Raw genomic sequence first — 121,896 nt, forward strand, 5'->3', positions numbered from 1 at the left:
AGCAGTATCAGGAAGATGCTGTGATTCACACAGGTCTGTTGTACACCACTCAGGTCCTGAATGAAGAGTACCTCACACCTGAAAAATAACCAACCTTCCCCTCTCCTGCTCAGTTCTTTAAAACCTGTAGTGGTGTATGAGCCAGTCTGCAATATTAGAAGCAGCAACTGTTCCACTCAAACTTTTTAGAATAGGCTTCCTACACAAATTCCTCCATTCCTTACTTCATTTTAGGAAATAAACTTCAATTAAATGTGAAGCATTAAACTCTTGTCCATTAGATTGACTATTTGTAGTCACAGTGGTCCAATAGTCTGACAAAAACATTGTTGTGATGTTTACTCCAACAGACTTGCCTGAATTAGATAATCCATCTCAGAAGGAGCAGCTCATATGGCTGGAAGCGCCTTATCCATTCCATAGCCTCCATAGCAGGGTCATCTACAGCTATGTCACTTCTGACAAATATTTGTTCAATCTGTTCTCAGAGTTCTCCAGTGATGGAGATACCTCATCTTCCTCCGACAGCCAATTTCCCTGCTTCATTTCCTTCAGCAAGAGAAAGCTTTATTCACTATCTAACCTGAATCTCCTCATTTGCTGCAATTGGGTCATGTTGCTTTTCATCCCATCTACCACCAACAAAGAGCAAAAAAAAATGCCCTATTCTTTGCAAGAGCCTCTGAACCCTTACCATCTGAGAAATTTTCTTTCATATTCTGGTTATATCTTGCCCATAAGCAGATTGCAGCTATTTGGACATTACAATCTGAAAAATTTCCCTCAAAATGTCATGCATTTTAAAAGCTTCCACTGTGCAAACTGCTGCTGTGCTGCATTTGCTTCACAGCCCTCCTGAGACCCCTTCTTCTCAGCTCAGCCATGGAAGGAGGCACTAATACTCCAGTCTCTGCTGAGAGTGTTTGCTGACAGCAAACCTCAAATTTGCTTAATATTAATAATCGCTGAGTAAACTTTGGCTGCACAAAACTATCCAGAAAGCAAGCCAGAAAAGTTGGCTGTAGACAGACACTTGCTGTTCACTGGAGGAAAGCATGCCCTGCAAAGGATGGTATTTGACAGTAGTCTTCACTGCCACTTCCTACCTGCACCCTCATCCAGGGTCTGCCTCCTGAGATTCTCAGTAATCTCCATCTCCTGACCCATCAGCCTTCTCCTTGAGGCACCATCATCTTCTTCAGTGTCCTTCTGTGTCCCTCAGGCCCCAGCAGTGCCACTGCACAGGCCCAACTAGCAAGTTCAGCAGTGCTCAGCAGGGCAGATGCTGCTCTACCATCATGATATGTAATGGTGCCAGCACTTCCAGGCTCATCTCAGCAGTTAGCCAACACTCAGGGGGGATTTATTTCACCTAGTTTTGGCCACCCAGAAAAGAGGCACCTGAGCTGTGCATGCAATCTTGTTCACAAGGGCACAGAGGACCCCCTGTACAGGAACATAGAGGTTATGGAGGCAATTTTAAAAAATCCATTCCTACTGAAGAGAAATTGTTTCCTTCATCAGTGCCAAAGTCAATGGACTTCACACACTTTCTAGCAAAATTCAAACGAGAAGCAGTGTTTGAAGAAAATACTACTATCTCACACCTAACAATGGAAGGGTCAAGGTCGGCATCAAAGCCTCACTGCATAGACAATTACTTTTGCTTCAGATTCCTGATTTCCTGTGGATCTCAGTGCACAGGGAGCCTGAGGCCCATGAATTGCAAGCAAGAAAGATCATCAACTTCACCTCAGGTCAATGGGAATAGAAGACAAGAAGCCAGCCTACATTCAATAAACAGTTCAGAATTACAGTTCTTATTATTCCTCTGCAGCTGGGTGCCTATTACAAGAAGTACTTACAAGTTTGAAATGCCCCATCCAGCCTACACTTTACTATCACAGCACTCTTCAACAACTCTTATTCCTGGAGATAAGTATCATGGGAAGCACACAACTTAAGAAAGGATGTGTTTACCAGAAAAAAGAAAAATAAAATCACCTTTAGCAGCAAGAGAAGTCTCTGATGGATACTTCTGAGCTCCAGGCTTTACAGCCAATTGTTTTTCATATGCCTCACATACATGCATGTAAAAGATGCTTTTTGGTGAAGTACATAAGCCCTGCACATAAAATAACCACTTATCCTCAGGTGGCATCCTCAAATATCCCAGGCAAGCACTGATTAGGAAAGGAGAGCACAAGTGCCTCCCTGTTCAGCTAGCAGATGGGTGGCAATCCAGGTGTCCAGCAGGTCTAGGATTAACTGGAAAAATAGTGACAGCCCTTCTCATTTGAGATAATTGTTAATTACACAGAGGTGGCTTTGACTAGTTCTGTCCATACTTGTTCAGACATGTTCAGCCTGACATCAAATTTACATGTTCTTTACCCATTTTCTCAATTATTTTTAGTGTATCCTTGATCACTTCTTCCCCTTTCTGACCTTGATGTGGAGAAAAGCAGAGAAAGTGCAAAGGAATAAGGACTGTCCTCCCCCAGCAAATATGTACTTCTTCAAGCAAGGAAGAGGAGGGGCAGGCACTGATCTGCTCTCTTTGGTGACCAGTGACAAGGACATGAGGGAAAGGCCTGAAGCTGTGGCAGGGGAGGTTTAGGCTGGGTATTCAGGAAAGGTTCATCACTCAGAGGGTGGTTGGGCACTACAACAAGATCCTCAGGGAAGTGATCACAGCACCAAGCCTGACAGATCTCAAGAAATGTTTGGAGAAGGTTCTCAGGTACATGGTGTGACTCTTTGGAATGGTCCTATGCTGGGACAGGAGTCAGCCTTTGATGATTCTTGTAGGTCCCTTCCAAATCAGGATACTCTATGATTCTATGTAGCTTCTGATGTTTGATTAGTTTTGATGGCACCTGCTGGCAGACACAGGATATGCCACTGCAAGGCAGAGAGGAGCCAGCAGACAGACACAGACTGTCAACAGGAATACATGACAGAAACCAAACTAAGGCAGAACTGAGAGGATAGGTCCTGGTGAAAGTCATGATGTCTTGTGAGGAAATTATCTCCACCCAGCACCCAATCTTGTTCCTGTGCTGCTGGATACTGTACTTCATGCAAATAGAGAGGAACACTTCAAGCAGCACAACACTACCCAGAGTCAGAAATCTAGGAGAGGCTCCAGGCTGAAGCCCAGCTGAAAGGCAGAAAACACACCTGTGTGGCAGTAGAACTGCATGGGTCTCGATATGGCTGCACAATGTATCTGTCAGCTTCTTCAGACATGAGAACCATGGCCTCTGATTGTGCAGGAGTGACAGAAAAACCTCTGTTTGTCACCAACTGCTAGGACCAGAGATCTGTGCTGCCTGCTGGTATTGCCACCATCCTGAGCACCAGCAGGACATGTGGCAATGGCTGCAGGGCACTCTCCAGGCAGGCACAAACACCATAAACACCACAAACATGGTACCTGTGTCAGGATTAACTCAGTGCAGCAATCACATTCCTTCCCTGCTTCCTGAATTACTTTCCTTTGCCCTTCTGCTTGGAATAAGGGGCTAACCCTGAATCTGGAGTGAGATACTGAACCCCTGGACAGCCTGAAGTGAGGAGCCAAGGGAGATGATAGAAAGACCACAGCCCTGCTAGTCTCTGCTTGTCTCTCTCCACTTGAGTGTAAGGGTACAAGGAAGGCAGGGAAGCTTAAAAGCATGGTACAACTAAGGGCCGTAAAACTAGCAAGAAAATAAACTTGCAAACTATTGCTGTGAAGAATTTAATTACTTTTACACTACAGTCTTAAATTTTGAGACTTGATCTATGCTTATTTTTCAGCACTTGGAGAACTGCTATGAATCCTGGTTTCTCGGAACACTTTGTTCCTTTGAGAGATGTGGCAGATAAAAGAGAGATGTGATTTGCCTCATCAAGAGGATTATATGCAAGATCCTAATGGAAAAGGCATAGGGAATATGTCTGTCAGAGCAAAGAGTAAAGAAAACACCAACAGGGCTGAGTGATACCTCTTTCCTGGGATCAGTGTTCAGTGAAAGGCATACTTGGAGTGTGAATCCCAAAATGTATGCCTCTGTTGCTGCAATAGTTTCCCTGAAATTTTTCCCTAGGGAATTCAGTGGCACCTCTGATTCCACAGTCCCCAAGCCATAGTAATCCTCACAAACATGCAAATTGGTTTAAACACTCAGGATGAAATGGAAATTTATTTTGTGTCTCACTACACAGCATAAGGACTGGGTAGCCATTAAGGCCAATGCCAAACATAACTATAAACAGTTTGGGATTCAGGAGATGTTTGAGTACACAAAAAGTACAGACACTCAGCCACCTAACACCACTGGTGCTTGCTTCCAGCTCCTAAGGCGAGCTCAGGAGCTCTCTGTCCCTCTCCAAACTTTCCCTCCAAAACAGGAACCATACTGGAACAGTCCCAGGTGTTTTCTGCTGAACCAGATCAGGTATTTGTGCTATATGGCATAAACTGACACAGGGTCCTGGGTGTGCCAGCAGGCCACCAGTATAAATAGTAGATGGAATCTGCTCTGGTAGTGTCTGATAGTAGCCAAGGAGAAGGGAACTGTTAGGTGGAAGACGATGAATATCCATTCATCTCTGCACCCCAAATCCTTGCAAGGCAATCCATGAGGAAGGTACACAAGCCTGAGGCTTCAGAACAAGGGCTGACCCTCAATTATGAATTGGTGGTTTAGCACCAGGCACCATAACTGGTCACAACTCAGGGTGCAAGTGGGGAATCCCACTGGAGGCAAGAAATCTCGGCAATAATCTCACTGAAAATCAGGAGTAACTGGGCAGAGAGTGTTTTAAATTTTAAAAAATCCCCAAATGTAATGAATTTTAAAGGAATGAAAATTCAGTATTGTGGAAAGAGAAAAAAGAAGATGCCATGTTAGAAGAAACAATAAAATGAGGATTTGGTCAGGTTTTCTTGTTGGTTTAGAGCAGCTTTTTGAAACTCTTTTTTTTCAGTTTGTCCAGCCATTTCCTCTTTGTTCATTCTATATTGCCATCATTAAATGGCAGTGGGGGGACAAAGCAGAAACAGTGTGAGGAGAGAAAACAGTGAAAATGTGACTTTAAATTGTGGTTTAAGAACTGAGCCATGATAACTATTTGAAGAACTTCACTTATTTTATATGTTTGTTGTTTCGGGATTTTTAATTAAAAAAAAAAAAAACAACTTCAAAATATATTTCTGACTTCCAAACAAACCTGGTGTTTTCTGACAGGCTGAACTGTCTTTGTTGTTATCTGCAGTCTGTGTTTTTGCAATTGCATAGAATCGAATGCTTACTGAATCCACACCACAGGAAAGGCAGGAAGTGCTATCAGTTAACTAAAGATGTACTCTCAGCAAGGCACATCTTGCAATCTCTGCATGTTAAGTTTTCCAAACAGCCAGGTATTCCAAAGTCCTGCATGGAAATAGTTAACAAAGCTGTCTCTTTCCATGGTAGCTCACATTTTAGCTCTCTTGAGCAAGCAAATCCCAAGAGAAAATTCTGCCTTAAAAAATCATGATGAAGATGAAAAAGTCAGCCCTTTCAGTTGTTTGAAGCCTGAGCTTTAAAGCCAATTATAATTCAAATTATAAATACGGTCTATTTCTGTCTCATTTTAAAGAACTGTGAAACGCCAGATGGCTTTTCTGTCGGTGTGCCCTGCCATATAAAATATATTTTTATGGTTTCTGATCTCACTACAAATAGGGCATGAGAATGATAAGCTGTTAATGTAAAAATAATTTTCCGTGTGAACTTGCCGTGTCTGGAGGCAGCTTCTCAGCAGGCTGGGAGATGCCCTGCTTTTCCACCACTGGATGGCATTCAAGGGCCATAAATACACGGGAAACTGCAGCAAAAGAAAATTAAAACACAAAGTGTCCAAAGCCTTTGGATTCTTGGTAATGCTTCTGTAATATATTCACGCTTTCAAGGTTCCTAGGAAATAAATCTGGGAAGATAAAAAACCAGTTTCGGAGGAGAAAGGAGCTTTCCTCTGAGACGAAACTGAATATGCATGTAGGATGTGGGACAGGAGATCTGAAAGCAGCATTCCAATTAGGAGAATCCAACAGTCATATCTCGGCATCTCAGTCTACATCAACATTAATACGGGTTGGCAGGAAACAATTCGATGTGTCTTGTGTTTTTCCTACCCAATATGGACCCAACAGGGAGAGAAAAAGTGAAAAGCATTAATCTGACCTTGGGTCTACACAGACACAATGCAACACCTGCACGCACAAAAAGCTCTTTAAAGCATTTCTGCCTTTGTACTCCTTCTTTAAAGCTGAGCCCGCCGTACCGCCAGGCAGCATCATTAAATGCGCCCCATCTCAGGCTGAGCGGCTGAGGGGAGGCCGGGCTGGAGACCCCCTGGGGCCCCTTCCCACCTGAGCCGCCCTGCACTGCCAGCCCCTCATTAACAATGAAGGCAGGCTGAGGTTTCTCCTGGATAAGAGGAGCCCCCCAGAGCCCAGCAGTGTGTGTGGGGGTAGCCGTGAGGGGCTGGCAGTGCGAGCAGGGCCGGGCTCGCAGGGCCGCAGCCGCGGTTCCCCAGCCCGGCCCTGCCCCGGCCGAGGGTCTCCGCGGGTGCCCAGGAACGCAGCTCGCTTCGGGCAGGCAGCACCGCTGAGCTCACCGGCCAGCACCTCTGAAGGAACGGACAGTTTGCGCCTCTGGTACAAAGGAAAGTTTGGCAGAGGAGAGAAGACAGAGCCACGGCCTCTGCCGTGTAAAGACGGAGCGCAAGCAACAAAATACTCATCAGGAAAAGCTGTGATATTCTGGGCAGCCAGTGCTGCTGCCAAGTCTGTAGGTTTCACTATGAAGTCTAGCTATGAATTTTTGTTCCCTCTTTAATTTTTAAGTCTGCCTTGGGAAACCAGCCTTGCTGCCGCTTGCTGAGAGTGAGGTTGGTGGTGGGGTTCTGGTCCCACTTGCCCAGAGGTGTTTGAGTTTCTCAGGCTTTGTGTTCCTCAAGCTGTGCTGCCTGGAGTGCTGGTCACGGTGTTCGTGGTGATGTGCTCAGGGCTCTTTGCTGCAGTTTAGCTCCATTTGGGGTATGATGGAAACAGGATATGTTTCCTTCTGGTGAGGATTTAACCCAGGGGACATGTGCCTGCAGGTATAAAACAGGGCGGTCTAAGAATGACTAAGTTAAAATGTGATCTTCTCCAGATCTTTTCCAGGGTGCTTCACAGCAAAAAGATGATGTGGCTTAATCTTCCTATTGTGGAGAATGTGTCTGTAGCATTCAAGTATCTCATAAAAATATATATACTCCATAAAAAAATTATATAGTATTCAATAAACATATAAATACATATGATGTTATATATTTTTATATTATATGTTATATATATAAATATTCATGTCCCTAGAGATGTGTCCTTTGTTCAGAGAAGATTCCCAGTGGCATGTGGGGTAGGTAAAGTCCTTACAACAGCCTGGTGGAATCTTAGCATCCAGCTACAGACTGCATTTAGGGGTGCTTGGTTGCTGATTGTCTGGAGAGGCTCACGTGGGTCCCTGGATCTGATATGATAACATGTAATTATCTCTCTGATATGGCTTATGAGGCCTAAAAAGAAAATAGCGGAGTTACAACAGTCCTGTCTGTACAACCTTGCTCTCCCAGCCTGGGCACTGTTGTTCAAACCAGGCTTGAGGGCAGGGAGTGGCTCCCAGGGAGCAATCTTCTGGTCTTCTTTCACAGTAGTCTGCTCAGGAGACTCTTATCAGATACAATCTTGTCCAAACCCTCTTCCTGTAAGGCCTGTTTTATCTTACTGAAGAGGTGGAATCGGGTGGAGTGGTTATCAGTCTTAAACTACTGTTGACCATGCACAAGATTTTCTACCCAGCCCATTGAAATGTGGTTTTACAATAACAGAAGCAGAACAACTTTTTTTCTTCCTGTAGAAGAAAACAGTAACCATGTTTTTGACACTTAGTAGTACAGTGTAATGTAAAACAGAAGAAATAGGAAACATCAAGGGCAGAGTTTTAACTCTAAGTATCAAAACACTGACTCTGAATTGGGTTTTAGAAACTACAAAGCACAATTCAAATACATAGTAATTTCTCAGCACAGATTATGCACACAACAAAGGCATTGTGCTCTGTCTGACACATTCCTCAGGTAAGAATCCCAGCTTTATCTTTACCTCATGGCTATTCTCTAATCAAGCAGCTAAAAAGGAACAAATCTTCCACATTACCTACAGTACCCTCACAGCCCTATGGACACCCAGAATCACACCAGCCACTGAGATCCGTTCTTCTGTGGTCATCACCTTTTGCCTGTAGAGCCCTTACACCCAGACCAACAGCCAGGAACTCAATCTCTCCTTGAGGTGATCTGCCACACAACCTCTGGATGGATCCAGAGCATAACCACTGCACCCATTTGTACTGTCACCAGCTTTCTCCTCCCAAGCACTTCACAGAAATCTATTGCATCCAGCAAAAAGCCCCTGGGCTGATGCTGCCCAAGGATGGAGAAAGTGAAGAGCACAGAAAGGCAAGTTGTTACAGTAAAGAGCATCATGCTGTCTCCGTGTTTATTATTCTGAACACTCTGCTGGTTCTCAGTCTCCCCACTGCTTGACCACACGTCTAGAGAAAAATCGTGTTTTCTCTTCTGCTTGGGACAGAAATTATTCAGTAATGCTAAGAAACTAGAAGACATCCTTATTAGGAATACTGTTGCACTATGAAACCCTTGAAATCATTGCCCCAGCAACGGTTAATGCCTCATGCCCAAGGAAAGGAAAAAAATTAATAAAACCTGTCAGAAACAAGTATTTGATCTGACCAAAAAAAAAAAAAAAATACCCCATTCCTTCTAATGTCTACAGGACTAAAATCTTGATTTGTTTACGCTTCCCATTATCTTTGTATTTATGGCTGTAAATGTTACTAATGGCTATGCAATTACCCATCTCTTTTAAGCATTAACTTAGAGCTCCTTCAGACTTCTACCTCCAGCTCTGTGCTTGGAGGTCCCATCAGCTGGAGCTATTTCCCCTGGGCTCTCAGGCAACTGTGCACCCTTATATCTTCCAGGAATACATGGCTCAGTGTTTTGCCCTTTTATTTATTTTGTGACTTTTCAGAATTGCTTTGCTGTTGTATCCTCCTCTGGGAATGTATTTACATGAAAGGAACATTATGAACCACTTAGTATAAAGACTTAAAAGAAATGAAATGACAAACACATGTACAAACATAGTTATTCCAAATCAAGCTAACTCAAAAACCTGCAGGGGAAAGAAAAATCATTTTTCCTTCATGCCTTCATCTGGCCTTACCTTACTTAAATTAATAAGTGTACACTTGTGTTAAGGGGCGAGAACAAGGAATAACATTCTCTATCCCTGTCTGCTGAGGATGACATATCATGGGCCTTTGCACTCACTAGAGTGTCACTATGAAGAAGATGGGCAGAAAATAATGTTGGGAAGTGGTGTGGGAGTGATTCTGTGATGCTGTGGCAGTGGCACAAGGGAAACCAACTGCAAGAAATGGTCAGAATCTTGTGAGCCCATAAAAAACATCTGATACTGCCAGAGTCAGAAACTGAGTGCTTGGGTAGGATGATGATTGATTTGACCTGAATGATGTTTCTTATGCTTTTAGACTATCAAAATTATGAAGAAAAACAGATTATGAAGAAAGACAGATTATTTTAAAAACAAATTATAAAGTAAATAAACCCCAAATTCTCAAGAAATTAACACTGAGCCTAAGTCCTCTCCCAAAGCAAATTTCCTGGCCTTTTGTTTCCCTCTACCAAAAGAAGAGTGGTTTCTCTCACACCCCAGACCCAGAATGGTTTGGCAGAGCAGTAACTGTTAGATTTACTGCTTACACGTGTGCAGATAATGAGATGGCATCTTACTCCAACCTGACAGCCGGCCAAGTGCTGAGTTAACATATGTCAGAGACATGGGAAACTGCAGAGCAACAGGGAAACCCTTTAAACAGTGAAATCCTCCAGACACCTGTCATAACAGACACCTGAATAACTCTTAGTTTTATTTCATCACCAAGTGAGTTTACAAGTTTCCTGGCATCATCTTCAAATCAATCTTTTTTCACGGCAATCTTCATTGATGCCCTTCCCTCCACTGCAAGAGACTCCTGCTATGTATGCGTATATTTAAGTGAATTTCAATTTTGTAAGGAGCTTTTTCTCAACTGTAAAAGGGAGACAGCCTGTGCTTTTCTAGAACAAGCCCTGGGATAACCTCTTTCCCCCTCATGACTATTAAAAAACATTGTTTAGGCAGGTTTAAAGGGAGGGAAAATGACTGCTCACTTGGAGCTTCTCAATCTTGCTAGGAGTAAGAGGTCTGGTCTGAAACATCAATTCATTAAAATCCCTAAAGCTTGAGAGTTTTGTCTTTCTGCCAAGATGTCCTTCCTGTTCTTACCATCTGTTGACTAGAAATTGAAAGGTTTTTCAGCCTGGCACCTGGAAGCAGTGAGGCACTCACACTGTCTCTCTGTCCACACAGTTGTCCAACTGCTGCTCCTCAGCAAATGTTTAACCCTCTGGTCAGTTTTGAGTATTTTTGGATAAAGGAAAATGACCTCAGCCCTTGGAAGATCTTAGCAGCTCTGTGGAAAAAAAAAAAAAAAAAACAAACAAACAAAAAACCAACCAACCAAAAAAAAAAAACCAAAAAAAAAAACCACCTACTAGTGGTAAAATATAGAGATTGGAATCTGGCCAGAAAGAAGTTTGTAGCATCCCTAATAAAACATGCTGGATGGACAAACAGCAGCCCTGGCTCTGGCTAATGGCTCTGCAGCAGCTGGGGAGGGCACCTGACAGGACCACCAGGCAGAAGAGAGGTTTGCTGAGGACATGACAAAATGGATTTTCAATGAGACGTGGCACAGATAGGCAGGAAATCAAGCTTCTAGCCCCTCTGCTCACAGAATGAATTTGTTATTAGGACTGTGGTGATGTAAGTTTATATAGGTCACTGTGACAGCAAAAATATATCATTTTTATCTTCAGTCTGCTTGATCTTCAGCATTTTTAATCCACAGTATCAGTCTGACTGGTTTTACTTATAAACCTCACTGACAAAGACTTCATTTTATCTTCATGCACAAATACCCTGTTCCTAAAATATAGAAGATGTACATTGGCTAGCTACATAAACAAGGGATTAGTATTTCTTCTTATTTTATGACATTGTTTGTCCATGCCCTCTTGAATATATATGACCAACTGAGCCTCTATTTCAGCCATTTTATAATGCAATGAAATTGTATTGTGCTTTTCTGTTTTTCTTTTTTACTGCAAATATGGTATTTAATCCCTACAAATATAAGTCTAGATAACCTTCCAGCACTCCTATTCATATCCCATTTATTCTTTATTATGGTCCACTGTATTAACTTCCTAATAACATGTAGCATTTTTTTCCCTAGTCTTGACTGTAAGTGGACCCACTGATCTACCACTGCCACTCTTCCAACCACGGCCTGGATTTTCACTCTGACTTTCAAATGTAAGGAAACATATTCTGACCTCATTCTGACAGCTACAATCACCAAAGAAAATGTATTTGAATAATATATCTTAAAGATGTAATGGTTGGCTGTTGAATCCTGTGGACCCCAGGACCCAGGGATCTCTCCAGGCTGACTGGTGCAGCCCAGCTGTGGGCACATAGGGACTCTCCATCCCAGTCTGCTGGACACAGCTCCTGTCCTTGTGTGCAGGTTTGTCCAGGAGAAAAGATGAGCATTTGTCCCAGAGGGACACCAAGGAAACTGCCCAGAGATTACCCAGCAGACCACTGCCTTCAGCCACACTCACATAAACACAAACAAACCTCACCCTCTTCGCTTCCAGCTGATAAGGATTGAAATCCTCTATGAAAACATATGCATCCTCACTTTTGAGAATCATGAGTGCAGTTACATTCACAGATCCTTGAATATCAGCTCAGCTTGTAAAGCCCTCTAAAACCCAAGCCTGGACTCCCCTACCTAGACCAAGTGGGTCTCCAAACAGTCCAGCTTGAAGTTTGCTAGCAAGAAAATGTGTGGACCACACATTCATGTCACAAGCCTCTCCACAGTCATGGATTCCTTGAATTTAGCACAGCTTCTCTGTGCACCCATGCCCTGACCCTGTGTCCCCTTATTTAGCATCACCTCAGACCTTGAGTCCTTGCAGGTTGAGGCTTCCTCCTGCTCATCAATTAGTCTAGATAAAATTTGTCATACAATTACACATACAGGTCCATACGGAATTAAATTAACTAGGGGAAAAATAAATATATTTTGTTATTTGCATGCGCTAATATTTAAGCCTCTCCCACAGAAATATACACTCTGGTCCCTCCAATTGCTGACAACTTGACCTACCCACTGTCCCTCCAACTGGGACAACCCTGACGTCTAGAAGAAAATAATTTCATTCCAGATGATGTGTTCTCTTTTAGAATTATAGAATAATTTCAGATGGAATAGACCTTTAAGATCATCTAGTCTAACCATTAACCCAGCCCTGCCAAGTCCCCTACTTAATCACGTCCCTAAGTGCCACATTTAAACGTCTTTTAAATACCTCTAGGTCTGGCGACCCCACCACTCCCTGGGCAGCCTGTTCCAGCGCTCAAGAAGCTTCTCTGTGAAGAAAAGTCTTCAGTCTGAACCTCCCCTGCTGCAACTTGAGGCCACTACCTCATGTCCTATCACCTGTGGCTTGGGGAAAGAGACAGAGCCTCACCTGGCTACAGCATGCGCTTAGGCAGTTGTAGAGGTTGGTAAGGTCTGCCCTGACCTTATCCTGCTGGCATATTGGTCTCGCTAGTTGCTGTCACCAAGATCTATGGGTTCCTTCTCCAATTCACTTAGACCTTGCAGCACACACACATGGGATACAAAGTTTTGCCCGGTCCCCGACACCGGCACTGACAGCAGGCTCATTCCCCCTTCCCACTGCTTAGGAAGGCCAGGATGCCCCCCCCCCCGCTGCAGTGCCCGAGTGCCATCTCTAATGGCCCATCAGCCTGGGCCTGAAGGGGTCTGGTCTGGCTTGTTTCCCTTACCACCTGCTGACAAGTTTGTGTATCTGCGTGCTTATTCCATCCCTTTCCTTGCTCCGTGTTGCTACTTCTGAACTGAAAAGTTAGAGCCAGAGAACTTAAAGAGGCCGGGGCTCGCCCATTCCACACAGCTTCACAAGAGACGCTCTGCAAGCTCTTGGTGCCTGAGGTCGCCTGAGGGGGAGAGGGATCCGTGAGTTGGGCAGGTCACGACTAAAAGGCTTTGTACAAGCAAAAGGGGAAAAGCCGCTGAAAAAACGCCAGGCATCCTAGCAGGATACAGGGCTAGAGCATATATTTTTTTTTTTTTTTTTTTTTTTTTTTTTTTTTTTTTAATATAAAGCATGGGTTTCACTCTAACTGGTATTTCTATGGTTTTACACCCGAAATATGGAAGTTGATTCAGAATCTGCAAACAAAAGTTTATTGTGCGGCTACTGTGCACAAGCATAGGTAGACAAGCAAGTGGTCGATTCCGCCGGAGGAGATGATTTGAGTAAGACGTCATCCAAGAAGGTCGGCAACATAAAAAGGCACATCACTCCTGCAAGCAAACTTCAGGGAACGTGTTTCCCTGCTCTCCTTTTCAGTCCTGTCAGTTATGAGCAAATACAATGCCATTCCCCAAGGTAATCATGCTGCAGCTTCAAAGCACTCCTTTCTCGTTGCCCAGGAATCCCAGGTAGGACCTGATATGGCAAAAGTAGCCGCATCAATCACGTTTAATAAAATTGTACAGCAGCTTGGAATTGTGAATCAGCTACAGCAGCTGCTTGATACGTATTCCCATAACGTTTGAGTGATGATCCGGAATGAGAAATCAGACTCCTCATCCTGAAAACCTGTGCTGCTCGTGTTCCTAAGCTAATCCTAAAGAAAATCCTACCGAACTTTCTCTCCTCTGACCAAAAGTAACGTGGAAGCAACTGAGGCAGATAAAACGCTAAGAGAAAAGCTTCCAGAATATTGAAATTTTCCAGAACAGTAAGAACAGTGAAGCAACGAGATCAGCCTCCATAAAATCGGGTTTTTTTCAAGAGCAAGTCAGGCAAAACATCTCCCAGGAATGGCACGGTGGAGCTAGGACATAAGAGGAGGTTAAGGGTTAAGGAGTGGAGATCAGGTTAGTAAGGTTTATTGATACACTGAAAAACGCTTCTCTAAGAACCTCATCTCCTCTACATGCGAAAAGCCTTTTCTTCTCCACAAAGCCCCGAGATTGTATTCTTAGCAAATAGCTCTGAATTTGCACTCCAATAGACAAAAGGGGGGGTGATTGGTGGATTTACACGATCATTAGAAGCCGATCTTCAGCTCCTCAAGTTCCCCATCACAGCTTAGCCCTGGGGGTCCGCCTAAACTCCTTGAGTCATCTGGCACCGGCACAGGTATCAGCCACGGCCGTGGCCCGGGACAGAGCAGCCACCCTGACAGCCCCACTCCAAGAAATCCTTCCTATCCACATTGGAATATTACTGCTGTTCGCACAGCTTCAACTGCAAGGAAGTCCCCCACAAATATGTCTGAGGCTTTTTGGGTCATTTAAACTCTTGCAGCCGGTGACCGAAGCAAGGATGGTGTTGTCACCCCAGAAATTAGGATGAAAAGCAAAGAAATTAATTCACTTCAGTTCCCATGGGCAGGCTTCAGACCTGTGAGCAGTTCCTCCAGAGCCCCCGATGCAACCCACTACAACTAAACAAGTTTTTGGTACTAATGTCAGGTGTTATGAGTACATATGCTGTGGTCCTCTTCTCACCTAACACATTCCCTGCCTTTTCCATTTGTATATCTGGGTCTAGCACAAGGCATTTGGCAATTACTAAAGCCCTATGCCTTGATGAAGACAAGCAAAAGGTAAGCGGCTTAAACAGCTAATACTCTTGTATGACTACCCTATTCCACCATTGCTACATGAAAATGTACAAAAATTCTTTATACTGTTTGATTTTTCATCATTTGCTTATCTATATGGGAGGAGATTAAATTCAGAGAAATATAAAAGATGGCACAGAAAGACATGGTACTATGCACAGATGATATACTATTATACTTTTTGGCCATTAGGTAAAATAAAAGGGGAAGAAAAGCAGGAGGAACAATACATTGCAACTTCAAAAAATTTAATCATTAAGTGAATAAGGAGAAAATAATTATTCTGTTCAATTTTCCATCCTTCTCTTCCTTTTTCCCTCTCTCTCTCATAAAAAAATCTAGAAATTTAAATTGCATCAGAATCTATTTTTGTCTGTTAAACTAATAAATCACCATTTTCCTCAATAAACATTCATGATTTAACTGACAGTTTATTTTAAAAATAGATCAAGCATTTGGTCATGCAAGTGCTGTATTTTATCCCTAACAGAAATAATTACACTTAAATGCATGAAGAAGCAAGGAGGAAATAAAATAGCCATCTATCTTATCCAGAGGTCTACCCAGAGTCTTTACCAGAAAACATAAGGTTTTACACTGTGGTGCTATAAAAGCTGAAAAACAAATGTTCCATTCACCGTTGTCCTTGACCATTAACAAAGGGACAGGCTTTAGGATTTATGATAGTAGCAGGTACTGCAGTGACAATCTGTATGGTTCTCTATCTTCACATTGTCCTTAAGGGTAATCTTAAAAAAAGAAAACACACACATATAACAAATAATTAGGATTAGCTGTGCAGTAAAAACAGCATTGTCAAGTAAAATATATCTGAAAATGTTTTCTTAACTACAAAGTACACAGGCCCTTGTGTACTTTTGTACATGTACTAGAATCACTTCAACACCAACCTATGAAGCCGCATCATCACTGTTTTTGGAGCTGTAATGTGAAAGATTTCAGTAGTGACATGCACAGTGACACAATATGCTGCTCTTTAATTTGCACATTCCTTAAAGCGTCTAATTTTCCAGAAGTGTCAAGTAACCAATCTATGGAAAATCAAAGTGTCCTTAAAATACATCACATGGGAATTACAAAAACAAAGGCAACAAACTCAAGAGTCGCCTTTATACTTAATCTCAACCAAATTCTAGCTGCTGCCTCAGGGCAAGTATAGCATTGTCAGTGTAGAATGAAATCCATGTTCTCCTCAGGTGAAGAGCCAGGATTGGTTCAGCAGAGTTTAAAGTCAGGTGTCTGGCTCTCATCACAGCAAGTGGAGACCCAGCGTTCTCTTCAGCTGTACCCAGTGAGCTGTCAATTGTCATTCGAGGGGTCAGAGGGGATCTCACCAACCCTCCAGCTGTCACTCTAGAAGCACCTTCATGGGTTCTGTGTCTGCCAGCCATACCCATATGACTTCAGTACCCTAAGGTATTTCAAATGCACCAAATCTGTGAGTGGGTAACTCAGCTGAACCTCTAGCTGACATATTTAATGAGCCTGATTCAGGTCACCACAGGATAGACACCTTAGCTCGTTTCAACTAGCTCACCATTTATTACATAAAATGTAAGGTTTCTTCACTTGGAGCAGAAACACTCCCAAAATAATCAGATTTAGAAGAAACTTTAAAAGATCCTTCCAGACGAATGTTAAGTGTTCACAGTACTTGCACACATTTACAGTTCCCTCTTGGTTATACTATGAAAAAGTAAAACATCATCTCAATTAATCTAATGAGCACAGATGGTTTTGGTCCCTCATTCCCATATATGTCATAATAGTATTGACCAGGCACCTTCCCAGAGAACTCCTTTCTATGCAGGAAAAACACAAGGCAACTGATTTATTAAAATCAAATACACACTGCATAGCATTTAAGGGGAGGGTGCACATCCAGGAGACTTGAAAAATACTGGGACAAGTCCATTACCAGAGCTGCAGGTGTCATGAGACAAAGCAGTTTCATAGAATTCAGTGGCACTGCACCAATTTCCTCATCCCAGCTGAATATCAGACTCGTTACTGGTTGATGATTTAATTTCTTCTTTATAAAAAAAGAAAGAACCAAGGCATAAAGGACATAAATGCCAAGGATTCTTCCCTCAAACTGCTCTCCAGTGTCCTCCAGCAAAACCATATTCTTTACTGTTCACTGCTTCAGCTTAATATTGCATTCTAAAAAAAGCTAAAGCAGACCTCGTTCTCACCCTCACCTTGGTAAAAGCCTTTGCTACGCAGCATGTTGCTTCTGATGTTATGTTCTTTGGAACAAGCATGGTCTTCTTGGACCTCATTGGAGTGGGATAGGCACGGGAGAAACAGCACCCAGTGCACTGGTAAATGGGTGCTCCTGGCTTGGAAAAGAATCTGTTCTCCCCTAGCTTGCACTCTGGACAACCTGCCACAAAAATACAAGGAAGAGAATTTTACTTGGTTTCCAGCTGTATTTTCATTTTCAAAAAGGAAGGGAAAGTGCAGGCCATAAGAGGAAGCGCAAGCCGCATTCTGTTTCTTGATGCCTGCAGAACAGAAAAGCACAACACCAAAGCTCTCCTCTTTTGGTTTTTTCAACTCTGCAACATGCACCAGCTGTAAAACTAGGCTGTGGCTTTCTAGGTAAACCACAAGCACTACTGGATCTTTTCAGGTTTTCTCTTCAATTTTGTTGATACTCGTGAAGGTTTGTTTCTGTCCACAGCACTAGCTATTCCTAGAAAACTTCTTACTAGCTGTAGATAATTAAAAGCACCAGCATGATTTGTAGTGCTTCTTAAACATTGCCTGGTTTTAGGCAAGACTTTGTTTATAGAGCACTTTTTAAATGTTTGGTGGTACCAAGATTTTTGTACATCACGTTTTTTAATATTTTATTTAAGGTTAAACAAAAAACACTGCAACCTCCAAAGTACCGTTAAAATCTAATATATGTCTTTCAATAGAATGCTACACCACCAGCATCCCATATTCTGGGATCTACATAGGAAAAATATTCTGCATATTATGAGGAAAAGCTGTGGTTCTACTGTTCTTAATGTTACGTTGTCATTTAGATCACAAGAGTACAAGAAACCAAACATTTCTATTCAATAGTGTTTCAAGGATTAAGGTTCTCCACATCAACTTGAGGACATGGTCATCTGGGACATTGTTGACCTGGAGAATTTAAATTTAAGGAAGAAATAGGAAGCATGCTCATAGTGAAATTATCTTGATTTACTATACCCTCATTGTCAATAAATGCAACTGAATGATAAAATTTATGATCACATTTATAAAATGTGAAAATTTAATTAATACTCTTTATAATTGTTCTATTTCTGAATGTGGAAAGCAGCTTACCCTGCATGAGAAACTCTCCATCTGGGAAAGTATGAAGAAGATGTAGAAATACAGACAAAATGGTCAATGTGACAGCTGCATACTTCCCATAGCAATCCATGATCTGTCTAGAAATACAAATACACACGTTTTTGAAGGCTGGGACCAAAGGCAGCATGAAAAGAACATGACACCTGCCTGACAGGGGTTGCTAAAGTGGAAAGAAACAAAGTTTATGAGCAAAACGGATATGCAGTGCTTTCCAGTGCAATGAATGAAGGCAGTGCAAACAAGCATCTTCCTAATTAAGACCAAAAAAAAAAAATAGAGGAAAGAGAATGATCTGATGGCCAGCTAAGCAGAATGGCTAAAAGGTTGATGATGTGGGAGTCACCAAATGGCAAGGCTGGGTGCTGGGTACAAGTAACTTCACCTCCCTCCCACCTGCCCAGTGGGTCAGTACCTGCTGGCAGAAAACAGAGGATAAAGGAATTAAAAGCAGCCAATAATGATCAGGGAGAGAAAACATTGGCAACAATCTTGGAAGCAGTAAAAATAAGCATTTAGAAGAGGTATCCAAAAGCCAGTTCAGTGTATGCATGTAGATATGCATACAGGCTCTATGCAACCTGTGGTTTTCCTTCTCTGCTTGGACTTTTCCTGAAAGCTTTGGAAGCACTGAACATGGCTGTCAGGTTCCTGAGAAGCAGCTGCCAGCCCTCTGTGACCTGTTCCTTCAACAAGAATTAAGCTGTGTCTGCAGGAGAAATGTGGTCCTTCATGCTGTTTAGATCCACAACTTCTTATCATCCTGCCAAACCTTTTGGGAACTGAATTGTACTCAACAGCATCTATGGAGCCATGCAGAGTGGATTGGCTGGATCCCTCCCTCCAGAAAATAAAGCACTTTTTTAAAGGTTGTTTTGTGTATATCCTCTCCCCAGTCCCTTAGAGGGGGTGTGACCACTGGCAGACTTGCCTGCACTGGAACACAATTCCACAATTTAATGTGGAGCCCATGCTCCGTCCCAGGGAACATTCCCCAGAGTGCAAGAAGTCAGCTGGAGGGTCTCATGCACCAGCAGAAGACAGACAGACTTTTCCAAATGATCTGTTGCTCCATCATCCTGAGCCTGTTGATACCCTAAATGCTTCAATGGCTCCAATAAAAGAAGCCAGCCACAAGAATAACACCACAACACCAGACAGATTATCCTGTTTTTCGTGTTTTTTGCTGAAGGCACTGTGGCATCCTTCACCCTAGTTTTTCCAAGAAGATATAATGCTGTAATTTGGTACACTGTAATGGCTCAAAGAAATCCCAGAGGGAAGCTTTTTTACATTATATTAACCAAAAGGGGAATTGAAATTGCAGTTTTGCACTTCCTCTATTGAGTCAGATTGTCAGGCTCATACCAAAACCACCAAAGAGACCTGTCAATAAACCACAGATGTGATCTTCTCTGCTTTTCCAGAGCAGTAGCTGTTTTGTCTCATGGTGTTACTTGAATTTTCTGACTGCCCCCATGCTGTTAACCCAGTTAATGTTCTCACCACTCATTTCATCTCACTGTCAAATCCAAGAAAGCTTCTACTTTGTTCTATTAAATATTAGCTTTCTTATGCTACTGGAACAATACATAATGCCTGAATTTCAGGAGCTTTTTAGAAAGATGGTAATTTTAAATCTTTCCCAGCAGATTAATTCTCACTTCATTATTTACAATATCTTGTCTTTCTCCATTAAAGACTCTAAAATATGTGCTAATACCACAGGTTGTGTAATGTTTGATATTTGACAGCAATTGCTAGCATTGAGCAGGAGAAAAACACAAAGTTACTAATGAAGAAGTTTGGGACCCAATCTGAAATAAAAAATTATCAATGTTTAGCTGCAATCTAATTCTAGAACCTCATTTCCTCTTACTTACAAAGTGAGGTTAACTCTAAGCATTGATGTTTTAATACCAAAGTAACTTTTAAGTTAATGTTCAAAGCAAAAACTTTGACAGAACGGAAGGAGGAGGAAACTTTTGGAAAAGAAGGGAAAGAGAATGTCAAAACATATGCAATTGTTCCTCTGTAACAGCAATGAAAAAATAAAAATATATTACCTCCCTTGTTCGACAAGAATAAATCAGAGAAACTGCAGGATGGTGTTTGAAGATGAGCTGTTCTCACTGCTTGGTGGTAAGTTCCCAAAACTGATGTGTGAAAAAGTTGCATCTTTCTTTTATACCAGTAACAGCTAGATCATATTCCTCGCCCACACCTAAGCCATTGGATCAACTGTACATTTTCTCTAATGACTGAATGTCACTTTATGTAATTACCAGCCCACCATGCTGATCTTATCTTCAACCTGACTTTCATAAGGATTATTTTTTTTCTTATATAATGAAAAAAGGTCAGATTGAGAGCACAAAGTCAGTGCTGTATGAGTTTCCTGGGGAACTCAAACACTGAACATCCATTTTTTTGCTACAGTTTTCAGTGAACAGAAGCTCATTTTCAAAAAACAACAAATTAATGTTTTGTAACACTTCTTTTTAAACTGGGGAGTATTATTAAAAAATATATTATAAAACACTACTATAGAAATGGCACTGTTTTAGCAGAGAATAAAAAATTGAGCAACAGTGATTTAGAAGAAATGTTAGTTTGTAAATTCTCCATTTGAATTTAATGCACAGAAAATGAATGCATGGATGAACAGAAATGTAGAAAAAATAAATTTATTAAAATAAGATTTCTGGCAGGATCTTTTCTTGTTTTTAGAATAAAGCTAATGCATTTGCAGCACTTCTGAAAACTCCTGAAAACACAGCTGAGTGCAGGTTAGAGACTTGTAAGTCCTCAGTTTCAAGTGACAGGGTCTGTGTAGATGCTGGCTAAACAGGATGGGTCCTACCCTTCCTTCTGGCACTGAGGCCAAGCGGCACAGCCGGGCTCACACCCCTCGGATGCTCCCCTTCCTCTCAAAGGGGAGACCAACATTCAAACACCTTTTGGGAACAGCCCCTGGCAATGCAGACAGCCTTGGGTCCCTGCTCAAGACCTTGCTGTGTTTCCAAGCCCTGGAGAGTTGAGGGAGGTTCACTTCAGATGTAAAAGCTCACTGCAGAAGTGAAGTCCCTAAACCCAAGTCACTCACTCTGGTTGCCCTTACAGACAATGGAGAGAAATAGCCCCAAACATTTATTTCAGTACAAGATTAAGCCACTTTTACCGTGTGCCTATTTTTCATCATTGAGAGCCCAGGGTAGCTACCTTGGATTGCTCACTGTTCTACTCAGAGATATTTACAAATGTTTTATCGTTGAAAAAAATTCTTAAACACCCAAAGGCTTAAAATTACCTTTTAAGGACCTGCTTTGGGTCACACACTGATGGAGATGGGATATTGAAAGAGACCCCCTGCAGGTTCTCATGTTCCTACGAAAATGAGGCTTTTATTCACAAAACAATCAGTCTCTTACAACATTGTACAGTTGGATTTGGTGAATTGCACCTCTGTAGATTTCTGCTCTTCAGTTTTCTTCTCCCTTGCCCTGACTCTCTTCTTAATAACAACAACACCCCCAGACTCCATTTGCTATTTCAGACACATTTATTGCAACCTTCATCACCTCTGCCTTCACTAACAACCTCATCTGCTTCAAGGTGTCCGACACCTTTTTCTCTTCCATTTGTTCAACTCATCACTGTAACAAAGTTAAACTCAAAACAATTGTCCCCAGCCTACGCTTGGCTTGAAACTGGCTCTTGTTTCACAACTGAAGATGGATTTCTGCACCTGTAAGTTTGTCTGTTTTTTTCGGGTTATTTCTTTTTTTTATTTTTTCAAATATGTGTTTTGGTCTAATAAAAGATAAATAAATTTTTAAAGAGTCTCTCTCCCCACAACTTTTGCTCCATTTAATAACAAAGGCATACAGTTGAAATTTGAGAGCTATGGGTAAACAGTTTATTGAGAAGTGCTTCCCTGGAAGACAGAAGCTTAATATTTCGTGTCATTCAAAGCAAATTGAGGAAAATTGCTGAAGTTTATGGAGTGCCTCTGTCCTGCCCATTTCATACTCACCTCAGCTTCCAGTCCTTTGTGAAAGCCAGGATAGCTCGTAATCCTTCCCAAAGCCAGAAAACTGTTTCATACCAATGAAAATAAGTAAACATTGAATTGTATATTTGATACTTTCCCAGGTATTGTAGCAAATCATCTACTAGTAAAAAGCAAAAGCTATGCAAAATGTTTATTTCATCCAAAGGATTCAAGCACAGTGGCAATGTTATAACCACAGAAAAAGAAAAAAAAAAAGAAAAAAAAATCTGCTACTCTTTCCCTATCAGAATGTATTAGGGAAAAATCTTGTGAAGTCAATGGAATTACACTGGTATAAAAGATAGTTTAAAAAAAGCTCTTATATTTATTAAGAGGATTTTTTACTTTAGCCGCTCCAAATCTCCAACTAAAAATACTTGGTCAAATCTGTCTTAATGTGTGACTGAATGAGAAATGAGAGAACATGTCTCACTGTTTTGGAGGGGGAGAGGGCACCCTCTAGTTTATTAAAACACTTAACGATACTCCCACAAGTATTTTTGCCACACTGATATCATGATTTTCTGGTGTGTACAAGCATATGGATGAAAATATAGGCAAATACATACCCCAAAGTGGACCATCGAATATGCTTTGTCAAGATCAGTATTTTGTCATTCTGCATTAGAAAAATGTAACAAATTGCTAAAATTTTCAAGTTTCTTCAAGGCCAGTTCCTAAATTGGACTGGGACTGTATTAAGGAACATATGTGACACTAAATATAGCATTTTAAGGCTAAAATCAGCGTGAGCTCAGAACATAAATATTATGAAGTTGCAGAACTTTTGGCTCTTTTTTAGAAGCTGGGTCCCTACAGCTCCTTCTCTGGCTGTCTGTGGAAAGGAGAGCTCACGTCTCTTCCCTTGCTCTGCCAGATGCTGCCTCAGGGTATCTGTCCTACTTCCCTACTTAGCGATATCTGCTTATCTGCAGGCTGCTTCCTGGTGCTGCCTCTCCCTTGCTAAAGGAAAGCTTTTCTACTTTGCCACTCAGCACTGACACCCAGCACTGTCTGTAAAAGACTGGGGAAGGGCTCTCTTGCTTCAGAAAACAAATACTTCTATTCAAAAATAAGTCCACTCTATCCATAAGCAGAAACACGCCCTCCAAGTGTGTTTGCACATTAGCACTGTTAAACAGAATCTGCCTATTTTAATAAGGGTAATAAAAGGTTTACTATACCATACCCCAGCAGAAAAGACTGTAGAGAGCACACATAACTTTTGCTTTTTAATTACTGCTGTGTTCATCTCTGCCTTCTTTATTGGTCTTCCTAATCCCTGCTGACAAATAAATGAGAAGGAAAAACCTTTAAAATGAAGATTTGATAGCATTTTTCACTTGGATGGATGAGTAGGCTGAGCTTTGGAGGATTTTTTTTTAATAATAATTAAATTACATTTCAGAACTTCCTCTAAATGCAGCCGAAATCCACTCTTCATCATTTGTGCAAAATCAGAAAAGAGCAGTCCTCCATCTGAGAGAATGGAATGCTCATTAAATGCCAGAAACTCCTCTTTCCTTCTCCCTTGCAATCCTCAAATGCCTCCTTGATATCTTTGTCCAGCCCTGCCCTACAGGCTGACACAGCACCCACAAGTGACAGCCAGCACCAGACCCTGCACTAGAAGGCATCCTGAAGCACTGGTAGTATCTTTTGCATTTTGGGTGTCACTTCCTTCATTTTTTATGCTATCTTCCAGATGTTCCTGGGAGGAGAGAGGACCCCACATATCCCAAGTTGCTCCGCACTTACTTAAGCAAATTATCAGGATAATTTTCTTAAGTAAGAGAGAGAGCAACCAGAATGAGTGAGAGCATATCCTGGAGAGAAAAAACTTGCTGGGGATTCAAGGAACAAAAGAAGTAACTTGAGTGTTAAATAAAGAGATATGTCTCCCTACTCCTTCTAATTTTTTCAGCTCCCATCAGTTTATTCCCAGAGACTGTAACATCAGCTCAGTACATATATGTGTGTGTGTGTATATATATATTTATATCTGTAAAAAAGGCCCCCCAAGGCAATAGAAAATACAGATACACACCATTAGGAGCTCCCCTCTGCTGAAATACTTCATACTGTATTATGCAAAGAGTGAAAGTCAAATTTTCTATTCTTTTACAGATGCTTTCAACTGATTACCTAAAATTATCTCTCAAAGCAATACTTCTTGGTCTCAGCCTCCTTTGTTTAAAATTGACAGGAGTTCTGCCATTATTTAAAATGACACTGGATCAAGACTTTTAAGATTAGCTATTAGTGTTCTCAAGCTTCAGCCAAACATTGATTATTCTGAGATAATAAGTCTTTCAGTACTTATTGCACATAAATAATTGACAGAAAAGCCTTTCCTATTCTAAAACCATAGTGTAAAGCGGGTTCACTAATACATTTTTTGTTTGGTTTTAATGGAATTAATATTACAGACTTTGACACTTCAGAAATACGTGCAATAAACATTCCTTCATGCAAGCTAAGTAAAAACTGTGCCACTGAAGAAAATCAGAAAGATTATAAGGAATAGATATATTTTTCCCCCTTTCTTACTGAGATTTTCAAGGTCAAAATGTTTAATCATTGCTTGTTATTAGGCAACTTACAGTACTAATAGGATGATGACTCCTGTTTAGCTCTGTTTTCATGCTTCTTTTATTAATAGGTTTATTTGAAATCCAATTCCTTTGAGCAAATTTAGAATAGATAATATTACAATTCTCACAGCATTGTGGGACAGCAAACAAAATGTCATTAACATGTAGGTTTAACTTCAAGAGCTTTAGAGATTGCATTTCAATGTTCTTATTCTCTACTTTAAATTAAAAGTAACCACACCTCAGGTGTGACTGAATGAGATTACAAGGTCAGGAAGGTCCATTCCTGTGATGCATAATGCTGCTGAGTTGAAGTACCCAGGTTTGTTAGACTCCTGAAACAGTAAATATTATTAATTTATTTATTATCAGACAGAGGTAAACCACTGGACTGCATAGACTACTGATCAAACCAATTATGTCAATTAATATGTTCCTGCACCACAAGGGTAACCCCACAAGGGTAGCCCATAAGAGATGGATAATGATGCCTTAAACATATTTCAACATTTATCCCTTCTCTTTAAAAAAAACCACAAAACATACACACCCCAAACCAGATGAATGCATCATTGCACGTGAGCTTTAGACTTGATAAATTGCTATGTAAAAGTGAAATGTATATCTCTAGTGCAGCTAAAACAAAGAAGCCTGATCAATAATGCAGGATGTCTCATTTATACAACCAGCTATTTCAGCAACTCTCATTATCTTATTCAGTAATAATTGCTCAGACAATTAGCTATTATCCTTTTCTAGCCCCAAATCGGAATGCTTTCATACGCTCACTGTATCACCTTTTTTATTAGTAGAGGTTTATATTATTAATTGCTTTCACATTTCATAGAACTGCATTTCTCGATTCACAAACGAAAGCAGAAAAAATGCTCAAGTTCCTCAAATTCCAGTCAAATTGCAGCAAGCGAGAAGTAGCCTATATTGATGATGATAATAAAAAAAAATTAAAATGCACTGACATAGAAACTTATCTGGGAAAAGGTTTCTGAAGAAAACAGGTTATTTCTATCATATGACCAAGAGGATCATTACCAGGTTGCTGTTACCCTCTCTTACTGTTCCTACACAGAGAAAACTGGCTGCCAGGTAATCTGGCTGAATAAAAAACTCACCATACTTCAGTTCTATACTGCAGCAGCACTCAAGAAACCCACACAGAGAACAAGCAGACAATGGTCCCCTGCCCTGGAGAGCTCACCATTTCATGCTGGCTTTGAGGGACAAAAGTTATTCCCCTAAACTCCTGTTCAACCCACCTGGGCATTTTTCTTAAGCCATCAGATGTCAAACTGATGTTCTGGACTTCACCAGAATTTTCAGATGAGGCCTTAGGTCTACATAGTGCAGCAGATCATTTCCCTCACTCACAGTGGTCTCTTCTGATCATGCCTAAGCTATCCCTTCATACAGCCACCTGCCCTTTGGAGGAACTGTGCACAGCACTTGTTTCACATTTGCCAGAGACTATCAGAGCAGCTAATAAAGGAAATTAGACATTGTATTTGGCTATTGGTGTGAGTCAGCACATGGAAAATGGGCTAGAGAGTTATAATTAATGCCATGTTGGAAAGCAAAGTGGGCCAGTGTTGCCCACCTCCGTACAGTTGTCTATCAGAAATAAAAAGGGCTTACACTTACATAATAACACTTCAAAATAGAACCTACAGTGCTTTGAATGCTGGCTATTTAGAGTTTATTTCCCACATTGTTGAAATGTAGCCATTCTCACACAGCAGAACAGTAACCATTTGCTGCCAACAATATTACATAGCTGTCTTCAGGGGCCAGCAATCTATTAAATTTACATCTCGAGTTTAGGGTAAATGTCTATCTAAGTAGACTATAAAGGTCTAAGCTGTAATTTTGGAGGAGGGAGAAGGCAAGGGAAGGCAGTCTGAAAACTAGAAAAAAAATTAACGCTGCTATTTTATTTTGTGATCCACACTATTTCTTAAGGTAAGTTTAGAACACAAAATGAAATGACTGAATAAAGTCTCCTGTGCAGATGGTCTAGATGGTGTGTGTGTCCACTTTTCAGGCATGAGAAATACAGTAGGAAATGCCTCAGGGGATCACTCCCTGCTTCAACACTCAGGAATTACTTTGTTCTTGCAACTTTGTGCGTGCACTTCAATAGTAAGCTGTCAAGTATAGATTATTGATATTTTACCCTTGCACAAGTGCACAGAAGGAAAAAAGCTACCACAGTGGGATTCAAATCCCCTCAGCTTTAGACATCTGCAGTACATATGGGCAATGTCCACGCTGGTTGCTCTGGCAGTCATTTGAAAGACACAGGCATGGTCTGTCTTAGCTCTCACCTCAGAATGAAATGGGTGATGTCCTACAATTGCTTGTTTCTCTTCACTGGTTACAGACAGGTCAAGAAAGCTGGCTTGGATAGTCATACCCATTTTTTAAGATATTCACAATGAACTAGACCCAGTGCAAAGCATCTTTAATGTTCTGTAATATGATGGAATGAATATAGTCATGTTTTTTCTTTTGCAGTTAGATAACCTAAGAGACATGCTGTAAGTAGTTCTCTGCAATTTCCCACAACACATCCAGGAGGTTAAAAAGAGGAGGAAAGTGATGATTGATCTTATCTGCTAATTGCCTTCCAGATTCTTTGTCTGTGTTCTTTGTAACCTCTTGTTTTAGTGGGTACTTAGTTTGAAAATTCTCTGAAGCAAAGGCTATCCTTTTATCCAAATTATTTTTATCCATTATGTGTGGTCTTAGACAGTATGACAACTACAGACCAACGCTGCTTGCTTGATACTGAGAAGGGAATGCTCTGTATCCTTTGAAAGGATGGTGCTGCAAGTGTAGCAGACTTTCAGGAACATAATCACTTTCCCAGAGCTATTCACAGGTAGGAGTAACTTCACTACGATCTAGAGCCTGATAAGCATAGAGAAGCCCACAGAATAACACAAAATGCATTTAACAATATCAGGTTTGAAATCATAGAAATACATAGTGAGGATTGTCAGCTTGCAGAGTCCTTGGCAGAGGCAGATACCCACAGACTGGCAAAAAATCATGCTGGCAAGTGCCACACAAAATCTTTAAAGTAAACCTTCAGCTCCAGCTTCACGATATCTGAGAGTGCACTTCATGCTATTCTAAGAAGGCAGTCAGACCTTTTGGCTAGCAAGCTAATAAAAACATTTCAGTGTCACCACTTGTTAACTGACTGTATTTTTTTCCTGCTTATATCCTTTACAGGCTTTTTTTTTTTTTAATTAAAAAAAAATTAAAAAGCCATATCTAGATATTAGGTGGGAAATTCAGAGATAGTACAGCTTTGCCACTTCTGCTGGCTAGGACCAAATACTACCAAGCGAGGTATGACTAGGAAACAAACGTTAACATTTGATATGCCTTGTCAAGCTGAAACATACATTTTTAATTTAAACAGAGCTTCACTGCAGCAGGCACTGCAGCAGGCAGAGTGCACTGGCCAGTGGAACCAGATTTGCTGCTGCTTGATATGCTGCAGAACATGGCAATAAAAGTGATTAATTACAGCAAATAAGGTCATGAGTTTACCATTGATTTATTGGTTTAAAGGGTCGTGTGTGCGAAATCAGCTCATTCTGACAGGGAAAAGTAAAGCTCAGTGCCAATATCCTCGTGTTTTAACAGTTTCCTGGCTGTTTGCTTTAAGTCTTCCACCAATGCTGCTTTAATGTGCAGAGAAAACAGAGGAAGAAATATTCTTGGGAACTTTTTCAGACTGACATCCATAGCACTATGCTTTAAAAACCCATATGAAGCAAATAATGAATTAGTACTCACAAACATAGGATTAGTATTCCTCAGAACACAACTTGCAGAATTGCTCAGTGCAAACAGGGAGGACAGGGAATGTAGTGAGTGATGAGTTCAGTTTCATGGGGTGTACAAAAGGGTCCTCTGTGATTACCATCATTTTATGTTGGAGTCACTAATCTTGCTGTCTGTGAAATACTACTGGGTCACAAGTTTCTGGGTGGTGGTCTAGCAAATGTTTCCAAGAAGAAATATGAATCCTATGCACATGCTTTCCCTCCCACTCAACCAAATCCTACATACAAAGTTGTGATCAGTTGCGATACAAACGAGGAATGAGTAAGCGCTCACCAGAGAGTAAGTGATTCATCAGTCTAGCAAATTAAAGTCTAACAAAATAAAATTTAATGCAGAGGAAAGAGTGGGGAAGGAAATGGGGGGGAGAAGCATGCATGGATATGAACTGATACTTTCATTATTTACAGTATTTGGAAAGGATCTATGGCTACACATAATCTGCGAAGTTTACTTGAATGAGCCTGAGATTTGCCTCATCAGACAGAGGCAACTGCAATTCCAGACAACTGAACTGACTTTCTAGATTCCCTCAGAATCAAAAGCAGGGGGAAAGACACTTTTAGACCTATTTTTGACAACTATCTCAGTCCAAGACAAATTGGCCACTGTCCTCGGTTATAAGGGGAACCTAGACATCTATCTCAGATGTAAACATGTACAGCAGCACTTCAGATTCTTACATTTGGCAGATAAGGCTCACAACAAGCCCCAAAATACCAAAGCATCACCTTTTAGCAGCCCACCTAAATTTACTCTATCTACTCCCTATTTCAATCACTACAGACACCAAGGTTTTAAAACGTCTAGGCAGGTATCAGCAGAGGATCCAGAGGCATTCTGCAGGTACCAAATGTCCCCAGGATCTCCACCGCTGTGATACGGCCCCGTATCAACGCACCAGTTCTGTCACAGAAGCAGCAGAGACGGCAGCGTGCTGCCAACATCTGAATTACTGCGTTCAGCTGAGAAGCAAGGGAGTCACAGCAACACCCGCCGCCGCTGGATTGCTGCTGTACTCGGGATCAGCACGTTCCAGGCGCCTCCGCACGTTTCCCTGCTCGGGGTGGAGCTGACCCGATGGATCTGCCCGCGGCCACAGCCAAGGCTCGGAGCTCCAGGCAAGGCTGGCACACGCCCGGCTCCAACAAGAGGGAAAAGCCAGCCGGGACTGCGCTCGGCCCCGCGCTGCCGCCCGGCCAGCGCGCCCTTCCTTCCCAGGCACCCCGGGGTGCTCGGGGTAACACCCGACAGCAAGCAGGCATTCAAACACGGCTCAGGGCAGGGGAACACACGGGCTCAGGGCAGGGGACCACAGCAGCTGAGGGCAGGGAATCACACCGGCTCAGGGCAGGGAATCACACCGGCTCAGGGCAGGGAATCACACCGGCTCAGGGCAGGGGAGCACACCGGCTCAGGACAGGGGAGCATACCGCCTCAGGGCAGGGAATCACACGGGCTCAGGGCAGGGGAGCACACCGGCTCAGGGCAGGGAATCACACCGGCTCAGGGCAGGGAATCACACCGGCTCAGGGCAGGGAATCACACCGGCTCAGGGCAGGGGAGCACACCGGCTCAGGACAGGGGAGCATACCGCCTCAGGGCAGGGAATCACACGGGCTCAGGGCAGGGGAGCACACCGGCTCAGGGCAGGGAATCACACCGGCTCAGGGCAGGGAATCACACCGGCTCAGGGCAGGGGAGCACACCGGCTCAGGGCAGGGAATCACACCGGCTCAGGGCAGGGAATCACACCGGCTCAGGGCAGGGGAGCACACCGGATCCGGGCAGGGCTCCCCAAGCGAGCGGTCTGCATTGCGTGCAGAGCAGGCGCTGCTGCGAAGTCTCATTAACTGCGGGAATGCCGCAAGTCCCAGCGATTTCAGAGGCTTTTATTCATGTCCTTACACGCTGGCCGAGCGGGGTGTACACAAGCACACACGCTTTGCTGATTACTAGTTTTTTGACACTAAGCACACACGTTGCAGAATGGTATTGGGATTGTCAAGTACAAGCTTAGAGAGTCCAACCTTTGATCTCACGATACTTAGAAAAAGTTAGGAAAAAGTTAGAGTTGGTTAAGTGAGTGGGCTGTGATGAAATTAACCATGAATGTTCAGAGAATAAGCTGAAATAATGTTTGAATCATTAATGACGATTTTCAAGAAATAACAGCAAGCAAGGAAGGTTCAAGCTGTAGAAAAGTATAAATGTAATATTTATTTTTAGAAGAGAGAATAGAGAACACAGAGCATTTTATATTGTCAACCTTTTATCCCCTGAAATGGAACAAATTATTAAATAAAAAATTGGTAAATACCTGGAATATTATGATAATTATTAAAAACTAGTTGAAATGGGTTAGTCATGAGAAAAATTGTACCAATTGATGCTAATCTCATTCTCTGACAGGATAATTGCTTTAACAAATAAGTGCAAATAGCAGATATGATGCATCATGACAATGACAAGCTTTTGACATTGTTCTGCACAGCATTTTACTAAGTAAGTCACGTCAGTGCATTCCAGAGATAAGTAGCAGCCCTGTAGGTGCACAACATTTGTAAAATTGTTCTCAAAGCGCAGTAATTGATGGTTTGTTGTCATTCTGGGAAGCTCTCTCAGGAGGAGTCCCACAGTACGTCATCCTGGGAACAGTTTTATACCCCACATCCATTTACCAGCCTGGGTGTTGGCATGTGAGTGCACTGACACAGTTAGGCAGCGATAGCAGCTTGGGTAAAGTGGCAAAGTGCTGTGAAGGAAGGAAATAGCACTAAAAATGGGTCTTGAAGAACCAGCCTAAAATCAATCAGACAAAATACAAACCAGACAACACTTTGGAAAGAGAAATCTAATGAGGGCAGAAATTTAAATATAGAATAGGAAACCACTGTGTAGGCAGAAAACAATGGGGGAGATCACAAACTAGAGCCAACAATGTAATAGATGACACAAAGAGTGACAGCAAATGAGAACTGAGTTGGGCACTGGACACTGTGCTCCAAGAAATAAAAACTGCAGTCCATCGCTGAGGGTGAGGGACACATATGACAGCAAGGAAAGTAGGAAATACCAGCTGTGAGGAAAGCCGAAGGAATGAGCTTTATATGGCTTAGAAATAAGGCAGTAAATTGCGAAATAAAGAGCTCAAGGAGAGGTATTATAGTGGCACTCAAAAATGTAGTAAGCTGCCATAAAAGATTTGGTGGCTATTGTTCCACCGTGACAACTAGAGAAAGAACAAAGATCAGATGAACTTCCAGCAGGGATTTAAGTCGAATACTATGAATCCAATCAAACAGTTCAGATTGCGAAGCATTTAAACAAGCTGCGTTAGAGGCTGTGAAATCTTCCATCCAGAAGTCCTGAGCCTGCTTCTTTTGAAATGCGACACAACAAATTTGTTTGTGTGATTAATAAAAATACTAAAGGCGTACATGGTCATCAGTGAGTTTGAAAGCTTGTTTGGTCTCTGTAAGCCAAAAGTTACCCAGCACTGCTACATCACTGCAAGTCCATGTCACATTGATTTGCTGTTCCTGTAAGCATGGGCTTGAACGGCAACAGGATCAGACCCACACTTTCCCTTGCACAATGGTGCCTAAGTAATGGCATGCACGTCTCAGATCTTTTAATGTAACATAATTTAATGCAGGTTTTGTATTTGAATAGTATGCATAAATCACTGCGAAAGAATTGCTATCTCACTATAAGAAAGGAGCTACTAAACTGTGTGTACTAGACAAAGGAAATATTTTTCAAGAGGTTTGCCTGAGGGAGGATTTAGTGGAGGAAGTTAATGCATTCCAGCAAGAATCTCCATCACTATACCAGTGGATTAATTGTAAGTAAATCTAAGGCTCTGAGTGAGGAAAATTTGTAGCATAAGGAACGTAGATGAAAAGTGTGGGATGGCTGCTGAAGATAAATACATAGTTTGAAACAAATTCTTAACTGGTTATATTTTTTCAGCATTTTGTTATTCCCATGACTAACTCTCAGCTGTAAGAATGAGGTTTTGATTTAATTCCAAGAAATCATTTTTAAATCAAGAATTCATTAAATTTCCATCTTTTCATTTTTACTGCAGTGGTTTCTTTTTCTGTGCAATGATTTTATCATCTGATTGCAATCAATATTGCTGTAACAGGCAGTATATGTAGTTCATCATCAGTCAGAGAATGGTAAGGGATTACAGCACATTTATACTACCTCTTCTCAAAGTCCATCCCTCTACCTGCTCTTCCTGCCACTTGTAGGTTGTACCATGTTTTCCTTCTGACACGGGGATCTAGGTTTTATCAAAGGTTTTCAATATTAATTTGTTGAAAAATGCAATGAAATATTAAAAAAATAAATGTGTTGCTGTAAAATGTTCTTGAGAAGCAGTTTTGAGCTTTATCATAGCAAAGAGCTGGGTGTCAAACTGGGTGTCACTACTAAGTAATTAACTGGTTATAAAACAGCTAAATCATGAAGAATCAGGAATCATGCAGAATGCAGATCAAGATGAAAAACAAAATGTTCTTTTTACTAACCTTACATCTACAAGTAAATTCTTTCTTTACCTATTAGCAGTATAAGTTTTTATTTTAAATACACTCTCTTCTCCCTCTCCAACTTGTTCACAAGAACTGCCCTATCCTAGCACCCAATCCCTTTCCTCCACACTCATGAAAAAGATTCAGCTCTTAGACACAAAATTAAAGTAACCACCAAGAAAAAAAGAAAAAAAATAAGAAAGAAAGGTGTTTCTGTGGAATCCTTCTAACTGAAAAGCCAAACCTTGCCAAATGGGGAAGAGAATGAAGAAAAGGATGTAGTGATGGGAAAACACATCTCCAGGACACCCTTTCTTTCTCTTTATAATTTTTTAAGGTACAGCTAGAACTCTGCTAGATTCTTTTAATGAGAACTAAACTATCGAGGATGTAGGCAGTGTGCACTGGGAAGCGAACAAAGGAAAATGATAAACAGAAAACACAGTTGGAAGGGTAGAAAGGCACCATTAATTATAGGTATTAGCACTGTGGCTTGTATTAAATTATGTAAATGAGAACACATCCACTCCTATGCTTTTAAGATAGCTCTGAAAATATTTTGTAATATTTCCTTCTGAAAAAGCAGCTCTAGCCATAACCCAGGCTGTATTTTCAAATGTGCTGTCCTCCCTCATCATTAATTTGCTCCTTTCTGCAACCTGAAAATGGATATTGCAAAAACTTTTTCCATTTCTTCCCTCAGCTTATGCAGCTACAGCCTAAGACCAGGCTCTGCTCAGTTGGTTTTTTTCTTGCTGTCAGACATATAGGTCATGTTGATCACTGAGTGATATATAGACCTATATCAGTGATTTTGAATGTAAGTGAATATAGGCCCAGCCTTGACAGAAAACAGCGGTATCATCAAGGAAGATGTGACTACACAAGATTCATTCTCTTGCCTCTTTTGGACTTTATGTTTTATTTGCAATTAATTTTCATGATTAGATCCCTTTGCACAAATCTACCATTCTACCATTTTCATGAAGTTTCTTTTGTAACCTTGTGAAAGAACACTTACATGCCTAAGAAATAGCACTATTTATTGCCTAACATGAGAGCTATGTCTGTTTCAACATATTCAATAATCAGTTAACCCATTTTTCTTCACACACTACCATCCTTCAGCTTGAAAAGCTTTTGCCTAAACTAAGGCTTACTTTTACTGTTTCCAGACTGAAACTACACTTCTTTTCACCTTTTGTTTCTCTAGGCTAAATGAACCATTTTTATTCTCCCCTCATGAAACAGATTCTCCATTTTACTGATCTTTCTTTGAGTCCTTCTCTGTACCTCCTGCGGTGTGATCTCATCTTTTCTGAATAATAGTGACCAGAATTGCATAAATCATTTCAGATGAGGTGAGACCAATGTTTTTATCTGCAGTATCTAATGGAAATAGCTGACCTGGCATGTCATGTGATTTTAGTAACTTTTTTTGCAGCTGGATTATATCTCTGAGTTGGTCATCCTCAACTCACACAACGAGCACTTCCTACCTACTGTAACTTCCAACTAATGAGGTTCTTCCCCAGCAGAAAGGATTGCTATCAGTCTCCTTGCCTGTTGTGTTATTAAAATTAATCCATCCTGTTATTAAGGTTCTGAAGGTCAGCTAGTCGTGATCCTTCTTATATTGAAATTGTCTCACTATTTTGTATCATCAGCACATTTCATTATTATAGCTCATTTTTTTTCTCCCGACACCATTAATGGAAATTTCTGGATGAATAAAGATCTTCTGATGTTTCAGAAGGGTATGTGATAGGTTTTTTTCTTTCATCTTGAATATGGAAACATTCATTTTCATATCTTCTTTCTCATTAGCCCCTGCTTTAATTTCCTTTGTAAAGGAAGCTGAGCTTCTCAAAATTCTCACTTTATTCTTACCCTTCTTTATATTTTTCAAGTAATCATATTGTTCCATTCCTTTCAAGCTTTTGATTGTTCCAAATAACCCTTTTGAAGTGGCTATTTATCAAGCTGGACTATCACTCTTGTTTGAGATTTGAATCACAGGTATGTTTTTTCAGAGAGATTTGGCAGCTGCTGAACTTTTTCCACAAGCAAGTCCTCAACCACCTAGATGCATTTGTCATCACCAGCTCATTCCCTTCATTTCTCAAAGTTTGACCTAAGAAATTAAGAACCTTACTTATCAACCTACTTTTGTTCCAAGAAGTATTTTTCCTAATTATTCTTCCAAAAACTATTTCTCTCTTGACTGGAAGCCAAACATCTCCAGCACATCTTCATGCTCTCTAACAGAAGTTCTTGGACACGTTTTCCCAATACCAACTCAAACAAGTTCTAATTTATTGGTCCTGTCACTATTTGTTTCTTAAATATCTATCACACTGCAAATTCTAATCCTCCATTAATCCCCTTAGCTTCCCAAACACCATGAGTGTTTTAATATTCGTGTGACGCCATCTCAGTCTTTATTCTGTCATATCTTCTGTTATCCCTAAAAAATCTAGTTTTGTTGCCAGGGCTCCAGTGATACACAAATATCACAGCTGTTTCTTGCTAACATGACATTCTCCCTGGAACAGTTAGTCCTCCTCCCAGCTACTGGCTACATACAGTCTAAGCTACACTATTCCACTACTATCACCACTAGTGATAGTCATCACTATTCCAACTCTCTCTCTTTGCTGTCATCATTCTAACCTCTGATACTTCTAGCACTACTTGCTTGATTTCCCTCTTCCACTACCTAAAGTCAAATGGAGACTAGTTTTTTTCCTAGATTTAAAGCTATTTCAAACAACTGATAGGTAAGTAACCCACATAGAGGGGAGTTCAGGTCATGAAGACTCCTTTATCTCTTAGGCATTTCTAACCAGGCCCTGCGCCCCAAAACATGAAGAGTATCTGATGTGCCTCCTCTAAATGACAGTTTGGAGACATGAGAATCAAAATACAGAGCTAGGAAACACCACACTGTGGAAATAATAAATCAGTCAAGGAAGAGGCAAGAATAAGAGAATAGGGAAGAGTGTAATTGAACCCCAAAGAAATTTCTGATGGTGAGGAATACTTACTGCTATAAGCCCTTATCTTAAATCTTTATTTCTAGCACACCCAAACAATAAGGTCTTCTTGACAAAAAAATTCTGTCTTTGAACTGGTGTAAAAGTCAGGACCTTTTCCTTCCAGTCTTCCATCCTTTTTTTGGTCTTTCTCACCATCTTCACAGTCTTTGTTCTTGGACTGTTTTGGTTGAGTTCGTTTTTTTCATCCCTCCTTTCAATTGTCCTTCCTAATACATGCATCTTCCTCATCTGCTTCTCTCTTCTCTATATTTTCCATTTTAACAGCAGGTGGATTACTTGACGATATTTACAATTACAATCAATGTTTCTTCTTCTGCAATGTAAGCGTCCTCTCTTTTATATTCACATTCTTCCACGTCACATAGCCTGCCCCACATGTCCATGAAGAAAACAGGTATCTGAAAAGAACCTCTTCTCTGCATAATCTCCTTCTCCTGTCACCAGTAAGCAACAGCTCTCCTCTTCCATGAGCTATATCCACCAGAGTAGCTCCTGTCAGGAGTCAAATACAGGATGAGCAACAAGGCCTCATAGCTGGTCTTAATTATTTTCCCCTCTCTCAGGCCATTGCCACGCTTGAATCAGTTGCTGTCATCACATTCTCACTGTTGTCAAGAAAAAAAATAACTCCTTTGTTTTTCACCACTGTTTGTGGTCATTCCTTACACTTAATAATTATTTTCTGGGTCTCTCAGATAGAAGATTAGCAATTCTCTGCCTGTGACTCATGATTAAAGACAGAAGTCCTCCCTTGCACAAAGCCCCTGGAGGCTCACGTACAAGTGCACTTCAGGGTAGTGCAACTGAGGGATGGGTTACTTTAGGCTTGATCCTGAGGAGAACAAAACAACACTAACTCTACCCTAATCATGCTAACCTTTGGCATGATTGAGAAACCCATACTCCCTTTCTCCTTCCTCCCCAGCCTGGGCTCAATTCAGAACACCCCCTGGTCAAGGCAGAAACAATACAGCAAGCCAAAGCAAGGACAGACTATCAGGGTCCAATTGGGGTATTGTGGCTCACACTTAAGTGAAAATAATTGCAAACAGCACAGTATAGGACAGAATTATCCAGAGAAGGTATTTTAGATCCTACAGATATATTAAGTGATTGAGAAAGAATAAATAGGTCCTCGTGCCATTGTTTCTAGCATTTGCATGACTGAGTCGTACTGGTGTTATAGGTGGTTTGGTAGTGAGGGATACAAACAAACCAGATTTACCTGGTGCTACATTAACCTTAAATGGAAAAGCTAAGTTTTCTCTTCTTCTGCTTGTAACACAATGGATTTCCTGTGCAAAAAAAGTCAAGAAACCTAAAAATGTTTCAGGCTTACAAGTCGCAAATAAGATATCTACTTGGATGCTTGTATGGAAAACAAGAAACATATCACTTTGGGTTCACTGCTATGACCCAAAATGTGGTCATTTTTGGACCAGATTCCCAGACTTGTCTCCAAAATGTTACATATTCAGTGTTCTCACTGTGAATGTCTACACTTGCAGACTAACATTTCTGCATTTCTGGAAGAACCTCCTTTCTTCCCAGCTCTGATTTAGTGTTCATTTCACCATACACCTCAGCTTTCAACTGAATACAAGCAGTAGGTAGTGCCATTTGTCTTTTGTGACAAAAAAAAAAAAAAAGAGAACATCAAAGCAATCCCGTGGTCATAGAAGATAAGGCAGTGGGTATGGGATATTGAGTCACACCTGGGTCAGTGCAAGACTGGAAGGCATGTTCAGGGGCCTGCTGGTAGCCTGTTCCAGTCAAAAGACTGTTACACCTAATTTAAGTTTGTGTAAAGTACTAGTATTCCTCATTTTTCAGATGATGTGAAATGTCCAGCTTCAGGCAGTGCTGGCTAGCTATGAGAAAGATTCACTTCAGGCAGGGTGCTCTCTTGCTGCTGTAACACATTTCCTCCTCAATTCCTCAAGGAGGGAAAGTGAAGAGTGTGAAGCCATCAACACATGTCAACCTGTGCAACCTAGAAGACTGCAAAACATGTATCCATGCCAATTCAGCGTCCATCAGATCCATGTTTTCCTTCTCACCAGAATCAGTGCCTCAGGCCCATCTCCAGTACTTCCAACACCCTTGACAGACGAAGGAATCTCCTCAGCTAATTTAGCAGATGCAGGGAAGGACAATGTCCATCACTGGAGCTTTGCGCTATTGTGAGTACATCACCAGCGTGTGAGGGGGTGTTTGGCCCAGCACGCAAGGGCAATAAGGCCCTCCAGAACCTCCGGATCTCACCTGCTTCATTTGAACAGCCAAGCTGCACTGCCATTTCCAATTAAGAAAGCAGGATGATCTAGGTGTGAAGACAACTCAGTGCCATTCTTGAGGCTAACACACTTCCTGCAGAGGAAGAACGGTGAGGAATGAACAAGCCACAAAAGCTCGGTGGAGTGGGCCATGGCCTGTCCAGCAGCGGTTCGTGCCACACGGCGCTCTCAGGTGGGAGGAAGGACCGGACGCGACCCTTAGCGCCACGGTCTAGTTGACGTCACGGTGTTCAGTCATAGGTCAGATTCGATGACCTGAGAGGCCTTTTCCAACCGAATTGATTCCTCGACTCTGGACTCGAGGGACAGCGGCAAAGCCCAGCCGGCGCCCAGCGCCGCGAGGCCGCCGCCATTTGCGGCCGCTTTGCCGCCAAAACGCCTCGCCGCGCGGGCGGGGGCGGGCCCCGTCACGTGGCCGCGCGGGGGCGAGCCCCGGCGCGCGTGGCGTCGCGTCACGTGAGGCGCGGAGGCCCCGCCCCCTCCCCGGCCCCAGTCCTTTTGCGCCGCGGGGGGACGGCGGGCGGTGCGCGCGCGCGCGCGCCGCGCGCTCCCGCGCGGCTCCATCTCCTCCGCACGTGACCCCCCGTCCCTGGAACGTGGCATTGTGTAATCACGTGACCCGGGCGCGGAGCGGGGGGGGCCGGGGGAGGCAGGAGGGAGGAAAGGGGGGCGGGGGGGCTGCGTACGCGACGGAGCGGGGTGCGAAGATGGCGGACGAGGAGGCCGAGCGGGAGAGCGGCGGCCCGGGCGGCGACCTCCTGGAGCTGCGGCGCCTGCGGGAGCGGCTGCTGGAGCTGGAGACGGGGCTGCGGGAGAGCCGCGAGCCGGCCGTGCAGGCGGCCACCGAGTACTGCAAGCAGCTCTGCCAGGTCAGGCCGCCTCTTCCCTTTTCCCTTCCCTTCCTCCGTGCCCTGCCCCCGCCCGCTCCCTCCCCTCCCCGGCGGGGTGTGTGTGTGTGTGTGTGTGAGCTTGGCCAGGCCGGAGCGCGGGCGCCGGGCGGGACCAGCGCCGCCCCCGCCGCGGGGAGCCCGCAGCCGGCGGCCCGGTGCTGCGGGAGCGGGGAGCGGGCGCTCGGGGCTCGGACCCGGCCGGGCGATCGCCGCCGCTCGCTGTGGGGCTGAGGCGGAGCGGCCCCCGCTGCCGCTCCGGCCCGGCCCGTAATCCCCATCCCCCGCTTCGCCTCCCCCCGCCCCGGTTCTCGCGGTCTCCAGGCCCCTTTGTTGTGCTCTGCGGCTCGGCTTATCGAAGGGCCCTTTGTTCCTGGCGGTGGCGGACCGGGGGCCCCCCCGTCCCCGCCGCTCCGACACCCCTCCTCCCCTGGGGGCGAAGGGAGGGAGGCGGCGGTGCGGGCGGTGGGGGCTCCGCCGCTCCTGCGAGGGGCCGGCCAGGAGCTGCAAGTCCGTCCCGCGTCCCTCGGCGCGGGGCTCCTGCTCCGTGTCCTCCTCCTGCCCCCGCTCCCTTCCCTGTCTCGTACACGGGAGGGGTAGTGGAATTTCTGCCATGCTGGGGAGGTCAGGGTGGTGGTGGACTATACAGAGCCGCCCGTGGTGGTGGTGGCACCTCTGTGGTGTTGCTCCCCGTTTTCTTTCCCTATCAAGGGAGCGCAATCCCACCTCGGGAGAGGGCTCCCGAGCCGGCACTGCTTGAAGCACCATTGTGTGTAATTATTCAGCCGTCGGGAAAAGGCCGGCTTCCCGGAGCTTGGGCTGCTCCTGGGGTAGGGTTTGTTTGCAGGTGTTTCTTCTGAGCTGGTGAACCTGCTGAGTATTTGTTCCTAAGCAAACTTTGTGGTGCTCGCTCCACGGACTGCTAAGACAGCAGACCATTTTAGTCATATCTATGTCTATACATGGCCTTGATTTCTCTTAGATATCCTTTCTTGGATAGCATTAGGTGCATCCCAATGTATAAAACAAGTTCTCAAATATTTTAGGCCACAGAAACCACTACTTCTGTAGCTTTACTTTGTTTAATTGTCTGGCTGATACAAGTGACAGTGTTTGTTTACGCATTACTGTCACCCATTCATGGACAGTCAGGCAAATTGCTGAGAGATGGAATGGATAAGAGTGCATTCACGTGGTTAGTTTGAAATGTGTTTTATTTATGATTTTGTATCTGGTTTCTTAAGGAGTGGGTTCTTGGTGGCCATTGTAGCATGCTAATTTCACATCTGTCGCTTCTGGATTAAACTGGGCTCTGCTTCCTAGTAAGCAGGAAGATTTGCTACTAAATATTTTAAGCATAGTTTTATTTAGTTTTGTATATACAGTATTCATATGTCAGGTTCGTTTTTCTCTGGTCAAAATTTATCATAGTGTGCCTGGTTAGAATGTCTGTGTTGATGCACAGAAACATTGGTTTTAGCACAGAGAGATTGGTTTGTGTTGGTTCAGGTCAGCGTGTTCTTAGTCTGTTTTATCTTTGTGCCTACTTTCTTAACTTCTTACACTGTGAGGTGGAAATCTGCCTTTCCTGGCTCCTGCTCGACTTGTGAATGAGCTGTTCATTGAGCTGAAGTAGTGTTGGGTAGGTGGGAATGAAGACACCATCCTTGACATGTACAGAGTAGATTGCTGATGTCTAAAGCAGATTTATCACTGAAATCGTGGTTATGTGTTCTTAGCGAATGGCTTCAAGAGTTGATTGATTGATTTAAAGTTTAACAAGTATGATGAACATTCTTCTCAATACTTTAGTGACTGTTACAAACGTCCGTTGTAAAGCCCAAGATTACTATGTTTTTTAACCATGCACCTTTCCAAAACAAGTCTCACTGGGCAAATCAGTTGTGTAGAAACTGACTTAGAAATCATGCTGTTTTGAAATGAGTTACTGTTCCTTCCATACCAAGATTTATAGTACAGCCGTGTCTGTTTCTGCAGGCTGATGTGTAACATTGAGGGTTGAGACATGCCATTCAGTGTTGAAAGATTCTGCTTCTCAAATTTTAAGCAGAGGTCTAAACTGATGCTTAACATATTAAAAAGTGTTGTTAGGCAAGTATTTTTGTACTGGTTCAGCAGGCGTTTTTTTTAAATCTGTTCACCTGTGCTTGTGGTGCCAGAATACTTATCCAGCCTCTTCTGCGGTTTTAATCCATTATTTGGGCTAACACAAAATAGTATTCATGATTCAGAGAGTAGGCTTAGCTACTTAGTTTGCACTGCATGACACGGGTTGTAGAAAAGCCGTGTAATATAAAAGCCATCTCAGAAATCTCTTTCAAATTACAGAGATTTAAAGGTATCTGCCATGCTTTCTAGAATAAAGTCTTGGAAAATATATGCATGAAAGAAGGATTTGGTCAAATACATGAAACTGAGAGTTGTTACTTATTATATCTATAAATTGAATATATATCACTTATTTATATCTTGGGTCTAGAAGCTCAATGATGAGGAGATATTTTAGTATTTCTCTCAGCATGATTTCACCTGATTTTTTTTTCCTTCACGTTTAGTTTCTACTCTTGTAATAACTGCACAGATCTTGGAAGGTCTGGTGTCCTTGTTTTGTTTTGCCAGGTAGTCACTCTGGAGCCCAGCAAATACCTAGCTTGCTGCCATATATTAACTTTTTTTTTTTTAAATGAAGTGGGTAACAATGCTCAAGAAATAAGCTTATTTTCAAACTGATGGAAGCTAAAGAATGTGCCCTAAAGTGTGGAAAGATCCTTAGGTTCAAAGTCAAATAAAGGATTTAAGTATTCTGTTCTTATTAAATGAAGTGGGGACTGTATAGCCAAGTCCTTTATCTGGTTTTGAAATACCTGCATTTGAAATACTTTATAACCCAACAGTGTAGAACAACTATTAAAAACACAGAAAAACAAGACCCTTGTACCTTGACAGAAAATGTTATAGACCTGTTTTCTTCTCTTGTAAGAATAAAGTTTACTTTGATGTATTTTATATGCAGCATTTCATTAGCTACAGATATGTTTGTGTGTTTCTGCTGATTGCTCTGTGAAATGGTGCAATTATTCTTAAATTTTAAGGGGATTATAGACTGGACCTTTATCCTGTACCAGATATGTGTGATTGTAGTTCTGCTCTCCATTGGCAGCCTGCAATAGAGAGCATTATTTTTATTGTTATCAATGGAACTCGCATCCATATGGGTATATGTAAAATGATTTTTTAATTGTGATTTGTGCTTTTCCATTGCAATTCAGTAATGAGCAAATCCTTGACAAACAGTTGTTTTCACAAACTATATGAGTGCAGACTGTGGCAGACAAAACAAGTATCTTCAGCTGTAGTGACTAAAAATTGCAAGTGTAAATTTTGCAAGAATTCCGAATGATCTGAAGAAGATTGCTGTTACTGTCACCATGTGGTGGCTGATTAGATTATTTTCAGACGTGGTTCTCAAAGGTGACCAGTTGTTTATATTCACTTGGAGAAGACCAAAATGTATGCTCAGCTTTTTGTGCTTGAGAGCTGGTGGGTGTATCAGAGCTCCCAACTAGGGACTGTGTTCCCTTCTAGTTGTCATTATGCAGTGTACACCTTTCTTTTAAAATTTATTTTGTGTAAATAAAAACAGATTGCAGACTGGTATTGAATTTTCTGTTGTCATTAGGCAGTTGTGAAATCTTTGTGGTGCTTCTACCTCTTCTGACTGTTTTTCTGTAGTTGACATGTTTTTAGTATCCCTCCTTTGTTATTTTGACACTTCATCTCTTTCCTGAATCTGCTTCTAAAGGTTGGGTTTTTTTTCTCTCCTGCTGTACTTTGTAGTACCAATTCACCAAAAGTGTAAAGCAGTTAGGTTGTTATGCTAATGCACAAGTTGTGAGCATCAAGTGGCCTGTAGTATAAGCAGAAGATACGATTTGGGTGATGGTGTGGCCTTTCCTCAATAACTTTGAATACACTTCTGGTTCTTTTTTTTGGTTGTCTTGTCATGTCTGCCTGTTATGAAAAAGATGCGTTAAAATCAATTAAAAGCGTGCTAAGCTGTTAGTAGACACATTAATATCCTTCTAGTGTTGGCAGTTTACCCAGTAGTAACCTTGAATCTTCTTAATGCTAGTAGCAAAAAAGGTGTAATGCTGATAGAAAAATGAGGGGGAGGGGGGATAATGAAACTTTTGGGCATTTCAAAAGATGCCCCAAAACTTCTTATAAAGAAAAATTGGTTTTAACTGCTTTGGCTGTATGGTTTGTTCCTACTGTTTTAGCTGACGTTTGCTGTGTGTTGAGATTCTAGTGAAGTATTGGGACTTTAAGGTCTTACCCTATTTTTTTTTTGGGTGTGCTATCATGTTAGAGTAGATCTTGGTAATATTTGGGGATATATAATCTAAGACGTCCCTCCTAAATGCATACTTGCATATCTCTACATAAAAACATTTGTTTATTATTACAATTATTACATATTTGTAATCACTGTATAAATGTATGTGTAATTGTGCAATCACTGTATGAGTTTTTGCTAATTATTTGTTTCTATTGGAGATTAGTCTTATGTTTTCTCTTACAAATTCTCCTATTAATCTTACTGTAATTGGCATTGTTTTTATACCTCACAGACTTGATAACTTTCTGGTGCTGTCACCCTCTTCAACTGTCATTGTCTTCCTCACTTTTAATCTCTGTATTCTCAACTTTCTCTTCAGACCCAAGATGACAGAAATAATCTTCATTTTTATCAATAAAATTTGAAATAAAGCATTTCCTAAACATTTTACTTACATGTTCTGGATTTATCCAATCCCAGAGTCTGTCTTAATGTAATGACAAGGAAATGCTTTAGTAGGCTGCTTTATTTTTTCCTGCAGGAGTTAGAGTGTGATCCCTTGCCAGGAGTAATTCTGTGTCTAAAGACCTCAACAGCCTTTGAAGGATGTTTTTGCTATTTCATTGAACACCTGCAGTTGTGATGTGACCATAAGATTAGCGTTCACTGATGGTGAGAAACACCACCAGCAAAATGTCAGGTGCCTTTTTAATATAAGTAAGAAGACATTTCCTGTTTTTTTAATATTCCCCCTGATTTCTTACTCCAGACAACTTTAATCAAACTCTTCACTGAGTGGATAGGTAGATGTCCATCTTAGATTTTGTTTAGCTCAATAGCTAACAGTGATGTTTACATAATACAGGCACAAACTGGTAGAATGTAACTGTTGGTAAGTTGTTATTTTTTGAGCTTTCAGTTATTATGCAGTTATGCCCTGTCTAATCAAGTCTGTGTCTCTCCTTTTGGGTATGCACGGATTCCATAGCTTCCACTTCTTTGAGTAGAAAGTGTTTTCTGTTGAGTCCCATGAGGGATTTTTACACTGAGGTAACACTTAAAAGTTTCTGTTACGATGTTTCTGTCTGTACACATTTGCCTCTACCACTCTGTGTTGCTTCTGGTCTCACAGTTCCTATTTTTTTCTAAATATATTACCATGAGTGCAAGGTTCCCATTATAACTTCCAATACTTTTGATTTTACTTTCATACCTGTGACCTCCAGATGTTCTGCTATTCAGGGAGAGATGTACAGCTGCCAGAAATAGCAAGGAATCTGCTAAAATGCAGTACACTACACAGACTCCCAAGTGCATGAAGAGAAACACCTGCCACCACTGCGGCGTCATGCAGGCTTTCAACTGCCTCAGGTGTTTCTGTGCTACTTCATCACTGTGGGACCTGCCTTGTCAAATATCTCTTTGGGGAGGTGGATAGAAGCAAAACCCCCTGATTTATTTTTTTTTTCTTTTTAGCTAAACTATATGGAGTTAGGGAAATGGTCTTGCTTTCAAATAAAACAGTAAGTGTACCTATCCGGTTAAAATGTGCGTAAAAATATTTAGAAGAAAGCACCATCACTGTTTAGGGTAAATCTAATGAGTGAGCATAAATGTTCTAATCCTAAGTCCTCAATAATGGCATCAAGCCCCATACTGGATTGGAGCTGGTCTTTGTTAGAACTTTAAAGATCTGTACTATAAGGTTTTATTAATAGATTTTCTTGTATTGAAGTAATGGGTAGACCATCATTCCAAAGCAGCATTGATTATTGATGGACCATAGCTACAAATGCTTGTTTAATCAAAACTATTCATTGAAAAATTGTCAAAAAAGCTCTCTGCATAATACATTCAGTTCTGTTTTCTTTGCCTTCAATAATTTCTTCTGCCCACCCTTGCAGTATAACTTAGTATCTTGTCACAGCTTAAGACTATTGTGATTTATTGTATCCCATGCAGATAATGAAAAGTAGCATATTCTCTTTCTCTTGGAAGCACCTCTTATATTTTCAATGCTATTTTCAGTTGTTTGCTACTTTTTACTTTTGAGAACAGTTTTTGCAGTTCTAGATGTTAATTTTTTCCTATTTCCCCCCTTCCTTTTTGCTTTGTTGCTGTATCCTTGGAACATATGGGATTTTTGGAGTTCTTAATTGCAGGGAAGGTAGCAATCTAATTTGGTAAGAAGGTGACAGTCTATCTAAGACTTATGATTTAACTTAAAACACTTCTTCCAAGTACAAATATTCAAGAGAAAAGTGGTAGTACTCTGAAGCTAACAAATTAAGGCAGTTAAGAAGATGACAAAATGTAGATGTAGGGATAAAAATTATTAAAACTTCAGCATGTTGACAAAAGCTCATCTTTCCATGTAATTTCAGCTAATAGATACTTAGTTTCATAGTTACCCTGATGCACATATTTTGCAGAGTTAAGTTACTTCCTACTTTTACTGAAGTTACAGAGAAAACCCCTTCTATCAACAAACCACTATTTCTCAAGGAAACACTTCTAGTGTAAAGTTAGTACTCGGAGGTCAAAAAATTTTAATTGGTGTTTTTTAAAGGCCTCCATGCATATCCTTGTGCAGTTATAATACAATGTGTTTATTTCTATAGTTTTCTAGAGGGAAACTAGCATGAGGTTCTTAGGCCACCATCTTCTTTATGATGATGATGCACAACAATTTGCAAATTTTAGTTTAAATAACAGTAAACAGTATGGTTTGAAATTGTCTTTTGAGATATCATTTCCCATTTTATTAGGTCTGTGCTTTTGCATTGATTAACAACTTAATGTGTCATGTTTTAGGAAGTATGCAAGCCTTTTTTTTGAGGTATGAAATATTTTTTCCTGTGTATCTTTCCAAATATGCATTAAAGACAACTCCATGGTATTATTTCTCAGGTCTTTCATCTCTAAGGATGAAGTACACTGCTTTCATTTGTGAAGAGTTAATCTAGTAACACCTAGTACTTGGAAGAACAAAGACTTTCAGGGAGAGGATATATGTAATGTCAAAAAGGCAGTGGAGCTTTATAAAATTGTTCTCTGAAAGTAGATCTGATCCAGTAGGTAATTGGACCAAACTTGCAAAAACATGTGCCCATTTTTGGTAAAAATAGTTTGATCCAGTGTCTTTTCCATCTTCTCTTCTGTAACTGTTGTACAGTCTTCTGGTATACAATATTTCTAGCTTTATTATTTCCTGTATGTAGATAAAGTAAATTAAACATTGATCAGAGAAATAGGAAAATCCTGTGCTAACTAATGCAGCTCTCACTTGATTGTTACTCATTCTGAACCAGTCATACACTTCTTTGGCCTTATAGGAACTCATGTTACATGGACAACTACCAAAGCTCCATCCATCTGCAAACACTGGCTCCTGGTGTTCATTCTCTCATAACTGCTGGACAGGTGCATTTGTTGCTTTGAGAACCTTAACTCCCTGAAGTAAAAATCTTTAGGATCAAGACCAGTCTTTATTTGTAACTCTGTCTTTTGGATGAATAGAGCAGTTTTCATTTGAGCTGGTGTAGCATTCCCAGTGTCACTATATTAAAAAAAAAAACCCAAGAATTTGGAAGGATTCCTCGTCTGTTTTTTCAGAATGACGGAGAGAATGGATTCTGTCAAATAGACAGATCCTGTTTGGTATTTGTGTATCTAACAGATCAAATATTGTTTTGGTGAATTGGTAAAGTATATTCAGTGATCGGGCATTAAATCATGAATGAGTTCCTCAGTCTTGTGATTCATAAAATGTTAAGGGATTGGAATGAAACTTAAAGATCATCTAGTCCTAACCCCCCTTGCCATGGGTAGGGACACCTACTAGAACAGGTTGCTCAAAGCCTTATTCAGCCTGGCTTTGAACGGTACCAGGTTTGTGGCATCCACAGCCTTCCTGGGCAGCCTGTTCCAGTGTCTCACAACCCTCACAGTAAAGAATTTCTTCCTAATATTTAACCTAAACTTCCACAATTTCCATGTGTACCCATTACTCCTTGTGCTATCACTACAGTTCCTGATGATGAGTCTCTCTGGATTCCTTGTAGGCCCCTTCAGATACTGGAAGGTTGCTATGAGGTTTCCACACAACCTTCTCTTCTCCAGGCTGAACTGCCCCAACTTTCTCAGCCTCTGTTCATAAGGAAGTGCTCCAGTCCTCTTGTCAACTTCATGGCCCTGCTCTGAACTTGCTGCAACAATTCCATGTCCTTATGTTGGGAACCCAGAATTGGATGCAGTACTGTGGATGGAGTCCCACAGAGCAGAGTAAAGGGGAAGAATCACCTCCTTTGACCTGCTGGCCATGCTCCTTTTGGTGCAGCCCAGGATTCCATCTGGCTTTCTGGGCTGTGAGCTCACACTGCTGGCACATGCTGTCTTCCTTCAACCATCACACTCAAGTCTTCCTCTGCAGGGCTGCTTCCAGTGACTTCTCTGCCCAACTGGACGGTGTGTCTGGGATTGCCTCGACCCAGGTGTAGAACCTTGCACCGATAGCACCTCTTTGTTGAACTCCATGAGGTTTGCACAGCCCTCATCTCCATCCTGTCAGAGTCCCTCTGGGTGGCATCCCTTCTCTCCGGCTTGTTGACTGCACCACACAGCTTGGTGACATCAGCAAATGTGCTGAGGGTGCACTTGGTCCCACTCTCCATGTCACCAGCAGAGATGTTGAATCAGCCCCAGTACTGACCCCTGAGGGGCACCACTGGTCTTGTGTGGATAATGACCTGTTAACCACAACTCCTTGCATGTGGCCATCCAGCCAGTTCTTTATCCACAGTGTGGTCCAGCCATCAAATCCATGCCTCTCCAGTTTGGAGACAAGCATGTCAGTGCAGCAGAGTATCAAACACCACTTAAGTTCAGGTTGCTCTGCCCCTGTCCACCCGTGCTGGTCCTGTCATAGAGTCCTTGTTTCAGGGGCCTCGGATAATATACTGATTTATAACACAGGGAACGCAAGGATAGGTGCGTTCCTGTCCTAACACAAGAAGAGAGTGAATGTTCAGAATCACAAAGACACAATCTAAGCTTCTTTTCTTTTTTTTTTTTTTTTTTAATTCTTGGAGGGTTGGTCTTATGAAGATAAAAAGTAATTTCTGTTTATGAATCTGTAATAGTTAAGATGATAAAACTTCATAATCCCCATTCTACAGACTGGGAACTTGCATAATGTTTTTGTTGAAACTTGTGCAGCGACTGAACCCTGCTTTTGGATACTTAGCCAGAGTTGGTCATCATGTCAGTGTGACACAAGAACTCAAGAGTTCTGCTCAGGTTTGCCAACGTATTCAGGAGAAAGTATGGCCTTGGCTCCTCTCCTTTCCCACATGTGGACACAGTGGCAGTACTTCGACACTGGTGAAAGGACACTGCTGGTTATTAGACACAGTGTGGTAGATGTTGCCTTGTTCTTTCACTGGAAATATCAATCAGATGGAAGGCATCCTTTGGGATGCCAATTTGACTGTGCTGAGTAGACAAGTTTAAAATGGCAATTGAGTAATCTTTCTACTGAGAATGAAGATTATCAGTTATCATCAGAATTAAAAGGGTTTGAAGTAGCAGTGGAAGAAGTTGCATTCATCTGATTAAGACAGCTAATACAAAAATGCAACGTAGTTGAACTATAGAAGTATTGTAATGTCTCGTTTTACTTGATGAGAGAGCAAGTTTAAGTCACCTATGTTGCAGGAAATGTACATATTTCTAGATTAGACACAGTTATTTCTGGCTGTCTTCCTATTTATAATCTGCCCATATGCCAGTCTGATAATTAAAAGAATAGGTAGATTAGATTTCCTGGCAGTGGGTGAAAGTTTACTGTAATGAACATCCCGCCACATTGATGAAATGCTTGTTTAATAGCCAAATGCTGAGTGCTCTTTTTTAAGTAAACAGACTAAAATATGAGTGTTGGGATGACAACATTGAGTTGAGACACGATTGAATATCTGCGTAGAGAGAAATAGCCTAGAACTATAGGAAGTTCCCTTATGTTAGGATGCAAGAGAGAAATTAGATACCAATGACCAGATCAGAAAGAGCTTGTTAAATGCAAAATGTTGAAAAGTTAAAAGCAAGCCTAAAGAATGGTAATTTCTATTACTATATGTGACAAAGCATGAGGCTTAATGAAATTATTTACTAGTGTTTTAAATAACTTATTTGTTCTAAGATAGTTTATGGATGTAACCAGAGGCGCTCCATTCATTTTCTGGGTTTTTCTAGGTCTTTTTCTAAAACTAGCTAGGGTTTGAATTCTAAGCAAAATAGTGCCTAAAAAATAGTGGGACAAATAGCACCAAGGCAATTTCGCTTTTGTTTTGCCTCTTTCAGTTTAATAATTAGCAAGCTGAGCTCCTTCAGTGTGTTCAGCATGCCCAGATGAAAAACATGCAAATTGCTTGTGCCTTTTAACTTATATATATTAACATATACTATGTTCAGTAACTAACTTTCAGCCGTGTCCCTTTCCTGTGGGTTTTTTTTTTAAACTTTTTGGGTGACGGTGTATGACATAACTATTATGACAGTTGTAGAAGAGCTCCACAAGCTGTTCTTCTATTTCTGCTTCTGTATTTGCTGAGGTGCTTTTTTTCAAACTTCCTCCAACATAGACTTTGCCTTAAAAATAGAAATATATTTTCCAAAAGCATAGTTACGTCTCTTGGTAACTGTAAATTGAGGGTAGTGGGTACTTCCCTGGTACTCAGTTATATGCCTTAGAGAACAAACCTGAGATTTTTTTTGTTGTTGTTACGTTATCTGCCTAGTGATGTAGAAATAGTTGGATTAGAGGCATGGTTAACTTTATATGTTTATGTGCCAAAGAGTTGGGGTGCTAATGTTCCTAAAAATGGAATTATAACACTAGTTTAAAAAATCCTCAAGAAATTGATAAAGAAACTTACCCTTAAGATTATGACATGGATTCTTTCCACAATTTTTGTCTTAACTCAGATAGAGATGTACAACCCTGAGAGTTACTGGCAAGGAGTTGTAAGAAGTCATCAAGGTCATTTACACCTTAGGTGGTGTAAATATGTGTAGGGAGAGGAGAGGGGAGTTCAAATACTCAGTGTGCTCTTGCATTTTCAGAGTCATTTAAATCTGTTTAGTAATTGCATATTAGTGGTAAAAAAACTGCAATGAGTTTTATTTAAAAAAAAAATCCACAGAAGTAACATAAGTAGATGTCGTTATTTGAGGAGAATCTCTTTAGGCAAGAGTTAAAAAGCAGCTAATGGTAATTCTTACTAACTTTCTATGTTTGTTCAACTTTCATATTTTCTAATTTTTGTGGAATGATAAACAACATAATATGTAGTTATGTTATAAACTACTGAATATATGTATGAGTGTGTAGTGGATGAACAGACTGAGAAAATGAATCATTCATTGCAGGGTAGTTGGTTACATTTACTGGATTTCAAAAGTATTCTAATTCTTCCTAACAAATCAAAATTAGTCAGCAAGTAGTATCAGTTCTTTAACAATTACCTGTTCTCTCTTTGTGTTCTGAACTTAACTGTTGTCTCTAAAAAGTCTCCAGGGAGGATAGCTTTCCTTAAGTATGAACAGAGGAATGAGTTACTGCATGTCTTGATTCTTTACTATTTCTGTGAAGCTTCTTTTCCTTTTTTGGTGGAGCTTGAGCATAAAACCTAGATGTGTGTTAATTTTTCCAGTTTTGCCCCAAATAAAGTTCAATTATAGATCAGTTATTTCTTTGTATTTTGGTTTGATAGACAAGATTTTTGATTTACTTGATTAGTCTGAGAATAAAAAAAATTAAGAGGATGGTAGGGGAGAATGTTTATTAAAAAAGGCTTATAGATGGACAGAGTTTTGCAACACTTCTACAGATTACCTTTAGAACTGTTCAGGAAACTAATACTTCAAGGTATTTGAGCTCATATTTTCTTTCTTTAACACCAAAAAATCAATGCTTATTAAGTGAGGAGTATCTATATCACAGGGTGCATACCTGTGAGTCTGGGTTCTGAAGGTACCAGTAATAAAAACCAGCGCTACCTTGTAGGTGGTGCTTCAAATACACGGTGAGTCAGGTAGGAGTCTTTTTATATTTTTCTTCATGGGTTGACTTTTTTTTTTGCCTGTGGAAGGAGAAACACTGTTATACACACAAGAGTATGAAAACATAGCTGCTCATACAGTCTAACAAATCTTGCTTTTAGTGTTCTGAAATTCTCTCTTCAGTAGATGAATGAGACAGTGGTTGAAAGAACAGTTTTAGAAGAGAAGTGTGAACCAAAAGAGTGAGTTCCTGTATGTTAATACTCTGGATGAGACCCAGGGCTTGCTTTGAAAGTGGTCTGATCATCCCTGTTAGCACACTTCTTTTTACATTGTGGAACAGCATTATACTGTGGAAATTTTAATGTCTTTGGGATGAAACTAAGCCAGAAGCTGTACTCTAGGAGCAATTGCAGACAGTCTACTTCAGCTGCTAATGGGTGTCCAGTTAATGCCAGTCTGAAGTATGACCACTTGTGATGTGTTCACTGGAGACTTGAGCTCTCGGAATCCTGTTTCTTTGCTGTATTATCCACTCCCTGTGCGTTGCACTGGGATGGTCTAGTCATTGTGAGCTTTTTGTGGACCAGAACCTAATTGGCAAACTGAGATTCTGGTTTTGAAATTCATCTCTGAATGAGTGTTGACTTGCTGATTCAGTACTTGCTAATCTTGACATGACTTTCCCTTGCTTTCAGCAGCAGGGTAGAGAAGCCAGTGATGTTAGGATGGCTTTGCAAAGTGTGAAAGCAGCTGGAGTTTTCTGTTTGAAGGGAAAGGAAAAAACCAGCAAAGATTGAAACTGCAGCCTGTCAGTGGAGGAGAGGAGTTGTAATGGGAAAAAAATTGGATAGCTCTGCACCATGCCTGCAGAAATTGAGAGTGAAAACAATTGTTTAAATACAATCTTGTAGTAAGTGATGGAATTAAGAGTCTGGCTTCAGTCCTCTCTTCTGGGCACAAGTCAATATCTCCATTAGAATTAAAGCGTCATCATCTGATTCTTCAGCCAAAGGCGTCTTGGCTTTCTAGAGCTATACTTTGCTTAACAACTTTATTGTGAAACAATTTGGAAGACACATTCAAGTAAAAATAGCATATCAACAACTTAAAATCTTGATAGGCTTTAGAAATGAAAATTGAGTACAAATTGAGATTGATGCTCTTTAATCAGTACCATAATTTAAATAGTACTTTCCTGTAGAAAATACAATTGCATTAGATTGTCATCCATACTTTTGTATATGCAGTCTGATACTATGTACCTGCTGGAGTTTTACTGTTTGATTCTGGATTGTTTTGTATTACAATAAAAAACATGTAAGAGCTAATATTCTTGCTGCACTTGTGTAGCTACAAAATCGAGTCAGTGCTAAGCCTTGGTAAACAAACACACAATCAGCTAAGTAGTGCCAGTTTTAATTTGTGTCATTAAACAGCTTTGGAAATTATTTATAAGTATGGTGCTGTGTTGTTTTGATGTAAAATGACCTCTCTGTTTACAGTTCTAAATAAATAGAAACTGGTTTTGTTGATTGTTATTCTGGCCAATCTGTGATAGCAGCAGTATTTCAGATGGATGCTATTCTGTCTGATGCTTGTGGACAGGTTTAAAATATCTGTGGTTTTCTATGTAAGTTTTGTTCTTACCTAAAAATCTGTAAAATACCCTACAGGCTATCCCAACTGAAAAAAAATATGGAAACGGGTCATTTGTGTTTGAGCTGTTCTGTTGGACACAAAGGTGAAAGGAAAATAAAGATTGATTATGATCACGGTGATGTGGAGAATGTCTTGATCAGAAGGTTGTCATACCACAGCAAAAGCAATAGATGCTCATATTTTTTTTCTTGCTTCATTTCCCCTGTTCTTCTTTATATGTGCAAGAGATGGGGTTTATACTATGTAACCATTAAATTTGCTCTTAAATGCCTTAAAAATCATCTGTTATAGTATTTGTTTCTAATGACTAATGGTAAAGTCTCATGGGTAATCTCAGGTAGACTTGATTTAAATTAGACATAGAAGTAAGGTTTTTTTGACATGCAGAACTAGTTCAAGAGCTGTTCAAGTTTTTGCTTGCATACTTGGTTCATTTGATATCTTAGTTGGGTAGTTTGTCCTTGTACAAAGTGAATGTAAATGCTGATTGCATGCCAGTGATTCCTTAGCTCTCTCCACTTTCCTCAGATAAGGTGGGAACCTTTCATGGGAACCTTAACCTCACAGTTAAAAAAAAAAAGAGTTGCAGCAGTTGGCATTTTATGTGGTGAAGGGGCTTGTTCTCCATCTTCTGGTAAAACACTGAACAACAAGGAGGAGAGAAAGGCAAGGAGGGAAACCACAAAAGTAAAAGATAGTTTTCATCTCTAGAAGCTTTAGATCATAAAGGCTGAGAATAATTGTAGTGCAACACTGTAAAGATTTTTTTTTGGTGTCTCCCTTTAGGATGTAACTTTGCTGTGGGACTCCACAAAAACATCATCTGGTACTAATGTATTGGTAGGAAATCTTCTTGACTCCAGATTTGTATAAATTTGGATTTCTAATTTATTTTTAGTGTCTGAGATACTTAGTTTAAAAGAACACATGTTATAAAGCTATTCTGAACCAGTCTGTTCATTTCCCTTACAGGAGAAAGGCATCAAAGGCAATGTTGCTGTGTTTTCTTAAGTTCTGATGGTCTGGAAATGCTTCTTGAAGCAATTCCTTTTTCAAAGCTGTGAGGACGATTGCCCAGCATTGTGCTCACTGGTCATGCCTACTATCATTCTAGTCATTTTCTAGTTGAGTTCTTTTACATTGAATCCTTAGGGTGGGGATGATTTTACTATTGCAAACCAGAACTGATGCTCCATGTGGAAGGGAGAGATCCATTCACTTGCAGGTTTATTTCTATTTTGCCAGTTCAGTTCTGTAACTTTTCAAGTGATTCGGTAATGATACTTGCACAGGGCTGGAATTGCACAAAAGACTCAAGGCCAGCAGCCTGGCATAATTTATAAACTATCATAAATTGACTTTAAAACGAGACTATTATCAGCTTTCCAGGAATTTAAACAATGCTGTCTTTATCACATGCTCTGTTCTTTAATGGTTGTAGTAGTCAGTGAGATTTTGCTTCAGACTCACAGTTTTACTCTGAAAAATACAGCTTTCAGAAATGAACTTGTCTTGAATAAGATGAATGTTTAGCCTCAGCCCAAGACTCAGTGTAATAGGTTTGTTTCCCAGAAAACAACCCAAACAAAATAATACTTTTTATTCTGTTATTGTGAAGTCAGAAGATAGCATCAACATCATGACTATACCTAGCTGCTTGAACAAGAATCCACATCGAGTCAGCATGTTCCTTGTGTTTCATGTCTTAGGATTCAGGGCCTTTGTCAGCTGTCTTGCAATTTCAAGCTCTTTCTCCAGTACCTATGATCATCATTCAAGGGCATGTCACCTCTGTGTGCAATTTGAGAATTTTTTTCCTGGCTATCCTAAAAAGACTGGAGAGCATTTAATTCTGTTGTCTTTATTTCTCAAAAACAGTGTTTTAGTGGCCATTCAGCGGTTTTTTGACTCCTTTTTTAAAGGTGTTTTATTTGTCACTGTATTGTTCTGTTCTTGATCTGAGGAATTTATGCAGGTACAATAAATTTATTTATAACAGTTTTATGTTTACATTGCAGTTAGAATACAATTCACAGATTTTTAAAAAAACTTTTTGTTCATCTATATTTAATATAGGTGTTTAATGTTTAGGTATTTAATGTAGGTGAATTTATTGGTATTAAAAAGCACCAATATATTCATTTTTTAAAAGAAATGCCTTAATCTTGGATATTTCAAAGCAACTGCATAAACCTATATATTTATGAAATGTTTTTAGAAGTTTCTATACCTGCTGGTCTATCTGCCCAATCTCCAAATGCTTGGTTACCCCAGTATCAGGATGTGTGCACACCCTTAATGTGACACCGTCTGGGAGCTGTGCTTGTGCACAGTTGCCTTGCGTGCTGCTGCGATGGAGTGCTGCACATCTGAGATTGCTCAGTATTTCCTGCTGTCAGTGAGCTTATCTCCTGGCAAGATGTGACTGGTGGAGTTTCTCAAGTTCCAGCAGAGAGTTCAGAGAGTTGTGTCTGTGTGCACATTCCAGTACTGATGAACAGTCCTTGTGGAACCATGGATACTGCGAGAACTTTATTGAATATTTCATGGTACTCTTAACTCCCCTGGGAAAGGAATGTTCAACCAACAGTTTTGAATCTGGTTCTGTTTTCTTGAGTAATAGTTAAATGTAAGCAGTTGTTGCTTGTTACTACCATACCTGAAAGGTCGTCAATGTGAAGAAGGAGCATGGAAAATACTTTTTCAGAGGGAAGCAGATAAGTAATTTTTCACTTCCAAAACTGCAATCTAAGATTGTAGAGCCTTGGAGTTAGGATTTGGGGAGGAGTCTTTAATCTTACTAATTGGGTTATTTTGGTAATTGAATAGTAGACAGCTCCTTTATTGGAGAAGAAATACAGCAAAGAGAAATTATCTGGGCCTCTACTAGTTAGACTTAAATTCATGTCTTCATTTAGTAATTATCTTCAAGGTGTGGAGATTAGTGCAAAAGGTGACAAAAGTAAAGTACAGAATCGTGAAGGGGAAAACATTTTTTTGCTAGAAATGTAGTAAATCTCACTTTTCTAAGCTGCAGTAAAATTCCTTTTAAAGTGTCAAAAGCAGAAAGATGGCAGTTCAGGAACAAGTAAATGCATAGAGTACAGAATATTGGCATACATTTCCATTTTAATATCAGTTTAGGTTTAAATGGTAAAGAGTCTTATAGCTTAGCTTCAGGATGACACTTTGTTTTGTAATACAAAGAGAGGATTGTGCTGGTAATACAAAACCAGGAGGCATCATCTGTTCTGTTTGCTTCACAGGTCAGCATGGCTGCACTGTCAGCATTCTTCACATTCAGCAGCAGTCAGATAGCATAGGAAGATTTTCAATAGACACAATCAGTATTTTCATGCACTTGCTCCAGTGTCTTGCTTTGCCTGCTTCTCATGGCTCATCATTGCATGTTTTAGTAACTCATGTTTTTGCACATTGACAAGCAGGAGTGAGACTATTACTGTGCATTACATTCTTAAAATACAGCTGTCGATATTTGAAAGGTAATTCTTGCTCATCTGTAGTACTACACAAGAAATTTGAGGAAGGAAGAGTTTAAATAATTGCAAGCAGACAGTAGTGTGGAGCTTTTAAAGGTCAGTATTAGCATTGCCATTATCTTTTTGTGCTGTTCTTTAGCTGACCACAGGCAATATATTTCATGACCTGAGGGAAATACATACAGCCTTGTTTTTCCTCAGTTTGCATGGAAAAAGAAAACATCTTCTAGATGATGAGTAGTACTTGAACAGTACGTATGTAGTAGAAGCAGTATGTGGTATTATAAAATAGTTCCTTTCACTTCTGTTGTATGTATTTAACAGGCAATGTCTGGCGCTAGATCTGATTTTGTAGCATGATCTAACGTAGAAGACAACCATTCACAAAGAACATCTATTTAAATCATATCTCACTCCCCATGTCTTGTTGTCAGATAATAGTATTGCCATGGTAAGCTGATTTATTCCTTTAAAAAACCTAAGTCCCTGTCTTTCAGGTTATGAACTAACCATTGACTTAATTCATTGTGATGTGTGTATATCTGTCATTACAAACTGAATTAAGAGAATTGTCTGCTTCTCTGAGTATCTGAAAAATGGCGTATGATTTTGACAAGAAACATGTACTTTCATGCACTTTTTGGAAAAAATTTTGGCACTTGATGTTTTTTAACTACCTTTGGCAAGAATAATTGTGTGAGATCTTTCCTTATTAGTCTAGTAAACTTGCAGGCTTACACAGACAAACTTCAGATATTCAAATACTGAAAGAAATCATCGTTTCATCTCTTTCCCTGCTTTTTAATTTCTCTACATTATTATCTTGTAGGGAGGAATAAGATAGCACAAATAATTTTCATGTATTGTCTCACCGTAAATCAGGGACTGGGAGACGAAAATCACTCTTTAGTGAAGGTCAGGTTCATGACCACCTCAGGAACCTGATTGTACAAAGTTCATTGAATCTTAGCGTGGTTTGGGTTGGAAGGCCATGGGCAGGGATGCCATTCACTAGATCAGGTTGCACAGGACCCATCCAACCTGGCTTTGAGCAGGCCTGGGATGAGACATCTAGATTCACCATCTTCTGAGTAAATTTCTTTCTAACATCTAACCTAAACTCGCCTGCTTTCAGTTAAAACCATTTCCCTTGTCCTGTTGCTATCTGCCCATACAAAATTTCTTGCCCCCTCCTTTTTATGAGCCCATTTAAATACTGGAAGGCCCCAGTGAGGTCTCTCCAAAGTCTTTTCTTCTGTATGCTGATCAACCTCAGCTCTCAGTCTTTATTCATAGGAGTGCTGCTCCATTCCTCTCATCATCTATGTGGCCTCCTGCTCAACCAGGTCTGTGTCAGTCCTGAGGACCACAGATACAGCACTCCAGGTTGGGTCTCACAAGGACAGAGTGGAGGGGGAGAATCCCCTCCCTTGACCAGGTGGCCACCCCTCTTATGGTGGAGCCCAGGATGCAGTTGGCTGTCTGGGCTGTGAGCACACCTTGTTGGCTTATGTTCAGCTTCTTATCCATGAGAACAACCAAGTCCTTTTCCTCAGGGCTGATCTCAATGAGTTCTCCCAGTTTGTACTCACATCTGGGGTTACCCTGACCGATGGGCAGCACCTTGCACTTGGATTTGTTGAACATAATTATGTTCTTGTAGACACAGTTCTCAAGCTTGTCCATGTCACTCTGGATAGTATCCCTTTCATCTCTTGTGTCAACTACACCATTCAGCATTGTATCATCTGCAAACTTGCTGAGGCTGCGCTTGATCTCAGTGTCTGGGTCATTGATGAAGATATTGAAAAGCGCTTGTTCCAAGATAAAGTCCTCAGGGACACTTACTCTGGATCAAACTATGCTATATGTCTTCTTCCTTTCAGTCCATTTAAAACTAAGCATCCAATTCTAAACCAGTCCAGAGCAGTCAGTGGAACTTGGTTTGACTCAAGTGGTTATGTTGTCAGGCTCATTACAGTGTGCAGCATCTCTGCATCTTCCTCTCTATGGTAATACCAAACTCAGGATCTCCAATTAATTTTCTCATGATCATCATCTAGTGACACAAGCTGTGACTGATTATTAAAACAAAGCTGTCACCTACACAGGGGAGAGTCTTAAGTCAAGAAAAATATTCTTAAATCATGTGCATGGTTCATATGGGAGACTTGCTTCACTGGTTTTCTTCAGTTACCCTTTCTTGACTGGAACCCTCACTCTCCTTTGAAATTGCTTTTCATGATAGCAGAACTGTAGCTATTCTTTACCAGCTTTGAATAAAGCTTGACCTGTTTCCTTGAGTCAGGCCATTGGTGGTTCCTCTGAAAGCAGCTGCTCTTTTGTATCAGTTGGCTGCTGGCAGGTACTGGAGGAGTGAGAGGCATCCTTGTGTCAAGGGGAGCCCTGCCTCTGTGGGAGTGCTCCCTGTGAGCAGCAAGTGGCAGAGTGATCTCACTGAGAAGTGCTGCAGCTCCTGCACCTGCCTGTGTGCGTGGAGCTCTGACATTGCTTTGCTACCTCTGCCACTGTGGAGTTTATTTCGTGGAGAGAATTCCTTAATTTATTTCATGGAGAGAATTCCTTCAGCCACTCTTTGTGTGCAGCTCCCTATGACTCATCTCCACATAATACAGTTGTGCCAAGCTTGTTGTTTGGACTTTCTCCTGTGTGGATGTGCTTGAAGAAAATCACTGAAATAAAGGTTTTGCTACTTACTGCAGTTGTTTAAGAGGTGCAGCTTAGCTGTGTGATCACTGTCTGTCACTTTCCCAGCCTCTTAGTCCTTTGGGTGTAGCAGGGAATGAAAAGGTCAGTCCCAGGCATGTCTTTACATAAATTTAAATAAGCTTACCCTTACTCAGGTGTGTTCAGGGTAAGAATCTGTTCTTCAGAGCTGAAGAAACATGTAGGTGTAGACCATACACATGCAACTCCTGTTAACAGTAAATAATGCTGCCTTTTAATATGAAACATATTTTACCACTGCTTTGGTGTTGTAGGGCTAGTTTTAGCAAAGAAGATTATTCAGTAAAGCATCCTCTGGTGGGTGGGTTGCTACAGCAACAGTCTTGTAAGGATTCTGATAAAGATTGAAAATTGTCTGAATCTTACCTGCAGTTATACATTTTCTGCAGTTCAAATCACAGGTATAGTACATATTTTTATTGTACAGGTCAAGATTATTCCATTTTTGGAGGATTCTTGACCCTGTAAGCTGCTGCTAAAATAAAATGCCTGTTTCAGTCTCAAAGGGGAACAAAACTTTTGCTGCTGTGCTTGGAATACAAGTACTTGGCTTGATTAACAAGCATGTCCCGACTAGGGAGATAAATAACTTAATGAGGCCCAGGGCTGGGGGTAAAATTCTTTCTTTTTATGGTTGTAAGCAGAGCACAACACTGATTCATTAAGCAAAGCAGAATGAATTTGATTTTCTTTGTATAATGGCAGTGCTGTATAGTCTAGAAACATCCAGACAAGGAAATCTGTCATACTCAAGAATATTTTTGAAGGGTGTGGTGGGTGTAAATGCTTAATATAGTTCACATAATGGCTTGGAAGTGGCTGATCTATATATACGAGATAAAAATAGCACTGTTTAATGCTGAAATTAGTGCCACTCTGTTATAGTGCAAGCTTCTCTTCTTCTTTTTACAGTGTTTGCCAGTTTAAAAAGATGGTAGTAACAGGTCACCAACACCCTAATACTTTTTGTTAGATAGTGTATTCTGAGAATTTGCCAATCTGCTGATTATATCTATTTTGACTAACAGTTGATGAACTTCATATCTTAAAAATGAGATTTTATTTGCTTCAATTTATTTTTAATAATCTGATTGTGGATTGTAGTGGTCTTCATTGGACTGTCATAGATTCTACCAGTGCTTTTAAAATTCTTTTCTCATCCAGATTTCTGGTCTTAATGACTACATGGTATTTCTGCAAAGTTCCTGTTTGTCTGGGAGAGTTCCTGCTTGGTTGTGTCATAGCGGGTCAGCAGTCTTCGGTATCCCCCATGTGCACATTGGATGGTGATACTGCCTAGCTGGTGGCTCTTCAGCATGCTGACCACCTGCCATGAAACTTGACATCTCCTGATCTTGTTGGTACAGGTCTCAGTGGTCACTTGTCATGTTACGAATGTGTCTCTCTACTGAGCCTGTTTTTCCTTAGGGTCTCATATTTGCAATGGCAGGAGAGAATATTCTTGATACTCTTCAGCCACACTTCTTAGATGACCAATTGTTTAGTTATATCTTCCTGCCTTCTCCTTTTTTCTTACCCCTTCTTCCTTCTTGTCCTCAACACTTTGAGACACTTCCAGGATATGTTGTCCTGGCTCAGTAGCTAAGTTGGCAGTGTCCATTATTTACCAAAGCTTACATTAATCTTCTTGTTTGCTGTGGTCTTTTGAAGAGGAGATGAGTAAAAATAGGTGGGCCACATTGAAATTTACATCAACCGATAACACAGGGTTTCAAGTATTAAACAGGATTCATGACTTCATAGATCAGCTCCTAAATATCACCTTATTGGCCCGGTTTGGCTATTTGGCTTCCAGGCTAGTTGTAGCAAATTTGAACAATCTGGATAAAAGCTGGGTAAAACTGAATGGTAGTTCATGCTGTCACTGCCTTGTCTTATATGTTAGCTACCACTTGGGAGGTTGGTTATTGTTGTGGTTTGGCTTGGGGTTTTTTTAATATGTATTTAGTCTAAAAAGAGAAGTATGTTTTTTTCAAATTAATCAGAAAGGGAAGTAATTCTTTGTGACAGTGTTAGTTTTAACTATTTATCTCCAATTACAAAGTTAATAGTCTAAGCTAAGTAGCATTCTAAACATTCTGCAAAGAATTTTCCCAGCATATCTGTGAATCAATATGAATGGTAAGCTGTCTGAATTTCAGATTGCCATGTTTGTCCTTCTTTTATTCTGTCTCACCAGCTACTTGTTTTCACATTTTCCTTTTACAGGGAGAATTGTCTTTTAAGCAAGTGTGAAATTGGTTAAGCCGTAATACTCTTTTAACAAAAAGCACTTGTGTGGTGTTTTCTCCAGTACAAAAATGCAAGCCATTCTAAAGCACTTAAAAGAAGAAAAAGTTTACTCCATAAGGAAAAAAGGATTACATCACTGTGCTTTATATTTTAAATTTTCTGCAAGTATTGTACTGTGAAAGGTGCAGTACTGATGTCTCTAGTGAATTCTTCACAAGAAACAACATCAGTTGGAGGAGAGAGGGTTACTTTTACAGGTCTGTGGCTTTCATGTGAACCAAAGCTTATGCTATTCACTCTTTTAGTGTGACTACTTATATCAGCTGGACAAAGGGAAGAAGTTATTGCTTTTTCCATCCAAAACACTGCTCCAAGACACAAAAAGTGAAGACTATAAAGTATACTTTCCTGGGCTGATTTTGTTCACTTTTGCTGTTTTGCCATTAGCATCCTTAAACACGTCTCATATGACAAGTCAATAATGAAAATCATACTACTTCTGCTTATGAGAGTATTAAGACAAAGGGAGGCTTTTTGCTGCAGTTTCTTTCAAGATTTATTGAAGGCAACTGCTTTCTTCTGATTATTCTAGGGCATTGAGCAAAATTGCCAAGTGGTACTGCAATAGTGTTTGCTAATATTGTCATCTTGTTTTTCTAGTCCTCCTCTCTTTTTTCTTACCTGCTTCATCTCTGTTTTGTTCTTGCTTGATTTCTCTGCCATGATCTGTGGTGCTTTTGTGCTGCTCTTAGGACAGCATCAAATTGAGTGTTACAGTAATGCAGACAATATTCCAATCAAGTTCAAGGTTCCAGTAGGAAGAAGTAGATGCTCAGAAGCATCTTCTGCTGCAGTAGAGAGATAACAGTATGTGACTTCTTTACATATTGATTGTGTTGCAAGATCTCCTTTGAAACCAATCCAGGCTATAATGGAGCACTTTGCCAAAACTTGCTCATTTCTTATCTGTTATCTCCTTGAACGAGATACCTTTGGGTCTTTGTTTTGGGTGAACAATGTATAACATGGTGATGCTACTGTAATTGCAAATGACCACATGAAACAGATTTCTGATTCAGTTCAGTATAGTTGACATTTTTTATTGAGAGGATTTATTTGGCTAGTAAAATATAAGAATTTTAAGTATGTTCTTAATATTACCACTAGTCAATACAAACAGCTAACATACACAGACAATGCTGAATTTAACTTAAGTTTAGTTCTTTAGCTAAGCTAGATTTGAAGGCAGGAATAAACCTAATTTTGTTTTGTCTTTTTTAATATGATGGCTTGCATTCCCACAATAGTTAACATTGGTTTTCTTACTTTCTGATACATAAACTTGCACCAAGTTCCATTTTATCAGTTGAGTTGCATTGTATCCCAAACATAGCAAGTTCTTTTAGATAGTTTTACTAATGTGTTAGAAATTGAACAAAATTTAAACATTTGATGTTAAATGTGTTGAGAACCACTTTGTTCTGTTTCTTATTCAGGTGTGTGGGGGACTCTGTAGCTGAAGAGCTTTGTTGCTCAGAGGACTCTGATTTTCCTTACCAGAACAAACCTTGTCAGAATTGAAATAATGTTGCCAAAATTAATTTAATTACAGCTGACCTTAAGAAAAAGGCGAACTGTGACTTTTGCTAGATGTTCTTGACAGAATGATTTCTGTAACGTGCTTTCACACAACAATCCTGATGGCTTTCTGTGAAGTAGGTGGTTCTGCAGACAAGGGAATAATGGCAGATGTTTTTCTGCCAGACATCAGCAGGTCCTGGTATTTCATCTCCCATAGTATTCTTAAAAACAAATCCTTGAAATGGTCCACTGGCTGAAGTGTGGGGTCCCAAAGACTTAGTAGTGCAAGGTCCAGAGGTAAGCCAGCTGTTTGTGGCTTCCTATCAAAGCTCAATACTGGAGCAAATATTCTCTTAACTTCTTTATTAGTAACTGAATGAGGGAACAGAGCACATCTTCAGCACTTTTGTGGATGATAGTGATTTGGTCAGGGCAAGCAAGGTAAGAGAGGTCTTACCTTGCTTGGAGTGAGCTCAGCATCTGGGGGGGATGCACTGACATGTAGTTTGGCTAAGGTGAGCACAAATCTGGGGGTGGGAGGGAGTGTAGCCCCATGCACCAGTAGAGGCTTGGGACCTGCTCTGGGGCAGCAGCCCCGCTGTTCTCCTGAGCAGCTCCAGTGTGCCCTGGCTGAGCACCTGCTGCACTCTCAGCTGTGCTAGCACCAGTTTGAGGGGGATTCATCCCTCTGTTGAGAGCCTGTGGGACTGATTCTCTTAAGTGCTGGTGGAGGAAAATCCTAATAAATGGAATTCTAAACACTCAAACAGGTTGCTTAAAAAGGCTGTAGAGTCTCTGTTCTTCAGGATACACACAGCTCCATTAACATATTCCTCCAAACCATATATTATAATGGCCCTGCTTTTGGCAGGGTGTCAGCCAAAACTGCTCTCTCTTACTCTCAGCTTTCTGCGTGCTGTGCCCCTCAAGAAGCAAACAGCAAAACTGATCATTGTAATATGACAGACTCCATGCAACCTGCCATGGTGTAGGGATTAGTTAGCAAGCCATCAGGTTACCCTAGGCATGATAGCAGAGATCCATGGGGGGTGTGGTTGGGATGTTGACTGGATACTCTGCTTAAACGTGTGTCTGAGTCCCCTGGCATTGACTGAAATGAATAGAAGTCTTCTGCATCTCCTGAAGATACCTGTATCTTCAGGGTGGCATGTAGGGGAAAAGTAAAAGTGTTCCTGGAAGCAGAAGAGTTAAAATAAAGACTAATACTTTCAAATTTATGTGCTCTAAAAACTGAACTGTAGAGATAAATGTCTAAAAATGAGTTTTCAGTCCCTTAACTATGATACGCTTCTGTATTTGGAAAATAGGAATGTAAAATGAATCATGTGATGTTACCACAGGGAGGAAGCATCAGTCATAGCATTTTTATATGATCAGAGAATGATTGTGTGTGGAGTCTTAAGTGTCAGTTGTTAATGAAACAGTAAATTTTGAGGGGAAAAAATGCTTTGAGAATATGTAATTCATTATAAGGAGATCTACTAGTGAGAAATGTAAGATTTTAAACTTATATTTGTTCCTGATTTTTGGATTGTTTTTTTTCCTTTTCCTAAATAGACTTTGTTGGAATATGCAGAAAAGTGGAAGACCTCAGAAGATCCTCTGCCTCTGTTGGAGGTGTACACGGTGGCTATCCGAAGTTATGTTAAAGCACGACCTTACCTTACCTCTGAGTGTGAAAACGTAGCCTTTGTGCTTGAGCGTTTAGCACTGTGAGTATGGTTTTTTGGTTACTAAAACCAGTCTGTATGGTATTAACTTTTCATTGCCTAAATGTTTTCTCAATCAAGTTCTCAGCACCTACCTTCCTCATGGTGGATCTGTATGTAAGAGAGAATATCTGGTTGCTGGAATTAAGGCAAGAAGGATTCCTGACCTAGGACAAGCCGACATTCCTGGCTTGAAACACTTTGCTATTATTGATCTGCATACAATCTGAATGTGCATCAATTTGCACAGGCTTTTACAGAGTTGGATTAAAAGATTTTTTTTTTATGGTGTCTTTTAGAGAGCTTGCTTTTACAGTTTCTGCAAGAGTGTTCATGACCTCTTTTTCTTTATGTGTTTAAGTAAAGGTTTAAGTAAACGGTTTCGTGGCTGGTGTTTAAAACAACTGTTTTGATTTAGAATAACGAATTGTTGATTATACAATTTCAGTGTCAAAAATTCCCTCAAATAATATTCCTTTTTGACTTCCAGAAGCTGTATTGAACTTCTACTGTGTCTGCCTCTGGACTTACCTGAAAATAAATGGGAAGAATTTCAGGCTTTTGTACAGGTGAGTTTAGTCATAAAATAAAGACTGAATACCCTTTCAGATTGGTTTGGAAACATAGGGATATTAAGTATGTAGCCTGTCTGTAAGGAGCAAGGCCTTCAGCTGGAAATCCTACATACTCTGCAGTAATTGCTGAAGGTAGTATCATCTGTCTGCATACAGCAGCTGTGGAGAAAAAAAGTTACAGATTATTGAAATAAAACTGATGTTTTAAAATGCAGTTGACTTTTAACTCCCTTAGAAATGCAATATTTTCATGTAAGTCATTATTTACTGTATATGGTTGTATGTTTGAAACTTAAGAATGAAAGGCCAGTTGATACTGAATGGTTTTTAGATCTCTCACAGGGCACTGGCTGGTTAAGGTTAGAGCACTGCATTAAAGGAAGGTGTTGGAACAAGTTCTGTTTCTCAGTATTTATCAGAAATAGGTAGTGGGAGGTCCAGTCTACAGTTTAAAAAAAAAGAAAGGAGAGGGGAGGAGAAAAGAATAATGAAAAGACCAGATACAGTTACCTCAGGATTCTCAGCCTAAATAACTTAGGAAAATGAAAGGCTGATTATTTTAGAGTGAATTTTGATTAGCAATTGCCTTATATACATCAGTTCTGAAGAGATGTGTTTGATGCTGAGGGGTTCCACAGCTTTGAGAGCAGGTGGAAAAGTAAAAGAAAAATGAGCCACTTCTTGGTTGTTTTTTTTTAAGGACCAGTGTAAGTTCTGCGTTGCTACTTAAGCCACAGATCTTTGCAGGTATTTGTTTTGCTCCCAAGTGAACATGTGCTCACAGAATTTATTCTGGTATATAAGTGCAGTGGAAGATATTTTAATTGATTTTAAGACTCCAGCCTGTTTCTTCATATTTGCATAGAACTATGGACTGAGATCTTAACAGATAAAATCTTTCAACATTATAAAAATATTTTTTTCACTGTCTCCAGTACATAGAAATTGAGCTGCTGAAGAGTTTGAGAAGATAAAGTTTAGGCATCTGGTACCAGAACAATATGTGGACTAGAGAAATTGCTCATCCATTTTTAAAAGAGAGGCCTATTTCAAAATTTAGTTTCAGAAATTTCAGAAGTAGTCCTGTTAATAAATCTCAAGGTGAGTTTGAAGCACTCAGTTGTTTTGGTTTCTCAGCTTATATCTTAGGCAACAGAGGCAGAAGTAAAACCTATATGGGCTGAATGTTAGGATTGTTTTGTTATACATTTAACTCTGTCTGGTAAGGCATTAATGTGATAACATAAGGTATAAAGGAGTACAAAAGACACGTTATTTATGTCTTTTTGAAACAATACCTTGTTTTGTAAAATATATTATTCAGGTGGCTCATAAAAACTTGATGGAAAATGGCAGCCAGGAACTGCACATTTTAACAACACTTACGCAAGAGAAGGGAGTGTGGAAGAATCCAGTATTGTGTGGTATTCTGTCCCAGGAACAGTTGGACCCAGATAAAGGTAAAATTTAGAGTTATTTACTTCAGTTTTATGGTACATTGAAATATTATTATGATCAATGGAATTTTTTTGTTCAATATCGTTTGTGGTAATTTATAAGCTATATAAATAAATATGCATGTAGCATTTTCTGAACTATTAAGATAGTATGTTCATGGTAACATACAAATAATTTAATGTTGGTATTTTGCATAAAACATAATCGTGCCTCAAATTCTCTTGCCATTTTCTTTATAAGCCATGTGAAGGGAGTTTACGTACAGGCTAATTTACGGTGGGGTACTAATGTGCAAAATTTATTTGATGTAAACCCAAAAAATAAAAACTGTATATTTTTTTAATGTGAAAATGTAATTTACTCAGTTATGAAATGCCAAGAGGACCTTTACTGAAGATTCATTTAGACCTGAGTTCTGAGAATGGCTAACAGCAATTGCATAGGGAAGAATATATGATCAGCAGAGGCTTACAAGGATAGTGCCCTGTTACGTTGTTTTTGTTTTGGTCATTGCAATTCAGAAGTGTTATCCTTGTGTGAATAAATCTTAGTTGTTTTTTGATTCTTTGCCTAAATGGTTTTAGAATCTGTATAAAGCACCACACATAAGCATCTGTGGCAAAGTTGCACAGTTCTTACATCAAGTGAAGCAGTTCCTCTTAATGTCTGCCTCTTTTTAGCCTGGTGCCTGCTCATTTTATATGATATTTTCTATCTATTAAAAGTTAACTATTCTCACATCTTTTAATGAATGCATCACAAGACCTGATTCATTAGACTGCTATCAAATCTCATCTTCTCTCTTCTGTAGTGTCTTATGTGTTTTCCAACTTTACTGTACCATTCCTTATATGGGGAACTAAAGGTTTATTCAGCAGTTAATATGATTTTCTGCTTCCTGCAGCATTCCTTTCATAATATTTAATGTATAATAATAATAATAATATTCCTTTCACAACATTAGCCTTGCTTCTTGACTGAGCATTGAACCAATGTTTTCTTAAATCAGAACTAAACAAGATATTTTCTTGAGGACTAATACCTATTTAAGTGTTAGGATTTTCCCCTGTCAGACCTGTGTATACAGTTAGGCTTGTACTTTTTCCTCCATGAAAATAATTTTGGGGGTTTTATCAACATTTTAATTTTATCTCTTATGTTGTGTTATGGACTGTTGGCATGTTTTTATTACCTTGCTTTTGTCAGCATATTTTGTCATGGTTCTCTGCCCTTTTCCAAATGTTTATGAAAGTGCTGGACATAGGCTGTCCCTGATACAGATCCTACAGAAACCCACTGAGAGGTTTTGGTTTTTTTTCTTTTTCCATTAACAGGTAATCTATCTGTACAAGGCTCTTCCTTTTACTGCCAAGAGAGCTTAGTATCTGTAGGGATTTAATGGACTTCTGTAAATGCTTTTAGAAAATAAGTTGGATCTCCTTTTATTCAAATTACCATAGCTCCCTTGGATAAGTCCAGTAAATGTGTAACGTGATTATCTTTCTTTGGTTTTTTTTTTTCCCAGAAGTTGAGCTTACTCTTCCACAAGATTTGCATTTTGTTGCTTCTTTTAATTATTTATTATATACCTAATACAGACTTTGGATTTGTATGTAGTCCTTAGAATCCCACAGAGCAGTCCTTTACTAGCTTCCTCTCAACCACACTGCAGCCATTGTAACAGTAAGGTACTTGTAAGAGAGAGGTGTAATTGATACTGAATTTCCTTATAGTTGAGTCTTTTTAAGAACTTGCTCATGAGTTCAGTATTGGATGAGGAGGACACAGGGCAGTAAGATTGTGACCATGGACTTCAGGAGAGCTAACTTTCACATCTTTAAGGAATTTCTTATAAGAGTCCCATGGGAACAGGTTGTGCACTGCTATCAGACATTGCATTGTGTTGCATTTGCATGGTGACTGGACTGCTGTTACTTCAGGTTTCACCTGCATGACTTATTTTTTCTCAAGATTGCTTATAGTAGACAAGAAGCACTTGTATTTTGAGAGAGGAATTTTCTACATTTCTCCACTTCATTAATTGGTTACTGAAGGAAACCTTAGTAATGTTGGTAATGTTGTCTTAATTTTCTCACTTCATAGTGGGTCTTTTGTCTTACTGGCCTCCTCCTGAACTAGCAGATAGCTTAATATGAGATCAGGACTGATATTAATCTAGAATTGAAGCTGATCTGAATTAATGACAACTGAAAATTAGGTTTCCTGAAGTCATGTGGCTGTCTGTGCAGCCTTATTTCTCTGTGTGCCAAAGACTGAAAGTTGAAGTACACCAAAGTGTTTAAGGTTATGCCATAACCTTTGCAGTGTTGAAACACTGCACTTCCATCCTCAGTTTCTGTCAGTGTGGCTTGTGCTCCTTAGCATGAACCTGCTTTTCCATCCTCGAGGTTATAATTTTCTTGTAGTGATGGTATAATCCTTCAAAGCTGTCATTGGTATCTCCTCAGCTGGTACTGAGGGTGAGTGGAGGAACTGTCTAGAGGAAAAGGATCTTTGATAACCCTGCAAAAAGCCAGGCTGCTGCTGCTTTTTTGGTATCTAGTTCTAATTGTCCTTAGAGATTTAAACCTGGATGCCAAGAGTTAGGTTCTTGAAATTTTCATATGTTTAAATGTAGTAGGAAGGCTTCTAAAGAATATCTCACTGAAAAGAGGATCTGGATACAGCCATCACTATCCAGAGATTGTCAAGGTGGATAACAAGCAGAATGTTACAGCCAACGTGGATCTATTTTCAGTAATTAGAGCACCTGTCACCAGAAGTTGAATGATACCAGCAGACTGTTTTGAGAAGAGAAAAACGTATTTTCATCCTGGGTATAGTCAAAGCAGTCATCTGGAACTTTTTACCCTTTCTCCAGACATGGTGCTGCCACAGAAGCATCCAGGATTGGTGCTGCATTGTGCTGCGGTGTTTGCATGAAGGTTTCTGAGTCCCAGCTCCTGGTAGATAAGGAAAGCATCAAGTCAGTTCAGAGTCACCCATAGTGTGAACGCATATGTGGACCTACGCTTGAAGATGACTAAAGAGGTGTTGTGGCTCAACCCCAGTCAGCAGCCAAGCCCCACTCAGCCACTCTTTCATTCCCCCACCAGCAGCACTGGGGAGAGGACAGGAGGGGCAAAGGTAGAAATCTCACAAGCTGAGATAAAGACAGTTCCATAGGGAAAGCAGAAGCCATCTACAAAACCAAAGCAAGGAAATGAATTCCTTGCTTCCCATGGGCAGGTGGGTGCTCAGCCATCCCCAGGAGAGCAGGGCCCATCACACCTCACTGTGACTCGGGAAGACAAACAGCATCAGGGCAAACATCCTCCCCTTCCTCCTTCTTCCCCTGCCTTACACACCGAGCAGGATGTTCCATGGTCTGGAACGTCCCCTTGGTCACTCGGGGTCACCTGTCCGGGCTGTGTCTCCTCCCAGGCACCCCCAGCCTCCCCACCAGCCCGGCAGCACAGAAATCAGAAAAGGCCTCGGCTCTGCGTGAGCCCTGCCCAGCAATAACAAAAACATCACATCATCATCATCATCACCACTCTGTTCGGCACAAATCCAAAACACAGCCCTGTACCAGCCACTGTGAAGAAAATTAACCTGGCCCCAGCCAAACCCAGTACTTCAGTTTCCTGACTAGCAGCTGAAGTTCTTGGAGATGGATTGTCCATGTGTGTATTCACCTCGTGGCTCCATCCTCCCTGGCTAAAGCAAGGTTGATAAGACACAAAGGTGGTGGATTAATCTGTACCTATGCTACATCTGATGAGGGGTAGTAGGATTATGAGTGCTTTGTAAGGCAAATATTCTTTGTGCTCTTTAAGTCAGCTAAAACGTGGCATTAATCTGGACTGTCTTCCACAGAGAATGTTAGTGCCAGGAGCTTATTCCTGCTCTCATGTGCCCCTAATCTGTGGATTACGTTTTCTCTGGTTTAGTCTGTGTATGGTATGAGCAATACTTGTAATAAAAGTTCATAGTCCTTGTGAACTTGGCATGGAATCACTTGGTAGGAGGACCTAATATGCCGGCTATGGAATTCAAGGGAATAAGAGGGAAACTGTCTAAAAGATTAGATCCTAGTCTGTCCCAAGTTAATTTACTAGACTTAATAGATTGTAGTACCACCTGTCAGATGCGATCTGCACATCTTCATTTTCCCTCATGTTCTGTAATTTTATATGAATTTTGCACATGCATTGCACAAACATGTTTGTGAATTTTAATGGATGAGGGAGCATTGCACAAAAATTATATTTAATATTTTTTCCAATAATTGTTCCCATTAAATGTCAGGGTTTACACTCATAAAAGTTAAATGGTTTGCTCTAGAAAAGCACTTGTGTCTCAAAGCATTTTTATAAATTACTGTTGTTATGGTAGGCTAGCAATTTGTTCACAATAACTTTTGAAATATACATTGTGTGATAAAATGTATTTATCAAATATTTAAAAAATTAACAAAACCTTCCTCATTAACCTCAAAGTCTTATCCTTAAGACTGTTCCCCACCATAAACCTAGTCCTCTAACCCCAGCACTGTTTTTTGTCTTAAAATGTCAGCTTTAGTTCAGTTACAAAACAATTGTATTAAAATTCATGTTTTGAATGAGCTTTCAGATGTTAAACATAATGGTTATAATCACAGGGATTTGAGTAAAGGCTTAAGAGCTAATATGTAACTGGTAACCCTGAGGTCTTCCTGTGTCTTGTTGAGAAGATAACAGAAAATGTGCTGATGCTTATGCAAGGTAGGCTGGCCGAAGCAGTGAACACTAAAGGAAGGGGATTACTGAGAACTAGCAGATAGAACATAGTGTTTACAATGTTAAATGCAGCAATTAGAGTAATAAATCAGAGTGAAACTTCTTGGATTACCACTATATCTTGAAGTCTAAGGTTTTCCTGTATTTTGTTACAGAAATAAGGTAAAATGTTCCACTGTTATTCCAGGCAGACTCTCCAGGACTAAATGTTGTGGGCGAAGGGATTATTGGTACCTGGTAGAGGAAGAGCAAGGCGAGACTATTGAATATGATTAGTCACAGGGTCATTTGTGGGTTGGCAGGAGTATGAATGTCTTTTATAATGCATTGGTAATGACATTAAAGGAACATTTATCTGCTGCTTAGAATGTCCTCTAATAAATACAAAAAATATTTACTGTCTACCCATTGTCTGGTACTGTGCTCTGGTTTTCCTTTGTTTCTGCATAAATACAAATCTGGTCATACCTTCACTGCCATGGGGAAAGGAAGAAGGAGCTCATTTGATTTGATTATTCTTACACATCAGTTAGCCGTTGCTTATAATTTGTAACAGGGTACAAGGGTATTGACAAATAACTGAGAAGTTGGTTGAAATGATAATTCAACCATAAATCTGAAAATGCATGAAAGATAATGATGGGGTCTAACAGGCCTGATTTCTGCAAAAGGCAGTATTTTCTGCCTTTAAGCCTTGTGCTCTGAAGTGGTAAAGAAAACAGTTGACCTGATTCTGATTTCAAGATGGACTTTTGGTAAAGTTCCATATAAGCAGCTAGAAGGAGGAGAAGTCATGAAATAAAGACAGTAGTGAATCAAACTAAATAGAATGGGAAGAAGCAAAGAATGAGATGAGCTTTTTTTTTTTTTTTAAGTAAACCATGTTCCATATTCTAATAGTTCAAGCATTACAGAGAGAATTAATTTTTGCTTATTGAATGTACTTATTTAATTAAAGTGAAACAGGGTTTGAAAAGTCAAAAAATATAAATTAAGTGAATGGGCAACATGATTTAGGTGAAATTCATGATAAGGAAATTAAAAGGAATATGATGAAAGTTCCTATTAAAATGTGTCAGCAAGTGAGCACTGCAGATGACTGGAAGGTTTTGGGACTACTCAAAGGCTGGAAAAAAATCTCATTCAGAAATTATCAAGATTTTACTCCTAATACTTAAAGCATATCATGAATGTGCTAGTTTTCACAAAAGAAACAAAAAACAGTAGAAGAAGTGTGCTGTTTTTAAAAGATGTGAGAATGTGTTATGAAATTGAAGTGAAGGCAATTGAAAACCAAGGGGTTTTTTGTGCAGTATATATCTACCTTTTGAAAACAGGGAGGGGATGATGTCAAAAGGATTAGAGAAAATTGATTGCCTAAGTGTCTAGTTTTAATAATTGACTTTAAATGTTCTAGAGGTAGTACTAAACCTCATGCTTCAAAGCTGAAACAGTTTTGATCCTGAAGATCTGGATAAGACCCCAAGATGTATATATTTAAGATTTGGAACATTAACCTGTGTTCCCCCTTTTTGTAGAATTCTTATGCCTTCCATTGAGGCAGCTATGGGTTGTTAGTGTAGACTACAGAGTTTAGCTCTGGTGGGAGCATGTTTGAAAAATCCAGTGCAGTACCCATCTCCTTTGAGTTTTAGACTATGCACAGTCAAATATATGTCAAAGATATGCCTCTTTTTTCAAATAAGGAAACTTTTTTGGTTGAAGAACCATCAAGTGTTTGACTGTATTCTGTGGGTGTATAGTATAGAACATTTCACACCAATAAAAACAGGTTCAGAAACTTTTGTACTTGTCACATATATCCTTCCAACAGCAAGATCTTTAAAAGGCAACGTTGGCAAAGGCGCAGCACAAGCGTACAAAGGATGTGAGAGTAGTGGCTTTGTGTTGTATTTCTGTAGAACTGTAATTAAATAGTATCAACGTATTTTAATATTTGTATAGTCTCTCAGTCTGTTTGGTGTGCAGCTGTTTAGCTAAGAAATTAGAATGAATTAAAACCTGCAAGTATATGAAAGGTCTGTGGCAGGGAGTCTTTAAGATAAAGAAGTGCAGTTCACCGAGAAGCTTTTCTCTCATCCTTGCTTCATATCTTTTGTATCTGTTTTGGTTTGTGTAAATTTCAGGGGTCAAGTATGATGAGTAAATGCAGTCTTTTAACTCTGTAACATGCATATAATGTTTTGGCTTTTTTTTTCTTTTTTTTTTTTTAAGTGAATGAATTTTTGGTGTCAGAAGGCCCTGTCCTGCTGGATATGCGTATTAAGCACCTAATGAAAACAAAGCAATTAACGCAAGCTACTGCCCTGGCAAAACTCTGCTCTGACCATCCAGAAATCAGTGTGAAAGGCAATTTCAAACAAACCTACCTGGTCTGTCTTTGTTCAGGATCACCAAATGAAAGGCTAATGGAAGAAGTAAGTAAATAATGAAGAATTTTTTTTCTTAGACTTTCTTTAATGGTAGTAAAGTCATTAATCATAAGCTGGTGTTCTGTAGAATAGATTTTTCTTTTAAAACAGGATTAAAATGTATTTGGTATTGTTTTCTTTTAATTGAAGTTAATTTTAAGCTGAGTAGTAATGACTCAAAACACTCATGGAAGTGTATTTTTAGGTCATTAATGGGCATTTTCTGGCTGTGCCATAACTTTGTGCTTGATTTTGCTTAAAGTATTTTAAAACTCTGCCTCAGACCTCCTTAGTAAAGTGAATTTAATAATTTTCCCACTCTTATTATTTGAACTATATTGCTTTTTGGGTATACCTAGTACATAGAATGGGGCTCTTTAGATGCTGCTTACAGTTCAGGGAATAAATGTAACTTCACCCAAATTCCTGGGTGCAGTTGAAGGGGAAATCAGATCATTGATGTGGTTTGTAATATAAAATCCTTCTAATTTAAATACAGAAGTCAGAGAGGAGATGACAGCTTTGGTCTTTTGCATTCTTTGAGGTGGCATCTTCATTTCTCATCCCACTCCAAAGTTTTAGCTGAGACTTTTTCCTTCTTGAAGGAAAACCAACTGCAAATGTCACTTTTCTTGTCTGCCAATGTCTCTGCTGTCTTTTGTTGCTGTCATCTTTTTATGTTAAATATTAAGCATATTGCAATTGAACCTAAAGGGATAAGAGTTGCACACTGATTAGAGCTGGAAAACTTTCCTGCCCTAGATACAGATGAAATTCTAAGATGACAGCTTCTCACTGAGCATGTTCTTCGGATACTCAGTGGAATTGCGTCAGTCCTGCTCTCCTCCCAGCTCTGGCTGCTGCAGACCCTGTCAGAACAGACTCAGGAGGGGCTATGACAGGGCTGTGCAATCTTAGCTTTGTTTGCTGGAGATAGGCAATGGAACTTGGAATTTATGACCCTGCAAATAGGCTTCCTTCATTATTCAGCCCCAACACAGAATGGGCTGGTTCAGTGAATGAACCGTGAATCCCCTGGACAACAGGAATGGGTTAACCTTGTTTCTTTGGATGTCATAAAGTACAGAGAAGTTTATACTAGGTTATCAGAAAGAACCTAATTTAGGTATTTCTGAGCTTTGCATTGCTTAGATTAGCAGCTTCAGCTAACTGCAGTATTGCTAACCATTTTGGAAAGACCATGTCTTACCAAGAGAAGGCAGATAAGCTTTTAAGTGTCAGGGTGGACTTACAAACTGAGAAGGACTGTTATTTCTGTAGTGTGAGAACAGCAAGAAAATAATAAAAAAAAGTGTAAAAAAGTATGTTTTTGGTGTGGAAATTTTTTTATCCATTTAGACTAGGTAGGAAAGTAACATTTAAGAAATTTTTCAGTATGAATTAGTCTGTTTCCTTCAGTAATGTGAAGAATTGAGATCTGTACTATGAAATGCTAGACTGACAAACTTGATGTACAAACCTTTGTTAGAAACAGGGTCCCTTAGGAGGTATGACAGGCTGGAAAAGCTTTTAATGAAAAAAGTTCCCTTATTATAAGTTCAGTTTGCTATATTCTTCTCTTAGCTTTTAATTGATAGTCCCTGTCTGAGAAGGAGCACTGAACATAGCAGATCTTCAGGCTAAATTGCTGTTACATTTATACTGTTCCATGTTAAGAAATGCAGTTTTCTTTAGAAGATGATTTTGATATTATTAAACCTCTGGTGACATTCAGGCTGTTAGTATATTTAGAAAGTGTCAATTTAGAGGTGTGAAAATAAGTAGTTGTACTATTCAAAATTGTAGTTTGATTGCTGGATACCGTGGTGCCCAACCCAGCTGTGCTGCCGCCTTACCCAGAGTGCCGGACCAGCTGGGTGCTTGGGTGAGCACTTCTGTTTCTTGCTTTGGGTGGTCTTGTGATTTCTCAAGAGAGACTTCCACCAGTGCTGTTGTCATAGTCAAGCTATTCTTCAGCTGCTGGTGTCAAAGAATAAATACCAGCATGTCCTGCCAGATGCACTAATTGATGTAATCAAACCAGTGTACTGAGAATCAAATTAGACAGTAGCTGTTACAGCAAGTGCACTGATCCAGTACTGATGTAGCTGTCTAGTAGTGCTGGGCAGCTGTGATTTTTCCTTTGATTTGCCATTAAACTAAGTACTTCCATTGGTACTTGACAGATAATTTATATTGTACAGACTGTAGCGTTCTTCTAGAACAGCATTCAGATGACCTGCTTCAGCTTTCCTTTTCTTCATATCTTTGATTTTTTAAAAGGTACTAGAACAGTCATGTTAAACCTCAGATTCGTTAAACATTCACTTCATTGTATTAAAGCAGTAGTGACATCAGTGACAAGTAAACTGGATTAAAATTACAAGTAATTTTCTTTTTTGTGTTAAGCTGCAATTTAAAGTTGCAAGACTTCATATCACTATTACCATATGTAAGTGATAGATATGAATAATTAATATACTTAAAAATTCTTAGGTGACTGGGACACTAGATACGAATAAGTCGGTTTAGGAAAAAAGTTTGTTTTCACTTTAGTAAGACAGTTTTTCTGGTGGCATAATGAGTTTTGATACTGTCTAGAAATATACTGATTTGCTTTCAAGCTCATCTCTATCTGACTGTTAAATTAAAGTTCTGAATTATTGTCTTGCAAAGACTAATGTGACTGTGTGAAAATGCAACCACTTTCTGAGTCTTGTTCTTCTCTTTCTTGTCTTCTAGATTGCAGAAGTAGATTGCAAAGATGCACTAGAAATGATCTGTAACCTGGAATCTGATGGAGATGAAAAAAGTGCTCTAATTCTATGTGCAGCATTTCTATCTCGCCAGCTGCAGCAAGGGGAGATGTACTGTGCCTGGTGAGTTTAAATATTGTTTTCTATCTAAGAACAAAAACTTGGTCTGGGGAAGATACATTAGCTGTAAGTTAATTTTCTTTAGCTGATAAAATCTGTGAGCTAAACAGAAAGGAGATAAGAGTATTGGAGAGCTAAAAAAGAAGAGAAATGGATTTTGCAATATAAGCATCCATCACAGGAATTTGAAGGGTGTCTCTATGATGAGGCAAACACCAATAGCTGGTTAATAATTTTTCTGTAGAAATAAGAAATCTAGTAACTGCAGGCAACTGGTCAGCATTTAACGAGTAAGTGCTGTTCTTTCTGTCCTGTAATAACACAGTTTCTTTTTCTAACAAACTTAGAAAGGAAGAAGCTCGTTACTACTACTATAACCACAGTAATAAGCTAGATGAAAATAGGTATTGTTTAAGGCTTGCTTTTGTTAATGTGGTAACAAGTAACTGGTCTTTGTTCGCAGATATTTGAGCTGTTAGGGTTTTAACTTCCTTCTGCTAACTAGCAAACCTGTATAATTCCTGAAGAATTTGCTTTGTCTGTGCATCTCTGTTTTATGTGCAGCAGCAGGAGAAAACTGCTAATGCAGGATTTTGCTTTAAGAGATTCTGCTAAAGTTTTGGGTGTTCCAGCATTTTACAAGGTACTAGGTACTCTTGGCTCTTTGCACCTGAGGAGGAATGAACAAATAAGATAAATGTAGATGCTGTGATACTGTTCGACTTTGGAGGCTAATTTCTTGCTAAATCACAGTCACATTCAGCTCTTAAAGCAGAGTTACTTCAGAAAAAGTGTATCTAGCACAGAGAAAAGCCAATCCTCTGTAGGTGTTAGTAATTACTAAGAGTTCAGAAGTATACAGTTCCAGTCTGTGAATAGTAAACTACTGGGCAAGACTTCTTTTTTCCAAGGCTACATAATGAGTAAATTATGTACCATAAATTGTGGTAATAAAGGTTTTATTCTGAACTGTCCTTCTGGAATTGAGCCGTTGTCATAATTTTGAAATTTAGATACTTAATAGTGTGGGTATTTTAATAAAAGATAAGGTGTAAATAAATTTCAGGCTTTTTCTTTTCCCAAAGACAAAATGGAAACTGTTCTTAGTTTTGCATTTCTTGTTATAAGACAAGTGGTTGCATTGATGGCCCTGAAATATTGTTCTCTTGTTCTAGGGAACTGACTCTTTTCTGGAGTAAACTGCAGCAAAGAGTAGAGCCTTCTATTCAAGTGTATCTAGAGAGATGTCGTCAACTTTCTGTATTAACTAAGACTGTTTATCACATTTTCTTCCTGATTAAAGTAATTAATTCAGAGGTAAGGATACTCCTGAAAGAATATTTTTGGCACTTTCAATGGAACTGTAATCAGGAAAATTTATGAAAACTTCTTTGACATCCTGTCTTTCTGTATAGTACCAGTTTCAGGGCAATTCTTATTGGTTTTAGGAAAGGCCATAGTAACTTCCTTCTGCAGGTAAATTATAAATTGATTCATTTTGAATCATTAAATCTTCAGTTCCTTTGCAAAAAGAGTGGGATTAAACAGAAAATCTGGATGCCACAACTGAGATGAAGAAAGAACTAAAGGTGAGGTTATGGCCTCTAGGTTTGCCTGTGTCCTCTAAATGTGGTATTTTCTGTAAGCAGGCCCTAACATTCCTCACCATTATTTTCCATATTTCAAAAATTACAGAAAATTGAGAGGACCAGCTTATGAGAAAAGGAAATAAAGGGTGTATGTTAATATATAAGAAAAGGAAAATTACAGGAAATTAGAAAGAAAAGAAGCTACACAAAAAAAACCCCAAAACTACAACTCAAAACCTTTTGAATTGCCACTTATGAATGCAGTTTATTTTGATAAATTAAATACTTGTCACTTGTGGGCTTAGATCCAATGTTGTATTGAAACCCTGCTCATCTTTCTTACTAACCTTGTAATCTAGTTTTCTTAGTTTCTTTAATAGTAGCAATATTTAATATTGATAGCTAAATTGAGCTCTTATGAAGATTTCTGTAAGTTGGGAAATTAATTCTAAGCATAAAATTTCGTGGTTTTGTTTTTCAGTGTTCTGGTATGGCTAATCATGGGCTTCTAAACTTAAAGTTTCCCCCTCCCCCATAAGATGTGAAATAAATTGGATTTAGATAGGGGGAGGAAAATAACTTTCACGGAGTCTTGTGATACTATGATCTCTGCCTGCTGCCTGCTCTGTGCCATATTAATTTTTTTCTAGTGAGCATTTACTTGTTGGCAGAAATTGGAGACTATGTGGGTAGTAGATTTGTACATTCATAAATTTGCTGAATTTTATGCTCATGTATGCCACAGCCTCTCTCATACATCCCTGGCAGCATGAAGAGCTTGTAAAGTCAATATAAATGTAAATAGTGTTGCCTTAGGGTCAACGTAAGTCATGTGTCAAGACCACATGACCTTCAGAACATTCAAATGATGGAACATTTAACAAAACCTAACTATACTTACTGCTTTCAGTTGGACTCAAGCCATGTGTTCAGTTGAGGTCAGTTGACTTTGAAGTGACATAATTTTTAAAAAGAAAGCTTTTACCTTAAGTGATCTCCAAATTATAGATCTCTCTGAAGATCACATGTTTTTCTTTAACTGTAGCAATTTTTACCATTTGATTTCTACCAGTGTTAAGTTGATGTTTCATAGAAGCTCGTCTCAAATACCTGTGGCACAACTGACAGGCTTTACTCCAAGGAAAAGGCTCAATATTGCTCTAATATAAACCAAACACCTCTAACATACAGTCCAAAAGTCCTCAAACTAGACAGAACATACAATTAATTGGTCTTTAAGTTGTATGTAAACTTCAACATTTTTTTAGTAGCATGAAGACAAATTATGCAACTTAAGGAATAGCATCTGAAGACAATCCATTCTGTTTCTTGAGGTAGAAAGCATTACTGTGAACCCCAGGTGCATTTTTTCTGACACTTTTGATTGAATAATGACATCTTTTACTTAAAAATATAGAAAGAGTTGGATAAAATGACTTACTAAAATTGCTCTTGCTTTACAGATTGATGGTGCTGGACTTGCAACATGCATTGAACTGTGTGTGAAAGCATTGCGCTTAGAATCCAGTGAAAATGCAGATGTCAAGATATCTATTTGCAAGACTATCTCCTGCTTACTTCCAGATGATTTGGAGGTGAAACGTGCTTGTCAGCTGAGTGAATTTCTTCTGGAACCCACTGTGGATGCGTATTACGCTGTTGAAATGCTATATAATCAGCCTGACCAGAAGTATGATGAAGAGAATCTTCCAATACCAAATTCTTTGCGCTGTGAGCTCTTACTTGTACTGAAAACTCAGTGGCCTTTTGATCCAGAGTTCTGGGACTGGAAAACTCTAAAGCGTCAGTGTCTGGCACTTATGGGAGAGGAGGCATCCATCGTGTCATCCATAGACGAACTGAACGATAGCGAAGTTTATGAGAAGGTTGAGGATGGCCAAGAAGATAGTAAAGAAACTTCTCTGAATGGGCTTGCTGGCATTGATGAGGCTACCAGCCTTCTTAGGGGTATCAGAGATGAAAAGCAGAAAAAGAGAGAAATCAAAAAACTCAGAGAGAGGGGGTTCATATCGGCTAGATTTAGGAACTGGCAAGCTTACATGCAGTATTGTGTGTTATGTGACAAGGAATTCCTAGGTCATAGAATAGTTAGACATGCACAGAAACATTATAAAGATGGAATTTACAGTTGCCCTATTTGTGCCCAAAATTTTAATTCTAAAGAAAACTTTGTTCCCCATGTAACTTTGCATGTGAAAAAATCTAGCAAAGAGAGATTAGCTGCTATGAAACCACTGAGGCGACTGGGAAGACCTCCTAAAATAGCAGCTGCCAATGAGAATCAGAAAACGAATTCTGTATCCAAACAGGAGCAGCGACCCATTAAGAAGAACAGCCTCTATTCAACAGACTTCATTGTGTTTAATGATAACGATGGCTCGGATGATGAAAACGATGACAAAGATAAACCTTACATACCAGAGATAGTGCCAGTTCAAAAGCCACCCCCTGTTAATGAATTCACCTGCCCTGTAACACTTTGTAAAAAAGGCTTTAAATATTTTAAAAATCTAATAGCACACGCAAAGGGCCATAAAGATAATGAAGAAGCTAAACGTTTCCTTGAAATGCAAAGCAAAAAAGTGATTTGCCAGTACTGCAGACGACATTTTGTAAGTGTTACTCACCTGAATGATCATTTACAAATGCACTGTGGCAGCAAGCCTTACATCTGCATACAGATGAAATGTAAGGCTGGCTTTAACAGTTACGCTGAGCTGCTGACCCATAGGAGAGAGCATCAAGTCTTCAGAGCCAAGTGTATGTTTCCCAAATGTGGCAGAGTGTTTTCTGAAGCCTATTTACTCTATGATCATGAAGCACAACACTATAATACCTATACCTGCAGAGTCACCGGCTGTGGGAAGGTGTACCGCTCACAGAATGAACTGGAGAAGCATGTTGAGGATCACAACAAGCAGCCTGAAAAAGAAGAGCAGCCTGAAAACAAAACTAATCAGCCTGATCTTAGTCAGCCTTCCAAAGCTAATGAAAGTACTGATGGAGTTGCAGTTAAAGAGGAATTGACACCTCCTCCAGCTGAAAACCGAAGCAGTTTCATTGAAGGAGAAAATGTCTGGAACCAAATCAAAGCAGAACCAGTAGGGAATGAAAGTGTAAATATATCCGTGAGTGTACTGCAGCAAAGCAATTCCTTGCCTAATGCTAGTTCAGAGCAGTCTCCTATGGGTTCAATAAAAACAGAAGAAACAGTTCCAGGAGGCAGCGTTAAGCTGTCTGTTGTTAACCAGAAGATCCGCGATAACTTCGTAAAAAGAGGTAAATTGGCTGCTACTGCCAGTAAAGTAGATACTACTAAACCTGGAGTCCAGCACTTGTGCCCATCAGTTGACTCTTGTCTTCCAGTTTTCCAAGAGAGAAAGGAGGAAGGCTGTCTCAGTCAGACTCAGAATATTCAAACTGTTTCTGTGACCTCAGACACATCAAAACCAGAAGCCCTTGAATCAAAAAGCTTAGAAAGACAAGTGAGCATTGTAAATCCATTCAGCATGCAGAATCAGACGGGGTATCGAAATGGTGTACCCATTTCCAAACTTGAAATTGAAGACAGTATTAAAGCTGCAGCTAATCTCTATAACCTGCCTTTAAAAACTTTAGAAAGTATTTCATTTATTCCATCACAGCCTAACATAAACAGCTCTTTAGTTCCAGCTGTGTCACCAGCAGCCCCAATTCAGAAATTTAATTGTCAGGTTGAGGGGTGTACTCGAACATACAATTCGTCACAGAGCATTGGCAAACACATGAAGGCAGCACACCCTGATGAATATGCTGCTTTTAAAATGCAGCGTAAAAATAAGAAACCACGGAAATCCAGCAATCTGCAAAATGTGCCGAATGATGGGAAGATTGTTTATCTTATGCCTTCACAAGTGGGCAATCCCAGTGGTGCTGCTTTCACTGCACAGAACAAATCGAATTTGAATCCCACCTGTTCCAGTCAAGTGCAGCATGTCTCAAGTACTCTTTTCCCAACCCACCTAGAAAATCTAGCTAATCCTATGTTGCCTGTAGTGGAAAGTGTCATAAATCCAAATTTGTCTACTCGTATTAAAAGTGAGCCTGAGAGTGTTTTGTGTTCACAAATGGAAAATTTGTCTGCTGCAACTTTACCTTCCCAGTTGGATGATCTAGCAAAAACAGTTATGCCTCTGAATATTGATGGTGGTTCAGATCCTTTTCTTCCTTTGCCTGCAGAAAATGGTCCAATGTCTCTCTTTCCTTCATCAGCAGAAAATCCTCCAAATTCAGTCTTCTCCCAACTGGAAAATAACACAAATAGCTTTTCTTTGCAACTAGAAGGAAACACTAGTTCTACCTTCCCAAAAGAGGAAAGTGTTGATCAAATATTTCCCTCACAATTGAGTAGTGAAAATAACTTCAGTGAAACTAGTTCTCAGCACCCAGCTTCAGAAAAGGTGAAAAAAGATCGTGGCAGAGGGTCAAATGGGAAAGAAAGGAAGCCAAAACATAACAAGCGAGCAAAGTGGCCAGCAATAATTAGAGATGGCAAATTTATCTGTAGCAGGTGTTTCAGAGTTTTTACTAATCCTAGATCACTTGGTGGTCACTTATCTAAGAGGTCTTACTGTAAGCCTCTTGAAGGATCAGAAATTTCTCCAGAAGCCCTGCAGGCTAATGGACAATCTTTGCTTGCCAGTATGATTCTTTCTTCAAATTCATTAAACTTGCAGCAACCTCAGGAGTCTGCCTTCAATCCAGAGACATGTTTTAAAGATCCATCATTTCTCCAGTTACTTGCAGCTGAAAATCGTTCCGCACTGCAGACTATGTTTCCACGGGCCAATGTGACTAACTTTAATACCAGTGGGAATGAGGAAGGTAATCAAATTATAAAGCAAACCTTGGAAACTACAGGCATCCCGAGTAGCTTTGATAACACAGAAGTACTTCCACGTGTGGTTACAACAAGTTGTGTCTCTGGTACAACTCAGATGAATGCAGCCGTTCTCCCCAGCTCAGCCACGCCGTCTCTGCTGCAGACAGTCTGTAACCCCAGTACCCTGCTGACAGACCAAAACAGGACCCTCAATGCCAAAATTCCTCCACTAAACGAATGCAAGAGTTTGCCTGGTTTTACAACAGAGGGCCTAATGCTAAAGACCATTGAAAATGGCTTGTGCCCTAGCTCATATTCTAACGCTGTTGCAGCAGCACAAAATTTTGCAGGGAACAGTTCACGAGTTTCAGTTATAAGTAGTCCCAAGAATTCGGGATCAAGCAACTTAAATAAGAAGGGAACCAGCTCTTCAAAGAGGAAGAGAAAAACACCTACACCCCTACTTGTGCCCAATACACCACAGAAATTAGCAGTAAATAATGCAACAGTAATGGGACTTCTAACCAAAAGCACTGAAGGAAACACGCAAATACAGGGAGAAAGTTTTCAGTCCAACTCGCTGGCAAATTGTGGCTCTCAAACGGTGGTGGAAAATCTTGCACAGAAACTCAGTAATGTTGACAATCAGTTATTCATGGCCAGTATCAAAGAGAATTTCAAGACAAATCTTGAGGCTCATACAGTTCTGCCCCCTTTAACAGTAAAAACTGAAAATGGGGATTCCCAAATGATGTCTGCAAATTCTTGTGTGCAAGCAAATTCAGAAGAACAGATTTCACAGGACAGTGTTATGCAGAACTTTGAAAAAACCCTGGAAATTATTAAAACTGCTATGAATTCACAGATGCTTGAGGTGAAAACTGAAATTCAGGATACTGTTGCTGCTTCAGGGCAGAACTTGCAAGTAAATAACTCCCAGGCTGCTTCAGAAAATTCTGCACACAGTGTAAAACTGCAGACTTCTACTCAGTTTGCTGTGCACAGAGGGAATGTTTCTGCTGCAAAGGGTAGCTCTGCTCAGTCTGAGATACCTCAAAAGGATGATACTCAAATGTCAGAAATTTTGGAAGGCTTGCAAAAACTGAAGCTAGAAGATGAGTCTCCCCTTCCCATCTCTGGAACTGTTTCTCAGTGTCCTCCAGCAGATAAGCTAGCACCAGCAGTTCCTGTTGTATCAATTGAAAATAAGCCCCTCATCCAGCTATCTCCAGAAGCAAGTAACATTCAATTTAGTGATAGAGTTAATAAACCTTTTGTATGTCAGAATCCTGGCTGCAGTTACAGTGCTATGACAAAAGATGCATTATTTAAACACTATGGCAAGATCCATCAGTACACTGCAGAAATGATACTAGAAATAAAGAAACATCAACTGAAGTATGCCCCATTCAAATGTGTTGTAGCTACCTGTCCAAAAACATTCACAAGAAACTCTAATCTCCGAGCACACTGTCAGCTCGTGCATCATTTTACAACAGAGGAGATGGTAAAATTAAAAATTAAGAGGCCTTATGGCAGAAGATCTCAAAATGAAACTGTAAACACAGCCCCACAACCCGTTGAAATAAAAACTGTGCAGACACTAGTAATGGAAAACAAAACTGTAGCTCCATTGGTCAAAGAAACTCAAATAAAGGAAGCTGTAGAGCCTGTAAAAGTATTGGAAAAACTTCTACCAGAAAATAATATTCCTGAAAGACTGGAAAAACCTCCCCAGGTGGTTTCTGTTCCACTGGAGCAGCACAATCCAGCGTCTTATGATAGTACGCAGGAACAAGCCAAAGTACGCAAGGCTAGGAAGCACAGGAAGGAGAAAGAGGAGAGGAATGGTAGGAAGCCCGTAACAAAATCTCTGGAGTTTCCCCCTAGGTACAGCCCTTACAGACCGTACCGGTGCGTCCATCAGGGCTGCTTTGCAGCTTTCACAATACAACAGAACCTAATTCTTCATTACCAAGCTGTGCACAAATCAGACCTCCCTGCTTTCTCTGCTGAAGTGGAGGAGGAGAATGAGCAAGGCAAAGAGGAACGTGAGGAGGTGGAAACCAAACCTGCTGTCAGAGAGTTCAGGTGTGAGGTGAATGACTGCTCTCGTATCTTCCAGGAAGTTACCAGCTTGATACAGCATTATATGAAGCTTCATGACATGACCCCAGAGCAAATTGGAAGCATGAAATCAGCTCCAGAGGTGGGAAGGTTTTTTTGTGACCAGTCTCAGTGTAAGTCTTCGTTTACAGCATATCTGAATTATGTTGTGCATCTTGAGACAGAGCACAGTGTTGAGATAAAGCCAAACAAAGTAGAAGATGATGGCATGTTCAAGTGTGACTGTGAAGGCTGTGACCGCATTTACGCTACTAGGTCTAACCTCTTGAGGCATATTTTTAACAAACATAATGACAGGCATAAAGATCATCTAATAAGACCCAGGAGGCTGACACCAGGCCAGGAAAATATTTCAAGCAAAGCAAATCAGGAGAAACCATTGAAGTCTAAACAGAGAGGACTCAAAAACAGATCGGGAAAAGAGGGTAACAGGCTGTCAGTGAAAACAAAACGAAAGAAAAACATGAGCTTGGAAAACAAAACCTCAAAAGGAATACAGGTTCAGGAAAATAAGGCTTATTCACTGAAACGTGGCAAGTACGTGTATTTAATAAAGGCCAGAAATGATGCCTTATCGGAATGTACAAGCAGGTTCATGACTCAGTATCCGTGTATGATAAAGGGATGTTCATCTGTAGTCACAAGTGAAAGTAACATCATAAGACACTATAAATGTCACAAACTGTCCAAAGCTTTTACTTCTCAACACAGGAATCTTCTTATTGTATCTAAAAAACACTCTGTCTCCCAAGTAAAGGAAGCCTCTTGTGAGCAGGAGGAAACTGATAAAAAAACTGATGTGAAAGAGCCTGAACCGAGTTTGACAGCAAGCAATAATGATTCAAGCACAACTACCTTATCACAAAAGGAAACTGAAAAAGGTGAGAAGGATGAAGTGGATGAACTGACAGAACTATTCATTACTAAACTAATTAATGAGGATTCTTCAACTGCTGAAAATCAAGCAAAAATCTCTTCCAGTGTAAATAGTGACTTGCAGGAGACCAGCTCCTGCCCCTCAGAGAAGCAAAAATCAAACAACCTGAAAAGAGCAAATAAAGAAAAAAATATATCTCAGAGTAAAAGAAAGAGAGCTGAGAAGACAGAGGAGGCACTGCCCAGTGGTGTGAGTAGCCTGCACAAGGAGGAAGAGACTGCTGTTGCCATCCAAACGGCCGAGGAGCAACCTGCGGCTTTTGACTGGAGCTCGTTCAAGCCAATGGGCTTTGAAGTGTCATTCCTCAAGTTCCTTGAAGAATCTGCTGTGAAGCAAAAGAAGAACTCTGAAAGAGAACACCACAGCGGCGGAACCAAAAAAGGATCCCATTCAAACTCGCGGAAAGCCAGCGAGAAGGCTCCCGTAGCAAGTGAAAGTGTCTCGTGGTCGTGTTCTGAAACGGAAACCCTTGTACCGTTTGCCAACCCATCACGGCTTCCATGTGGTGATAATGTAAAGATAGTGTTAGAGAAGACTCTTAAAGACTGCTCTGAGCGTGTGTTGAAGCAGCTTCAGGAAATGAAACCTGTTGTCAGTTTGAGAAAGCTCGAAGGACGTTGGGAGGATAATCCAGAGGTTATAGCTGCAAAAGTAATTGTTTTGGGTACTGAGGAAGGTGAATCAAAATACTGAAAACCTAATGTGTTTCACCATGACCTGTAATAGAATTTATTTTGAATAGGAAGCCATCAAGCATGCTAGTAACTGTGGAGCTCTTTTATTTTGAAGTGATTTAATCTAGCAAAAAACATGACATGAGTCATGTAAATGTCTTATTTGTTTTTATCCCTATGGGACTTGAAGAAAGTAATTGCTTCAGTTTTGTAAATACTTGATCAAGACCTCAACTTTCTATCAGATTGTCCTTTCCATAAACTAAATCTTTGTGAATTGTCTGTGATTGGTATCTTTCACCAGGTTACTTCTCATGTATAACAGTTTTCTTTATTTGTAGATACATTTTTTTGTATATATTTATTATTGTAAATCATTTGCTGCCACCAGCAGTCTGTAAGTCTAAACTATTAAATGACACATTTATATTCGGAATTTTAATTTGTAACTAAGTGAGCAAGTTTTTAAAACTGTCCTTTAATCATTTTAAATTAAGAACTTTTGAACTAAAGCTAGCTAAGTCTGCCATATCCAGTTTATTTTGCATAAAACATTTATTTACAGAAGAAAAGCTGGATAAGATCACATTTCATAGGTTAAACGTACTGACACACTCTCATTTTTGTAAATTTTAACATCCAGTATCTATGGATGATATTGATATGTAGTTAACACATAAATATAATAGTTTTCTTATAGCTACATTTTTCATTGCTTTTAATTGGTTACAAAGCATTTATGATTCCATAATAAAAATGGAAATGTGAATAAAAATAGTTTGCTACATTGAAGATTTAAAACAATATTTGGTATTAAAGAATCCGTTGTGAATGTGATAGAAAATTAGTAGTGTGGAGCAGTGTATATATTTGAGGTGGTGATTTGTGAAGTAGCCCAGTATTGCCTTAAATAAAAACACATTTCATTTCTTGTTTTATACATGTGATCTTATAAAGGTTATTTTTGTTTCTGTAACTTAGATTGGTGTATAGTTTAATTTTTGTTAAAAAAACAAAACAAAACAAAAAAACTTCAGAAACCGTTTTTGTAAATAGCGGGTTTATAAAACAGATGGGTTTATTTTGATAATACCAGTTTGGTATCTATCTATAAAATACACGAGTCCTTATGCCATACCATTAAAAACTAAATAAACAAGGCACTTTCTGAAAGGGAAGTGAGATGGTGGTCTTACAGACAAACTCGGTGGTCGTGCTCTGTTGGTGGCATAGGCTCCCTTTGCGCTCCTCTGCCTCTCGCTGACTGTATGTGGCACCAGTCACAACCTCTCTTTTCCACACTGGAACGAGCCTCAGAAGCGGTGCTGCGTGTAGTGCCCGGGATTGGAGCAATTCCTCTCTATGCTGCTAACTGAAATGACAGGTGTCCCATTTGTTGAGTAACCAAAAGTGTGAGTGCATTGGTGGGAGCTGTCCGTACCCAGGAATCTTCAGTGTTGGTTTTCGTGCGTGCTCATGGCTGACTCAGCCAGCTGGATTGTGTGGTACCAAAAACTTCTCTTGGATTATTATCGTTACTGGATGTGACCTACCTTCAGTAATATAAAACAGTCTTTATCTTGGGTGAGATTGGCTTGATTTTTTTTTTCTATAAACTTGTCTTGCTGTGTGAAGCTTTTGCATTAAATGCTAGATTTGACTGGTCTTAAGCTATTCACCTGGACTCTCTGACAGTTTTCCTGAATATCAGTGCAGAGGGCACCTTCCTACAACCAAATGAAGTGACTTGTTGCGAGAGTGAGGATTATGTGTGAACAGCAACAGCATTTGGCCTCGGGCGCAGCCCTTGGTTTGCTACATGGTGCTAAATCGCTTACCTTCGCAGAAAGCCCGTGCTTCCATTTGAGCAGAGCCCATCAGCACCTCTCACTTTCCATCCCTCCCAAGTGACCCAACTTATTATGCCACGTTAGTAAATCAAAGGTGCAGTCTGAGAATGATAAAACCAAAACAAACCCTTGCATTTTGACTCTAAGAGCGATCATTAAAATCATTACAAGTACACAGTGCCATTTTCTACCTGCCAGAGGCTGCTGGTCCCCCTGGATGGAGCTGCTGTTGGATACCAGCCACGGTGATTGTACAGGGAACTTCTGCAGGGGAGAAGAGGGCAGAGATCCTCTGGAGAGGATCCTCAAAGCTCACCTGAATTCTCTTGTTTTCAGCTGTACCTAACCACTTCAGTCACTGTCAACAGACCTCGCAACTGTTAGTCTTTAGAAGAATGTTTGTGTTGTCTAAGTTGAATAGTTTAAACATTCCTAATGATTGATACTGTATCATTTGCAGTTCTTGGACTGAGAATAGCATACAACTATTTAGCTACACAGTGTTATACTAGAATGCTATTTAAAAAAAAAAAAAAAGGATTAAAAAAAATCCAATGCCATAAATATCCAGGAAGCAATTTCTGATTTGGATCTGGATTTCTGAGAATAAAATATTTAATATTGTCTCATCCCAATCAATCCAATTAAAGCAGATGCTGTACCCATATAGTTAGTATATTCCATGGCACACTCCCTTTTAGGTGGTCACTGACAGCCTATTCAACAGGTAAGCTAGTATGGGGTTTGTTGCTTCCTTTTTTAAAAACAAACAGGAGTATTTTGAACTTAAAATGGGGTACCAAAGGCAGGATCTGATTTAAAATGTCAGAGACTGCAGAGAGCACTCTGGTTTGTAAAGCCACCTACAGAAACTCCCAAGGAAATAAATTTGGTGTTTGCATTTGGATGTTTTACCTTGGGTGATACAGAAAACCTCCCACCCTAGCAGTTGTAGCACACCTGCATGGGCAGCTTCTCTGGGGCCTGAAGCCACCCCCCTGCCTTGGGGCTGCTGGGTGGGATGGGGCTCGGGGTGGCCGAGCCAGATGTACCAGCAGCACTTCAGCTGCTTTAGGGTGCCCCAGAGGTGCTCTCAGCCCCACTGCCCAGTCCTTCTCTGCCTTCTGCTTTGTCTTTCTCCTTCCTCTATGTCTCTGCCTTCTAGAATTGTCACCCATTACCTGTGGAGCATTCAAGCAAAGATGCTTTCTTTGAAGCCCCTTGTTGCCATCAGGAATGTGCTGACTAAAGCAGCAGGTGTTGCTGATGGAGAAGCAACCAAATTGAGGGGTCTGTCTGAATGCAGAGCGTGGACTGTTTGTGATCAAAAGACACCTTTAAACTGACAGTCAGTCTCTCTCTGGTACTCAACTATGTTTATAAAGAAATGTGCTATTACCTGAGCCCTAATTCAGTGTAAATAAGAGTAGTGGGTTTGTCCCCACATATTTCAGGGTGGTCCTTCTCAGCAGGATGGGGGGACTGTGGGTTCTAGAGCATTATGCTGGGACATTTGGTCTAGGATGCTGGATAGTAAGTGAGCAATGCTTGTACAAACAACACTGGAATCAGTTGGGTCAGGTGAGGGGCAAGTAGTTGGCTGATTGTTGCAATTAGTTTCTGTGCCAAAGAATCGGTTGGGGCCCCCACCTGTGTGCAGGGGAGAGAGGGACTGGGGCAGGCTGTGCTGGGGGTTAGGTCCCCACGTTGTAGAAGCTCCTGCTCATGCACTGCTCAGCCCTGTCTGGAGACTTGGTATGGAGATGATACAAGGGATAGGGAAAGGGATAGGAAACGGGGCCACTGGTACTGGAGAAGGGAGTAGAGCAGAAAAACTATCAGCAAATAGGGAAATATTTTGTGTGTGTCTTTTTTTCAAACCTTTCTGTCCCAAGGCAAGAAGCTTACTTGGATTTTAAGGAAAATGAGAGTCTATGTAAGACATGGATCTTTTGATGTTTGCAGGGATGTTTTGAAATACTAACGAGGTAAATATTTTTGTATGAATGCGCATGCAGTGATTATGTTATTTCTCCATTACAGTATGGGCTCAGATCAGCTTCCTATCAATTGCTTATATCCTTGTGGAACATAGCACTTGAGTTCAGTTTTTTAGAATGTTAGTCTGAGTGATTCAGAAGTTTAGGGACCAAACCTGTAAACTCATTTGAACCAAAAATGTAACAGCAAATGCCTTCAGGGGTGCATGGATGAGCAAAACTTAAACTGGAGAACAAAGGCATATAAAAGTGGGAAAAGGGAAGGAGCCAGTAAAATCAAATGGTTGCCAAGAGCAAGAGTTCAGAAAGCAGATGAATTGGTTTCTGTTCTCTCAGGTTAAGTGATGCTCATTTCCTTTTCATTTGTAGCCATGTCAAGCACTCAAATTTTGCAGCAGATAATGTGAAGGCTACTTGGCAATTTGCTGTGAGTGAGGCGGGTTGTGTGGAGTTGGTCCATAATAATTTTTCTAAATATTTCTCATGTAAGGTACTGGCTTTATCAAATCTGAAGTATCCTCCAAGACTCGAAATGTTGATTTTGGAATTTATTTATAATTTCTTGGCTGTTGGAAGAGAGAACTAAAAATAAAACCTTGAATATCCATTCCAAAGAATTAGAGTTCTTGTTTGATGGGAAAATTTTTGGTCTAAGTGGTAATCTCTAACCACAGAGCTTTAGGTGGTCTCTAAACCCCTTCAAGCCCTGACTTAATATACTTTTTTATTAGAGAGCTGCTAATGCACTAATTTTATCAGAAACCTGTGTTGGCTAAACTGTGTTTGCTTCTCTTCATTTTCTATCAAATAAACCTTACCTTAAAACAATGAATAAATATTTTTTTCATTAATGTGCTCTTAAAAATCTGTCCGCAGTTATTAAAACCCAGATATTTCAGAAACATTTTTTTTAATTTATAGCATTGCCCTTGTCTTAATAAAATGGTGCATGGGGGTCCAGATGGGCCAAGATAATTTTGGGGTTTGTTCTCAGTTACTTAGGCTGCGGCACTTGCAGTTTCACAGGGTTCATGGGCGGTTTTGCTTCAGACATTCTTTGGTGAGTTTTGTCCAGGAGCTGCAAAAGACTTCCTAACTGCATTTTCTGTGTATGTAGAGGTTTAAAAGAAAATGTTCTGAATTGTATAAAGCAGCCTGTCTCTATATAGGACTGATTCAGCACCAATCAAGATTTAAAACTAACTTAAAGCTTGCCACAAGCTGGTATCTGAGGGACTGCTGTTGCTGCTAATTTCAGCAGCAGCAAATGTCTTCCCATATTTTACAAAAGTAGGTTTATTTTAGGGGAAGAAATAAAAAACCCAAACAAAGAACAAACCCTACCTTGGAAATCACCATCAAAAGTGCATAGCTTGTTCATTAGTTGCTGAATTTTGCTTTGTAACTGCTACTCATTAAATGTAATGCTTTGTAACCATGGGGCCAGAGGGGGCCTCAGAGAAAAAAAAATAGTTAGCCTGCTTTTGCCACGGTTTCTTCCTCCTTATCTTGGCACAAACAATAAAATTAGTTCAGCATTCAGGCAGCTCCACTTCAGTTGGTGTTTTTCTCTAAACTGCATTTTGATCATGCTCAGTACTAGATGTATGTCCATAGGTCTTTCATGCCAGCAACAGAAAGAACACTACCCTGAAGGAAGTTTTTAAGGTGATACTTTCCATTGTCTTAGAAGCCTAGGTTCAACAGAAGACATGTCTTAGCTGATTTCTGTCCCTTTCCTGTTAGCCCAAACAACACAGATGACAAAGAGCAGTGGTGTGTGGTGTTTATGAGATTCTTTGGAATTTGGGGGAGGGAACAGGTGATTCTTTTTTACTTTGTTTCAACTGGGGCTCTTCACATTTTTAGATTTCATGTGTTCTTCTGCAGCAGAGAAATCTACTGAAGGAGTAGCATATTTTCAGCCTTAATAAAGGGATCAGATTCTAGGCTAATTAATACTAGGGGCTACTGGCTGCTGTTGTGCTGTACTGTGTGGTCTGCATTTCTCTATTCAGATCCCAGGTAGGAATGATCTGTTCACTTAAATGTCACTACTGCAGAGCAGAAGACAAATCTAATGAAATGGGAGCTGCTTGGTGCAGGTAACCAGGAGTTAACCCTGGCACATGCTGCTTGCACGAGTTTGAGCAAGTGCCTTTCTTAAAGGATGTTTTTTGATTATTAATACCCTAATAGCTATAAAGGCTCAATTCCAGAAGGAAGTGCTCCACAAACAGCTAAATAACCAAATCTGTCTTTATCACATGGGCTAAACTAGATGTGTCTACCTCTTCTTGGTTCTTCCTTTTTTGAGATGTTTCATAGTACAATGGAATGGACTAGTGACTATCCAGCTTACTTCAAGGCACAGCAATCACTATGCCAGCACTTTCCTATTGCCATTCCAGCAGTTACCAGGTCTGATCCACCCACCTGATAAATCTTGTACACCCCTTGCTGTTCATCTTAATAAGTCCCAGGTTCTTCCTATCTCTGCATATAAAAAGCCCATTTTTTCTTGTACCAAAGCAATTCTGTGTAATATTCAGTACACAACTGTTTGAGCAATTGTTTCAGCATGATTTATCATAAGCATCTCTGTTTATATTAAAGCTTCATGGAATTCTCAGAACTTCTACATTTTTTTTTCAACATGAAAAGGTCTCAATGATTCTATGTACGACATACATAATGTAACTGAATTTATCAGCTCAAGTAATGGGGAACTAACAGAGAAACAGCATTTCCTATGTAACTATCCTTTCAAGGGATAGTTCTGCAAAGCACTGATTGGAAAAGCAATTTGTCAAAAACAGCTTGTGTAATGGGAGGGTGGTCTCCAGCCTTCTTTCAAGTCAGCGGGGAATGTTTTTCATGCTCATCTTGCATATTCAGAGGCAAAGATGATGAGCTGTTGTGGAGTCGTCCTGCAGCTGCTGCTCTGTTGTGCCTGATGAGTTCTGATTCACAGCAATTGCTTTTTGAGCCTTGCTGGTTCTTCGCGTGTCTCTTCAGATAACATTTTATGGAGTATTTGAACATCAGATAACTCAGTTCACTTAGATTTAATACAATGCACAGGCATGAAGTTGCCACCAGAAAATAGAGGAAAATCATCTTCTCTGTGGGTTTGGAAATATAACAGTCTACAGTATTGGGACATGGTTTTATGTCACATTTCACAAGACGTGGTATTTTGAATCCATTGTACAATTTATAGAACAGAACAAGAAAAAATATTTCAAGTCCTGTTTTTAAAATGAGGCTGATTAGGTAAGTGCACAGCAATCCACCATCTATCTTTCCTCGATTTTTGTAAAGTTTCTGGTTGTGGTGTTTCTCTCTGTTCTCTCTGTAAGCAACATGAAAGACAACCAAGAGTGAAGGGGTGGAGACCATGATTAATTGCAAAGCCCAAAATCTGATGTGAGAGACAGGGAAAAAATGGTCAAAGCAGACATTTTCACAACCAGGCTGCTTGATATTGCACTCAAATTCATCATGTTCATGTTTCCAGATGTTTTCTGCAGCAGCAACATAAACCAGTAAGCGGAACAGGAACACAACAGCTACCCAAATTCTTCCAATTCCTGTTGAGTATTTATTCACTCCACTCAGCAGATCACGTAGGAATGCCCAGCTCATTTTTCTCATCAAGGAAAGATGGAAATGCTGTATCAAAGAAACACAAGATCAGAGAGATGCATCCTCTTGAGTGAAGACAAATGGGACATTCATGCAACATGAAATATAACCAGTAGCTGAAACAATTTAAAATTATTAAGCATTTAGAAGTAATTTAATATTATTAAGCATTTAAATAAGAACAACAAGCTGTTCTTATTTCTGATAATTTAATAATTCTGATACATTCTGAGGCTATTGAACAAAATTTATTTGCTGTTAAAATACATTTTGTCAATTAGGCTGAAGTCTAATCATTGTGTTAAGCTGTCCTCTGTAAGAAATGTGCCTGTTCTCCCTGAGGGTCTCTTGACTGTCAGGTAGGGCTTTCTCTGCAAGTTCAGGCTGACACTACCACTGAATTACACTCAGCTTAGCCCTGTCAGTTATGCAAATACTACACACAATCAAGTCAGATTTCACTTTCAAATTTATGCATAGGAACCAAGTGTCCCATACTAAGTTGACTACAAAAATGCAAATTGATTGTTTTTTGTCTGTGGTCTAACTTTTGGGTAAACTTGTGCAATATTTTAAATATTTTCCTGCTTCATTGGATTTTTTTTTGTTGCATTTCTTATCATTACTCCAAAATATGTGTGCATATTTTGCGTGTGTGTGTGTGTGTGTTACAGTTTGTTATCTGCACAAGTCTTTCCCTGTCCTAACTCTAGAACACTTCTTTTGGAAGAGCTGCCTAAGGAGCCACTGGCAGGGAGATTCATCAGTGTCAAAAGAAGACCTGAAGTATCCACCAAGAATATACAGTCACCTTTGCACCTGGCCCCATCTCCTCAAAGGGAGTCCACCTTTGCACCTGGACTCCCCATCCCAGCCCCCATCTGACTGAATCCTTGGGGGTATCAAGCTCCTTTTTTTGTAAGAACAAAAAGTAGAGGTATTCCCAGCACACAGAGTAGCTGGGAGACATGAGGTGAGGAGGGAAATCAGAAGTTTCTGTGTGTTATGTCATTTAATGTCCTCATTCCATCTTCTGCTCCTGTAAATTCTGCCTAACAGGAGAGAAAATGTGCCCCTCTGTGGCTGCAGAGGCACACACAAATCCCACTGGCCTGCTGTAGCTGCAGGTACTGCTGATGGAATGAACAAGTTCATCTGCGGGCAAGTTTGAGTAGTAATCAGGCCACAGCATCACAAAGCTTCATGGAAAAGGTATTCAGGCATTGGAATGGGCTGCCCAGGGAGGTGGTGGGGTCACCATCCCTTAAAGGTGTTCTAGAAACAACTGGAGGAGGCATTTAGTGCCATGGTCTAGTTGATGAGGTGGGCATTGATCAAAGGTTGGACTCAGTCTTGGAGGTCCTTTTTGACTTAAATGATTCTGTGATTCTGTAAGGCACAACACAGATGGAAAGCTCAGTGTTTCTTTTGCTGTCCCTCAGTTCTGCAGCCCTTCATGACATCTGCCTATGGTCAGGCTTCTGCAGGAAAGCAAGGTATTTGGATATTCCTGCATTGCTACCACTAGAGCTGAGCACTGGCTTGAGGAGCTGAGGGACAGCTGCAGAAATTAATATATTCCTTATTTCTACTGCCAAGAATGGTTACCAAGCTACTCCTTTATGCTGCAGATAAAAAAGATAACAGTGAAATACCAGCTTATATCCTTTCAGACATATGCTCCTATGCTTTTAAATATGTTTGGCAGAGTGGTTACTTTTTCATTAAAGAGCTATTCCTCTCTTCCACAGAGTTCAAGCAGAAGTTTAAAACAAACTTTTGAAGACATGAGCTTCAAGGCTTTAATGCTTTCTAAATAAGCAACACACAGTCACAACAGTCTCAAAGGAGCCAAACAGCAAATATGAGCACACCACTATGTAATAAATCACAGGCAAGGAAACAAAGCATTCACTGGGAAATGTTAGCATGTGCATGTGCATCTTGTGGATGAGCTGTCCTCTGGAGATTTGAAGGAAAACCTCAAGAGGCCTCTTCTAAGTCTTTAAGATGTGCACAAGGACTGTTGGAGGGAATTCTGAATTTTGTTATTCCATGGAAAACAAGTGTGGCTGCAAGGGGGCTTTTGCTGATGACAACTATAACACCATCTATATACCATGTACAACACCACCCTGCACCATCCCTTTCTGATGTGAAATGCCTGATTTCACCTATCAATCCATGGTTGGAGTTACACCAGTTCTGAGCCTCCCGCTGAACAGAAATGGAAGAGATGCTGGGTCACCAGCAAGGCACAAAAGTCAGTGGGAACCAACACTGGTGGATATCAGGCCATGGTTATACCTAAATAGAGATTGAGACATTTACCTTGAGGTCTCTTTTTCCCAAAGCTGAGCTGCTACTTCCTTAACTGAGCAGCAAGAGGGATTAGAAAAGATCGACTTTACACTTTCTTTGCCAATCTCACATTGAGAAGAGCAATATAAAGGAGAATAAGAAGTCCTGACCGAAGGAAACAGGGATCAAGAATTTTACTAAAGTCAACAGATCCTGAGCAAGGGGTAAATCCAGCCAGACAGAAGATTGGATGGATAAAATTCCTGCAAAGCTAATTTGCAAGAGAGTAACACATTCTGTTACCAAGATGTTTAGTAATGAGGCATCAGGGATTCCACAGAACTGAAAGTGGTTCCTGGTCAGTGTGCTCTGTTGAAGAGAAATGAAAATTTATTGAAAGACTGCAGGGCAGGTCTTGTGGCCCACAGCGCTTCTGCAGCCAGGGGTCTGCAGAACTTTGGTTATATTTTTTCCAGTTGCAGCCTTAACTTGATAATGAGAAATGGCTGTAGAAAACAACGTTCAGCTTCAAACCTAAACGGCTACAGGGCCTCTTTTGTAGTATTGTTTGTAACTAGCACAGCTCCCCTGTTCAAAGGAGCTGCAAGTGTGCTTTGAAAAGGTTATGTTTGCTTTATGACCACTGTTGCTATAGATGTGGATGTTAACTGATGCTTTTGCATCCTTTGAAAATACAATTAATTCACTGAAGCATTGCAAAGAACATACGGAATGGGCGAAAAAAGAAAATGGACTTCAAAGACAAGGAGTTACTCAACAGGTAAACAAGAGAAAATTGATTTATGGGACAGCACAGGCACAAGACTGATAAGGGGTCAAGTTAGCTCAGCTAGAGAAGAGACATTAAGTGGGCTGTATGAAATTCAGAGCAAGGTGAGGATTCAGACAATGAAAAAAGAAAAATCATCTAGTGAGCACATAGCTGGGCAGTAGGAAAAATATGGCAGTGGTATTTTGTGGCAGTACACATGGCAGCAGACACTGAGTAGTGTTGGGGCATGATGCTTTAGCAAAATTATATTCTGGCTAATGTAAGGACAAGAGAGGAAAAGCGTGATCCAAATTCTTGCAGCCAAGGAGAGATTTAAGCCTTGGGTTCTTTTTGTGCAGAAAGAAACAAAGGGAAGCTAGCTAAAGAAATTGAGTAGATTGTGGGAAATGTAGATGACATCAACTTGTGTCAGGGTAATGTCCAATGCAGAAGCTAAAAATGAAATTACTCAAAGTTTTTAAAAAGTTACAAAAGTTTTAAAGGGGGATCTCCTTGGCACTGTGGAAACAAAGACCACAAAACAGATTTGGCATCTACTGGAAATTACCAAGGAGGCATTAGAGAGAGTTAAGCAGTAGAAGATAGGTTATTTGCACCAAGTACTCAAGGAAACATTAAATGGAGCAAGAAGTGAGAAGCAGGGATTTGTGGTTAGACTTACTTCAACCCTCTGCTCAATACACACATGCACACCCCAGTTTGAAGCAAAGCTGAAGATTAGAAATATGTTGATTTGTTTTTCTCATTTCTAGCGAAGTGCGAGTGATAAGCATGTAAACAAATCTGCCAGTCAAGAAATAGAGCAAATAATCTCTCCTCCTCATCACATACATCCTTTATTCCCTATATGGGATTTAAACACCCCCACCAACATACACATACACTTTGTACTGCTCATGAGAGGCACAAATGACCAGAAGAGGCTTCCCACCCCATTTCTATCACATTTATCAGTGACTTGATTTTCCCTCTTGGGGTTGGGCACATGTTCTGGCGAGCAAACAGAGTAACCTGAATGCACCATTAACTTCTGAGTGTGCTGAATGTACTTTATTGAGTAAAGTGTTTGAATGATGCTATTGTTGTTGAACATATTCATCAAATATTAATTTCTGTCATTCACTGATGCCTACAGGAGGTTGGCTAATGTGCATTGAGTAATGCATCAATTGAAAAGCACAGTGCTCAGAGTATTACTTCACCTAGATTTCAATCAGCTCTGCTAATTTAATTATTTTAAAAGCAGAAAAGGTATTTTTGTGTGGAGGAAAATGGCAAGCAGAAGGCAGTGACAGGAAAGTAAGAAAATGCAAGAACTGAATAATTGGAGAGGAAGTGGGGAAGCATCCTAAGTGTTAGAGGCACAAAGGGCAGGCAACTTGGAACTCAAAGAGCTGGCAAATTACAGGAAGAAGGCACAGTATTTTGGGAAATGGAGATGGAACAGTGAGAAATAAGAGAAAGAACACAAGCCTCTGAACAGTGGATCTATCAGTTCTGTACAAGCAAGCTAAATTATCCTCACAGTTTGAGAGATGGAAGAGCTCCTTTTTCTGATGTAAACATTGCTGGGGAGTATTTGCTGCACCTACAACTTATCTTGATTTATTTATCTAATTTTTTTTAATAACAGGAAGAAAGAGAACCATAAATAGTGACAAAACATGATAAAGAAGAGAGCAGAAGTAGAAATCACAGAGGATACAGGACCATAAAAAAGCAGAGCTGGTAACAGTCTTTAGAGTCCATTCTCTCCTTTATTTTTTACACTTCAATCAAAACATCATCACAGCACTTTTTTTTTTCTTTCCCCAAACACCAAGGATTCTCCCAGTGTTATGAGGAAAAGAAAAAACAAGTACTGGCACAATGGTTTCCATAAACAACCAAACAAATAATGAAGCTTATCTTCAGGTGTTCATTTAGTAAGTGCATTTTGCCCTTATCTTTCTGTTTGTTGATATAAGGAGGCATACATCCATTTTATGGTTGCTGAGCCTGTTTCATGGACTGCCTACTGACTACCAGAGGTGTGAGGTCCACAGGCTGAGAAACACTGATTTGCTTTGTTCTCTGGTCCTAAAAAGGCTTAGCTGGGCAGTAACTGTTCCTGGCAGTTCAGTCTACTCTTAAGTTGATGGAAGCTCCACTAGCCCCCTCAGCATGCTGCTCTCATGACTCAGTGCTCTGCCAGAAAAGAGGAGGGATCAGGAATCCTCCTGGGAACACCAAGGAACAGCATCACTTGATTCAAAGTCACATTACCAAGCTGCACATGCACCAGCTGTGCAAACTGCTGCACATCTGCAATAGGAGCTGAAAAACTCTTGCTACAAGTCACTAACCTTGCAGTGACTTTGGTTCTTGTTCAACGGTGAGAGTGCCACAGTAATCTTCAGGTCCTTATGAGAGAGTCAGCAAGAGAAAACAGAAGACATAAAAATTAACTTTGCCTTCTTCAGACAACTCACCTCTTTTTATAAAATAAGTAAAGCCATAACATTAATGTAATAGTGACACTCATTTTTAAGGCTCTTCAAAAACTAGCCAGGTAGAACCTGACAACCCCTGAGCAAACACAACCCTCCTGGGTCTGTGTCCTGGCCACTTCTGCCATGACCACTGCTAGTGGTTGGTAGTGCAGCAAAGCCTACGGTTCTAAGGCTGATGTGAGCCAAAATTTTCCCACCTATTACAGCCTTCAGGTGCTTCCAGAGGAATGAGAGGCCCCCAAATGGCAGAGGTAAACATACTGGCAATAGCTTGCTCTTCTGTCATGCACAGAAAAAGAGTAGACACTGTAGATGCTTTAGAATGAGACTCATTGATATGAACTCTTCATTAACGTGTAATGGGGAAAGGGCATCCTCTCCTACAAACACTGTCAATCTAGACAGAGAAAACATGTGCTGTCAGGGGGCAGATGTGGTTTATCCAGCACCACTCAGCACATCAGAGGCAGAGCTAAGAAAAGAACCATGATCTCTCATAGCCCAGTCCCTTGCTTTCACCTGCCTTAGCTTGCTGATTCTAACCTCTCACTGTTCCATGCCTGTTATTAACTTTTAACTCCTTGGAGCAAGAAATAAGCTCTTTGGTCCACTGGGAGATAAACCTCTAACTACTGTGATATTAAAAGCAGAAATAAATAGGGCTTAAAATAGACACGTGGTATGTAAAGACATTAGCCTAGATATTTATTTGTCCACCATCTACAGGAAGGAAAAGGAAACACTGGATGGAAGAGGGCTCAGCTGGTCATTTAGCACAACACTGGAGCTGGTTGATTTGGCTTTTACATCTGACTTTCACATGGGTTTCTGCAGTGGCTTGGGACAAACCTCCTTTTTTTCCTCTGCTTCAGGATCTTAGTTGCCAAACATTCACTTTCCTGAAAATACAATTTCTAAACTATGGCAAAATCCCATCTTGTTTTGTATTTAGGGAAACCACAAACATCACTTAAAAAACCAGCAGCTGCTGAGTGTGATGCTTTGCCAGCTGCTAATTGCTGTGGTCTCTTCTCTGCAGCAATGAATGGGTTTTGAGAGGGCACTAAAACAGTTCACTGTTTTCTTTGTTACTTGGTCAATGATGTATTTTTAAAAAATTAAGCTCAGAATTAGCCAAAATTACTTAATTTTTTAAAGCCATGATATTCCTATCTCATCTACATAACTACAACTTCATTTCTCATCCCCTTGGTGCCAAACAGATAACCCATTTATACCATGCTCTCCAGATGTAAACAAAAATCTCCCTCCACAGCAAATGATCTTCACCATAAATAAATATTTGCTCAATTCAGGCTACTGTTACTACTGTCACACTTTAGCCAACTTGTAAAATAATAAAAAGAATTGACAAATTCAAAAGATTTCCACTTGGACAATAAATTGTCACTGGCCACATCACAGAGATTTTAACTCTGTAATATTATGAAGTACTGCAACAGTGCAACAAAAAGCAGATTATATCCATGGTTTATGTTGACTGATGGGACACTTGCATGAGGCTACTATCAATCCTATTTAATATTAGAAAATCAACTTCTCATTCAGTGAAACTGTATTTTATAACAAGAAAATCTAACTTACCTGTGTCCCAGTGAATGATTACAGCTGGATCCCAGCTCTCTAGTGGAATTAACAATCAACAGCTCATTTCTGAGAAAGGGAGTTACTATTTTATGCCTGGAAAATGGGAACTGCTTATCTCCTAGGTAATACAAACTAAATGAGTGTAACCTGATCATCCCTGCTGGCACACAGCTCAAACCAGAACCATAAAGCAGCTTGTATCATCAGAAAGATATGAGGAAACTGGCATTTATTTGAAGTTGTAGGATTTATCTGCATCTTTTGAGCACTCACTGGCATCAGCTCAGATGCTGCACTCTGTTTTCACAGCAGCACAGCCTGAAGATGTGTGCTGTGAGCCTTAACTCACACTGTTTGCTCTTTGACATTTTACATCAGATTTGCATTTTGTGTTCTCCTGGGCAGGTCAGCTGTCCACAAAACACACATATTCTTTTAGGCACACATGACTCCCAACAATACATTACACAAATGCTCAGAAAAGCCTTTCTCTTAGGATTTTAACATACAGTGGTTTTCCCAAGCAAGTGAAGCCTGTGGTTTCTTAATTTTGTTTACTGTACATGCTAATCAGTACCCATGTTGGCCTGAACCACTCCCCACCAGGAAGCCGACAACTTTACTCTCAATAACTAAGCAAAGGAATAAGTGTTTATGCCCTGTCTCATGCATCTCATATCAGGGCTTTGGTGGCCAATTTTACCTGGGATGTGGCTGTTCCGCTGAGTAACATTACAAAATATGCAGAAAGACTGAACTCCTTGCCTCTTAAATGAATTATTCACACTCTAATTTATTCATAGTATAATTTAATTAGCTCAAACTCACTGTGGCTTTTATCTGGGAATTACATGTGAATGTTTGATAGTTTTACAGAGAGGAAACTATCACACAGCCTTACACATGTGCCTGAACGTGCACCTTGGTACTGTCCCCAGAGAAGCTGATGCCTTCAGAGGGTGACTAAAGGTGCCAGAGCTTGGGGCTGGACTGCAGGTAATGCAAAGCTTTCCAGATATCTGCTGGCAGCTCATCACGGCGGAGAGCAGGAACTAGGGAGTTCCTGGAGTGTGTGGAAGGTAATTCCCTGACACAGCTGGTAAGGGAGCTTGCTGGGGCTGTGCTCTGCTAGACCTGCTGCTTGCTGGCAGAGAAGGGCTGGTGTGGTGTGGTGGTCGGTGGCCATCCTGGGCACAGCAACCACAAAATAATAATTTCTGGTCATTGGTGAAGTAAGGAAGGGGGATCAGCAAAGCCTCTGCCTTGGACTTCCAGAGCATGGACTTGGGTCTGTTCAGCACACTGGTTCACAGAGTCCCTTGGGAAACAGCCCTTAAAAACAAAGGGATCCATGAAGGCTGGACAAACTTTAAGAAGGAAATCTTAAACGTACAGGAGCAGGCCATTGCCATGTGCTGGAAGATGAGCTGTTGTGGAAGAAAATCAGCCTGACTGAATAGGGAGCGTTTACTGAAACTCAGGGAAAAAAAGAGTTTATGACCTTTGGAAGAAGGGGCAGGAAACTCAGGAAGTGCACAAGGATGTCATTAGGTTATGAAGAGTGAAAATAAGAAAGGCAAAAGCTCAGCTAGAATTTGATTTGGCCACTGCTGTGAAAGATAATAAAAAGTGGTTTTATAAATACATTAACAACATAAAAAGGGCCAAGGAAAATATTAATCTCTTATTGGCTACAGAAGGGAACACTGTAACTAAAGATGAGGAGAAGGCTGTAGTACCTGATGCCTTCTTTGCTTCAGTCTTCAACAGAAAGACCAGTGATCCTCAGGGCAACCAGCCTCCTGAGCTACTAGTCAGGGACAGGGAGCAGAGTAGACCCCCTGCACTACCAAGAGGAAGTAGCTGGTGGACTGTTGAGCCATTTGGACCCTCACACATCTGTGGGACCAGATGGAATTCATCCGACGGTAGCAAGGGAGCTGAAGAGCTGGCCAAGCTCCTCTCCATCATTTATCCTGAGCCCTGGCTAACTAGGGAGGTCTCAGTGGGATGGAGGTTGGCCAGTGTGACTCACCTACAAGAAAGGCTGGAAGGGGGATCCAGGGAACTACAGGCCAGTCAGCTTGATCTCAGTGCTGGAGAAGGTTATGGAACCAAGCATCTTGAGTGCCATCATGCAGCACATACAGAAGAACAAGGGGATTAGACCCAGGGGGGTCTGGGGGTAGGGAAGACAGGTCCTACCTGACCAACATCATCTCCTTTTATGACCAGGTGGCCCAGTATCAGGGCCAGCCCTGTTCAATATCTTCATTAATGATTTGAACAAGGGGATGGAATGCACCCTCAGTAAAGTTGTAGATGAAATTGAGTGGGAGTGTTGATGCATTCTACTTGAGGGCAGGAAGGATCTGCACAGGGATCTGGACAAGCTGGATCAATGGGCTGAAGCCAATTTTATAAGGTTCAACAATCAACAATCAACACTTCCTTCCCTGGATGCATTAAAGAAATGACTGGACATGGCACTTAGTGCTATAGTTTAATTGGGGTGGCAGTGTTCAGTGAAACATCGGATTCACAGATCACAGAAACCAGAAAGGACCACAAGGATCATCAAGTCCAGCTCTTAAGTAAATGGCCCCTACAGTGTTATCAGCACCATACTCTTAACCAGCAGAGCTCCTCTCAGGGTCAATGATCTGGAAGTCTTTTCTAACCTTAATGATTCTATTATTCTGTGTGGTAGTATTAATATATAAAAAGACAACTGTAAGGTGCAGAAAATCTGAAGAGTTCCAGAATACTGTGAGTCAGATTCCCTTACAACAGAGTTTGTTCTGTTGAAACTGTGAAATTCCTACCCTCTGTAGTCTTCTTAGGAGCTCTGTTCCCTGCCTGAGATTAGAAAAGGTGCCTACATTAGAAAGGATTTTAAGTTCCCACACCTTAAACTGATTGGGCGTCAGAGGCAGAGGTTAGTCCTGGTCTGTGCCTCCACTTCCAACTGCCTCCCCCAACTGCATTGCTCTGCTTACATTAGACTGAAAATTACACTTTATTATTTTTTCTTTTCTGGCAATGGACCAGGGAACAAAATTGGCATTTTCCAAGGCTGAGCAATTATGACATTGCATGCAAAGATGTCCAGAGCAGTTACAAGTGCAAAAAGGTCTCCCCTTGCCCTTCCTTTTTGGAGATGCAGTCTTAGCTCAAATTTGTCTTTAAAGCCCACTGTAACTGTAAGGTATCTGTTTGTATGTTGTAGTGAGAAAATGTAGTGCTACACATGTTTCTCTGCTCTTCTTTTGTAGTAGAAATCACCTTTTTCTTTCTAGAGGGGATGCTTTGAGTTTTGATATTCTGTTCCCAGTCAGAACTAATTTACCCACTCAAAAATGAAAGTAGAACCAAACAAAGTGCCTCTTTCCTTCCATACTGAATTCAATTGAAAAAGATTTATAAGCCTGATCAGCGTTTGAAGAATAACAATTGCTTTAATCTTTGCTGGAAAGCACGGCTGGCTGATTTGTTTTGTCTCAGAGAGACACGGCTGGCTAACAAGTATTATAGAAGACATACAAATAATGTTATGAAACACAGAAGAGTCTTGGTTTTAAAATGCATATTGCCTTAAAACTGTTTGGGATTGTCAGTGGTAGGGTCCCAAACAGTGCATGCTGCTGTCTGAAAACAGCTTGCTTTCAATGGGAACAACACAAAGGAGCAAAAGCTGTTGAAAATCAGCATAAGGACTCTTGAGACTGACATAAGCAGAGCAACAACCACACAAAAAACCCTCAATACCCTCAATGCCACCCCTGTCTAGCTGGTCTGTTTGTTTCTTATGCATTTATGTCCTTAATATGGCCATACTATTTCACATGCCTCAGTGCAACAATGACTGCTCTCATCATTAGCTTTGAGCAAGGAGGGAAAAAGTACTTCTAATTACTAATTTTTGCTTTCCTTTCTCCCCCAGATTTGTTCAGCACAAAACAAAACAAAACAAAAAGTCCCAGTTGTCAACTCCAATTAAATATTGTGAAACTCATGGTGCCTAAAACATTTAAAAATAATTTTAAAAGGTGAATTTCATATTCACATATCAAAACTCTAACAAATGTGGTGGTAGTTGCCCCTCTCACTACAAGTCATACCAGTGCTGAAGTCCCGGTGTAGATGCAAAAATAATTTCTTCTGCCTACAACAGCTCTGTAACTGTGTCTCTAAAGCCAGGATAAGCTTATCAGTACCTTGAGGCACCCTATCTTTATTCTGAAGACAATGTGAAGCTCTGTTCTTGTGCAGTGCTTGAAATAAGCAGGAGCTGTGGGGTCAGTCAGCCAGGGCAGGAGGCACGGTGCTGCACACCAGGCTGGCTGTCGCATGCTAACCATGTCTGCGGGGCACAGCACCGGCCTCGCTCTGCTCGCTGCAGAGGCCTCTGCAGCTCAAGTGATAAGGGCATGTGAGTCTCAAGAAAAGCAGAAATCGCTGTGAGGTTGTGAATGGCTGTGGCACAAAGCACAATACTGAATGCAGGATCCCAAAGGAATTTAGTTGAAAGGAAAATAAATCTCAGTAACAGGCTCAGGTTTAGAAAAGGAAGGGCGTTTTGTGTGATTTCTTTTCAGGAGAGATACTCGGATATTAAGAGGATGGGTGACTCAGAAATGCCACAGATGTTTACTATTCTACGCTTTTATAAAGCCTCTCCTATAAAATATACCAAACGACTTCATAAGACTTAATGGATTGAATGTTTCAACATCCTTTGGGTCAGATGACAGCAACATAATATTCACATTAAAGATAACATACAACACGTTCCCACAGTCATAAAGCAAAACTAGAAACAGTAAGCAGTCTAAGCTTTTCTTTGCTGCACAGTTAATCTGGTTAGTTGGCACATGCTTAACATATGCCAAGTAGCAGCATTCACATCAAAGCCTAAGCCCGTTTCTACATCGCTCTCTGCTTCTCTTTTTACACACAAAGCCTTATCCCACAGCTCTTCATATGGAGATTATATTCTCTTCAGCCAGTGTAGGATCTTCCCTTGTCAGTGATGCCTGGGACCTACCTGTCCTTTATAAGATGGGAAGTGCTAGAGAACTAGCAGCAACCTAACAATCCCTGCCAACAATATATTGCAAATGTGTTTTGGCATAAACCCATCCTACCAAAATCTGGAAAAATCTATCATGACCCTGCCTGACTTTGGATCAGAAGTTTTATCTGCATGGGTGGTGTAACTGCTGGGAAGGGGTACATGGCCAATAAATGAGGGCGCTTTCTCTCTGCTGCTGTAATTCTTTTGGCTTCCAAAATGTGGGGGGAAAAATTGTTTGGGAGCTGTATGCAGAACATCTCCTATATTACCGTACCAAACTCTTGCAAAAACCTTGTATTGGCTTCTTTCAATTAGACAAATATGAAAACAAATGAAAGCAGCTTCACTCAGATTTTCTACTCAATAGTTTCCAAACAAAATCAGCTGTGTGGCATATGCCACCAAAACAATAGCTACCAGATTAGCAGATGGTATGTTGTGAATTAATTGTTGACACAAACCCCAGACATACCACTCAATCCTCTCCTGACACCTAAACTTATTTCCCTATTATTTTTCTCACCTCATTATATTTGCTCACAACAAGAAAAAAAAAAATTAGATACTCCATCTGGATTTAGACATGAAAAGTTAACCTGCAATTTATTATTACTCTGCCATCTTTCAAAAAAAAAAAGGCAGTTTGATTACTGCAGAATAAAAACATGGAACAAGAAGCTCTGTAAGCCTGGATACCTCTAGATACCATAGAATCATAGAATTAATATGGTTGGAAATAGCTTCTAAGATTATCAAGTCCCACTGTACACCCAGGGTCACTGTTTTCACCACTAAACCACATCCACACACCTTTTGAGCCATTCCCAGCCAGCTTGTTCCAGTGCCAGACTGCCCTTTCAGTAGGGATATTTTTCCCAATCCAAACCTCCCCGGTGAAACGTGAGACCATTTCCTCTTGTCTTGTCAGTTGTTACTTAGGAGAAGTGATCCACCCTCACCTCACCACCACCTCCCTTCAGGTAGTTGTACAGGACGATAAGGTCCCCCCTGAGCCACCTCTTCTCCAAGCTGAAAATCCCCAGCTCCCTCGGTGTCTCCTCATGGGACTTGTGCTCCAGACCCTTCAGCAGCTCTGTTGCCCTTCTCTGGACATGCTCCAGCACCTCAATGTCCTTCTTGTAGTGAGGGGACCCCAGAACTGGACACAGCACTCGAGGTGTGGCCTCACCAGTGCCGAGCACAGTGGAACAATCCCTGTCCTGGTCCTGCTGGCCACACTATTGCTGATCCAGGCCAGGATGCCACTGGCTTTCTTGGCCAATTGGGCACACTGCCAGCTTGTGCTCAGCCACTGTTGGCCAAGACTTGTTTGTTCCCTCCTGCCTCCCTGGCTGCAATGAGCAGACACTCCACCAGAGCCCTCTCACTCACCCTCCAGGTACAGAGAAGTGTGAGCCAGGGCTGCTGAGTCCAGAGCTACATATGCTAATCCAGCAGCTCATTGCTGCTAAAACTGCAATACTGTCCATCACATCCCAGTTCTGCCTGCCACTTACCTAAGGGAGCACTGACCTGTGTCCCTCCCTACCCTACAGGTATTGTTTTTTCCAAAACTTCAGTTTTCTCCCCTACTTTATAATGTGTGAAACTGCCCGGTGGCATTGAATTCAGTGAAGGTAGGAAGGGAGGCACAAGCAGTCAGAGGCAACCACATGGGCTTTGTTTCCTCTGGACCTCGGGCAATTTTATTAATTTTACTGTTTACAAATAAAAGGAAACAAAACATCACCACACAGCAGCATTTACATAACCAGGAGTTTCCAGACACCCAAATTCTTGGGTTTGGATCTACACAACAGAAGTTGGACACTTAAATTGCAGCATATTTTCCTGCTCAGCTGACTGTACGCCCAGAGACTGTCTCCACATGAATCACCCCTTCCTCATTCCAGCACTTGGGACCAAGCAGACAGTTCTGGGCTCCTCAGTGCAGCAGAAACATGGAGTGAGTCCAATGGAAGGAAACAGAGATGACTAAGGGACTTCAGCATCCCTCTTACAAGGAAAGGCTGAGGGCGCAGGGCCCGTTCAGCCTTGAGACGAGATAATTAAAAAGGGGGCTCCACAATGTCTGTCAGTATCTGAGGGGAGGCTGCGGAGAGGATGAAGCCAGGACTGGCTGTGACCATAGCCAGGTGTGAGGAGCAGCTCAGCCAAGAAGGGCCCGTCTGATCCAGCCAGCTCCTGCCCCCATCTCCCGTTTATTAGTTTGGAATGCTGCCTTGTCTTCTGCGCCCTTCACTTTAAAAAGCACATTGAGGTGCTGGAGTGTGGCCAGCAAACGGCAAGAAGGCTCTTGAAAGGTCTAGAAAACATGTCTTATGAGGAACAGCTGAGAGAGCTGGGGTTGTTTATTCCCAAGAAGAGGAGGCTGAGGGGGCCTTTATCCCTCTCCACAACTCCCTGGAAGGTTTTTGGGGCTGGTCTCTTCTGCCGTGCCCGCAGTGACTGGACTAGAGAGAATGGCCTTGAACTGAGAGGGGACGTTTAGATTAGACATTAGAAATATGGTTTTCACTGTTAGGGTGGCCAGGCCTTGAAGTGGAGTCACCATCACTGCAGGTGTTCCAGAGGCATCTGGATCTAGCGCTGGGTGATTTAGTGCTTATGGATTACAGTGGTAGTGTCGGGTGGACGTTGTAGCAGATGACCTAAAAGCTCTCCTCCAGCCCTGATGGCTGGGGCAAACAGCTGCACAGCTCCGCGAAGGAGACCGCGCTGCTCCCGCCGCCACACGCATGAGGGGAGAGCAGGGACGGGACCCGCTCCCCTCCCCGGCCGCGCCGCCGGCCTCCGCCCGGGAGGGGGCGCCAGCGCGCAGGCGCAGCCCCGCCCCGCGGGGAGGAGCCGCGGGCTGCGAGCGGTGAGTAGCGGGGGGGCGGGGAGCGCGCGGCGTTAGTGCCCCCCCGCCCTCCCCTCCCCCGCCTTCCGTGAGGGGCTCCTGCCCGGGTCCTGCCGGGGGTCCCGGGAGCTCCTGCTGGGCTCTTCCAAACTGCGACCGAACTGCCCCCTTCGTCCCGGTGGCGCCGCCAGGAGCCCCTCGCCGCCCGGAATGGGGTTGTGCGACTGCCCTTGGCGCTGCCCTTCCCTTCGCGGGGGATCCCCAGCACCGTGTCCGCTCTGCCCCTCAGTAATCAGGGGTAGCCGAGGGCGTGTTTTTCCGCCTTTACTCAGGTGCTGATAGAGTGGTTTGGGTTGGAGAAAAAAAAACATCTTTGGGTTAGAAATCATCTCGTTCCAGCGCCGCTGCCAGGGCCGTGGGCACCTTCCACAAGAGCCGGGTGCTCATGAGCCCCGTCCCGCCTGGCCTTGAAGGCTTCTCTGGGCAACCTGTTCCAGTGCCTCACCACCCCCAGAATAAAGAGTTTCTTCCATATGCTAAGTAGCATAAATTTCCCCTCTTTCATTTTGAACTCAGTGCATTTGCCCTGTGAGTGCAGAAGTGAGACCTGAGTGCCCAGCCTGCTGGGGTGGGTGGCTGAAGTGACTGCACTGCAGTGGTGCTTGGGCTGGCCTGTCATGTAGAAGGTTTTTTGTAGAAGAGTTTTTCCTAGGATTGTCTTTTCCTAGGATTGTCTTCAGCTAGTGGCCTGAAGACTGATGCTATTTGGTCCACAGGTAGCTAAAGCATTAGCCAAAGACAAGTGAAAAACCCTAAGCCCATTATCAGGAAAATTAAATTTGCTGTATGAAGATGTGAATATCCTAAGGTTAATTTTAGAAGCTTTTTAGAAATTAACAAGATTGGAAATCAGTGTGCATAAGCTGGGACTGTTAGGTGACAACGGAGGTGATCAGTAATGTTTACACTAGTAATAATTAATATTGATGCTCTAAGACAAACTGAGTGTGAATTTGCATTCAGTGGATGCAGCTTTTCCAGGTTTTTTACAGAAATTACACCTGTTTTTCATTTTACTTCTAGGAAGTATTCAACATTAAGCAACATGTCTTCCACCAAACCTCCACATGAAAATGAAACACCCAAAGAGAGAAAACCAGGACTGAGGAGTGTTCAGACAACTATGCTTTTCCGAGCTGTGAACCCAGAGCTTTTCATTAAACCTGTAAGAGAGTCCTTCTGAGAGAAACTAAATATGCTTGATGAGATGCAGTTGCTTTAAAGTGATCATTGCAATTCTCTGGGCATTATATAACCATCTCTTGTTATGCAAACCACTCAGAAATGTAACTAAAAATATTTTTAATTTTTTCCACTCTTGATTGTGGAGTGTGCAGAACATTACATTGCTTATTGCAGCTTTTATTTCATTGCTGTATTGTCTGATTCTTTTGTAGCTAGCCAAGTTGCTTTCAGAAAGACCTGTTTAGAGGTATATTACTCATGTAATTTGACAGGTTAAATAATGTTATTATTAAGTAACAAAAACAACAGGAGTTGTTTTTAATATTTAAAAGGGAACAAGACATAGAAGGCAAACTTTCTTGGTATGAAGTGAATTGATTTTTGGTAGCTTTCCAATATTTTGGATTTTCCTTTTTCTTGCTTTTATAATTAAGTTGATGATACTCAGGTTTTATTTGCATTTGCAGAACCCAGAAATGAGTGAAATTTTGTGCCTATAATAAGTATAAATTTAATAAAAGTAGATTTTGTGATAAGAATACAAAGTGTGATTTAGAGGATTGTCATCAAGCAGGACCAGAGTGCATTGTCCCAGATGAATTCTGTTAAAAGTTTGTGGTGGAGACCTTCAGTAATTGGTTTTATCTGGCTCATTTATACTCAGTCAGCATTTCCAACTAGCAAAATAGAGAGTACTGGGTATTGTGCTGTTCTGTCTCCAGGAAGAATCTTCTTTTTCAAAGGGAATTCCTTTTGCTGTCAGAAAATTCAGTCTGCAAGGAAGCAGTGATGATTTTTTGCAGATGTCACAAAAGTTTACTGTTCAGTCTCTAAGCTGAGATAGACAAATGTAATGTTTGAGCTTAATGAAAAATGTTTTGACTAAAATCATTCACTATGTTTTTTTCTTGTCAGAACAAACCTGTGATGGCGTTTGGACTGATAGCAATTAGTCTGTGTGTGGCCTACCTTGGTTATTTGCATGCAACAGCAGAGAATAAAAAGGACCTCTACGAAGCAATCGACAGTGAGGGGTCCAGATACATGAGGAGGAAAACTTCCAAGTGGGACTGAGAATGTAAGAAAGGAAATCAGTAAATCACTCACAGAACTGTTCCAGGCAACTACTGGTTTTTTCTCTTTCCCTTGAAATAATGGATAAATGTCTTGCTTGATATTTAATCCAATTCAAGTTTCTTTATAAAATGCTGTGCCTGTACAAATAAACTGCAGTAAAGATATATCTGAAAATAAAAGTGATTTTAAGAATTGCCCTGTATGATCTCCACAGAGATCTTTGTCAGAAGACATGAATTCACTTTGGACCTCCAATCAGTACTGGTAAATGCCTTAGAAACTGACATGATAGTTGAGCTTTGTTTTTGCTTTGATTAAATGAAGTCAGGGGTTTATCTTTTTTTTTTTTTTAACAGAATGAATAATGTATTTTCTGTGAAAAGTAGATGTCTTGATCTATTGATAACAGTGGTGCAAGTAAACTAATTTTAAGGCAAGGAAGATCTGATAAAGCATTTGGTGAAGGGTTTTATTTCATAAAGGAAACTGTAAAATACTGGCTAAAATAATCCTTGGATGCTTAATATACTCTTCCTTACAAATGAAAAAAGGTAAATCAGTAGCCAAATAGAGAAAAAGTGAAACAAGTGCTTCTGTTAAGAGAAAGGTAGGAAGAACTCAGCCATTATCTTTCCTGTCTGGCACCATGTGACAGATCAGTGAACATGCTGGCTTCAGCCTGCCAGTTGATAGCTTTAGCTCCAGCTTGGCCAGAGTTTGTGTAACATTCTTGACTAGTCAGCAGGACTGGTTTTATTTCAACTGCATTCAAAATTTTAATTTCTCTTTATTTGGAAGTACATTATGTGACGCTAATTTATTGCAGGTTACTGAACTCAAAATAAGGAATGGAAAGTCTGAAATCCCCAGGTACTTCTGTGAGTGTGGATGGGCATTGTGGTGTTTCCCTGGCACACGTGGTGGTCCCTTGTGAGCCTTTGAGCAAACAGTACCAGCAGTGTCCTCCTGTTCCAGCACCGAGTCCTTCTCCCGTGAGCTTCCCAGCTGCTTCTGGGTGCCTGATGTTTCCTAGACAGTGTTCTATTAACCAAGCTCCAGAACATGTGGTGGGAGGACACATACCAGGCTGTGACCTGTTTCTGCTATGGACCCTTACTGATGTTACCTTGCAGTTTTCCATTCAGTGTCTTGTATTTGCAGACCCAACAAGGACTCCCAGGGAGCTGAGAGACCTCTTTGTCAGCCCTCTTCTGACCAAGGTGACTTCTGTCAGGCCAGAGAAGGAACATGCAGGAACTCCTGCTTTACCATTCTGGGAGTTGCTTTGGGTTTTATCAAAAGATTTTGGTACTGAAGATAAAAAAGGTGACTGGCTGCCTTGAGGGACAGCAGTTGCACCATGGGATTTCTCTGTATCTCCCTCTAAGTCCTTCACTTTGAATCTGTGAGTTTACTCCTGTTCTTGTTTTGTAGTTAACTGTATCTTAAATTCAGCAGGGCTTTGGTTAAACTGCCTCCTTCCTGAGAAGGGAAGTGAGCTCCACCTATAATAAAGTTGGTTTTTTTAAAGAAGGGGTGTTTTTGCAGCCTTTAAAAGCAGATTTCCCTCTGTGAGCCTGCTGCCCTACAACAGCAAGGTTCCTGGGCAAATCTAAGTTTGCAGGTGAGGAAACTACTTGCCTTTTGATTGGTGAAGGAATTGCTGGGTGAAATGATCAAATATTCAGAACTCTCACATACTGTGCATATCCTGCAGGATATATTTTGTTTGATGTTTGTGAAGGACCTTTAGAATAAATCTGTTCTTTTAAAAATGGTCACACAGGATTTTAGCTCTTTTCAGTTCATTAAAATGCACAGGTCTTGTATGTTTGCATGAATTTAACTAAATTATTCCCAAATAAGTGGTACAAGTATTTTCACCTGTTTTTCTATAGGCTTTTAGAATACATGCTTTGATCCTCTGCAGATGTCTGCAGATGAATTGAAAGCCCATCCTCTTACTTTCACATGTTTGAGAAGAATGCAAGATTTGTGTTCTCAAGATTTTCAGTTCTGTTTTGTGAAGTGAATATGGATCTGGCAGTTACTGGGGAAAAGAAAGCAGCACTGGAGGCACAAGAGATAACAGACTGACCTGGTCAGGGTGTAGGCATGTACCTGCCAGTAACACTTCTTACAAAAGCTTTCTGAGATAGGGCCTCTTCAGTGTTGGCTGGATTCAAGTTCCATTGACCAGGTTACTTTAGAACAGCAAGGTTGAAGGAAGAATGGATATTTAAATTTGTCCTATTTTTTCTTTGGCAGATACTCTACAGATAACTCTTAATGATACACAATTTATATATAAAAAAAGAGATAAAGCAGTGCAAATACAGAGAGGTATGTGGTGGCTTAATGAATAGCAACACAGGCTTAATGAATAGCTTAATGAGTAGCAACACAGGCATTTGCTGTTTTAAGTTCCTGATTTTTATCATAAGAACAATGTGTGTATAGGGATTAAAGGGAAAAAAAAAAACAAACACCCAAACAAAACTGCTTTGATACCAACATTTGTTTGCTCAGCTCTGAAAGCGTGACACCCCTTATGCATCTGGAGGACAAACACACAGCACCAGTATAGTTTCTTTTGTTCTGTGTTTTTCAATTTCAGTCTTCAGTATAGTGATAATTATCTATAAGGGATGATAACTGGCTTGACAGAAACTATGAGTCAAAATTATTTCCTGGGCAGAGGCTCTTTGAGATTTTTGCCAGTTCCTTACTGTCTGTGCTGACTTTCACATCTTTTACCAAGAACAAAATGCTATGATTAAAATATCCAAAACTGTAGCTGTTGGACTGTTCCTAAGATCTCCTTAGACTATGTGGTGTGAATGGGACTTGTTGGCATTCAGCAACAAAGAGCAATTGAACAATTAAAGGTCCAAAGCTTGCTGTGATGCTGCTTAACTATTACCAGGGAAAGGTAGTTCCTTGTGGGTGAAACCAGCCCTTCCCCAGTAACAGCTGCTACATAGGAAGCTGCATTCAGGCTGGAAAGGGTCACTTCATGAAACCCTCCCTTATCATCTGTCTCCTGGATGTTACTGAATTGTCAGCGTGTTTGAATCCTAATTGGAAAGCAAATGTTTCAGCTGACTTGGTAAACAATTTCCAATGATTTTTCTCCTTTTACCAGCTTGCGTGTTTTCTGTAGCAACACTTGGAGTTTTGCCTGCAAATGAGACCTGTAAGGAGTAGAGTTCTGACACTCTAGTAACTATTACAGAATGACACTGGAACACCACAATGATTAGAAGTTCTGATCTGGATTCCTTTGTTGTGCTGTGTGTTCAAAAAGGGTACCACCACCACCTCCCAGTGCTGCTTTTGATCAGATTCAGGAGTATTCCAGAACACAGTATTAAACTCATCGTAAGACACTGGGAAAGTTCATTTCTGAAATTCCTTTTGTTTCAATCTGAGATTCAGGAAAACTCCAAACCCTCTTGATTCTGTGTGCTCTGGCCAGTCATGAATGCATTTACATCTTAGTAAGAAAGAACTGCTGCATATTAGTAACTCCAGTATATTCAGGGGAGAACAAGATCAGCTGTTCTGTGGTGCATGAAGCATTCTGAGCTGGGCATAATGAAGCGTGAAAGGCAAAGGAGCTGCAGGACCATTAGCAAATGTTTTCTGAAGCTCAAGTACTTAGCTAAGAACTATGTTTGATTTAACATTTGCGCAGATCATCCCATCATCCTTCAACAGGACACAGCTGGGATGTTTAATCCTGAATCCCACCCTTTTACAATTGATTCTGGCTCCTGACCTTAGACTGAAGCTCTGTACAGTCCCTTGAGGTTTGATTTTTTCATGGCATACCACAATGATAACCTCAGTGATGAAGGGCTCATGGTAGCATTGATATGTTTGAGGATCTAGGAAGAATCTGAAGTATATGCTGTGCCTGATTGTCTTAGAAGTTTCTGATCAGCAGTGTAGTTTTGTAGAAATCATGTTGTGCCTGGTTTTTTAATGTGTGTTATGAAGATGAATGTTTGGTTTCTATTTTAAACAATATCAAGAGTTTATCAATGTCCTGAGAGCCCTGGCAGCAGGGCTTCAGCCTTGCATTGACATGCACAGTGTGAAACACACCCAGAAGGCCAGAAGCCTTCTCTTTTTCAATTATTTTCTCTTCCCTGCTTCATGAAATGGACAGGGGAAGAGCTGTGTCATCAAGGCACAACCTGCTTTCATTACTCTGGTTAGATAGAAGGTAGGAGAATAGAGACAAGTAGTGAAGGTAATCTGGCCCCTAAGGAGTTACAGCTGTGCTAATTATCAAGCATTAAGAACAAGCCTGCTCTTAATAGGCCACAGCTGGATCCAGTTAAGAGGGGTATTATAAAAGAGCAGGCTGGCTGGTTGAGAGGGGAGATGGAGTTTGTTGCCTGTGCTGAGAAGAAGGAGTCAGTGCTGTGAGGAGCTGCGCCTGAGAAACCACCGAGAAGGTAGGGAACCTCGGCGGTAGGACAACAACACATTACTGTGGAAATAGCCAGCATGACAGAACTGAGTGCTTGACAACCAAGATTGTAATTCTGAATAATATTTTTTTTTTAAAAGGTTTAGTTTGGATTTTTTTGGGATTTTTTTAATGCTTGCCGTAACCAGGACTTTCATTCATCTGAGATTTGAACTCCAGTGCCAGAAGAAGTACTTAGCCTGTAAAATGACTGGCTTTGTCCTTGATGAGATGTGAGCTTGAGCTGCCTGGATTTTTAATTTACTTTCAGAACATGTCACTACTTTTTTATTGCATGGAGTTTATGGACTTCATTGTAAGTTCATTCTCAGGCTTTGTTTCATGATTAGGTACATTTCCTAAGGGCAATAAAGTACAGGCTTAACTTTAAATCTGTCTTGAAGGTTTGTGTCTATCAAAGCTAGTAGAGTGTTTAACAGATTGGCAGATTGAGCCTGGACAGTAAGTGAGGTGGAGGAGAAGGAAAACTGCCAAGGTATGTATATTCCTAAATGAAGCATGTAGATTTATGTTTCTCTATATGCTTGACTCATGCTTTTTATGGCTTTTTGGATATCTGAGAAAAGACTGAAATACACAAAGAGATCCTTCTGGATCTGAGCCTTCCTGCTTTCTGCACCACTTCCCGGAGCTTTTCACTGCCGGAGCAGCCGAGCGCTCCTCAGCCAGGCGTTACTCAGCACGTCTGACACCTGTCATCCGTAGCCTTGCAGCCTCCCACCAGATGATGAATGGCTCACAGAGAATTGCTGGAGTGTTTTGCTTGGGAATTTTATTTTATACAAGTTTCTAAATAGCTATCTGTTTATACTGCAGGCAGTCAGAGCAATGTACTTGGCATCTCAAGAGGAAAAGCAGGGAGGTTTACAGTGGTCTTAAGTTTTCAACAGAGTTCATTCCATTTTATGGAGCTGCTTTCCAAGGGAGCTCTGTCTCTTGCTGTCATAGTGTCTGTTGACAGTAGCTGGCAGAATCTTAGTTCCTTGTGTTTAACCATTCCATTACTTGGGATAAGACTGTTACATATCTTCATAGACCTGAGTGCTCAGGATTTGAACATGTACTACTTGCCCTGATAATATTGGCTCCAGGGACTAAGGGCTGGGGAGAATTCCCAGGTGAAGAATTCTACAGCTGAAACAAAATAAGAGACAGATATAACTGAAGTAATTGCAAGATGTTTTATATTTGTTGAGGTTTGTTTCTTGCAGTTCATCTTAAGAGGTGTGTTAGTCTTAGTGAGCTAAGTGCTAACTAACAGTGGGCTTGGACCACTGGTAGTGGAAAATTTATTAATCATCTGTCTAAGGAAACACATCAGTGCATGAGTGATTGAAAAGGGGTTTTAAGTGTAGGATAGTTCAAAGTCCATCACTCTGCCAAACTAAGAAGTGAAGACAAGCGAAGTCACTGCTTTCTTGTGGAACAGTTTAATTCATATAAAATACTTCAAACAGATATTTGGCACACTCTGGCACTGTTTCTGACTGACATGTCTCTAAAGCCTTACCTTTCTAAAGCTCTGTGGATAACTGACATTCCATGTTTATTACCCTCTTACATCCACACTGAAAAAATTTAAACTTCATGTTCACAGTCATCTAATTAAATGCATAAACTGCACAGAACACGGTTTGCATGTGTGTGTTAGGCAACATGAGGAGCAATTCTGCAAGCTGCATGTTAGAAAACCAAGATAATGTTGAAGTGTTTCAACTCTCCTTGAACAAACAGTTCAGGTTCTCTTACACTGATAGATAAGTAGATTTTGTTAGCTCTCTACTAGGGAGAGCATAATACCATCATTCTGCAATGCCTTACTGATCACACAGAAGGAAGAAGCCACCCTGTCTTAAAGGGTTAGCCCACTTTTTATCTGGGATACAGTGGCAGGGACTGATACAAACCATGGCTGGCTACAGGGGTCAGTGTTGTCTGTGGTGGACTTTAGTCCTGGGCACCTCATTCATCCAGACAAGACCAAGGGCCCTGGTGAGGGCATATCCCAGGCCTTTCTTGATCTACAGCCTTTGGAGGCATATTTGGAGACAGGCAGCAGGAGCTTCAGATGTGGCTGTGTCTGTACACATCCATGCTGCTGGCACACTCTGGGATGGATGTACTCAGCAGTGTATGCACAGCACATACAGCTCATAACAGTCTGTCAGACCCTGGCATTGCTTCTCGTTTCCTCTTGGGAAGGGAAAAACATTTTGTTTTACTGCTTTCAAGTGTTAAGTTGAAGGTGTGTTTGTTCCACTTAGAAATAGCACGTCCTCTTAAGTCTATGTGCTTGGTTTTGGAGAGATGAAAGGAGCCACAGCTTGGCCTAAATGAGTAGTTTGGTAATGTAGATAAATAGACAAGAGAGCAAGCAGTAGGATTGCTATGGCATCTGGAGAGCTATTCACAATGGACACTATTTGGTATTTCAAGGAAATATTTTAGCAAGTAAAGTAACTAAATGTGATTTAAGAGATTTTTTCCCCCTTGTAGTTGTACTCATTGCACAACATTAATTATGATTGACTGGCTTGTTTTAAAAAAAAGGCCATTTAGTATTCTTTAGATTTCTGCATGCCAGGTGCTGTGAGCTACTGGTAACTAAAAAAAATTGTTGGCTCAGACATTCAAACAAGCGTTCCATTGCATGAAGCAGAGGCAGCATATGTTTGTTGGCTTGATTTTGTTCCCGTTTGAGAAGTATTGCAGCATAAGAAGTAACACTACCCATGTTACTTGAACTCTGATTCTGAGGGAGTCATTCTCTATGACTTATGTCTGAATGATGCAAATAAAGAATCTTTCAGATAACATCTGGACACTCTAGTGCCAGTGATGGCCCACATTGACAGCAGAGTGCATGAGACAAAGCCTAGAATGGGGAGCTGTAATGCTGCAGTGAATAATACAGAAAGCAGGATTTCTCTATTAGTCATTCAGGAGATGTCTAATAATTGCCAGAAAATACCACAGTCTCAGGAACAGTCAGACTTTCTCTGTAAGGCAGTGTTATGGAAGACTGAAAAGTGGGTTGTCTAATTACTGTAGCTGAGCAGCTGAACTAGTAGAGAGCTGTGGAGAATGGCTGAGAAGCAGCTAATTAATAAAATAGAGACATCTTGCTCATTAATCCCTCAAAGGTCTGCAGAAGAGCTCTGTGACATCTTAAAAGGAAGATATGCAGATTGTGAAACCTTTGAATGCCTCACAGGGAGAAATGAAGTGTGAAAGGAACTAATGAGGCTGGTAGCATTTGGAGTGTGAGTGCACACTGTCTGTGCGTGTGAGGCAATTAAGGAGCCGCAGCGCCTGATGGGCACCGGAGCACAGAATGAAAGCCCCGTGTCTGTGCATGGGTGGAGGGGTAGCCACACGGAGAGAAACCCAGCCATTGGGACTGGAGTGAGAATCACTGGTGTGATTTCCTTTTCTAAGCTTAATTAACAGAAGTGCAGTGTTACGTTTGCTGCTACTTAAAATACAGACAGAGGAAAACAAAGTGAGTGACCGATTGCAGAATGCAGCAATTGTCTGGTGGGAGATGCAGATGCTGGAACAGCTGGCTAGTAGGTACAGTACATGGGTGTTTTGGGGATATGTAGGCACAGTTCTGCCTGGGCATGTGTCAGCAGTGACCAGAGAGAAAGACAAATCCTAGAAGGAAGACTGAGCCAATAGCAATGATGGCAGCCTCCTCAGGAGTGAGAAAACCTGTGCTCCCTTCATTGCAGTTTACTGGCACTTGCAGTCAGCTAGCTGTCTCAGTCTGTGAGCAAACCAAGGGTAAGGTAAACAGCTTCACTGGCAACAGCTAGTAATCTAACTCCAAGCCTCATTCTTATTGCTGGGTCTTGCCTTTCTTGTGTATACTTGGACTTTTCCACTGTGCAGCTGCAATCTGCTGTTGCTTTTCTAAAACTTGAGTGACTAGAGAAAATCCTACTCATCAAGGTGTCTGAGCACCACATTTTTCCATTATTTTTCTCATAAGATTACATTCTGCCTTCCTTAAGTCAGCTTTCCAAAAGGCACAGGCACTTCCAATGTGTTTATTCAAAAACTTAATCCACAGTATAAACGGAATATTGCTGGCTATTCCACTTCATTCTGTTTTCTTTCGTGGCTTCTTGGCAACTTAAACTACTAATGTCAGATTAATTGCAGGGCTCTGGGTGCTATATCTGCTAGCCATATTCCCTCTGTTGCCTGTGGTGTCCCACAATGATTCCTGATTTGGGGGTTTTGGGATTTTTTACATGATGTGTTACACATTACAGGAGTTAGATTTCAGAAAAAGAGGTAATTTAACTTTGAGTCTAGACAAGTATTGCAAGTAATAGGTTTTGTAAAAGAGTAGCTCAACTCTGAGGCTTGAATCTGACCCACTTTGACTCTATACCTAAGGTGTTAACCATCTTTGATATATTTCTGATGGTCCCTCTTTAGTATGAGGTTTATAATCCTGATTTATAGCTAGTTCTGATTTTCAATATGGATTTAAAAGTCAGTGATCAGGACCTTCAGCCTTAATCTTCACCTTATAATTTCATTATATTGATAAAAA

At 40.6% G+C, this 121,896-nt stretch overlaps 4 protein-coding genes and 1 long non-coding RNA gene across 17 annotated transcripts; 2 read left to right on the plus strand and 3 right to left on the minus strand.

Moving 5' to 3' along the window:
• Window positions 1-15,196: 15,196 nt before the first annotated feature.
• On the minus strand, window positions 15,197-39,221 carry CGA (glycoprotein hormones, alpha polypeptide). 5 transcript variants are annotated; one of them, XM_064412609.1, is made up of 5 exons: window positions 38,730-39,103; window positions 36,453-36,956; window positions 18,314-18,420; window positions 17,188-17,372; window positions 15,197-15,714 (listed from the first exon to the last, which is right to left on the minus strand). In XM_064412609.1, the coding sequence occupies exons 3-5, from the start codon at window positions 18,411-18,413 to the stop codon at window positions 15,637-15,639; spliced, it is 363 nt and encodes a 120-aa protein (XP_064268679.1). In that variant the 5' UTR covers window positions 18,414-18,420; window positions 36,453-36,956; window positions 38,730-39,103; the 3' UTR covers window positions 15,197-15,636. The 5 variants fall into 5 exon arrangements, 3 of the variants coding, with proteins under 3 accessions (XP_064268679.1, XP_064268678.1, XP_064268680.1); XM_064412608.1 differs by having other exon boundaries at window positions 36,453-37,069; XM_064412610.1 differs by lacking the exons at window positions 36,453-36,956; window positions 38,730-39,103 and adding an exon at window positions 20,407-20,498.
• A 200-nt stretch (window positions 39,222-39,421) lies between these two features.
• Window positions 39,422-88,718, plus strand: ZNF292 (zinc finger protein 292). 5 transcript variants are annotated; one of them, XM_064412602.1, is made up of 9 exons: window positions 48,357-48,501; window positions 65,392-65,546; window positions 66,034-66,112; window positions 67,054-67,219; window positions 67,443-67,578; window positions 74,593-74,795; window positions 77,532-77,668; window positions 78,841-78,982; window positions 80,718-88,718. In XM_064412602.1, exons 5-9 carry the CDS (start codon window positions 67,461-67,463, stop codon window positions 87,891-87,893), a joined length of 7,776 nt encoding a protein of 2,591 aa, XP_064268672.1. In that variant the 5' UTR covers window positions 48,357-48,501; window positions 65,392-65,546; window positions 66,034-66,112; window positions 67,054-67,219; window positions 67,443-67,460; the 3' UTR covers window positions 87,894-88,718. The 5 variants fall into 5 exon arrangements, with proteins under 5 accessions (XP_064268671.1, XP_064268669.1, XP_064268672.1 ...); XM_064412601.1 differs by lacking the exons at window positions 48,357-48,501; window positions 67,054-67,219 and adding an exon at window positions 39,422-39,630; XM_064412599.1 differs by lacking the exon at window positions 67,054-67,219 and having other exon boundaries at window positions 48,120-48,501.
• LOC135296360 (uncharacterized) lies at window positions 46,743-48,436 on the minus strand. The gene is made up of 2 exons (XR_010358420.1): window positions 48,311-48,436; window positions 46,743-47,219 (listed from the first exon to the last, which is right to left on the minus strand). It is a non-coding gene; the product is annotated as an uncharacterized LOC135296360 (long non-coding RNA).
• A 2,888-nt stretch (window positions 88,719-91,606) lies between the features above and the next one.
• GJB7 (gap junction protein beta 7) lies at window positions 91,607-108,708 on the minus strand. 3 transcript variants are annotated; one of them, XM_064412606.1, is made up of 3 exons: window positions 108,454-108,708; window positions 100,812-100,868; window positions 91,607-95,399 (listed from the first exon to the last, which is right to left on the minus strand). In XM_064412606.1, exons 1-3 carry the CDS (start codon window positions 108,463-108,465, stop codon window positions 94,578-94,580), a joined length of 891 nt encoding a protein of 296 aa, XP_064268676.1. In that variant the 5' UTR covers window positions 108,466-108,708; the 3' UTR covers window positions 91,607-94,577. The 3 variants fall into 3 exon arrangements, with proteins under 3 accessions (XP_064268676.1, XP_064268677.1, XP_064268675.1); XM_064412607.1 differs by lacking the exon at window positions 108,454-108,708 and adding an exon at window positions 102,564-103,798; XM_064412605.1 differs by lacking the exons at window positions 100,812-100,868; window positions 108,454-108,708 and adding an exon at window positions 96,184-96,543.
• A 1,746-nt stretch (window positions 108,709-110,454) lies between these two features.
• Window positions 110,455-115,750, plus strand: SMIM8 (small integral membrane protein 8). 3 transcript variants are annotated; one of them, XM_064412626.1, is made up of 5 exons: window positions 110,633-110,838; window positions 111,590-111,731; window positions 112,667-112,829; window positions 113,655-113,698; window positions 113,990-115,750. In XM_064412626.1, exons 1-3 carry the CDS (start codon window positions 110,717-110,719, stop codon window positions 112,823-112,825), a joined length of 423 nt encoding a protein of 140 aa, XP_064268696.1. In that variant the 5' UTR covers window positions 110,633-110,716; the 3' UTR covers window positions 112,826-112,829; window positions 113,655-113,698; window positions 113,990-115,750. The 3 variants fall into 3 exon arrangements, with proteins under 3 accessions (XP_064268698.1, XP_064268696.1, XP_064268697.1); XM_064412627.1 differs by lacking the exon at window positions 113,655-113,698; XM_064412628.1 differs by lacking the exons at window positions 110,633-110,838; window positions 113,655-113,698; window positions 113,990-115,750 and adding an exon at window positions 110,455-110,527 and having other exon boundaries at window positions 112,667-113,024.
• The last annotated feature ends 6,146 nt before the right edge of the window (window positions 115,751-121,896 follow it).

The sequence above is a fragment of the Passer domesticus genome, chromosome 3 (assembly GCF_036417665.1).
Source record: "Passer domesticus isolate bPasDom1 chromosome 3, bPasDom1.hap1, whole genome shotgun sequence".
Classification (NCBI taxonomy): Eukaryota; Metazoa; Chordata; class Aves; order Passeriformes; family Passeridae; genus Passer; species Passer domesticus.

Bases quoted from the DNA above. Each gene is read 5' to 3' on its own strand.
- CGA (XM_064412609.1), bottom strand. From the start codon at position 18,413: ATGGATTGCTATGGGAAGTATGCAGCTGTCACATTGACCATTTTGTCT. The intron at 17,373-18,313 runs GTAAGCTGCTTT...TTTTTGTGGCAG, and splicing joins TGGAGAGTTTCTCATGCAGG to GTTGTCCAGAGTGCAAGCTA. The intron at 15,715-17,187 runs GTGAGGGTGAGA...TCTTTTTTTAAG, and splicing joins TAGCAAAGGCTTTTACCAAG to ATTACCCTTAAGGACAATGT.
- ZNF292 (XM_064412599.1), top strand. From the start codon at position 48,238: ATGTTGGGAACCCAGAATTGGATGCAGTACTGTGGATGGAGTCCCACA. The intron at 77,669-78,840 runs GTGAGTTTAAAT...CTCTTGTTCTAG, and splicing joins GGGGAGATGTACTGTGCCTG to GGAACTGACTCTTTTCTGGA. The intron at 78,983-80,717 runs GTAAGGATACTC...CTTGCTTTACAG, and splicing joins TTAAAGTAATTAATTCAGAG to ATTGATGGTGCTGGACTTGC.
- GJB7 (XM_064412605.1), bottom strand. From the start codon at position 96,342: ATGTCTCCCAGCTACTCTGTGTGCTGGGAATACCTCTACTTTTTGTTC. The intron at 95,400-96,183 runs GTGACTGTATAT...TCTTTGATACAG, and splicing joins AGATGGGGCCAGGTGCAAAG to CATTTCCATCTTTCCTTGAT.
- SMIM8 (XM_064412626.1), top strand. From the start codon at position 110,717: ATGGGGTTGTGCGACTGCCCTTGGCGCTGCCCTTCCCTTCGCGGGGGA. The intron at 110,839-111,589 runs GTGCTGATAGAG...TTTTACTTCTAG, and splicing joins GTTTTTCCGCCTTTACTCAG to GAAGTATTCAACATTAAGCA. The intron at 111,732-112,666 runs GTAAGAGAGTCC...TTTTCTTGTCAG, and splicing joins CAGAGCTTTTCATTAAACCT to AACAAACCTGTGATGGCGTT.